Source organism: Salvia miltiorrhiza, chromosome 6 (assembly GCF_028751815.1).
Source record: "Salvia miltiorrhiza cultivar Shanhuang (shh) chromosome 6, IMPLAD_Smil_shh, whole genome shotgun sequence".
Classification (NCBI taxonomy): domain Eukaryota; kingdom Viridiplantae; phylum Streptophyta; class Magnoliopsida; order Lamiales; family Lamiaceae; genus Salvia; species Salvia miltiorrhiza.
Window position 1 is genome coordinate 21835143 of NC_080392.1, and position 144179 is coordinate 21979321.

Below are 144179 nucleotides of genomic sequence, written 5' to 3' on the forward strand. Positions count from 1 at the left end.
CACTGCTGCTGCTGTTCCCGATTTCTCCAGCGGCGGGCTGGCGAGCGAAGTGGAGAAGGCGACCGGCGATGGAGGTGAGGCGGCGTGACTGAGGCCGAGAAGGAGATGGGAGTGAGTGAGCGATGGAGGAGGCGGCGCAGGAGTGAGAAGCTGAAGAGAGGGGAGAGAGATGACTTAGAAATTAGGTTTTCAAAGTTATTCTATATTTTTTTATTATTTTTAATTTTTAATATATCTAATATTATTAATAAAATAAATATAAAAAATAAATAATATATTTTAAATTAAATCGGATCCACGGGTCGGATCTGGGTCGGATTCGGATCTCAAATGTCAAGATCCAGATCCGGATCCATTTTTGAAAATGAGATCCAGATCCGGATCCAGATTCGCAGATCCAAACAATTGAGATCCAGATCCGTAAAATCGGATCTGGATCCACGGATCTGGACCGGGTCCAGGATCCACTGCCATCCCTAATCCTAGGAACTTTTAGGAGTTACATGTTAGAAGTGTGATTCAGGGATGGTAACCTTGTATGTAATCAACGGTTTGTATGCCACGGGAGTGGGTATGAACTAGCTTAGATTGCCTTAGGAATCATCTGATTAATTGAATTGAACATGTTAGTTAGGTAAATCTGAACTGGCCAGATTTGAAAACCCTACTCTGAAGAATGCCAGCGCTGCACTTCTACTCTGACTCTGCCGTAAAGAGTCAGAGCTGAAATTCTATTCTAAAATGCCAGCGATGACATATCCTACTCTGCCAAACACCGCAAACCCCACTTTTCGCCGCCTCTCACAGAGCTCATGCTTTTTAATGCCGATATTCAGGGATGTTTTCTAACTCCTTTTATTTTGTGCCCTGAGGACATGGCATGCTTTAAGTGTGGGGGGTGTCTTGTTTTGCTTATGCTTTCAATTGGGCGATTGATCTTTTTATGCTTAGCTTGCTCTTTGATACTTGCTAATTTTTATGAATTTGTGGAAGAGAAGATGGTTTTCGATGTGAATTTCGGGTTTGTAAATGAATGGTGGTTATTCTTATTTTACTTTTGATATATGTTTCTTGTTTGTGCAAAGAATTATGAGTTTTGTTGCAACACGACTGTAAGTAAGTAAAACGTGATTTGTCCGGTAGATGCTAGAAGGAGTGTTGTCATTGTGATTGCCTATGATCGTATCCTTATCTGTGAAAAATGCTGGACGAATTGCCAACTCTGAAACATCTGGCCAGCTCTGAAACGTGACAGCTCTGAGTCTCTGCTCCTCTAGTCTAACTATGAGCATGGGAAACCACGTGAAAAGACTTTGGATTACATCCAAATGGTTTTTATTTCATGAATTATGGCTCAACTGTCGAAAACTTAAGCACACAAAGTGTGAAAAATTGGAGATATTGATAATAAAGGCGATCACATTAGGGAATTCACTTCTAGCGGAGAATTGGGTCTGATCGAATTACTTGCATTATCGTTTTGTTGCTTCATAAACTTTAAATTATTTGTATGATCGAGAGATGTGTGCTGATTGGAAAATTTGAATTGACTTTGTTGAATGTTTGGATGGAAATAAACATCGTTGAAACTAATCTCTTCCTAGGATTCATACTGATTTTGCTTGAGAACAAGTGAAAGGCTAAGTGTGGGGGGGGGTGTGTGTTGATTTATGCTTAATTATTCGTATTTTGGGGGTTTGCATGTGCTTGTTTTAAGTTAAATATTCTGAAAATTGGTGCATTTATGGTTTGTTTTATGCTTTGCAGGAGATTTAGGTTTTATAGATGGAAGGGTGTAATTTTGGAGATTTTGGGTTAGAATGGTGTTTTTAGGCGTACTCTGATGTTCAGAGCTGAAAAGCCCGCGCCAGAGTAGAAAAGCCCGCGCGCAGAGCAGAGCAGAGCGCAAATGCCAGAGCAGAGCTGACTTGCGCGCCAGAGTAAACTTGACAGAGTCAACTTATTTTGCCAGAGTCAACATATTCAAAGCTTGCTTTCAGCTCTGCAATCCTCGCCAGATCTGAACTTTCCAGAGCTGACTTTTAGCTCTGTCATACCCTTTACAGAGCCGAATTTCCAGAGTTCGCTTATGTTGCCAGAGCTACGATTTCTCGCCAGAGCCAAGATAACTTGCAGAGCACGATACAGCTGGACTTACCTTTGGATGCACGATTCTATAAATAGGGTCTTGATATTCATTGTAAAATCATCCCTTTGCCCTAATCTTTAGTTTTCGCAAGGCAACCAAGACTTAGGCGTTTTTCAAGCTTTCTTAGTTTCTTCAAGTTTTCGAGTTATTAGTTCTAGTTTACTTTCAAGTTAGTTTATTTTAGTTTATGTTTCGAAGGTGTAATCAAGTGACAGATTTCATCCTCGTGACATTTACGGTATTTCGTATTTAATTCAATATCTTTTGTTTAATTATGTTTATGCTTTGCCTTTACGTTTATGCTTTAATTTCAATTATGCGATTTAAATTATGCACTTTAGTTTCATGCCTAGTTTAGAAGCTTTAATTTTCAAGTCTTTAATTTCTTACGTTAGCTTTACTTTAAGTTGTTTAATTCTTGCCTAGGGTTTTCATAGTTTCTTGCCTAGATTAAGTTTAAGTTTAATTTACAAGTTTAAATTTACTTTTCACGTTGAGTTTCATTTACAAGTTTTAGTTTTTAAATCCAACCTTTACTGCTTTCTTTCGATATAATTAAAAGCCTTTTAAGATCTTTCTTGAGAGACGACTTGGGTTAGCTTACACGTTACAATAGATCTCGTCCTATTGCGAGTCAATCTAGTGTAGTGTTTAGGTTGAGTCATTTAGCAGTACTCTTTATGTTGGGAACTTAATGGAATATCCTAATCCTTGTTTCGATGATACTAAAATCCACAGGTTTCATTTGTAATAGACTAGAACTGGTCGAACTCAAGTGTTAGAGTTCTTTTTCTAGTTTATTTGTTGTTCTGAAGAATGAAGACTGAAGAACGAAGGACTGAGGACTGAAGTTGCCGACTGAAGTATCAGTCGAAGAATCAGTCTTGAACTGATTACTTAATGCGAGCCACGTGGAATTAGCGGACTAATACTAAAGTCAAGTATCAGTTAAACATTCTTCCTCGGACTGAAGTTCCAACGTTCAAAGGAAGCCAGATACTCCAGACGTACAGCCGCATTAAATGCAAAGATCTCAGGATCATCCTTTCTATGCAGAGGTCATTCCTATTTGGTGACTACTTTATCAGAGACGTCGCATCTCCTGCTCTTCAACATAGCCGTTCTCACCAAACAAGGAACCTCGAAGATTGAAGCCTCAGCCCAAGTTCAAATTACTCTCTAACGGAAGAAATCTTGAAGACCTTCTCCGCCAACGGATCTATTCAAGACTTCTCCTATAAGTAGCGCTCGAGGATCACTTCAATCTTCACCGATACAACAACATAAGCTGAAGCTCTGGCAAAATTACGTCTCAGCCAAAGCTCAAATTCCCCAAAGCTTGAATCGAAGAAGAGAATCCCAAAGCCAAAAATCAGTCACTGCTGATTACATAAATTCTCTTTGACCTTAGGCAAACCTTGATTATCCAAAGCCTATGTCAAACTAACTCCAAAGAACTTGTTCTTTGAAGTTCAGTTGGCAATATTTCAAACCTCCCTTCAACCGATAGAATCGAGTGTTTGAGTTGCAAAGGAGTTCATGATGGTACTCTGACTCTGTGAGATCCTAGTGCCAGTTCGTGCTAGGAGTGAGAAATCCAACAAGGTGTGTTGGTACTGAAGATTGGATCTTCAGTTGTTTCGATTGTGTGCACCCGCAAGCACACAGTTCGGTTTGTTGTGCACCCGTAAGCACAAGCATCAGTTTGCAGTGCACCCGCAAGCACTTGCAGAGTGAAGTTGTTGGTCTGATCAACCGACCGTGGTTGTAGGAAGTAGTTTCCGAACCACGTAAAAATCTATGTGTTATTTACAGCGTTCAATATTTAAATTGTTACTTGTGCTCTTCTTTTCATAAACTAAAAACTGATTAATAGCAAAGAAAAACTTAAGACTAAAAACGTGCTCAACCCAAAAGGCTATTGTGAAATAAAAGATTTCCGCTGCGTGTGTTATCAGTCTGACTGATCTATCTTCTGATAGTCAGTAAGATTTATAATATCGCTGTTTATCAAACTCGATTGAAGCCTTACGTGCATCAGTTAAGTTCTTGTGACTTAACTGATAACTCCTTACTGAAGAGTCTTACAGTATCAGTCGTCAACCCTGTTTTGGTCAAATCTCTTTTCAATTAACAGGTGTCTGAGTTTGTGTTTAAAGTTTCGCTTTGATCTCTATATTGAGATCTTGATTCTTCAAAAAATAGCCTATAGGTGTATTCCCCCCCATACACCTATTTGAGACCCTCCGGACCTAACAATTGGTATCAGAGCAGGTTGTTCGCAAGAACAATTCTGTTTTGATTAAGTTCTAACCGAACTAGATCCTTCTGAGGGTTATTTTCGCTGATCAAATTCTTCTCAAGATTCTTCTTGTGATTGCATGTCCTGTGTTCCTTTCTTGCCCCCTGTGTGTTTTCTTTTCTTTTTATCATGAACAGGATCAAGAAAGACTCCTCCAGCGACTATATCTAAACTTACTTTCGAGGAGTCAACGAACTTGAGATTGGGACATTGGACTCTGACCTCAACGATAGATTCATCTTTCCAGAAGAAAACCAGAGTCCGACCCACTCACAGTCAGAAGGAACTTGCAGATATGATCAAGTTCGACAAGAGTATCAAGACCTAAGAATGAGATTTGAAAATCTTCTTAGGGAGCACAGACAAATCATCTGAGAAATTCTCTATGTTCAAGATGCTCGAAGGATAGTCATGCGCCATGTCTCAGATGAAGACGAAGCTAATAGAAGAAATGTTCAAGAGCGCAGACTGATCAACAGACTGAAACTTCTTCAGTCTCATGATAACACTCATGTTTCCATTGTTTTTAGTGTTCATATGATGTCAATTTTATAGGGAATTGAGTGTTGGATGATTGTTTTGTGCTTAATTTGCTTTATCTTGTGAAACATGATTCTTACTCGAACTTTGAAGGAAATTGCAAGTTTATTGAGTTCGAATTTGGAAAATTTGTCAGAAACCGAAGTTGTAGATCGTCTCGATACGAGTTCGTGAGTGCAAACGGATCATAAATTGGAGTTCGGACAAGAAAGATATGGCCGAAACAAGAAAGTCGCGCGCAGTAGTGAATAGTGCCCGACGGGAATTTTCGGGATTTTGCGGGATTTTCGGATTTTTTCAGTATTTTCGAGTTCTTTTTATCTCATGTGCCTATATATAGGTCCTTTTCTTGACCTAATAGACACATCTTTTTACATCTCTTTACCTCTTTTCTCCATTTTTTCAATTTTAGACTTAGAATTTTATTGCTTCCATACATTAGCTTTATTTTTCCTGCAAGATTTCAGCTGTCATTCAACATTCATTCCGGGTTTTATATAATTCAATTTTTATTATTGTTTTCTTCTTTATTATGCTTTTATTTTATTTTGCTATGTCTGGCTAGTTTTCTTTTCTGATTCTAGGGTTTGTAAATAGTTAATTTGATTTATGTGATTTATTTGTTAATACCTTTGTGCCTTCCAGTTTATGATTCATAATTCGTGGTGCTTGTTTTCTTGTGAATTATCTGATCAATAATTTGCATGTGTAGCTATTCGGTTTGAGACCTAGCGGAAATAATTGTTTAGCGGATTCAGGAATATATGATATAATCTTAACCTTGAGACCTAGCGGAGATAGGTGGATTATAGGGAGCTATTCTTAGGAGCTATTGTGAGTTAGTTGATTTTCTTGAGACCTAGTGGAGATAAATAATTTACTAATATACGATCGTTGCTGCTCTAGCGAGAGTGATTGATTAATTAAGTGATCTCTCATCATAACTGGATTAAACTGGTACATAGGATTAATAGATTTATTGCGTAGATTTAGTTAATGAATTTACTACCCTAGGATCAGTTGTCTTTAATATTTGATTCTTCTACGTGCTTTTATTTATTGCTATTTGCGTTTTAGTTTAAGTCAATCAATCTTTACTTTCGTTTGCCTGTCTACTGTTATAGTCTATTTAGGAGATAGCTAGAGTGATTTCGGTTGTGTCAGTCCTTGTGAATACGATACTCGATTGCTGTTTATACTACGATTACACCGTGTTAGTTGCGGTATTTTTATTGCTAATGAGATAGTGATCAACTTTTTGGCGCCGTTGCCGGGGACTGATTTGAAGTTTCTTTAATATTTCGATAGGACTTAGTAGTACTTCAAGCTTTTACTGTTTATTATTATTATTATTATTATTATTATTATTATTATTATTATTATTATTATTATTATTATTATTATTATTATTATTATTATTATTATTTTTAATTCTCGTTTTTTTTTCTGGCACTGCATACGATGGCTACTGATGAACAAATTTGTGCCCAACAGGAGCAGCTGCAACAGGTGTTGGACGCTCAAGCTGCTAAAGAAGCTCAGAATCAGCCTCCGATTGCAGAGATGTTCGTTCCTCAGTATGAGTATCAGGAACCTCCCCGTATTAATGCCAATAATTTTGAGCTGAAGCCTGGTTTGATCACGATGGTCCAGCAGAACCAGTATGGAGGACACGCTATAGAGGATCCTAATGCGCATCTGGCGCAATTTCTGGAGCTTTGCAGCACTGTAAAGATTAATGGAGTATCTGATGATATTATCCGTCTTCATCTTTTCCCTTTCTTAGTGCGGGATAAAGCGAAGTCGTGGTATTATACATTGAATGTGAGTGCAACTACTACGTGGGAAGATGTAGCTCAAGCTTTCCTACGCAAGTTCCATCCTCCTGGCCTGACCCTGAAATTAAAGATGGACATTGTGCAGTTCCAGCAGTTTGAGGGAGAAAATCTGGCAAATACATGGGAGAGGTATCAAGAGAAGTTGAGAAAGTGTCCGAGCCACGGATTTGATGAAGGCACGCTCATTATCATGTTCTACAATGCTTGTGGAGAGCGTACAAGAATGCATTTGGACACAGCTGCAGGAGGTTCTTTGCTTCAGAAAGGCAGTTCCGAGGCGTCGAGCATCATTGAGAGTATGGCTGCTACGAGTTTTCAATGGCCATCAGAGAGAGTACAATTGAAAAAGGTTGCAGCTGCTTCCAGTTCTGATCCTATGGCAGCGATGGTTACACAGCAGGCAGCGATTGCTACGCAGCTGGCAAAGCTGACTACTAAGATCAGTGAGTTGAATGTTAGACATCCTAAGCAAGCTGTGAAAGACCCATCAGGCTTGGAAAACGTCAATTATATCAATGACAGAAATTATGGGAATTTTCAGCAAGGACAGCCAGGAGTATATAGCAGAGGTCAGCAGTATCAGTCGGGTCAGCAGCAGTTCCAGCCAAGAGGACGCCCACATCCGAATCTTTCTTATGGCAACCCTAACAATGCTGTGCAACCTCCACCATAATTTTCTGTTTCTAGTGGGGGAGTAATCAATGAGCCAAAGAAAGATTCGATGGAGGACATGATGAAGCAGATGCTCATGAAGATGACTGGGATGGAGACAAATGTGGGAAATAAGATATCTATCATGGAAATTAATTTCTCAGCACTTTCCAAGCAAGTGCAGATGTTGGAGACTCAAGTTGGTCAGATGGCCAACCAAGCAGCTGCGCAGCACAAGCCGGGCCAATTCCCAAGCAACACTACTGTCAATCCTAGGGGCCAATGCAAGGATATTTTCAATGGCACTCTGTCTCCAAAAGAGATGAGGATGAGCAAGGAGAACGAACAACCAAGTGAGGAACCATACAAGGCTCTTGTTCCACTTAGGGAATACATCCCAAAGGTTCCATTCCCCCGTAGGCTGATAAAGAGGGAGGTGCTTGAAGAGCAATGTGCTGTGAAGCCGAGCAAAAAGGTGAATGCCAAGAAAATCAAGCTGGAGGTCCCCCATTGCAAGAATAAGAAAAAAATTGCCAATCCCGAGGAGAGAAAGCGTAGACGTATAGTGGATGAGCTAGAGAGACTACTCGAAGAATCGGACCGACGTGCACAGCCTCAAATTCTCTCACAATTGCAGGATCCCAAGGATAAAGAAGAAAGGCGATTGTTCACACCAAGAAGATGGGGGATGAGGATAAGAAAATCTCGCAGGCGAAAGCTGTGTGCACTGAGCTGCCAATGAAGCTACTTTCGAAGAAGAAAGATCCGGGTAGCTTCACCATTGAGTGTGAGATTGGAGGAGAGCTCTTTCCCGAGGCTCTTTGTGATTTAGGGGCTAGTGTCAATGTGATGCCCATCTCTATTTTCAAGCGGTTGGGAATTGGAGATCTCAAGCCGACCTCGATGGAGATTCAGATGGCGGACCGATCAAGAGTGAAGCCAAGAGGAAAGCTTGATGACATCTTTGTGAAGGTTGACAAGCTCGTCTTCCCTACTGATTTCTAGGTCCTCGATATTCCTGAAGATGCAAATCCGCTGTTGATTCTTGGTCGATCATTCTTAGCTACGGGGCGAGCTATGATAGATGTGCCGAATGGAAGCGTTATCTTTCATGCAGCTGATGCGCATGAGTCCTCTGTCTCTGTTCGTGTTAGGCGGTCTGTCACGCCCGCTGCGTTTGATGTTCATTGAGACCATGAGGTATCGTCGAGCTCTAGACGTTAAATTAAGCACTTGTTGGGAGGTAACCCAACTATTTTTCTTTGTTTTATTTTTCGTTCTTTTAGTTTCATTTTGTTTCTTTGTTTTGTTTGGGATTTTTAGTGCAGTGTTGAGCTTGGAAGATGCGGGAACTCGCGCCTTGTTCATACCATCACAACCGTGGAGCATTTTTTTTTTCTGTGAGTAGTGACACACATATCATCATCCCTCCAAACTTATTTTCGAACTTATGTTCTGTAATAAGTTTGGGGGAGGGGATGAGAGTATATATGTGTATCATTTTATCTTTTTGTTGGCTTTATTGTTTTATCTTGCTTGGTTGGTGATGTGTGTTGTTTGTTTTTGAGTTGATTATTGCTCCATTAGATTTCTGGTGAGATGCCAATGATGATTTCTGTGGAAAAAAAAATAGAATTTATTTGATTTTCTTTGATGATTTAAGCATAATTGGAACTAATTTGCATAATTCTAGAGTAATTTTGACCTTGACTTTTAGACGTTGAATAAACCTGTGAGGATTTGAGCCATAACTGTTTATCATACACAGTTTATTCTTTGTTGTGAGTTTTGTCATGCATGTGGTGATCTTCTACAACTTGGCATGGTTTCTGTGTCGAGGTTGCTGTTGTGCCCAAGATTATGAGATGATTTTAGGCCATCATTTGTTAGCCACAATTTTTACCAAACACTGTCCTTAACGAAAAATTATCCTTTGTTATCTATTTTGAGCCTGTTTAGTTTTTATTCTTTAGCCGGATGATAGGAGGTGATGAAGTATATGGGGATCTTTGTGTGGTGAATATTCATAGTGGGTTGTGAAAAAGAAGGGATGATTTTGTGTTACTTTTTACTCTTATAAGCTCTAGAAAAGTTGTGGAAAGAAAAGAAAAAAAAAAAGTTGTTCAAGAAAAGAAAAAAAAAGAAAAGAAAAAGAAAGAGAAAAAAGTGTGAAGTCGAGTGTGTTGGAAATAAATGGAGAGCATAAAAGAGTGTTTAGTTTTGCTTTGTGATGACTAAATCCCTTAAATTGTGCTGTTTATGGTGATATAGTTGGGTGGAAGATAGAATTTATTCCATACTTGATTTGTGAAGTTATAAGGTTGGTGTTCTTAATTATTTTGAGTCACTTAGCCTATATTTCCCTACCTTAACCAATGTCCCTACATTATAACCCAAAGAAAAAGACCTTTTTGATCTTAGTCTTGGCACACTTTTAGCGATGGAGATTGTAGACGATTGGCAAGCCTATGGTAAGAGATCTGCATTGCATTGAATTCGATGAGAGCATACACGTCCTATATATTCCATCAAATTGAGAGTTGAGTGATACACATACCTTGTGAGATTCAATTGTTTGGAATGTCAAGGTTGATTTAGCTATAGGTTGTGTTTATTGGTGAATTTTGTGCTTGATTATTGAAGATTTGAGAATTCCATTATCCTTTATTTTTCGGAGGCATCGATGAGCTAGAGTTCTTATCCATTCGTATTATTGATTGTGTTCTTCTCATTATTCGAGGACGAACAATGGCTTAAGTTTGGGGGAGTTGATAACACTCATGTTTGCATATTTTTAGTGTTCATATGATGTCAATTTTATAGGGAATTGAGTGTTGGATGATTGTTTTGTGCTTAATTTGTTTTATCTTGTGAAACATGATTCTTACTCGAACTTTGAAGGAAATTGCACGTTTATTGAGTTTGAATTTGGAAAATTTGTCTGAAATATAAGTTGTAGATCGTTTCGATACGAATTTGTGAGCACAAACGGATCATAAATCGAAGTTCGGACGAGAAAGATATGGTCGAAACAAAAACGTCGCGCGCAGTAGTGAATAGTGCCCAACGGGAATTTCCGAATTTTCGGGATTTTGCGGGATTTTCGAATTTTTTCAGTATTTTCGAGTTCTACACTGTATTATCTCCTGTGCCTATATATAGGTCCTTTTCTTGACCTAATAGACACATCTTTTTACATCTCTTTACCTCTTTTCTCCATTTTTTCAATTTTAGACTTAGAATTTTATTGCTTCCACACATTAGCTTTATTTTTCCTGCAAGATTTCAGCTGTCATTCAACATTCATTCTGGGTTTTATATAATTCAGTTTTTATTATTGTTTTCTTTTTTATTATGCTTTTATTTTATTTTGCTATGTCTGGCTAGTTTTCTTTTCTGATTCTAGGGTTTGTAAATAGTTAATTATATTTATGTGATTTATTTGTTAATACCTTTGTGCCTTCCAGTTTATGATTCATAATTCCTGGTGCTTGTTTTCTTGTGAATTATCTGATCAATAATTTGCATGTGTAGCTATTCGGTTTGAGACCTAGCGGAGATAACTGTTTAGCGGATTTAGGAATGTATGATATAATCTTAACCTTGAGACCTAGCGGAGATAGGTGGATTATAGGGAGCTATTCTTAGGAGCTATTGTGAGTTAGTAGATTTTCTTGAGACCTAGTGGAGATAGATAATTTACTAATCTACGATCGTTGCTGCTCTAGCGAGAGTGATTGATTAATTAAGTGATCTCTCATTATAACTGGATTAAACTGGTACATAGGATTAATAGATTTATTGCGTAGATTTAGTTAATGAATTTACTACCCTATGATCAGTTGTCTTTAATATTAGATTCTTCTACGTGCTTTTATTTATTGCTATTTGCGTTTTAGTTTAAGTCAATCAATCTTTACTTTCGTTTGCCTATCTAGAGTGATTTCGGTTGTGTCAGTCCCTGTGGATACGATACTCGATTGCTGTTTATACTACGATTACACCGTGTTAGTTGCGGTATTTTTATTGCTAATGAAATAGTGATCATCTCAGAAACAAGAACTTCTGCCACGTCTTGAAGAAACAGAAAAGAACTTCAAAAGGACGTCAGAAATATTTGAAGAAGTGATTCATGAAGCAACACTTCAGACCAGATGAAAGATGAAACAAGAGAAGAAGGTGCAGTAACAGTCAACGCCGAAGTGGCCAAAGAAGAATCAGTCATCTATTAAAGGGGAACTTTCACTGATCTCAACGTCTAAATTCAATACTGGTTGACATGTAAGTTTCTCTCAATAACCTCATAAGCTTTAAGGACTATCGTCTTTTACTTTTCTCCACTAAAAACTGTTACAAGGCTAATTTGTCATAATCAATATCTTTTCCTTTTTCTCAATAACTCTTTGAATTTTTGTCTAAATTTTGTTGTCATACGTTCACACGATCCCGCCCTTTTTTACAAACAAGCGGACTGATCCACGTGTCACGTCTCTATTTGCACAGATTTCAAAAGTTCATTGAAACCGCCTTGTGCACGATCTTCAACATTCTCTTTAAAATCGTTTCATCTTCTTCAAAAGATTTACTCAATCTCTGAGAATCCATTCGCCTCAAAACTAACAACTGTCATCTTCTCTCATAACTCACCGTGAAATCCACAGTTTATTCTCTGTGAGAAAATTTCAAAATCTTTGCAGAATCCTCCCTTTCAAAATCCTTCTAATGGCAAAATCTTCGAAATCCACCTCTCAACAAGTTGTGTGTTACAAACCCTTCATCACAACTGAGGCTCTTCAGAAACTCTCTGAATACCACAAGATCAATGAGATCTTAAGTCGTCATGGATGGACAAAATTTCTTCACAGTTCACCAGAATTCCTTCTCGGTGAACAGACCATCAGAATGTTCTATGACACTATTCAATTTGACAAGTCAACCAGAGAATGCACAGCAACCATCGACATCTACACCAATGAAGATTTCACAGAGTCGACGAAATTTACTGTCAACATCTCTCAAGCAGTGAGAGAACTGTTCAACCTTCCAGTTGAAGGACCTGCACCGATCTTTTCAGACGAAGAAGCTGCCAACCTCATGAGAGACGCCCTGAAGGATGATGCCTCCTCCATCATGGACATTAAGGAAGTCTTGAGCATGTCAAGACTGCAGCCCCATCTTGTACCCATTGCCAAAATGATCAAGAAATGTTGGTTTAGCATCCTTGGATCACTGGGTCATCTGTCAAGACCACACAAATTGGTATTGATTGCACTACTTCAAGAAGGCCCATTTAACTGGGAAAGGGCATATCTTCAAATTCTTGTTGAAGAAAAGAAGGAGACTCATTCCTCCCGACATCTACGTCAAGGAACTAGAGTATCATCATTGATCCTTCATAACACGAAAGGAATTCTATATTTCTGGAAAAACTCCACCAAAGTGTCTTCAGCAATCCTTCTCTTTGAAGGGCAAAAGAGCTCAACCAAAGGGTTTTCCAGCTTGCCTAGTGAAACCCCTGGTTCTACAACAGAGGTTCACTACAAAACTCGAGGTTCAGTCAAAAGGAACCTTGGCAGCTCTCCGACTCCAGTCAAGATCTCTCTTAACTCTCCTCAACGACCTTTTGAAGATGGTTCTGAAGAAGATGCACAAAGGACTCCAGAGGAAGCGCTAAATCCGGACACCGAAACCTCTCATCAACAACCGCCATCCGCTACTGATCCTTCACAATGCCAAGAAGAACGACAGTCGAAGAAGTCACAAGCAGCTGACAAAGAGGGAGATCCCACAGAAGAGCTCCATTCTCCTCTCAAAGGATTCTTCCACTTCTGGCTTGACAGCTTCAACAAGAAGGTCAAGTTTACAGAACCTGCTGATCTCAATGCTGCATCCTCATCTTCAGTGACTCCGCTCGCTCTTCTCAAGAACTATCTGTCACTTCTGGCTCAACACTGTGTCACTACCACTTTTCCCTTAATCATGGCAATCGAGCATGCTGAAGAGTTTCAAGACATTGTCAGCTACTTCGTCTTTATCTTCATCAAGACAATGCCCAGATCCCAATTTCAGGGAATTGACGAAGTTCTCACAAATGCTGAAATGGAAGCTCTAGAGAGCAGTGTCTTTGAAAAATTCAAAGTCACAAATCTCTGGGATGCGATCCATGACTAGGCTCCCAGTTTCAGACAGTATCTAGTCTCCAAGGGTCTTCTCAAGGAAGATCACAACGATGATGATGGAACTCATCCGAAGTATCCAAGTCATCAAACATTTCCTTCCAATACAGGGAATGAAGACTCAGCTGATGAAGTTCCCAAGTCAGCAAGACCTCTCACTGATGAAGAAATTCAAATGCTGGATGAGAGGCTGATCATTCAAGAAGATGAGACATATGATCTCAAGGTTAAACTTGCCCTCCTCGAATCTACTGTCATGAATCTTCAACGGCAATTGGGAACTCAAACCAAAATCAGCGTCGTGTCTGAATCTCACGACAACAAGAAGCAAGAAGAACACAAGAAGGGAAAAGGGAAGAAAGCTGAAGAGTCAACTAAAAGTCCACAAGAGAAACCAAGCAAGAAGCTTCGCATCAACTGAGGACAAAGGAAGGTCAAGAATGTCAATTGCCTTTAAAATTCATACTTGTCAATGGCATTCTAGAACTGTTTTGTCATCTTCCTTTTGTTCAGTCTTACTTTGCTATTCTTAACTGTTGATGTATTAAAACTGCTTTTTCCTTGCTTACGCTTGTTTCTCTTCTTTCCAATCACATCTGTCAATCTTTATGATAATAACTAGCTATCAAACTTAGGGGGAACGCTGTTCAGTTCAAAACAGTTATTGATATCCTTCCTGACTGATTGTTGGGAACTTGACTGAAATAGCATTATCTTTAACTGATGAGAGAATAAGATAACTTATGCTTTATTCTTGACTGGTGACCATTTTTTTTATAAAAGAGATTAATTCAAAATATCTTATTTGAACTTATCTTCTCTGATCATTGCATGATTTGCTCGCCACCTATTTTCATAAGTAAGAGATTGCGTCAAATATTCCTCATCATTTTGAATATCTTATTTTAAGGTATTTCACTGACGGGCATTTATTATGGACTTCAAAAATCATTAAATACGATTTGACGCGCGGATGTCAAATCGCCGATGTCTTTTCAATTGCCCTAAGCAATAGTTCATCTTCCACGATCACACTTCGTCACCACGTCTCACATCTGCACTCTGTCTCCACTACTCACGTCTCTCACTCATCCCTCATCATCACATTCTCACTTTCCCTCTCGCATTACTACTAACCATCTTCCACAGCCATCAACTGTGAGAATTCTCCCTGGTTCAAAACTCTCTCTCTGCAGATTAACAAAAATGACCAAATTCGACGGAAAGAAGTCTGGTGCCAGGAAAATCGACTGCCTCACTAAAGGAGTCAGATACGACCAGTCGGTGGATTCTCCATCTCTTCAGAAGAAACCAGAGCACCCAAAAGTAGAAGAAATTCTGACTCAACATTAGTGGAAGACCTTCGTGACCAAGGAAGCTGATTATCTTCTCACCGATGCTGTTAAAGAATTTTATCAGAATCTGCGGTTCAACGAATTCTGATGAACTCCTCTCCGAAATCACTGTGTTCACAACCCCAGATTTCTCAGACAAGCAAGAAGAAACACTCAATGCTACGGACATTGTCAGAAATCTGTTCAATTTTCCGAACAGTGGTTCTTCACTCTCATCTATTTCAGATGACGAAGCAAATGCCACCCTCAAAACAACAATGAAGAATCCAGACGAGTCGACTGAAGGGACTCTTGTTCTATCTTTTCTCAAGCCTGAATACACTCTATTAGGCAAAATCATTCAAAAGTGCTGGATAGGCACGATGGGAACGCCGGACAAGGCCTCTCAGCCCGAGAAGAACATTTTGGCCGCTCTCCTGAAGAAAGGACCCTTCAACTGGGAGGAGGCGTATCTCAAGCTCCTCTTCAGCGAGCGTCAGGACTCCAAGATGGTAAATTTGCTCCGACAGGGAAATAGGGTTTCCCAAATTATCATTCAAGGGACGAAGTCTCTCCCTATTGTTTATTGGCTGGAGATGCTGCCATTTACGGACAGCTACCGACTTCTCAAAATTGCAAAAGGTGGATCCAAGCCCTCCCCAAAAGTGAAGGTACTCGTTCCCTCCTCCACTGAGTCAACTGAATCAGAACTCCCTGAACCCTCCACCTCTGAGAATCTCATTCCCTCTACCACCAACATACCTCGTCGTCCTCGCTCCTCTCTTCCGAAAACAACATCCAAACATGTCCCCAAACCAAAGCAGCCTAAGACTGTCTCAAGAACTCCCATCTCTCCCAAATCCAAAGGCAAAGCTGTACTGCAGACTCCTTCTGAACCAACTCCCACTAGTTTATCAGCGAAAATCCAAGCAGTAACAGCAATGCAGTCTAAAGCCCGACAAGATGTAACAAATCACTTACTGCATCTTCTTGGTGATTTTGATACATCTCTAGAAGTCTACCAGAATCTCCATTGACTTCTCACCTACACCTTCCTGAAAACGGCTCCCTGCCCTCAGGTCAATGATCTTCAAAACCTTGAAACTGAAGATTCATTTGAATTCAAAGAAGCATCTCTGATCAGCCTCTTCCAAATCACCAAAGTCTGGGAGGTAATCTATGGCTTTGACAAGTTTGCCATGGATTATCTTGAATCCCTTGGCTACTCCAGACATACACTGACTCTCAACCGGGATAATGGCACCTCCACATCGAAAATCATTAAAGAAATTCCAACTCCTGATTTTGTAGCTGCATTGCTTCTTCCATCGCCTCCTCATCAGGATCCAGAACCTGAAGTCACTCTCCGAGAAGCACCTGCATCTGAGAATGCTCCTCAAGCTGACTCTGCAGCTGATTTCACCTCTCCAGATCTGCTGATGACTGACCCAATCAGTCAGTTGTTGATAGAAACTTCAACTGATATGTCGTCCTTCTTTAAGGATATTCAGCCTAGTAACTTTGACAAGGTTGAACCTCCGAACTCCCCGCCTGCAGCCAAGATAAAATCAGTTGACAACGCTGATCCCTCATCTCCGGAAGGACGAGTTGAGGATATCACAAAAACTCCTCTACCTTCATCACCGCCCATCTTCACAACAGCTGAGCCTACTCCAATCGAGGGTCACAACATCAGCAAAGGGCGAATGTTTGCTCCCTCCTCCCCCACTGAAGAAGAAGTTCTCCCTTCTGCTCCAACCACAGCCAATGTTACTTCAGCCACTGATGCTGCTTCAACCTCTCAAGGTCCAGCACAGGCACCCCCTGCTCCTCCTGTGCAACCAAAGGAAATCATCAAAATCTCTCGCTAACCCGGTGTCATTCGATATGACTCAGATGTTGACACTGATGGATTCCTCACTGAGTGGAAAAGGAGAGAACCCATCAGAACTCAGTTCAAAATTCCTGAAGGAACTGAAAATCCGATTGATGCTCTGTTGGATGTTATCTCCGATCAACAATTCACAATCGAGACACTCAAGATTGAAAGGGAACGTCAGGACATATACGGCGCCAAGTTCCTGAAATATCTCATGTCTGTTGATGCACAGGCCCAAGACGACATGATCGATCATGATATTCGCATCACCGTTCTCCGAAGAAGAATTCTAAAAGCAGAAATTGATCATCTCAATCTCAAGAAAGATCCGGTTTCAGTTCAAGAAGATTTTACTAAAGTTCAGACGGAACTCGGCGAGCTTCATCAATACGTCTTGGAAGCAGAAATAAAATCCAACCAACAACTTCTTGATATTCAAAATCAACTTGGAAACTTGCGCATCGAGTTCATGAAAGACTTCATGACTACTACAGATGCTCAACTGATGATCGCGTAAGAACTCCGACCAGTCCTTGTTTGCCTGGCAAAAGTTGAAAGTGAGTTGAACTCTGTTCGAGAGTCTTCAAACTCATCGCTCATTCAATCGATGCTTCGCGACATCAAGGATCTTCAAAGGACAGTCAGCTCTCTCCCTGGAGATGATGCCCAAAAGGGGAAAGAGTATTTGGAACCTTCCTTACCCAAAGATCTGGCACAGGGCTTTGCCAGAGCTCAAGCCATCTTCTCTGGTGCTACCAACACCACTGCGCAAGCTCCTTCTGTCTCAAGAGATTTCAGCAGAAACAGAACAAGAGAAGAAAGCTCATCCTCAAGAAACCCAGAGCCGAAGGCCAAGAAAGTTCTCTCCATGGGCGAAGATACTTCACAACCTTTCCCACAGAGGCTTCGAGAACAACAAAGAATATTGCAATATATCAGCAAATGCCTCTTGGTATCCTATTTGAATAGGTGTAAACGACAAGATCGATGTATACCGACTGATATGAATGAATGGTGGGAAAAGCTGAAAGAATGCTACACCAAATGAGTTGCTTTCGCCAATCTCGACAGAAGCAGAGATTTCCAAAATAAAGCTTGGAAATACTTTCTTGTAAACTGGCCTGAAAGAGCAATGGTTTTGAGAATGCAGCCTGCTCAGAAAGATGTTGGGATTCCGACTTCAAATTCTCTGAAGAAGACGATATGTCCTCCGAGAACCAGAAACAGAGTTAACAGAGATTCTATCAGGAGAGAAGTCGAAAGCATCTGCAACATTTGGAAGGTGCCCACTAATGTCAGTTCAGTAGATTATGACAATATCAAGAACGCAGTCTTCAGATTGTATGGTCAGAAACCTTAGTTTTCTGTTTGAATTTCTAAGAAGTCTCTTTACATGTTCTGTAATTCAAACTGATATCTTATCAGTTATTTTATATTAATGAAAATAACTTCTTTCGATCTCAACCTGAAGACAATGACTCTTTGTCCAGGCTCTGATTAATATTTTTCTGTCTTCTCCTCGTTCTGTTTTTGAACTGTTGTGTTCTTTCTCTAAGTACAAGTTGTAGGTTCTATTGTTAAGGGGGAATAGTATTCACCCTATTTTAGAACTTGTGTGATTTTGGCATCATCAAAAAGGGAGAAATTGTTGGGAACTTAATGGAATATCCTAATCCTTGTTTCGATGATACCAAAATCTATAGGTTTAATTTGTAATAGACTAGAACTGCTCGAACTCAAGTGTTAGAGTTCTGTTTCTAGTTTAGTTGCTGTTCTGAAGAATGAAGACTGAATAACGAAGGACTGAGACTGAAGACTGAAGTTGCCGACTAAAGTATCAGTCGAAGAATCAGTCTTGAACTGATTACTTAATGCGAGCCACGTGGAATTAGCGGATTGATACTAAAGTCAAGTATCAGTTAAACATTCTTCCTCGGACTGAAGTTCCAACGTTCAAAGGAAGCAACATACTCCAGAAGTACAGCCACATTAAATGCAGAGATCTCAGGATCGTCATTTCTATGCAGAGGTCATTCCTATTTGGTGACTACTTTATCAGAGACGTCGCATCTCCTGCTCTTCAACATAGCCGTTCTTACCAAACAAGGAACCTCGAAGATTGAAGCCTCAGCCCAAGTTCAAATTACTCTCTAACAGAAGAAATCTTGAAGACCTTCTCCGCCAATGGATCTATTCAAGACTTCTCCTATAAGTAGCGCTCGAGGATCACTTCAATCTTTACCGATTCAACAACATAAGCTGAAGCTCTGCCAAAATTACGTCTCAGCCAAAGCTCAAATTCCGCAAAGCTTGAATCGAAGAAGAGAATTCCAAAGTCAAAAATCAGTCACTGCTGATTACATAAATTCTCTTAGACCTTAGGCAAACCTTGATTATCTAAAGCCTAGGTCAAACTAACTCCAAAGAACTTGTTCTTTGAAGTTCAGTTGGCAATATTTCAAACCTCCCTTCGACCGATAGAATCGAGTGTTTGAGTTGCAAAGGAGTTCAGGAATGTACTCTGACTCCGTGAGATCCTAGTGCCAGTTCGTGCTAGGAGTGAGAAATCCAACAAGGTGTGTTGGTACTGAAGATTGGATCTTCAGTTGTTTCGGTTGTGTGCACCCGCAAGCACACAGTTCGGTTTGATGTGCACCCGTAAGCACAAACATCGATTTGCAGTGCACCCGTAAGCACTTACAGAGTGAAGTTGTTGGTCTGATCAACTGACCGTGGATGTAGGAAGTGTTTTCCGAACCACGTAAAAATCTCTGTGTTATTTACAGCGTTCAGTATTTAAATTGTTACTTGTGCTCTTCTTTTCATAAACTGAAAATTGATTAATAGCAAAGAGAAACTTAAGACTAACAATGTGCTCAACCCAAAAGGCTATTGCGAAACAAAAGATTTTCGCTGTGTGTGTTATCAGTCTGACTGATCTATCTTCTGATAGTCAGTAAGATTTATAACATCTCTGTTTATCAAACTCGACTGAAGCCTTACGTGCGTCAGTTAAGTTCTTGTGACTTAAATGATAACTCCTTACTGAAGAGTCTTTCAGTATCATTCGTCAACCCTGTTTTGGTCAAATCTTTTTTCAATTAACAGGTGTTTGAGTTTGTGTTTAAAGTTTTGCTTTGATCTCTATATTGAGATCTTGATAATTCAAAAAATAGCCTATAGGTGTATTCCCTCCCCACATACACCTATTCGAGACCCTCCGGACCTAACACTTTAAAATGTCCTAATGATTCACAAAAACTTCTATACGATATATAGGCGTGTGGGCCACTTTACAAATAACATTTATGTTATCATCAGGTACACAAACAAGAACTTTTACAACCCAAAGATCAAACAAAACACTAAAATTTGAACTAAGAAAAATAACAAAATTAGAGATAACAAGAAGAAAGCAAATTAAATTACAGAGAAACAAAAAACAAACTGATGCAGAGTCGAGATGGAACTCTTTCTGCAAGAAGAATATTGCCCCGGTAGTGCTTTCGGTATAGGCGATTCTTCCCTAAAAGTAAAATGGCATCACCTCAACGGAAATAGCACCACAAGTCCGGCAAACTAAACAAGGATCGAAACTGAGCTAGCTTTTCAAATATACCGCGTTCATTTGCTCGAGACGTAGATTAACATCTAATAATTATTTCAATTGAATAATAAATATTTAATTAAAGGGTTAATTGTCCATTAAATATTGAACTTTCACCCAATTCTGATTTTGCATACAAACTTTAAACTGTGGCGTGATAATTACTAAACTTTTGATTTTATTTGATTTTGCTACTAATCTAAATTTCGGCCAAATTTCGTCTAAATTTCGTGCCAATATTCGACTAATTTGATTTTATATGTTATTTGCAATAAAATATTTAAAGAAAGAAAATGAGTTGAACTTCTTGCCACACAAGAATAAATACGACACGTCAAATATTGGCACGGAATTTGGACGAAATTGGACCGAAATTTAGATTAATAGCAAAATCAAATAAAACCAAAAGTTTAGTGATTATCACGACACAGTTTAAAGTTTGTATGCAGAACAAGAATTTGATGAAAGTTCAGTATTTTATGGGTAATTAACCCTTAATTAAATAATTAATTTCAGATATGGTTCAAAACCATATTTCCAACCGTTTATAATAATACTTTTCATAAAATAATACAAAATACTTTGTAGCTCAATAAAAATATAAGGCAGTACTACTCTATGGGATTATTAGAAATTCACAAAATTAATATTTTTGGCCTAAACTAAATAAATTTTTTCTTAAGAGAAAATAAGATTTTAATACTTTTATTTATAAATGAGACTTTTGCTATTAAATGCAAATCAGACTTTTTATAAAATCAATGGTAGTAAGATTTTTCATAAAAATAATTTTTTTTCTAATCTTAAGTATGATTTTTTATACATAAATAAGACTTTTGATGAATTAAATTTATGTTTTTAATATATTTGAGCTGAACTGATCCTTCCTCACCGGCCCACCACAAAGTTGCCGCCTACTGCATGTAAGTCCGCCTCCTAATGATTTTGGCTTAAAAGCCTAATATATCCTAAATTAACACTATTTTTTTCAAGGGTTAATGCCGTGAAAAACCATGAACTTTGGTGCGATTTCCAAACTTTCCATGAACTATTTTTTTATCAAATTTTCCATGAACTTAAACACTCGAACAACTTTTTCATGATTTTCAAAAATCCCCAAATTGAATGCTGACATGACATTTTTAAGTGACCTGAAAAGTGACATGGCGTCACCGGCGGTGAATCAAAACGACGTTGTTTAGTTAGGAGTAAAACGATGTCGTTTTTGAATCCAAACCCCTCTCTCTCTCTCTCAGATTTTCAATTTAATAATAAAATATTGACTTTGACCAATTAATACACAACTAGTCGTTAGCGCTCCATGTAATTTACGAAACATGTTTTTATATTTTTATATTTATATAAAATTGATACTAACTTAATTATTATATTTAAAAATAAAAGACAAAAAAATAAGTTTAATTGAATATATTTTAGTTGAATATTGAATATATATATATATATATATAGATATCAGAATTCACAATAATAAAAATTAATATTATAAAAAAATATTGAAAATTAGTTTTATTCAAAAAAAGATAGAGAAGAGAGATTTTGTTTAAATTTTAATTTTTGATAAATATAACTTTTAAATTTTAAATCAAATATTTATATAAAATATATCAAATTAAAACTTCTATCATGATCTTTAATTTGATATGCATATTAAATATTTTATAATTAGTTGAATTTGAAAATTTTAGAAAGGAAAAAAAAAGATAAGAAAAAGGAAATAAAAAGAAAAAATATAGTTTACAAAATAAACCTTCAATTTTATTATAACTACAAAATTGTCATTCAATTTTGAAATCAATTTAAAATTAATTTCAGATTGAAATCTTGACTTTTTAATATAGTCTAGATTTATAAAAAAAATTATGCACTTTTTTTGGTACCCTGAAATCTTAATAGGATTGTCGAAAATGTGATATAGATTGATAAGGATTAAGGAGTACATGTATAGAAATAAACTAGAGTTAATATATAAAAGTGTCCACTTTCATATTGTAAAATTAAAATTCAGACTATAAAATAAAAATATTAAAAATTGGCCATTTTTTAAGAAAAAGTATAAAATTACCCATAATATTAAAATATAAAAATTTAGTCACTCATCCCACAGCAAAAAAAAAAAAAAAAAATTGCCCCGTACCCTGCCCACCCTCCGACTCCAATTCCCCCCCCCCTCCCCAACTACCCACGCCAAAGCCATATTTTTTACTGCTCCCCCGACAATTCACCCCCCAAAAAAATTACTCTCGCCCCCAAGTCAAAAATTTTTTTAGCTTCTCCACCAAGTAGATCTATAAATTCATAATTTAATGTCGGTTAAGTATCAAATAAGCCCTTAACGTGGAAACCCTTATTACATTGCCGACCCTATGGCAGAGGGGGTATCAAATAAACCCCTATCGTAATTAATTTTGAACAAATACACCCTTAGACCTAACGTCCACTTAACAGTCGTTTACTTATTATTATTTTTTTATTTTTCTTTTTTTGGTGGTCCCACTTGTAACTACCCGAAATCCCCTTTTTTATTTGGGGAATATGCTTGAGTTCGAAAAACCCTAGCCAGCGATGATTTGTTGCAAATTCCCGATCATCTTTCGGGTTTTTCTGAAATTAGAATAGGGTTTCTTCGTGTTGTTGGACTTCGTTTTTACCCATGAGTTTCAATTCCGTCTTCGGTGGTTATGGATCGAGCACATCGCGCGGTGGACGTCAGTTTCAAGACAATCAAAATCTCAGGCTTTGTACGTGCGAAATTGGAGGTAGAAGGTTGAGGGATATGATAATGACATCGTGGACTGACGAAAATCCCAGTAGGAGGTTTTGTGGATGTCGAAATTGGAAGGTATGTTTGTGATTTTGCACTAGTTTGTATTTTTTGAACTTTCTTGCTTTAAATGTCTGCAATTTCGTGTTTTAGTTTTCGATAAAAAGCCTGCTATTTCTACTTCTTTAACGAATATCTGTTCTTTTGTTGAGATTTATGACCATGTGGAAGAAGTGGAAATTTTCAGCGTTGGCAATCTTTTGCCAGCTCTGCCCAGAATGCCAGCTCTGCCCAGCATTCCAGCTCTGATCATTATGCCAGCTATGACGATTCTACCAGCTCTGACCAGTCCGCCAGCTTTGACGATGGACGCCAGAGCGAAAAATCTTTTACCAGCTCTGAACGGTCCGCCAGCTCTGACCATGCAGCCAGCGCTGGCGAGAACCTGCCAGAATTTTGCTGAGGAGAAACTAAAGAGCACCTGCCCGAAAGAGGACGCAGCCAATAAGAAAGAATTCTTGGGCGTGCTGCTATGCAATGATTGTGTCGTGCAAGGGTTGCAGTGTGTTCTGCCCTTGGAAAGGAAGAAAAAGGGGAGCTTGCGTTTTGGCTCTCGAAAAACCGTGGTCATGAAGTCTTATGATGCGATGAGCATCGTATGTGTTGGATTTGTATACTGAAAGCAAGAACGTTTTATGCTTGTATACAATGATTCCTGTTTTCACTATTTAATCTCCTATCTGATTGGGTTCATGATTGCATATGTATGTTCTTTACCTCTATATAAGTAGATTATATGGTGTGTTGTAGATCACAGAAGACCATATAATTGGATTAACCTTAAGAGATATAATATGATCACAACCGAAATAACTCTAGGACAAGTTATTGGTTTAGGTTGCGGTATAGATAGAAGTAGTTTGTCTTGACTACTTATCTATACTGGTACGTAATACGTATTGATAGGACCACAGTGAGATATATTCTTCTATCTGACCTAAGTGAAGAATTAGAGATCTCGGTGACTTATAAGATCTTAATACTAATAAGATGTCAGATATATATGTTGATTTGTCTATCACTTTGACTTACTATGAGCGAGAGTTATATAGTAACTTGAGTACTCTGTATCTTGGGTGATAGCAGTTAATATATGATATCTGATTATCTGTATTGGTACTCGTATCCGTATAGGATAATGACATCCCCTTAAGGAGCTCAATAATGTTTATTGCACTAAACCCTGCAGGTTGATTAAGTTCAGGTGCGATAATAAGGTTTGAGTGGTACTGCTTAAGGATTACGAAGAGATTAATTAATTTAGGCTGTCAGAGCTCTAATTAATTGATGGATGTCGGATATTTTAAATACGAGGATTTAATAAGTCTAAATACAAGCCCCGACTCATCACCGGTAATAAAGGGGTAAGTCAATATTGGTTCTCTAGTGGAATGAACTAATATTTATAAATTAATTATGGTCTGGGCTGACCATAGATAAATTAATTTATTTGAGGCCCATCTTTATTCCTTGTATTTGGTCCCTGGACTGGCCCAAAGTCTCCTAGCCCAGAAATAAGCAGAGGACGCCCCACACACCCTAATCTGCGCCCCACACGTATTTAATTTATTTAAATACAGCTGTCAGCTCTCAGGAAATACACACTGATAATTAATTAGGGTTTGAGAACTGAGGGAGGCGCAGGTAACGTGGGATACTCTCTGGCTTGGGTTTTCTCACAGTTCGTTGTCCATCCAACGGTGAGACTAGAGCGGGATACAGTCCAGAAGATCAGAACTGGAGTTGTTCGATACAATCATCAATCACCTGTGCATCCGATTCACAAGTAAGTAAATCCTAACACCTGTGTGCAGCTGTTAAATTTATAGGAGCGTGTTAGGATTAATCGTTGTATGATGAATTAATAATAATCTAAGAAACGATCATCGGGCAAGTGGAACGTTAATTCAATTTAATATTCCTTCAGTATGCTCATTAGGAAGACCCGCAGCTGCAATCAAAGACGAGGTGTGCTCACAGGGATTAAGGCAGCTGAAGCTTCAATGTGACTTCGGTTAAGGGATCCTCTAAGTCGGGCTGGCGACTTTAACACTAGCGTTTTGTGGGAGGCAACCCACAGTTGGTTGTTGTTTTTGTTTTGTTTTTTTTCTTTGTTTTTTGTTTCTGTTCCTTGTTTTTGGTTGCTTGTTCGGTTACTTTGATTCTGAGTGTTTATGTTTGTTTCCAGCGCTGCAATTCTACTCTGACTTTGCTGCCAGCGCTGAAAAATGCCAGAGCTGCAGAGTCCAGATCCAGACCTGAAATTCCAGACCTAAAATTCTACTTTGAAAAGGACCAGAGCTGACATTTCTACTCTGCCGGATGCCGCAAACCCGACATTTCGCCGCCCTCACAGTGCCTCTGTTTCGCATTGCAAATAATCAGGGACGTCTTCTAACTCTTTTTATTTTGTGCCCTGAGGACATGGCTTTCTTTAAGTGTGGGGGGTGTCTTGTTTTGATAGCATGCTTTCGATTGGACGATTGGTCCCTTTATTCTTAGCTTCCGCTTGGATACTTGCTCATTTTTATGAATTTGTGGAAGAGAAGATGTTTTTGATGTGATTTTCGGGTTAGTGATTGAATGATGGTTATTCTTGTTTTGCTTTTGATATATGTTTCTTATTTGTGCAAAGAATTATGAGTTTTGTTGCAACACAGTTGTAAGTAAGTAAAATGTGATTTGTCCGGTAGATGCTAGAGGGAGTGTTGTCATTGTGATTGCCTACGATCGTATTCGTATCTGTGAAATGTTTAAAATGTTGGACAAGTTGACAGCTCTAAAAATGACAGCTCTGGGTCTCTGCTCCTCTAGTTTAACTATGAGCATGGGAAACCACGTAAAAAGACTTTGGATCACATCCAAATGGTTTTATTTCATGAATTATGGATCAACTGTCGAAATCTAAGTGATTAAACACACAAAGTGTGAATAAGGAAAAGTTGTGAAATGGAGATATTGATTATAAAAGAGATCACATTAGGGAATTCACTTCTAGCGGAGAATTGGGTCTGATCGAATTACTTGCATTACTGTTTTATTGCTTCGTAAACTCTAAGTTACTTGCATGATCGAGAGATATGTGTTGATTGAAAAATTTTGAATTGACTTTGTTGAATGTTTGGATGGAAATAAGCATTGTGGAACGCTCTCTTCCTAGGATTCATACTGATTTTGCTTGAGGACAAGCAAAAGGCTGAGTGTGAGGGGGGGGTTGATTAAGGCCTAATTGTTCTAAATTTGGGGGTTTGCATGTGCTTATTTTGAGCTTAAATATCCTGAAAATTGGTGCATTTATGGTGTTGTTTGATGCTTTTCAGGAGATTCAGATTTTATAGATGGAAGAGTGTATGTTGGAGATTTTTGGGTCAGATTTACTTTAGTTTTGTTTCGACGATTGTAATTGAGTGACAACAATTTCATCTTTGCAACATTTACGGTATTTCGTATTTATTTCAATCTCTTTTGTATGCTTTGCTTTCATGTTTATGCTTTGATTTCAATTATGCAATTTCAATTCTGCACTTTAGTTTCATGCCTAGTAGATTAGAAGCTTTAATTTACAAGTCTTTAAATTCTTAAGTTGCTTTTACTTTAATCGTTTAATTCTTGTCTAGGTTTAATAGTTTGTTTATGCCTTCGTTCTTTCATGCCTAGTTAATTACAAGTTTAAATTCACGTTAAAGTTTACTTTACATGTTTTTAAACCAACCTTTACCGCTTTCTTGTGACATAATTAAAAGCCCTTAAAGATCTTCCTTGAGAGATGACACTGGGTCAACTTACCATCGCTAAGATGTCCTTGTTCTATTGCAAGTCAATCTAGAGGTGTTTCTAGTTGAGTCAAGCATATCTGCGCAGAATGTCCAACGCAGAAGGAGCCGAAGTTCAGAAAAGGTTCCCTTCCAAAACCTGATCGAAGGAGATTCCGGTCTGATGAACACGAGGAGCATAAAAATCCACGTGGACGAGCACTTCGGACACAAAAAAAGTAAGAGGCCCGATCAAGAAAAAAGAGTCATGTGACTCAGAAACAAGAGGACCACCCACTAAAAGAAAAATGACAAAAGTGGGTGGATGCAGACGAGTTACCCATAAGTAGACAAAAAGGGGTAATGCACAGGATATCCACTCACCAAAAGATAGAAGACAAAGTAGGGTGGAAAAGCAGTCGGCCCCTTCCGCAGCATTATTAGCTGGATAATGGAGTAAGGGACCACGGATACATGTGAAGCCACAGCTGGTGTTGGCAATTATTGCCGACAAAAGAAGGTGGCAGTCGCCATCCAACTTAGCTGGCCATAAAGAAAGGAATCCAAGGCCAACTACCAAGCAATTATAGAGGGTACCAGACCTTTATATAAACCAAGCTCTGGAGAGGAAGAAAGGCATCCGAAGTTTCACCTTCACACAACACACTCTCTCTCTAGAATTTATCTTTGTAATTTTAATTTTCTAATTTCAAAGTTTTCAGTTCTAGTTTTTGTTTCTTTTATTTTATGTATATTAATATTAGCTACTAATGAGTAGCTAAACAAGTTTGTCTCATCCCTTAGGGAGATATTATGGAATAAATTAAATATTTTGTAATTCCTCTTTAAATGCATTGTTTTGCTCAACTTTCCGGTTTTGTAAATATATATATATTCATTTTCCAACAAAATATTATACGTCGGAACTTAGTGAAGGAGGAAGGTTGCAACCATCCCTTGAGAGCGCGTGGTTGGACGGAGCCTGGGGGGCAGACGGTCCGTAAAAAGCAACAAATACTGACTCCTGAAGAAGACCATTCGACTAAAGGTATAATGTTGGTTTATGATAATTTCGAATTGTTACGGAAGCATGTTGGGCATTAAATATTGATTTATTTATTGATTTATAATTATAAGAAAACTTTTAAGGGTATTTTTGATTGAAGAATTTCATGTTGGGGTCCTTTTCCAAATTATTTAAAGATTGAAAGGAGGTGGGGTTTTTTGTTTAATTTTGTGCAAATTTGGATAAGTCACAAAAGTTTGGTATGGGAAAATTGAACAATATTGAAAGGTTATGATAAATCTTGGATAATCCAAAGGTCATGGGAAAATTGAATTTTGGCTAAAGGTGGTGATATTACATGCGATTATCCCATTCTAATACTCCCTCATTCCTTAAAAAAAATTATATTAAAATATAATACGAATTTTAACAAAAGTAAGGATAAATTTGGTCAAAAATCATAATAAATTTTAATATTTTGATTTTTTTCTAGAGTCTTTTGTTCTTGTTTCATAATACATAATAAATCATTTTTTTGGAATTTCCTATAGTTGAACAGCCACAGAGCTTAACAGCAAGAGCTGAACGAACCAGAGCTGAACAGCCAGAGTTGACCACACCCGAGCTGACAGAATCAGAGCTGAACAGACATAGCTGATTGAACCAGACCAGAGCTGAACAGCCACAGAGCTTAACAGCAAGAGCTGACCCAGCCAGAGCTAAACAGCCAAGCTGACAGAATCAAAGCTGAACAAACAGAGTTGACCGAACCAGAGCTTAACAGCCACAGAGCTTAACAGCAAGAGTTGACCGAGCCATAGCTGAACAGCCAGAGTTTACCACACCAGAGCTGAACGAATGTTTCCAGATCAGAATCAGTCACCTAGATCTGACAATAGCCATAGATGCCAGAGCAGACCCTTTATCTTCTTTTGGTTTTTGTTGGTTTTAGCCGGGATTGTTTGGGGACGATGGTGAGGCCGGAGTTCCGGAAACTTTCTCTTCCGCTATTTCCTTCCTTTCTTCTTCGTCGTGTAGAAGAGTACTCTTTTTTCCTTTTTACGGTTTTTCCTTTGGGTTTTTCGTAAGAATGTTTTAATGAGGCTCGACCCTTAGTCTGCTTTTTTGCGCTTTCAAGGGTTGCTTTTTGGCACTTTTTTATCTTTTTAATTATTATATAAAAACGCTATTTAAAAAAACTTAAACCTATACTATTATACTTTGTTTTGTTTTGTGTAAATTTTTCATTTTTTTTTGTTACAAATCTTGCATAGTTTATTCAAATGCAACAATTATTTCGTACAAAGTTCGTTATATTATTAGAAAGAAAATGTATGAGCTTATACCATATTTGATCAACTGTGAAAAACTACTTTTTTGATATCATTATCATCAATGCGAAAGCTGTTAATAAGATACAATTTCCCCTAAAAATCTTGGCTTCAATAACACCACGCTTCTCGACGATTTCGGTATTTATTTTATTTACATTTATTTACTTGCTTTTACTTTAATTATGCTTTGCTTTAAATTATGCAATTTCGTTTCTGCCTAGTAAGATTAGAAGCTTTTAATTAAAGTTATTTAAATTCAAGTCGCCTAGTTAATTCATTTACTTTATGCTTTAAATCATGCCTAGGTTTAATAGTTTAATTCTGCTTAAGTATTTATGCTTTGTTCTTTTATGCCTAGTTAATCATTCTTTTCGCCTAGTTAATTTAAGTTTAATTTACAAGCATTAGTTAATAATTCTTTTCTGCCTAGTTAATTACAAGTTTAATTTCACGTTAAGTTTACTTTACAAATATTAGTTTAATAATCCAAGTTTACCGCTTTCTTGTGACATAATAAAAAGGCCTTAAAGATCTTCCTTGAGAGACGACATTCGGTCAATTTACCATTGCTAGAGTGTCCTTGTCCTATTGCAAGTCAATCTAGAGGTGTTTTAGGTTGAGTCAAATTTTGGCGTCGTTGCCGGGGAAGGTTTTAGGCTTTTTAGTTGTGTCACTTTTCTTTCCGTTTTTACTTTCTTTATTTTTATTTCCTTTTTCTTGTTTTTGTTACTTTTTCTCCCTCCGGTGCGTTTAATCCGTGTGTTAAGTGTTGTGTATGCAGGGACGCCATAGTTTGAAAAGAAAACTAACGTCTCCTCTGGATAACACTCGCACGCGTGATAGAGCAGACGGTTCTGAGTTTGACTCTGAAGTAAGGGAGCGTGACAGAGCAGACGTTCTCTACTCTGACTCTGAAGGAAAGGTGCGCGACAGAGCAGACGAGTTGTACTCTGGTTCTGGCTCTAGTGCTAACTCTGACTCTGACTCTGACCGTCCAGAGCAGACTTTAAATCAGGAAGAAGAAGAGATGACGCAGAATATTCCACAATACATGGGAGACTTCACCAGGCCCGTCATAGGGGACACTAACACCTTGTCTATTGTGCTCCCTACCGCCGTCAAAAACTACAACTTAAAGCCAAATGATTCAAATTTGCTACCTCTTTTCCACGGGATGCCGAACGAGGATGTCTTGTAGTTCATTCGCGATTTTTGCACTCAAGTGCAAACCATCCCACTGCTGAATCTCACGGAGGACCAATTAAAGCTCAAGTGCTTCCCTTATGCACTTAAGGATAGGACCAGGACGTGGATGCTATCTCTGCCGCCCAATTCCATCACCACTTGGGGAGAAGCTTGTGAGAAGTTCATGCTAAAGTACTATCTGAATCACAAGACACAAGAGATCAGAGCTCAAAAAATGGAATTCACCCGAGGAACGGACGAGCCTTTTCGTGAGGCTTGGGAGAGATTCCAAGAACTCCTCCGCCAGTGCCCACAACATCAACTTTCCAATGTGATGTTGATGCAATTTTTCTACGACGGGCTAGTGCAAACTACCCAATTCATGGTGGACAGCACTGCAGGAGGGAACATAGCTAGGAAGGCTACAGACGAGCTAAAGGAAATATTCAAAACTCTAGCTGAAAGCTCCCAGCAGAAATTAGTCCGTGGCAAGAAGGTTGAGGCCAGCGCTGTATCACAGACTGGCGAGCTACAGAAACAGTTGGCTACGCTGATGCGCGAAGTACAGCAGCTCAAGATGAGCAATATGGAAGCTGAACCTGTCCCTACGCATAGCATAGATTATAATCAAGGCCAGCAGAACTACAATAATGGATGGAGAGGTCAGCAGCCTATGCACCGAGGTACCAGCAGCAAGGGAATTTTCAGCCTGCTCAACAATTTCATAATGCTCCACAGTACCAAAAGCAACACTCGGGACCTTCTTTAGAGGAGACGTTGCAATCGTTTGTGGAGATGAGCAAGCAAGCTATGGAGGCTCAGAGTGCTACCATTAAGCGTCTTGAGACTACGGTGGGGCAACTACCGGGAACTCTGAACCAGCTCCAGCAGCAGCAGCAACAGCCCGGGAAAACAAATCAGGCTCTGGCCATTACTGCTTTTCCAGAGTAGACAACGTCGCCAGCGCTGTGAAGGATGCCAGAGCAGACTATGGCACCAGAGCTGAGAAGAGCGCCAGCGCTGTCAAGGGTGCCAAAGCAGACTAGGGCGCCAGAGTTTAGAAGAGCGCCAGCGCTGTCAAGGATGCCACAGCAGACTAGAGCACCAGAGCAGAGTAGGGCGCCAGAGCTGAGAAGGGCGCCAGAGCTGAAACTTCACAAGTCCATTACGCCATATCGACCACCGAAAGCTGTCCAACGTCCCAGCTCGCCTCTGCCACCCGCGATTGTTAATCCAACCCAATCACTACCGAAGTAAGGAGATCCAGGCAGCTTTACTTTTGGTATCGGTTTGGGTAGAGTTGGAGAGGTCTCTGGTATGCTAGAATTGGGTGCGGCAATCAACTTGATGCCATTTGATATTTTTCAGAAGTTGGGCAGGAAGGATGATGAGCTCAAATGCATTGATATGAGACTCCAACTAGTTGACGGTGCTATAACCAGCCTACGTGGACTCTTGGAAGATGTGGAAGTAATGGTAAGATGAATCAAGGTACGGGCAGATTTTGTGGTGCTCGATGCAGGGAAAGGCATTAGAGGAGAGAACGGCCATCTTGTTCTGCTTGGCCAACCTTTTATGGCTACTACCCAGATTCGCATTGATGTGGGATCTGGAACTTTGAGTATGGCCGGGTCAGGTAGATCGGTAACATTCTCTATTTTTAATAAGAAGCCTGCTATTTATACTTCTTTATTGCATGACTGTTCTTACGTAGAGATAGTTAACCTTGTGGAAGAGAAACGTATTGTGCAGGAATCTCGTGATAATCTGCAGGGGGTTGATAATTTTATGCAGGAAGAAGTGGAAATATTCAGCGCTGAAATTCACTTGCCAGCTCTTACTAGACCGCCAGAGCTAACCAGTCCACCAGCTTTGACAATCCCGCCAGCTCTGTCTATCCCGATAGCTCTGTCAATCCCGACAGCTCTGACCAGTTCGCCAGTTCTGGAGAGCACTTGCCCGGAAGATAAACTTCCATATGAGGATGAAATAGTGCAGGAGTTTCTTGATAACCTGCTAGATGAGGAGGCCATTGAAGATGAATTTTTGCATAAGCTGCCACTCGAAGTTAATGCACTGCAAGAATTACCGACTCATTTGAAAGAGGACGTAGCCATTAAGGAAGAAGTTCTGGACGTGCTGCAATGCAATGATGGTGTCGTGCAAGGATTGCAAGGTGTGCTGCTCCTAGAGAAGAAGAATGAGGAAAATTTGCGATCTAGCTCCTGGTTCGAGAGAGTGATGAATATGATGAGCGCTGCTTGCTCATTAAGAGGACCCGCAGAAGAAATAGAGAATGATGAGTTTTCACAAGGATTAATTCAGCTAACGCTTCATAGTGATTTTGGTTAATGGTGTCTCTAAGTCGGCTGGCGAATTTAAAACTAGCGCTGCATGGGAGGCAACCCATGTTATTTTTCTTTGTTTGCTTTTTGTTTCTTTTTGTTGTTTCTTTGCTTTCTTTTCTGTTTCTTGTTTTGATGCATTTGGTCTGGTTTAATCTTTTTGGAGTGATCTTGTTTGTGTTAGGCAGAAGAGCCCTTTTCCAGCGCTGAACTTACACTCTGGCGCTGAATTTCCACTCTGAAATGCCAGCGCTGAAGAGAGCCACCAGCTCAGACACTTCTGCCAGCTCTGACGCTGCCGCCAGCGCTGACATTTCCACTCTTCCACAAACCCTACTTTTCGCCGCCTCTCACAGTGCTTCTGCTTTTCAGTGCCGATATTCAGGGACGTTCTTCTATCTCTACTTATTTTTTTGCCCTGAGGACATGGCCTTCGTTAAGTGTGGGGGGTGACTTATTTTGATGTTTATGCTTTCGATTGGGCGATTGGTCTCTCTATTCTTAGCTTGCTCTTGGATACTTGCGATTTTGTTTATGAATTTGTGGAAGAAAAGATGGTTTTTGATGTGATTTTTGGATTTGTGGTTGTTTGGTGGTTATTCTTGTTTTTTTCTTGATATGTGTTTCTTGTTTGTGCAAAGAATTATGAGTTTTGTTGCAACACGGTTGTAAGTAAGTAAAACGTGATTTGTCTGGTAGATGCTAGAAGGAGTGTTGTCATTATGATTGCCTACGATCGTATCCTTATCTGTGAAATGTTTAAAATACTGTACGAATTGCCAGCTCTGAAAACGACAGCTCTGAGTCTCTGCTCCTCTAGTTAACTATGAGCATGGGAAACCACGTGAAAAGACTTTGGATTACATCCAAATGGTTTTATTTTATGATTTGTGGCTCAATTGTCGAAATTTAAGTGATTAAGCATACAAAGTGTAAAAAAAATGGAGAAATTGATTTTAAAGGCGATCACATTAGGGAATTCACTTCTACCGGAGAATTGGGTCTGATCGAATTACTTGCATTACTGTTTTGTTGCTTCGTAAACTTTAAGTTACTTGCATGATCGAGAGATGTGTGTTGATTGAAAATTTTTGAATTGACTAGTTGAATGTTTGGATGGAAATAAGCATCATTGAAACGTTCTCTTCCTAGGATTCATACTGATTTTGCTTGAGGACAAGCAAAAGGCTAAGTGTGGAGGGGGGGTTGATTTATGTTTAATTGTTCATATTTTGGGGGTTTGATTGTGCCATATTTGAGTTAAATATCTTGGAAATTGGTGCGGTTATGGGTTTGTTTTATGCTTTGCAGGAGATTTTGATTTTATAGATGGAAGAGTGTTATGTTGGAGATTTTGGGTCAGAATTGTGTATTTAGGTGCAAACTGGTGTCCAGACCTAAAAGTCTGCGCCAGAGCAGAGCTGCGCAGATAGGTCTGCATCAGAGTAGAGCTGACCATCTCCAGAGCTGAACTTCACTATCAAAGCTGAATTCTCCAGAGCAGAACAAGCCGATCAGAGCAGAGCTAGAACTCGACAGAGCTGAAGCTCAGTCACCAGAGTCAACACAATTCCAGAGCTACCAACATTGTTCTAGAGCTGACTTCCAGCTCTGACTAACTTTCCAGAGCCGCCTACTTCTCCAGAACTGCCGTTACTTGCAGAGCACGCTGCCAGCTGGACTTTCCTTTGATTTCACGATGCTTATCTTTAAAAGTCCAGTTTTCCAAGGCCTTTTTGATGGTAATTAGGGTTGAAAGGAAGTCTATAAAAGGGGCTTGAATGTGAATCAAGAAATACATCTTCTGCCTCCGGCACTTAGTTAATCTTTAGCCTTCGATCAAGAATAGCTTGACCTTAGGTAATCAAAACATTCTTAGTTTAATTCTCATTTTAGATAGTTCTTTAATTTCGAGTTTTAGTTAGTTCTTAGTTAGCATTTAATTCAGCTTTAGTTAGTTCTTCGTTCGAGTTGTAATCAAGTGACAGATTTGCTTCTCGACGATTTCGGTATTTATTTTATTTACGTTTATTTACTTGCTTTTACTTTAATTATGCTTTGCTTTAAATTATGCAATTTCGTTTCTGTCTAGTTAGATTATAAGCTTTTAATTAAAGTTATTTAAATTCAACTCGCCTAGTTAATTTCTTTACTATATGCTTTTAATCATGCCTAGGTTTAATAGTTTAATTCTGCTTAAGTATTTATGCTTTGTTCTTTTATGCCTAGTTAATAATTCTTTTCGTCTAGTTAATTTAAGTTTAAGCTTTTAGTTAAGTTTAATTTACAAGCTGTTGGGAACCTTGAGGAATATCCTAACCCTTGTTTTGATGATACCAAAATTCATAGGACTTAAATGTAATAGACTAGAATCGTTTTGAACTCAAGTGTTAGAGTTCGGTTCTAGTTTAGCTTGCGGTGTCGAAGACTGAAGACTGAAGACTGAAGAACAAAGACTGAAGACTAAAGACTGCAGATACCAACTAAAGTATCAGTTGAAGACTGATTATTTAATGCGCGCAATGGACTGATACTAAAGTCAAGTATCAGTTGAACATTCCTCCTATGACTGATCTTCCAACGTTCAGAGGAAGCCACGTACGCACAAGTACAGCCGCATTAAATGCAGAGATCTCAGAATATCTTATCTCTGCAGAGGTCATTCCTATCTGGTGGTAACTTTTCAGAGACGTCACATCTCCTGTCCATCAAAGAGAGCCGTTTCCACACAGACAACGAACCTCGAAGATTGAAGCCTCAAGCCCAAATTCGAATTGCTCTCCAACGGAAGAAATCTTGAGGACGATTTACGCCAACGGATCTATTCAAGAGTTCTCCTACAAATAGCGCTCGAGGATCACTTCAACCTTCACCGATTCAACGACATAAGCTGAAGCTCTGCCAAAATTACTACTCAGCCTAAAGCTTAACCTCCCCAAAGCTTGAATCGAAGAAGAGAATTCCAAAGCCAAAATTAGTCACTGCTGATTACATACATTCTCTTAGACCCTAGGCACATATCTGTTTACCCAGAAGCCAAAGGTCAAACTTGCTTCAAAGAACTTGTTCTTTGTAAGTATAGTTGGCACTCGTTCAAACCTCCCCCCCATAAGAGTGTTTGAAGTGGTTCGGAGTTCAGGAAGGTACTCTGAACTCTGAGTGAAAAGTCTGAGCATGAGGTGTGCTTAGCAGGGAAATCCTACGCGAGGTTGTGTGGGTGCTGAAGAAGGGTTTTCTTCAGTTCACGGTTGTGTGCACCAGGCAAGCACACGGGTACGGTTTGCAGTGCACCAGTGAAGCACTTGCGGAGTGGATTGTTGGTCTGATCAACCAACCGTGGATGTAGGAAAGGGTTTTTCTGAACCACGTAAAAGTCTCTGTGTTATTTACAGCTTTCAGTTTTACATTCTTACTTGTTCTTTTTCAATTGATAAAACTGAACACTGACTAACAGCAAAGAGAAACCTTAATCCAACAACCTGCTCCACCGAGGCTATTACGAAACTAAGTTTAATTTTCGCTGCGTATGATATCGATCTGACTGAACTATCCTCTGATAGTCAGGAAGAGTGATATCATCTCTATTTTAGCAAACACGACTGAAGCTCTTACTTGCATCAGTTAAGTTCCAGCAACTTAACTGATAACTCATTACTGAAGAGCTTTCAGTATCAGTCGTCAACCCTGTTGGTCAAAACTGATTTCAGTAAAATGGGAGTCCTTGTTTGCATGCAAAGTTTCGTTTTGATCTCTGACTGAGATCCCTCTGATTGAGGTCAGTAGATTAAGTTAAAAATAGCCTATAGGTGTATCCCCCCCCATACACCTATTCGAGACCCTCAGGACCTAACAATTGGTATCAGAGCAGGTTGTTCGCAAGAACTATCTGCATCTGACTAGGTTCTATTTGAACTAGATCCTTTTTCTTAAAGGTCTCGAAAAAGTTTTACTCTTTCTTTTTGTGCTTGCTATTTGCTCTTTCTGCTGTTATCTGTTCTCTCTTTTTTGATGGAGACTAACCACAGCAGATTATCTTCTCTACCTATGTTTAGTATTGAAAAATACGACATAAGGAAGTTTCGGCTTGAAAGCTTCCTCACCGTCCAACATTGCCGAATGTGGGAAGTCATCACCAGCGGACCTATAACCATCACCGAAGTTATCAAAAGGGTTCCTGCTGATCTCCATCAGGATCCTTACGATGAGGTCCAACCCAAGTCAAAGGCAGACTTCACCACAGAAGAAAGGAAGCAAGATGAGTTAGACAACCTCGCCAAAAACATCATCTCCGGCACCGTTCCCGACAAACATGTCATGAAGATCATCAAGTGCGGAACTGCAAAGGAGATGTGGGACATTCTGGAAAGAATGTGCGTAGGTTCCGAGAAAATCAAGGAGAATAAGCTATCAATAGCTTGCCAGAAGTTCGACTCCTTCCTCATGCTCAAGAATGAATCTGTCGAGGAAATGGAACAAAGATTCAATCTTATCTTGAATGAAGTTCAATCCATTTCCTAAGACAAATACACTCAACGAGAAATCAACCTGAAGATTCTTCGAGCACTGCCACGTGGAGAATGGCAGATCTACTCAGTCGCTCATCAGCATAAGCCAGGATTCAGTCAGCTCCCGACAAACAAGCTTTTCTCCGATCTCATGGCAAATGAGTTCGACCTTCTGAGAAATCTTGGTAACAAGAAGGCTGGAGGATCTGACGAAGATGGTCCATCAACCTCAAGAGGAGTTGCACTGAAGGCCTCAACTAGAGAAGGCAAGAAGCAGATCAAGGAGCCAACGAAACTCAACCCAGAGGACTTCTTCAGTCAATATGCTTTGTTGACTGAAAGATTCAACAAGATGGAGTCCAAGTTCCGGAAGTACAGAAGGTTCCACAAGCAGCACTACAAAGGAAAAGAAAGATAAGGCAACTCCAGACATTCCACAGATCGAAGCGGAGAAAGGAAATCAGCCTCTTACGACATCAAAGATATGGAATGCTTTGGATGTAGAAAGAAAGGGCACTTTCGACATGAATGCCCTGATCTGACTCCAGCTGAGCGCAGAGAACTGAGAGCTAAGAAAGATCGTAGCTTTTCGAAGAAGAAAGCGATGGTTGTTGACGATGCTGACTCTTCCAAAGACACATCAGAATCATCCGACTTCGACAGTTCCAGCTCAGATGATGAGAGCCGAGCCCTGATGGCCAATGAATCAGAAAGCGTGGCTGACAACAGCTACGACAATGGAATGAATGGCTCAGAGGTAAACTCTCACTCAAAAACTCCTTATACTGATAACTTCCTGATGCTTTCAGGAGACCACTCAGAATCTGGAGGTAGCTCATCCGATAAAACTGACGAGTTTGATCAGCTCATGACTGATCACTGTCAGCTGAGGAAAATGTTCGAAGATCTCCTCAAGCAGAATCAGAAAATGGACAAGGAGATCAATGATGAACGAGCAAAGAATCAGACAATCATCTACTTTCCGGATGAAACTTGTCTTGATCAGCTAATCATGGAGAACGGCCGACTGGAAGAAGAGCTCAAAATCTCCAACTCAGAATGAGCATCTCATGAAATCAAGAGGCTCAATCACAAGCTGGAAGACACAGTCAAGAACTGCAGATGCAGTCTCCCATGATGAGCAACTTTCCATCGAAAGGTCTGGTCAACAGCATCGGAGGAAAGGTTGCAGCTGACAAAGGAAATGATATCATGATCATCTCAAAGGACGATCCTTCTGAAATCACAACCTCAGAAGAATCAAGAGATCATGATATGGATGAAGTTCGCAAGCGCAGACTGATGGCTAGATCAAATGTTCCACCTCCACGAAGATACAGACGAGCTAAGGAGGCCCCCAACCAGATCATTCTATTGAGAAGGCTGGAAAGCAGATTTCAGTCAAAGATCAGGGAAGGAACATCAGAAGTCAAGAAGAATCTTCCTCATCAATCCAGGGGGAAGAAAGGCCACATCAGTCAGAAACTGACATCTTCAGTTCAGTTTCAGAAGGAACACATCCATGGAGACCAAGCAATGCTGAGTCCAGACGTACCAAGAGCCATCCACGACAACAAGCTACTGGACATCAGCCAAGTCTCCAAAAGTCTGCAAAGACTCGAGTATCTCAGGGAAGATACTTCGCCGAGCAAAGAAGATCTCAACCACTCATCAGACAGAACTGCTACAAGAGTGAGGCCTTCAAAAGGATTTCTCAACAGAAGAATGCTCATGTGCCACCGGAAGCGCCAACGACGTCAATCAAACATTCAACAAAGCGCAAGAGATCAGCCAGACCAATTCTGAAGCAGATATGGGTTCCAAAGAGAACTCAAGCTAACATTGAAGGACCCAAAGCTTGATTGGGTGCCTGAAGCAACTCTTTCTTGCAGGTCAATGTCAGGAAACTCAAAAAGAAGGAAGAGGCCAAAGCTTCAATCAGAACGTGGTATCTGGACAGTGGCTGTTCGAAGCACATGACGGGCTACAAGGAATATCTATCTCAGTATGTTGAGAAAGCTGGATCCAAAGTTGCATTCGGAGACAACTCAATCGGAGAAACAAAAGGCTACGGTGTGCTCAACATGGGTAACTGATCACTATTTTTATAACAACAAAAACTGCAACTAAATAGTGTAATTGTAGCACAGAAATAGCAAGCAGAGTATCGTATCCACAGAGACTATTATGATGAAATCACTATATCTATTTCCTAAACAGACTCTCACAGTATGCAGGTAAACGAAAGTTGAGATTGATTGACTTAAACTAAAACGCAAATAACAATAATTAAAAACACGTAGGAAAATTCAAATATTAAAAGACAACTGATCCTAGGGTAGTAAATTCATTAACTAAATCCACATAATAAATCTATTAATCCTATGTACCAGTTTAATCCAGTTATGATGAGAGATCACTTAATTAATAAATCACTCTCGCTAGAGCAGCAACGATCGTAGATTAGTAAATTATCTATCTCCGTTAGGTCTCAAGAAAATCTACTAACTCCCAATAGCTCCTAAGAATAGCTCCCTATGATCCACCTATCTCCGCTAGGTCTCAAGGTTAAAATCATGTCATACATTCCTGAATCCGCTAAACAGTTATCTCCGCTAGGTCTCAAACCGAATAGCTAAACATGCAAACTATGGATCAGATAATTCACAAGAAATTAAGCACCAGGAATTATGAATCATAAACTGGAAGGCACAAAGGTATTAACAAATAAATCACATAAATTCAATCAACTATTTACAAACCCTAGAATCAGCTAAAGGAAACTAGCCAGACATAATAAAATAAAATATAAACATAATTAAAAGAATGCAATTATAAAAACTAAATTGTATAAAAACTGATTAAGAACGATTGTAGCAGCTTGAATCTTCAATCTTGTAGAAATCCAATCCAAGCAGTAAAAACTGGAAAGCAATAAATTCTAAAGCTATGAAATTGAAAAATAAAAGTTTGGAACTGAAAAAGGAACCCTGAATAGGTCAAAAGAGGACCTATATATAGGCACAGGGGATATATACAGTATAGAGCTCGAAAATACTGATAAAATCCGAAAATTCCGCAAAATCCCGAAAATTCGGAAATTCCCGTCGGGTACTATTCACTGCTGCGCGCGACTTTCTTGTTTCGGCCATATCTTTCTCGTCCGAACTCGGATTTGCAAACCGTTTGCGCCTACGAACTCGTATCGAGACGAACTACAACTTTAATTAAGATCAATAGTCCAAATTCGAACTCCATATTTCTGTAAAATTCATCAAAGTACGAGCAAGTAACATATTTCACAATATAAAGCAATTTAAGCACAAAACAATCATCAAACACTCAATTTCCTATAAAATTGACATCATATGAACACTAAAAACAATGGAAACATGAGTGTTATCAACTCTCCCAAACTTAAGCCATTGTTCGTCCTCGAATAATGAGGAGAACATAATCAATAACACGAATGGGTAAGAAATCTAGTTCATTGATGCCTCAGAATAATAAAGAATAATATAATTCTCAAATCCTCAATAAATAAGCACAAAATTCACCAATAAACACAACTTATAGCAAAATCAACCTTGACATTCCAAACAATTGAATCTCACTAGGTATGTGTATCACTCAACTCTCAATTTGATGGAATAGGACGTGTATACTCTCATCAAAATTCAATACAATGCAGATCTCTTACCATAGGCTTGCCAATCGTCTACAATCTCCATCGCTAATAGTGTGCCAGGACTAAGATCAAAAAGGTCTTTTTATTCGGGTTATAATGTAGGGACATTGGTTAAGGTAGGAAAATATAGGCTAAGTGACTCAAAATAATTAAGAACACCAACCTTATAACTTCACTAATCAAGCATGGAATAAATTTCATCTTCCACCCAACTATGTCACCATAAACAACACAACTCAAGGGATTTAATCATCACAAAACAGAACTAAACACTCTTTTATGCTCTCCATTTATTTCCAACACATAAAGTCGATTTTCTAAACAAATTTCTCAATAAACACTCGGCTTCACACTTTTTTTCTTCTTCTCTTTTTTTCCTTTTTTTTCATTTCACAACTTTTTTATAGTATAGTGGTGAGTATTCCCGCCTGTCGAGGTAGCCGATCACTTGTCTCGTTTGGAGAAGTGATAACACTCATGTTTCCATGGTTTTAGTGTTCATATGATGTCAATTTTATAGGAAACTGAGTGTTGGATGATTGTTTTATGCTTAATTTGCTTTATTTTTTGAAACATGATTCTTACTCGAACTTTGAAGAAAATTTCAGATTTATTGAGTTCGAATTTGGAAAACCTATCTGAAATAGAAGTTGTAGATCGTCTTGATACGAGTTCGCGAGCGCAAACGGATCATAAATCGGAGTTCAGACGAGAACGTTATGACGAAAACAAGAAAGTCGCGCGCAGCAGCGAAACAGCGGCGACCCCGCGGCGACCGAGCGGCGACCGCCGCCTGAAGAAGGAATTTTGTGAAGGAGCCGGCGACCGCCGGGCAGCCCGCTGAGTTTTCGGCGCCAGCGGCGCCCACGCGGTGAGCGCCGTCCGATCGCCGCCAGACCGCCGCACCTCCGTATTTTTGCGTTTTTTAGGCGTTTTTCAAGTCCTTTTCGAGCTCAAACTCTGTATTTTACCCTGGTACTATAAATAGGTCTTCTTTTGACCTATTTTGGGTTCCTTTTTCAGTCCCCAACTTTAGTTTTTGAATTTCATAGCTTTAGATTTTTATTGCTTTCCAGTTTTTATTGCTTGGATTGGATTTCCACAAGATTGAAGATTCAAGCTGCTACAATCGTTCTACTTTCGGTTTTATATAATTTAGTTTTTATAATTGCATTCTTCTTAATTATGTTTATGCTTTCTTTTGCTATGTCTGGCTAGTTTCCTTTAGTTGATTCTAGGGTTTGTAAATAGTTGATTGAATTTATGTGATTTATTTGTTAATACCTTTGTGCCTTCCAGTTTATGATTCATAATTCCTGGTGCTTAATTTCTTGTGAATTATCTGATCAATAGTTTGCATGTTTAGCTATTCGGTTTGAGACCTAGCGGAGATAACTGTTTAGCGGATTCAGGAATGTATGATATGATTTTAACCTTGAGACCTAGCGGAGATAGGTGGATCATAGAGAGCTATTCTTAGGAGCTATTGGGAGTTAATAGATTTTCTTGAGACCTAGCGGAGATAGAGAATTTACTAATCTACGATCGTTGCTGCTCTAGCGAGAGTGATTGATTAATTAAGTGATCTCTCATCATAACTGGATTAAACTAGTACATAGGATTAATAGATTTATTGCATAGATTTAGTTAATGAATTTACTACCCTAGGATCAATTGTCTTTTAATATTTGCTTTTTCTACGTGCTTTGATTTATTGCTATTTGCGTTTTAGTTTAAGTTAATCAAACCTTCCTACTTTCGTTTACCTGCATACTGTCAGAGTCTGTTTAGGAAATAGATATAGTGATTTCGTCATAATAGTCTCTGTGGATACGATACTATGCTTGCTATTTCTGTGCTATAATTACACTGTTTAGTTGCAGTTTTTGTTGCTATAAAAATAGTGATCAACTTTTTGGCGTCGTTGCCGGGGATCGAACCCGGGTCACCCGCGTGACAGGCGGGAATACTCACCACTATCCACTTTGAGCCTATTTAGCTTTTTTATTCTTTTATGCTCTCCATTTATTTCCAACACATAAAGTCAATTTTCTAAACAAATTTCTCAATAAACACTCGGCTTCACACTTTTTTTCTTCTTCTCTTTTTTTCCTTTTTTTTTTCATTTCACAACTTTTTTTTCCTTCTCACAACTTTTCTAGAGCTTATAAGAGTAAATAGTAACACAAAATCATCCCTTCTTCTTCACAACCCACTATGAATATTCACCACATAAAGATTCCCATATACTTCATCACCCCCTGTCATCCAGCTAAAGAATAAAAAAGCTAAATAGGCTCAAAGTGGATAACAAAGGATAATTTTTTCAAGGACAGTGTTTGGGATAATAATGTGGCTAGCAAAAGATGGCCTAAAATCATCTCCTAATCCTGGGCACAACAGCAACCTCGACACAGAAACCATGGCAAGTTCTAGAAGATCACCACATGCATGACAAAACTCACAACAAAGAATAAATTGTGCATGATAAACAGTTATGGCTCAAATCCTCACAGGTTTATTCAACGTCTAAAATTCAAGGTCAAAATCACTCTAGAATTATGAAAATTAGTTCCAATTATGCTTAAATCATCAAAGAAAATCAAATTCAATTTTTTTTCACAGAAATCATCATTGGCATCTCACCAGAAATCTAATGGAGCAATAATTATCTCAAAAACAATCACACACCACCAACCAAGCAGGATAAAACAAGAAAGCTAACAAAAAGATAAAAGTGATACACATATCTACTCTCACCCCCCTCCCCCAAACTTATTACAGAACATAAGTTCGAAAATAAGTTTGGAGGGATGATGATATGTGTGTCACTACTCACAGAAACACATGCTCCACGGTGGTGATATGAACAGGGCGCGAGTTCCCGCATCTTCCAAGCTCAACACTGCACTAAAAGCCCAAACAAAACAAAGAAACAAAAAGAAACTAAACGAAAGGAAAACAAAACAAAGAAAATGGCTGGGTTACCTCCCAACAAGTGCTTAATTTAACGTCTAGAGCTCGACGATACCTCAAAAACTCATGGAGGTCGGAAACAGCACTCTAACCATTGGAAAGCTTTTCTACTCTTTGGTGCCCTCTCCACAAAAACACTTCTCTTGGTTCGGACATCCTCCACAAGCATTGCCCCCTTCTCATTCTTGTTCCGAAAAATCCGGAATTTCACTTTCTTCTTCTTGGGGGTATGGGTTTTCAAAGACCCCCCATCATGCTCCAAAAACAAACACATCTCAAAAGTCAGAACTGCTTTTGGTTTTGGAGTTTTTTTCTTGGCTTCATACTTGGGCAGCTCATTCTTCTCAACCTCTTCATCCTCCGAATTTGCTAGAAAACTGTCAGCCGAATTTATCACTTCATTCTGGGGAACTTCCTTTGGTGGAGGTTTCTTGAAAATCACAGTTTCCCCATAGGCTCCCAATGTCATCGTCCCCCTTTGCATATCTAGCTTTGCTCCACATGTGGCAAGGAAAGGTCTTCCTAACAGCAAAGGCATCTTTGGATCCTCCGGAATATCCAACACTACAAAGTCGACTGGGAAGAAAAAATCACTCACTTTCACAAGCACATCTTCCGCTACTCCTAGAGGTTTAGAGCAAGACTTATCAATAAGCTGAATTGTCTTGTTAGTTGGCTTCAAATCCCCCAGTTGCAACTTCCTATACACTTTGAGAGGCATGACATTTATGCTTGCTCCGGTGTCACACATCACTTTCTCAAACAATGACTTTCCAATCTTCACAGGAATATTGAAGCTGCCCGGATCTTCTCTCTTTGGAGCCAACTGATACTCCTTCACTGCGAGCACCTCCTCAAATTCATTGAATGCTCTCTTCTTTTCCATCACAGCCTTCACAATTTGCACCTCATTTGGCTTGTTTCTCAAGATCTCCACGGAAGGAATATTCACAGCCAACTTCTTAAATGTCTCCAAAAACTTCTCATCCATCTTCGGCTTTGCCAGGCTATTCGGGAAGGGTGCTACAGGCTTGTACTCTGGCTTGGGAAACGTAGGAGTAGGAATAGGCCCTTTAACAGCAGAAGAGCTCGAATCCTTCTTAGGGGGAGGCGTCTGTTTCGCTGCAAGCTCCTCCAAATCATCATCGTCTTCCTCCACTACTTTGCCTTTTCCCTTGTTATTCTGCAGCTCTGGATGATCCCGCTGCTTTGGATGATTCCGCTGCTCTTCATCCTCAACTGAATTATCAACCACCCGGATGGAATGACATTGCTGATTTTGCTGAGGTTGTTGATATTGGCTCTTCGGATTGAACTGAGTGTTGCTAGGAAATTGGCCTGGCTTGTTCTGCGCAGCTGCTTGGTTGGCCATCTGACCGACTTAAGTCTCCAACATCTGCACTTTCTTGGAGAGTGCTGAAAAATTATTTCCAATATGACCCACTTGAGACTCCAAATTGGTCATCCTTGAACTAACAGTTGTCTCCATCCCAGTCATCTTCATTAACATCTGCTGCATCATATCCTCCATTGATACCTTCTTCGGCTCATTTATAACTCCTCCGCTAGACACAGAAAATCCAGGTGGAGGCTGCAAAGTATTGTTTGGATTACCGTAAGAAAGGTTAGGATGTGGTCGTGCTCCTGGCTGAAACTGCTGCTGACCCTGCTGAAATTGTTGACCTTTACCATACATTCCTGGCTGTCCTCGCTGGAAATTCCCATAATTTCTGCCATTCACATAATTGACATCTTCCATGCTTGACGGGTCTATCACAGCTTTCTCATGACGTCCAACATTCAACTCACCAATTTTTGTAGTCAGCTCTGCCAGCTGTGTAGCCATCGCTGCCTGTTGAGTAACCATTGCTGCCATAGGATCAGAACTTGACGCAGCTACAACCTTCTTCAATTGTACTCGCTCAGATGGCCATTGGTAGCTTGTAGAAGCCATGCTATCAATAATGCTCCATGCTTCAGAACTGCTTTTCTGCAATAGAGAGCCACCTGCAGCTGTATCCATGTGCATCCTTGTACGCTCCCCGCAGGCATTGTAGAACATGATCACGAGCGTGCCTTCATCAAATCCATGGCTTGGGCACTTTCTGAGCTTCTCCTGATACCGCTCCCAAGTCTCCGCTAGCTTTTCTCCATCGTACTGTTGAAACTGCACGATGTCCATCTTCAACTTCAACGTAAGGCCAGGCGGATGAAACTTGCGTAGGAATGCATGAGCCAAATCCTCCCACATGATATTCTCTCCCAGCTGCAGCGTATGATACCACGACTTCGCCTTATCCCGCAGTGAGAAGGGAAAAAGACGAAGACGGATAATGTCATCAGGGACACCATTTATCTTCACCGTGCTACACAGCTCCAGGAAATGCGCTAGGTGCGCATTAGGGTCTTCAATCGCTTGTCCACCATATTGGCTCTGTTGGACCATCGTGATCAAACCCGTTTTCAGCTCAAAGTTGTTAACGTTCACTCGTGGGGGCTCCTGGTACACATACTGTGGTATGAACGCTTCATTGATGGCTGGTTGTTTCTAAGCCTCTCTTGTCTCATGTGCATCAAGCAGCTTCTTCAACTGCTCTTGCAAAGCTCGAATTTGGATTTGCTCTGGAGTAGCCATCGTTTCTGTCTCAACTTGATCGTTCTGCTTCTTTAGGTTGCGCAAGGTCTTATTGATTTCAGGTTCAAACTCAAAGAGAGGATTTCTGTGAGATCGTGTGTTCATATGCAACCTACAGAAACACAACTTTTAAAAGTTAGAAAAGAAAAAAAAAACAAAAAAAAAGACCTACAGTACTATAAAGTCCTATCGAAAATATTAAAGCGAATTCTTAACAGTCCCCGGCAACGGCGCCAAAAAGTTGATCACTATTTTTATAACAACAAAAACTGCAACTAAACAGTGTAATTGTAGCACAGAAATAGCAAGCAGAGTATCGTATCCACAGAGACTATTATGACGAAATCACTATATCTATTTCCTAAACAGACTCTCACAGTATGCAGGTAAACGAAAGTTGAGATTGATTGACTTAAACTAAAACGCAAATAACAATAATTAAAAACACGTAGGAAAATTCAAATATTAAAAGACAACTGATCCTAGGGTAGTAAATTCATTAACTAAATCCACATAATAAATCTATTAATCCTATGTACCAGTTTAATCCAGTTAAGATGAGAGATCACTTAATTAATCAATCACTCTCGCTAGAGCAGCAACGATCGTAGATTAGTAAATTATCTATCTCCGTTAGGTCTCAAGAAAATCTACTAACTCCCAATAGCTCCTAAGAATAGCTCCCTATGATCCACCTATCTCCGCTAGGTCTCAAGGTTAAAATCATATCATACATTCCTGAATCCGCTAAACAGTTATCTCCGCTAGGTCTCAAACCGAATAGCTAAACATGCAAACTATTGATCAGATAATTCACAAGAAATTAAGCACCAGGAATTATGAATCATAAACTGGAAGGCACAAAGGTATTAACAAATAAATCACATAAATTCAATCAACTATTTACAAACCCTAGAATCAGCTAAAGGAAACTAGCCAGACATAATAAAATAAAACATAAACATAATTAAAAGAATGCAATTATAAAAACTAAATTGTATAAAAACTGATTAAGAACGATTGTAGCAGCTTGAATCTTCAATCTTGTAGAAATCCAATCCAAGCAGTAAAAACTGGAAAGCAATAAATTCTAAAGCTATGAAATTGAAAAATAAAAGTTTGGAACTGAAAAAGGAACCCTGAATAGGTCAAAAGAGGACCTATATATAGGCACAGGGGATATATACAGTATAGAGCTCGAAAATACTGATAAAATCCGAAAATCCCGCAAAATCCCGAAAATTCAGAAATTCCCGTCGGGTACTATTCACTGCTGCGCGCGACTTTCTTGTTTCGGCCATATCTTTCTCGTCCGAACTCGGATTTGCAAACCGTTTGCGCCTACGAACTCGTATCGAGACGAAATACAACTTTCATTAAGATCAACAGTCCAAATTCGAACTCCATATTTCTGTAAAATTCATCAAAGTACGAGCAAGTAACATATTTCACAATATAAAGCAATTTAAGCACAAAACAATCATCAAACACTCAATTTCCTATAAAATTGACATCATATGAACACTAAAAACAATGGAAACATGAGTGTTATCAGTAACGTCAGTATCAGTAATGTTAGCTTTGTTTCCGGTCTTAAACATAATCTGTTGTCTGTGAGTCAATTTTGTGACAGTGGTTTCACAGTGAAGATCAAGAAGGATGAATTCACTGTTAGAAATAATCAAAAGAAGGTGGTTCTGAAATGATTCAGACAAGGGAGTCTCTACGTCGTTTCTTGGGAAGACAGCCCACCAGAAACGTGCCTCATCAGCAAGAGCAGCTCGGAGCTCAATTGGCTATGGCACAAGAGACCCAACCATCGCTACTTCAAGACGATCAACAAACTTGCTAAACATCAACTGGTAGAAGGCCTTCCTTCTATTGTATTCCAGAAGAAGCAAGAATGTGAAGCATGCCTCAGAGGAAAGCTGCCGCGGATGTCATTCAAGTCAAAGTCAGGACACTCCTCTGAAAGGATTCTGCATCTACTTCACATGGATCTGTTTGGCCCGATCACTCCAAGAAGCTACAACGGTAGGAAGTACACCTTAGTAGTTGTGGATGATTATTCACGATATACTTGGGTTATCTTTCTCTTCAAGAAGAAAGAAACACTGGAGGAACTACCAAAGCTGCTGAGAAGACTGAGCGTTGAAAAGGAAGTCAACATCATCAGCATCAGATCAGATCGTGGGACTGAGTTCCTCAATACTGTCATTCGTAAGTATTGTGATGAACAAGGAATCAGTCATCAAACTTCTGCAGCAAGAATTCCTCAGCAGAACGGAGTTGCAGAAAGAAGAAACCGGTCTCTAAAGGAAGCAGCAAGGACGATGCTAGCCGAGTCAAAACTCCCCTTGAAGTTTTGGGCCGAAGCAGTCAACAACGCATGCTACACGCAGAATCGCTCCTTCCTCACTCAGAGACATGGAAGAACTCCATACGAGTTATGGAAGAACAGAAAGCCATCGATTGCCTACTTTCATGCTTTCGGTTCTAAGTGTTTCATACACAACAATGATAAGAAGAGGTTGAACACTTTCGATAGCAAGGCTGATCCAGGAGTTTTCCTTGGATACTCTGGAACAGATCGTTCAAGCAAAGCCTATCGAGTGTTTAATACTCAAACTCTTTGTGTTGAAGAAACACCTCATGTGATCTTTGATGAGTCTACAGATGGTTTCAGGGAACATGAAGCTGAAAAGTGTGTTCAGAACACTGAAGGTTCCAAAGCTGAAATTCACAACACTGAGCCCTCTACTGTCTTGGTGTGGGGACCTGGCAAAGATGAAGATGCTGAGATGCTTCAGTATCAGAAGATCAATCAAAGGTCTGAAGTTCAGACTGGAGCCAATGCAGATGGCATCAGTCAAGGGGGAACTCCAGTTGCTGAAGTTCGAGTTGAACGCGCAGAAGCCGCTCCAGCTCAACACTCCCCTGCTCCAGAAGGTGCTCAACACCTCAGAACCATTCTGACCGAAGAAGCCCCACTATCTCCAGAAGAGATCAAGAAGTATCGAAGATGGTTTGAACTCCACTCAAAGGATAACATCATTGGAGAACCATCAGATGGCGTCAAGACTCGGAGATCTATGTGCAACCTCGTCTTCGACATCAATCAGAACTGCATCAACGAAGATAAGAATTTCAGCTGTTTCTTATCATCTACAGAGCCCAAGGATATTGAAGAAGCTCTGAAGTCTACTCAGTGGGTCATCGCAATGCTAGAGGAACTCAATGAATTCAACCGGAATTTAGTTTGGGAGCTTGTGGATCGACCAGACGATGCAAAGGTGATTGGCTTGAAATGGATTTTCAAGAACAAGGAAGACGAAGAAGGAAACGTTGTGAGAAATAAAGCAAGACTAGTGGCTAAAGGATACAGTCAAGAAGAAGGAATCGATTTATTAAATTTTTAGTATGTTTTTGTATGAATATTATATTATTATTATTATTATTATTATTATTATTATTATTATTATTATCTAGAGTAGATTGATAAAAAAAATAGAAAGAAAAATTTATTTTTAAAAATAGTAAGGTGATTTTTGGTAGGAAAACTAACTTACTATTTTTGAAAGTGATTGAGCTTTTATATATGTATATAGATATTGTCAAATCATTCAATCTCTCTAGGGACATTGACGATCTCAAATACGTTTTCAACAATTTTAAATTTAAGAAGCTCATTTTAGAACAGTAAGTCAATAAATGCCATTGTCAACATAATTTTATATTTCGATTTGAACTTTGAAGTTTTAATATAATATAAATTTGACAATAAGTTATATTGCCTAATATTTTTTTAGTATATATAAAGTCTATTATTAATGAGATATATTTAAAATTTTGGGCCCTCAAAATTATGTTACAAAATTATCATCAAATTAATTTGAAATTGATTTTAAATTGAACTTTGAATTTTTGACAATAAATTATTTTATCTAATATTTTTTTAGTATACATAAAGCCTATAATTAATGAGATATATTAAAAAATTGGGCCCTCAATTTTTTGGGGCCCTGGGCCGTCGCCCATGCCCGCCCGCCCTCAGGGTCGGCCCTGTTGGTGTATAGTATAATTGAGCTTCATACTCTCGCTTGGGTTGCTTTTTGGGTAGTGTTTACATTTTCCCTTGCACTCATAGTGTGGGAGAAGTGAGCTCTAGATGTACTACTGATTGAATTTGTTCGGGTGTTTGACACTGTTGTTTGTTGCAAATTCGAAGTGGAGGCATGTTTGATTAGATGGCACCATTTGTTTTTCATAAAAACTTCAATTGGATATTGGGATAGAAGTTGAGGTCTAGTTGTGATTGCACTTTTGTAGCTATTGAAGGATGGATTATTCTGGTTACTGGAGTTCATGAAGAGGCTCAAGAGGACGATCTGCAAAACGCATTTGGTGATTTTGGAGAGATAAAGAATTTACACTTGAATCTCGATCGTCGTACTATACGGGTTTTGTCAAGGTATATAAATCTTGCGTTCTTTTACGATTCGTTATGAAAGTTACCTGCTACTCCCTCCGTCCACGAAAGAACTTCCTATTTTTCTATTTCGGGACGTCCACGAAAGAACTTCCTACTTTTTCCTATTTTGGGACAATACCCCACCACTTAAAAAATACTCCCCTTTTAAGACAATTCCCACCACTCAAATAACATTAATTAAAACAACACAATAAATTATTAATATTTTTTCACAATTCCCAATACACTTTACAACTTTTTCTCCACTCTCAATACACTATACAACATTTTATTAAAACCCGTGCCACTCCCTCCTATGAAGTTCTTTCATGGACGGAGGGAGTATATACTAATTATGTAACATGTTAAAGAGAAATCTAATGACATTCTATATGATGTTTATCAGGATTAACTTTAAATGTTATGTAAATCTTCTTCTTCTTCTTCCACATTTTTACATTTTACACTTTGTTGAATTTGAAGGCATACCATCCCTTTCTGCAACCGCTTTAGATGATATTATAACATAGATTCTCTGTATCAGCAATTGAGGATCCTGTAAAATAGTTTAATGTTATAGCCCGGATGAACATTTTGAGTCTTACAAACTACCCTTGTGTGTAGATGGGCTCCAAGAAAAGATTATTATTTACTCTGAGTTGCCTAAGCAGCATATTTGCATCTCTGAAGCAGTCTTTACTCACAAAGGGATTAGTCAGCATGTTTCTTTTTCTGCTCGACACCCTCATGTTTTTCTCGATAATAATCTATTTATCTTTCCCTTGACTATGTCGCTTGTATATCCATTGTCCACTAAATGTGTTATGGTATTTTCTAGGGCTATGCTCTAATTGAATTTGAGAAGTTTGAGGAGGCACAGAGAGCCATAAATGAGATGAATGGAACTGAACTCCTAACCCAGACCATGAATGTTGACTGGGCGTTCAGCAAAGGTCCATTCAAAAGAAGGAACATTAGGAGGAGGTATGTGATCTCAAATTCTCTGCAACAACCATATAAGTCCCTCTGTTCTTTCTAAATGTCTAACTCAAATTATGGGTTCTTATTACTGTTGCTCATAGTATAGGACTAGGAAATAGCTGTACCAAACATGATAGTGCTCCCCATGTACTTTTGGAGCCAGAGGTAATGTGCAGAGCTTGGGAAATACTGATACTGGAAATGTGCGTGTGTCACTTATTACCTTAACAGACAAATACATCATTTGGAATGTTGTTGAGGGGGCATGTTAAATATTTTAATTATCAGTTAGGGTTTGTAATAATTCAGACATGGTGAATCAATGTTAGGATACGTAACCTTGAAAAATCTCTCCACTTTGAATATGTTAGATGACACTCTTCAAATCTAGTTTTGAGTGACCCATATTAGGTTGGTAATAATTTTGAATTGTCTTGTAGTGGGAGTTGGAACAACCACATTATAAAAAGGGCATGTAATTGGGGATTAAAAAGTTTACAAACCCTCTTTTCATGTCTGGATCCTATCCGACTGTTACTGTTTTGTGATTCATCATTTTTATTGAAATCTTCTACAGATCACCTCGGGGTCATCATTCCAGGAGTCCAAGGAGGAGATTCTGATCATGGTGGCATGTGAGAGTTTTTGGCACTTTGATTTAGAGTGAAGATACAAATGTGAATCTTTGTTAACTTTTAACAATGTGTACGATTGTTGTTTCTGTTGTCAGTTTTCGTTCATTGACTTCATTTCAGCTGTATTAACGTATTTATGAGGCTTCTTTGGATTGCTTTCCCTGGCTTGCTATTTATATAGGTTGGTACTTTAGTTGAAGGATGTTCCAATGTTGTGTTCTTATTGATTCCGATCAGTGTATTCATTGCCTTTTTGATTGGTATTTGTGCTTGTCTTGTTGTAAGATCATCATTTTGTTTTCGGATAATCATAATTTGTCATTAAGTTTTATGTTTTTTTTTTAAATCTATATATATATAAAAGCTCATCCAACTTCACAATTTTTTTCCCGTCCAAAACTAGAGTGTAATTTCTATACCAATCACTATTTAGTCCTATCTTAAATTTGGTAATTAACAATTAATTAAAGCATTAAATATGATAATTAGTTGATATTATAAATATTGTTATAAACTAGAGAGAATAGAGAAGAGAATATGTATTAAGCGTATTCAATATGAGGGCCAAAGGCCTCTATTTATACAAGTAGGAAGCTAGGGTTTTAGGGAGATTTCTTGGTCAACACACATAAGATATATCTAGAAGATATATTTCCAACACTTCCCCTTGATTGACCAATCCTTAAAACAAAAATGTTGCCTCATTAAAACCTTGCTAGGAAAACCCAATGGGACAAAACCTAGTCGAAGGAAAAAGAGTACAACTGCTTCCCCTGAACTTGAGATCATTGAATATCTTTGAGTCGACGTATGCCGATCTCGTATACCAACTTTCTGAATGTCGATGTTGGTAATGCCTTGGTGAATAAGTCCGCCAGATTATCACTTGAGCAAATTTGTTGAACGTTGATATCGCCATCCTTTTGAAGGTCGTGTGTGTAGAAGAGCTTGGGAGAAATATGCTTTGTTCTATCGCCTTTGATGTATCCTTCCTTGAGTTGCGCGATGCAAGCAACATTGTCTTCATATAAAATTGTTGGTTTGGCCTTTGATGAAGCTAACTCGCACGACTCTTGGATATGACTCTTCACATTTCTCAACCATGCACATTCTCGACTTATTTTGTGGATTGCAATGATTTCAGAATGATTTGAGGACGTTACAGTCAAGGTTCACTTCACATACTTCCATGATATAGCAGTTCCACCACATGTGAAAACATATCCAGTTTGTGATTTAGCTTCATGCATGTGGATCGGATAAAAATCCTGCATCTGAATACCCCACCAGAGTATTATCAGAATTTTCTTGATAATATAATCCAAGTTCAGTGGTACCCTTTAGATAACGTAGAATGTGTTTAACACTATTCCAATGTCTCAAAGTGGGTGCATCGCTAAATCTTGCTATAAGATTGACAGAAAAAGTTATATCTGGTCTAATATTATTAGCTAGACAAGTCAACGCTCCAATTGCACTTAGATATGGTACTTCTGGACCAAGTATTGTTTCACCCTCTTCAATTGGTCGAAATGGATATTCTTAGTATCAATAGATCTAACGACCACTGGTGATGCTAATGAATGTGCATTATCCATGTAAAAGCGTTTTAACACTTTTTCTGTATATGTAGATTGATGGATAAACGTTCCTCCACGGATACGTTCCATTTGCAAACCAAGACAAAACTTTGTCTTTCTCAAATCTTTCATCTCAATTATTTCTTCAAATATTCAGCAGTTTTATTGAGCTCTTCAGGAGTCCCAATTAAATTTAAATCATCAACATAAACTGCTATGATTGCAAATCCACTTTCGGTTTTCTTAATGAAAACACAATGGCAGATATCTTTATTCTTGTATCCTTTTTTTTCAAAAGATACTTGCTCAGTCTATTGTACCACATACGACTGGACTGTTTCAACCCATACAACGATTTTTGCAGCTTTATTGAATATATATTTTTGGGTTTTGACTGCAATTCTTCAGGCATTTTAAATCCTTCGGGAATTTTCATATATATGCCATTATCTAATGACCCATATAGATAAGCAGTTACTACATCCATAAGGCGCATATCAAGCCTTTGTGACACATCCAGACTAATCAAAAATCTGAAAGTAATAGCGTCCATTACTGGAGAGAGAGTATGTTTTCTCATAATCAATTCCTGGTTTTTGTGAGAAACCTTGTGCTACGAGTTTTTGCTCTATATCTCGTAACTTCATTTTTCTCGGTTCTCTTTCTAACAAAGATCCACCTGTATTCAACATGGATTTTAGATTGCGTAGTTAGGGCTATATATCCAAATACTTTCCGGTTATCACATGAATTTAATTCCCTTTCTATAGCTTTTTTCCACTTTGGCCAATCAAGTCTCTGTTTGCATTGTGCAACAGATTTATGTTCAGGATCCTGATATTTAAGAGTTGAAGAGCTATATGAAAGGCAAATATATCATCAACGATGATATTTTCTCTCTCTAGTATCTGATTTGAATGTAAATAATTTATTGAGATCTCATGAATTTCAGATACTTGTAATTCTTCAGGAATTAAATCGCTTTTATTTGGTTGATTAGTCATTTTCGTCATTGTTTGGTTTCCATCTTGCCCCTTTCTTTTTCTAGGCATAGAATCGTTGGAACCAACTGGTCGACCATGTTTTTGACGAATTTTAGACTCATTTGCTGCCAAAGTTATTTGTCCTTCAAGGACATCAATTTTAGCTGGAGTATTTGCAGCATGTATGTGAGATTGTGTCATTTTTCTTGTATCTACAAAAGCATCAGGGATTTGATTTGCAATCTTTTGCAAATGAATAATATTTTCAATTTCTTGTTCACATTCATTTGTTCTAGAATCAAAATGTGATAAGTTTTTCTCATTCCAAGAGAGTTCCTTGTGCTTTTCTGGATGTAGATTTGTTCATCCTAATGTTGGAAATGTCATTTTGTCAAAATGACAATATGCAAAACGTGCAGTAAACAAATCACCTGTTAAAGGTTCTATATACCTTATAACCGAGGGTGAATCAAATCCAACATATATCCCAAGTCTTTGTTGGGGACCCATTTTTATTCGTTGTGAGGGGTGCAATTGGGACTTAAACCGCGCAACCAAAAGTTCGTAAGTGAGAAACATCAGGTTCTCGGCCAAAGATAATTTCCATTTTGAAGCATGTAAAATAACGATTAGGGCATGTTTGTTTGTCAGGAAAGTAATCTGAATTGGGATTGTTATTCCCAGGAAAATGATTCCATGGAAAATGAATCCTAATAGATTCATTATCCAGTGTTTGGAAATATCAAAATTAATTATTAGGATTCTGGATTGTATCATTAAATAAATATATTTAATTAATATATGTAAGAATTAAAGTGATATTTACCCTTAATTTTCAATAATTCAGAATATAATTTTTGAGGTTTAAAAAATTATTTTCAATAATTCAGAATATAATTGATAGTGTGAAAATAGTTCGGGGTTTAAAGTGATATTTACCCTTAATTTTATAGTAACATCAAAGTACATTATTAAGATTAACTAAATGATTTATAATTCTAAAATTAAATTCATTTTTTTCTTAGATAATAATAATAATAATAATAATAATAATAATAATAATAATAATAATAATAATAATAATAATAATAATAATAATAATAATAATAATAATAATAATAATAATAATAATAATAATAATAATAATAATAATAATAATAATAATAATAATAACAACAACAACAATAAGTATGATTCATAATTCTAAGAATTAAATTATGATTTCTTAAAATAATTCATGAATTAATTAATTAATTAATTATTAATAATAATAATAAGTATGATTCATAATTATAAAAATTAAATTATGATTTTCTTAAAATAATAATAATAATAATAATAATATTAATATTAATATTAATATTAATATTAACAATAAGTATGATTAATCATAATTCTAAGAATTAAATTATGATTTCTTAAAATAATTCATGAATTAATTAATTAATAATAATAATAAGTATGATTCATAATTATAAAAATTAAATTATGATTTTCTTAAAATAATAATAATAATAATAATAATAATAATAATAATAATAATAATAATAATAATAATTTTCATTTTATAAAAAAATAATATTGGATATATATGTAAGTAAGAATCCTGAGAATGAGGAAAAAGAATACCTAAGAAAAGCTAGGAATAAGAATCCTGGAAAGTTGTACTACTTTCCTTGTTTTCAGGATTCTGATTACTTTCTCTATCTAACAAAAATTTAACCAAACACAGGAATTTAATATTTTGGAATCAAATTACTTTCCCAGGACAGAATCCGTGCCAAACAAACATGCCCTTAAAGTAATCTGAATTTTAACTTAATCTAATACAAAGAGGTACGATAATCTGAATAGCAAATATTAACAGCAAATTAAAGTGATCCAACAGTTGAATCCAAAAGTTGAACTATCAAAATATTCATTTGAATATTGTACCAATCAAATCCAAAATCTCTAACAATATCAAAAATTTACGAGCATAAATTTATCAGAATAATATAGAATAGTACCTAGAAATAGTCGAACTCAATTATGAAAACTAGTACTCCTATCATATTATGAATTACGCAATTTCTAAAAATTAATCATTATTCAACCAAGATATCATCAAACGTATTTTGAATTATCCATTATTTAGAGGCATAAAAAAAACAAAAGCACCTAAAACTATAAAAATTAGAAAAACCATAAACCTTGACATTTTAGTAGTGCACAGAACCCATCGGTATCATATTATCAAATGTCCATAATCATGTGCCATTGAGGTATAAGAGTCTTTGATTCGAGATCCCTTCGATCAAAATTTCTAGATGCCTTATGTCAATTATTTTCTGCTATTTGCAACTGTAATTATATACTTCTATTAATACAAGAATATTACCTTGATGGAAAGATACGATTCTTTCCTAGGGCATACCTCCAATTTTTTTTTTTTACGATCAAAGAGAGATGATGAGAAAATTAGAACTATCGTGTTGATAACGTGTTATAAACTAGAGAGAATAGAGAAGAGAATATGTATTAAGCGTATTCAATATGAGGGCCAAAGGCCTCTATTTATACAAGTAGGAAGCTAGGGTTTTAGGGAGATTTCTTGGTCAACACACATAAGATATATCTAGAAGATATATTTACAACAAATATGTCAATATTGACTAATTCATTCACATATTAATAGTCGGTTATATGTATACACATGTATATAATCTAATACAGTATATAACATATGTATGTACATATCAATGTACTTATTTTTTGTGATTTATTTCATATAATATAGATAGTTTATAATTAGTGCATAACATATGTATATTTATGATGATTTATATATATATTTTGTTTATGGTAATTAGTTCACACCTACAAATATTATAGTATAGTAATTAATGATTCCTTCAAATATATTCATTGTCCATTATATATAATGTAAGAATAATGAATTACATTATAACATGAAATATGATAATTTCTCACATAATTTCAAATTTTCAATTATTCCATTAAAATTCTAATTTTTTTTTTTTTGAAATATTTATACCAATTATATTTGATCTATAGATTCTAAAAGAATAGCTTTCTTTCTCAAGTAATAAATAACTTTTCTACTAATCTCTTTATCTTTATGTCAACGCTAATCTTCTCATTTTATTCGTTAATTTTTCTACTAATATTCTTATTGTATGTAAAAGAAACTATTCTCATAAATAATAAGTTAAATTTTTTCTACTAAAATTAACTTACTAATTTTAGATTTTTTTTTAGTTTGTCTTTATTTCGTCTACTCCAAATCATATTGGTATTTTTTGTTATAAATTTTCTATTATTTTAATTAAAATATAGTTAATTTTGTATCTCTAAAATATATTAGTTATATAGATATAAACTATGAACCAAAGATTGGCCAAAATAAATTAAAAGTCACTTTAAGATATAAACTATGAACCATTTTTTGCATTTAGATCATAAAGATCTACAGTGAATTCATCATTTTATTGGATGGTCCTGGGTTCCAATCCCCTATGAGCCCCCCCTCTCCCCCCCAAAATCATCACTTTTACTGCAAATGAACTATCATTGCACCCCGTGCAATACACATGAAATATTTTCGTATTTTCATATATATAAGCACAACCATTTTCAAAAATAGTAAATTATTTTTTCCTGCCAAAAATCACTTTACTATTTTTAGAAATAATTATATTTTTTAAATTTTAAATGGCATGTCATATTTATGTATTGATGATTTTGGATCAACAATTAATAATTAATGTTACAATGACATAACTCATGACAACACATTAATTTTAATATTTTAACTGAATGTTATTTCTATAGTGACATGTAATAAACTTAAGAAGATTTACTTATATACAATTAATAATATATTATGTTATATAAATGGTATATTCCATACAATATGTGTGTGTGTGTATATATATATATATATATTTATCGACTTTAATTTATAATAGATAAGATATTATAGTATATGAATGTTCATTAATTTAATCTAATATATATCTGGTGAAACGAGAAATAATACGGTAAATAAAAGCAGTAAACGACACCGGATTTACGTGGTTCGGTCGAGAAGACCTACGTCCACGGGGTTTTTGGGGGGTTTTCCACTATAATCGAGAGAGTGTTTTACATTTTACAAGTTGTTGGCTAAGAAAGAATGATTGGATTGAGAGCACGAGAGCCAAGAGTAAATTGCAGTGTTCAAGGTAAAAGATAACGTGTCTCTCCAAAGTGTGCATGTACGCGTATTTATAGACGAATACAAGCTAAGGGTAGAAAAGTAATTTCGCCTACCGAACACGCTCTTCGCGTGGTCAAGGGCAAAATAGTAAATTCGACTTTAGGCGGGAGCTTTCCCCGCCCTTTTGGTGATTTCTCTGGCGGAGTTCGCTTCTCTGACAAGAGCCGCACCTCTGGCGAAGGTGACCCCTCAGGCTAAGGTGATCCCTCTGGCGAAGATGACCCCTCTGGCGAAGGTGACCCCTCTGGCGAATATGATCCCTCTGGCGAGTATGATCCCTCTGGCGGGCATGATCCCTCTGGCGGGTATGATCCCTCTGGCGGGCATGATCCTTCTGGCGAGTGTGATCCCTCTGGCGGGCATGATCCCTCTGGCGAGTGTGATCCCTCTGGCGGGCATGATCCCTCTGGCGGGTATGATCCCTCTGGCGGGTACGATCCCTCTGGCGGGCACGATCCCTCTGGCGGTCGTGATCCCTCTGGCGAGTATGATCCCTCTGGCGGGCGTGATCCCTCTGGCGAAGATGACCCCTCTGGCTAAGGCGACTTCTCTGACGATAATGACTTCTCTGGGGAGAGTGATTTCTCTGGCGAGAGTGATTTCTCTGGCGAGAGTGACTTCTCTGACGATAATGACTTCTCTGGCGAGAGTGATTTCTCGGGCGAGAGTGATTTCTCTTGCGAGAGTGACTTCTCTGACGATAATGACTTCTCTGGCGAGAGTGATTTCTCTAGCGAGGAACGACTTCTCTGAAAAGGTGGTCCCTCTGGCACAATCCACTTCTCTAATAAAGCCCGCTCCTCTGATTTATATTATTTCTCTGCTCTGCATATACTACTCCTCATCAGCTACTCCCCCTGGTCTGGTTGAACCGGGTATTCTTCGTGTTCAACCAGCGAAGTGTTGTTAAAAGTTAGCCTTGTGTTGTTTTCCTTAATCCCTGCAAATCATGAAGACATAAGAGTTTTAATACTTGTAAGAAAGCAAAGATAAACATTTTCCCTTTGACTTCGGAATTGTAATTCCAAGTTAGATTTCCTTCTTGTTTGTTGAAGGTTGATAAAGATATATGTACGTCTTTCGATCTGATTTTGTGTTTGCTTGTCCCTGATGCCCTCCTGTTGCTTTATTATTGGCGTGAACTTTTATTCCAAAGACTTTAAGATACGACGATTGTTCCCTTTTTGTAGAGTTGAGTGTTTATCTTTTTGATCGAAGTGTTGGTGATCCCTCTGCCTTTGCTAGGACTGGTAGCTTTATTGAAACCTTCCTTTGGAATTTTGCTAACTCCTCTCTTGATGATTTCGCTGACTCCTTTGGCGGGGACTTTGCTGATTCCTCCGGCGAGGATTTCGCTGACTATTCTGGCGAGGATTTCGCTGATTCCTCTGGCGAGGATTCCGCTGACTCCTCTGGCGAGAATTTTGCTGACTCCTCTGGCGAGGATTTCGCTAACTCCTCTGGCGAGGACTTCGCTGACTCCTCTGCTGCTGCTATCTCCAAGCCTTTTGATGTTGCTCCTCTGCCCTGACTGATATGAACCTCGCCGGTAACCCCTTGAACTTCACCGGAATGAACAAATAAAGATGCGCGGAAGACTTGAGATGACAAATAATATAAAGATAAAGGTGGAAGTTTGTCCCAAAACCCCTGAATCTATTCTACGTCGTTTCTAGAGAGCGGATCCCTAACCCCAACGTATGAATGATGCAGCAACTCGGAGACGCTGAATGACACACGGCGAGGGATGATGAACTCGTCGATTCGTCGATATGTTGAATTCTTGTTTGGATAATCAAGAAGAATTCGAAACTTGAGAGAGAATAAACTCACAATATTATTATCAAAATTCGTCCCCCTTCGTCCAACACATAGCAACCCTATTTATAGGGAACAGGAAACCCTAACGTAAATAAGGAAACAAACGTAACCTAAGAAAACAAAGAAACTTGTTCAGTAAGTCAAAAAAACCCTAGCGAGAAAAAAAAAACCATCTGCTCTGGAAAAGTGCAGAGGAATCAAGTCTGCTCTGGCGGAACGATTCCTCTGCTCTGGCAAAGCTTCTCTGCTCTGGAGCGACTTCGCTGCTCTGGAGCGACTTCAAATTTATCTTAAAAGAAATCATAAATCCACACGACAAAAGAGTATAAATTTTAGTGTGCTCAAAACAATCATTAAACTTCTTCTCATCTTTATTTTCCTTATACGCGTTAGTTTAATTCTTTAATTCACTCTAGCATTAATGTATTGTCAAATAATAAATATGGACATGCTATGAATATACTTGTATAATTTTCTTTTACAATGATTTTCTTAATCATTTTGCAGAATTCAATCAGCCCATATAACTGGGACGAATGAAGTATTTTGAAAAAAATCAAAGTTGTATATTATACATCAAATAATAAAAATTCTAGAAAATCTTTTTTACTACTATGCATAAATAAAGTTTTAGAAAAATTTTATTTCTTAATAGAAACCTAAAATAAAAACAGATGAATATTTTGATGGACATTTTAACTAGCTAATAATGATAGTTGATAAAAATATGTTGTTAATTGATATTGGTCATTGATTTAACTTACATACAACTATAAAAAGTCACATTTATTTAAACAATTATAGTATTAGTGAGATCTCTCTTATATAAGTTTAAAAAATTATCAATATTATCTTTTAAGTTATAAAAATATTAATATAATATAAAAAGACATTCAACATTAAAAAGTATAGATTACTTATACTTTTAAATAATTTAGTTAAATAACTATTACCGTGCATCGCACGGGAGCAAAACTAGTAAGACTTAAATAGCACAGCCAAAAAGCACATAATAACCCTCGTTTTTCTACTTATTTGTCTACTCATTACTCATTAGCACAACCCTCGTTTTTCTTCAAAATCCCTTTAGCCCTTCCCCTCCTATCCCCAAATCTAAACCTAGCTAAATATCTGCTTCAACTAGTGTTATACCCGTGCTTCGCACGGTATGAATATTCATACATATTTGTCATGTATAGTAGAATTACTATATAATTGTAAAAATATATTTAATTGATACAAAACATAATACATGGAATTTAAACAAAATTGAAAATTTACATTATATAATATAAAAAATAGGAATTAAAAAAACAAAAAGAGTTTCATATCATACAGTTTATATTATAAGACGGTACAACATAAATATAATGATATACATAGAATATTAAATTAGTGATTGTGAAAATTTATACATTGCTATTGAAATATAATTTATCATGTAAACATACCCTGAAGATAACAAATTCTTTTTGATATAAGCATGCCCTGAAGATAACAAATTCTTTTTTTAAAATTTTGAAAGAATCCAATAGTTTATGCCAAACGCATTAATGCATTTGTTTTATCATTTTGCAAGTAAACTTATACGGAACGGAAAAAGTGAGATAGAGCACGCCACTTTTGGCGTTTTGTGAGAGAGAGCACGCCTGTCCGAACCACGCCGTGGCTCTACCCGTCATCGGCCACCTCCACCTCCTGAAACAGCCACTCCACCGCAACATCCACCGCCTCTCCCAGCGGGCCGGCCCCATCTTCTCCCTCAAGCTCGGCGTCCGCCGCGCCGTGAGCAGCCCTCGCCGATCCAGCAGCAGTCGTCCAGCAGCGGTGCTCCCGCCTAATCGCCGGGCAGCAGCGAGTTCGCCGCGCCACCAGCCCGGCGTTGCTCGCTGCACACCGGCCGTCTCAGTTCGCTGCTGCTGTGCCCGTCAGCCCGGCGCTCGGAGCAACCTCACCGCAGCTTGAGAGAAGCGACGCCATCGACGTCGCGCGGCCTCGACGTTCGCGGCTCAAAGCTGCGTCGAAGGAAAGCGGCGACGTCGTCACAGATTGCCTCCGTTTGTGAGAAATGGCATCGCTCCAGCCTCCCCTCCAAAATTACCCGATTGTGTCTAATAACTTTGCTCCTGTCAGTCGATCATCATCGCCACTCCACAGTTCTACTAGGGATTTCACCACTACTGATCAGACGACAATGAACTCTACGACAGTAATGACGGCGCTTCTCTTCCCCGAGTCTGGGATCACGATGCCTCCGAGCATCACTGTCACAGATAGTTCGGCGGAGAATGCTAGAGCTACTGATGATGTTTCGTTCCCGGAAATCGCTGCGGTGATGACTACCCATACTGTCGGTGTCTCTACTCAGGCCGATGGTCCTAAGGGCCTGATCCCACCTCGCTCGATCGGGACTGCCCATCCGAATGTGCTCAGTCCACCGTCTGCTTCGAAGGTGTCGCCGGTCTCTTTTGCAGATAAACTGAAAGCTAGGGATGGCAGTCCGACAGAGCAAGTTTCCAAGCCTAGGGACGTCCCCGCTCATGACTTTACAATCCTCCGGCCAGAGTTGGTGGACCTCAAACGTTGCCTTGTTTTAGAGCCTTCTTTCCACCAACGACAAGTCCGGCGTTTCGCCCATGCGGTTCACGGCCGGCTGATCCTCCGCAAAGGTGAGTCACCTCGGTTTGCAGCGGATCTTTGGCAGGAACTTCAGCAGCTTTGGAAACCGTCTGTTGGTTGATCGATTCATCCTCTCGGAAAAGGTTACTTCACTTTTAATTTCGCCACCGACGAGGATAGGGCAGCGGCCTTCGCTAAAATGACTTGGCGTCTACGCTCAGGTATACTCCATCTCCAGGCTTGGGTGCCGAATTTTGATCCCTACAAAGCGAATTCAACCCTTGTTCACGTATGGATTAGAATCTTTAACTTGCCACATGAATATTGGCACCCAGAGGTTCTTTCCGGGATCGCACGAGAAGTGGGTACGCCTATCTTGATTGATGGTCAGTCTGCACAGGCTCATGTGGGTCACTTTGCTAGAATTCTTGTTGAGTTAGATGTTTCGGCTGATATTCCTGAGGCTTTAGATATTAAGTGTGGCGACATTGATTTTACTGTCAAGTTTGTATATGAGAATTTGCCTTATTACTGCTCGGTTTGCAAGGTTGTGGGACATATTTCTAACGAATGCAGAAGGAGGAAAACAAACACGACCGAGGAGGGCTTTACGGAACATCAGGGCCGGGAACGTGGTCAGTCCAAGGTAGATGACCACAGGGTTCATCCTCGTCCCTACACCGGAAATCAGGAATCTCCAGCAAGGGCTGGAAAGGCTTTTGCTGAGGTTGGACAGAAACTGAACTCTTCTTCGGACTCTCCTACCTCATCCAATCCCTTTGCTGTGTTGGTTTCTCTAGAGTTGCAAGATGAACATAGACTTGTTTGTGATGATAACATGGAAAAGCCGCCATCTGATGGAGGCCGAGCTTCAGATGCTTGCATCTATCAGGACAATCAGGATAGAAAGGATTTGGAACAGCTTGAGTCAGATGACGAAAAGAACCAAATTGAGGTAGTGGACCAGGAACACGAGAGGACTTCTGCACCTTTGGTTGTTCAGCCGCTTGCTGTGATGACTGACAACAACGATTTGCTCACTTTGACTGGGACGACAGGACCCATTTCTCGTAGACGAGGGCGTCCGAAAGGGGCTATCAACAAGAAGGGGAGAGTTTCTGATTCTTCTATCAAGCACAGGCTCCGTCGTATCATAATGAATGGCATGTCCTCGGATTTCCAAAACTCAGCACGCCGTGATGATATGCAGGGCCCAGGTCTTGACACTTCTTCACCTGTGGAGTTCCTGAATAAAGTGAAGTATGCTCAGTCTAGAGGACAGATTCTGCAAAACTTTGTGATCAACTCCGATAACTCTTCCGATGCAGCCCATGCTATGTCGATTGTGGCCTCTAAAAAATGGGGCGATATGTTGGACGATGAAGATGACGAGGACGACCATCTTAAAATGTTCTCTTAGTCTTGGTTTCTTTTTTTGGTTACCCGGGGTTTCTTGCGGGTGCTTTTGCTTGTTTCCTTTGTCTCTGGTCTCTCTTTTTTCTTTTCTTTTTAATAAAATTTCTATTTCAGCAAGTAAACTTATACTATTTTCTATGATTTCTTATTTTTTTTTTACAAAAGGTAGTGTTTGTAAAAAAAATAAAATAAGAGATAATATCTTTCTCTATCTTTTTTATATCTTTCTTCCGTAATGTTAACTAAACATTCGATACCACAATCTTCTTAAATTTTTTTAAAATTATATTTACTTGTTTACATAAATATGCGGCACAGAAAAGGATATGTCGTATACAGAAAGGGATATACTAATTTGATGTACTAACAATTAATAAAAATTAATGAAATATTGGTAAATTTAATGATGTAAGTAAAAATGGTCCATAGTACTTAAGATAATGAAGATAATAAATATACTAATTTGACAACTACATAAGGAGATGCAGATTAATCTAACATATACATAAGTTGGAGTAAAAAATATATAAAAAATTATACTACCATTTAACTTTTGTATTTAAGTGCATAATTATGAAAAAAAAATCATCTTAAATACTACAACAAACATAATAATAATATAGTGGTCGTGTCTTCTATTAAACAGAGAAGTAAAATATAAATTACAAATTTCGAAAAAATTCTTTATAAACCACATTATCAGTACTATTACATTCTTCATCACCATCACCACATACCAAGATTTTTAAACCTTGCCGACTGATGACCCTTGAGATAGCAATATAAAGTTGATCATGACTGAACACAAGTTTCTTCAAATACAAGCTTACATGTGCCAATGATTGTCCTTGACTTTTATTAATGGTCATTGCATATGAAACAACCAATGAAAACTGTCGTCTTTGGAATTTGAAAGGCAATCTTATATCAGAAGGTATCATATTGAGCATATGGATCAAAACTAATTGACCAACATTGTGACCACTTAGTAATTTTTCCTCCAACACATGAGAACCCAACTTTTGTAATCACAAGTCGAATGTCATTACACAGTTCATTATGATGATCAATATTTCTCAAAAGCATTATCGGAGTCCCAACTTTCAAGAACAATTCATGATTTGGCAAACCAAAACACTTCAAACTATTCAAAAACTCAGGAGTGTGAATATCGTTGATCTATATCATCTACTTGAATCATATCTGCAAGAACTATTTGAACTAAAGTACAGTTTACCATCTCCAACCCCCAAATTAGTCATGTATTCATTAATGGAATGAACTGCATCTAAAGTAGGAGCAAGTATTTCCCTATTATCCAAGTAAGACAAATCAAAGTTATCACTATGAAACAATGGATATGTGCTAGATACGATAGTTCTTAACGGATCACCACCGCTCTTAAGCACAATATCATCAGGTAATCTAACCACAGGAACACCATCACTATAACTCCCAACTAATCCATCTCTAACATCAGCAATCCAACTGGAAAATTCTTCCAATTCAGTGGTCATTATTCCCATACATTTGTTTTAGACGCATATTCTTTGTCAACCTCAACACTTTGCAACGGCTCCAAATGTATGACGAATTTATCGTTGCATTAACTATATCATATGTCTATTACCTTCAGGGATAACGGGTAATATTTGCCGAAAATCACCACCAAATACAACAGTTTTACCATCAAACGACACATCTAATCTTTGATTCATCACGCACTCACATTATACCATGAATACTTCTATCTAAAGCTTCAAAACAATACTTGTGCACCATAGGAGCTTCGTCCCATATAATAAGCTTTGTCCTCAAAATTAACTCTGCCAATGGACTTCCTTATTTTATAATACACATAGAATCCTCATTGATACTAGTGGGAATCTTGAAACGTGAATGCGTTGTTCTTCCACCAGGAAATAACAATGAAGCAATTCCACTTGATGCAACATTCAAAATAATTTCCCCATTTGAACGAATAGCAGCAGACAATTACTTCCATATGAAAGTTTTTCCTGTTCCTCAATATGAAAGTTATTCCAGTCCCCACTTGATGAATATTTCTTAACACTAATATTAATATCTATTCAATTATAAAAAATGAATTTATACCTCTAAAGTTATATATTATACTCCATCCGTCCCATTAAAAGTGGCATGTATTTCATTTTGGGTTGTCCCACTGTAAGTGGCATATTTCCACAAATGGCAAAGTTTAACCCTTTTAAATGTGGACCCCATCACTTTTAACACATTTACACATTCTCCTTAATTCTAGTGCCGAAAAGTTTTGAGCAACTTATAGTGGACGGAGGAAGTAATTAAATTATAATGTACGTTTGGACAAACTAAAATATAACAGCAATTGATTAACAATTATAAAAATTAAGATAAATTGATTATAAAAATAATTCCTACATTTATATAAGAGCATTTCCAATGTAAAGTTGCAAATGAGATGCATCCTCATAAAAATTCATTGGGTGTTGTATGTTGAGTAGGTATGATTAGGAGAGAGGGGATGCAATATTGCATCCCCTATAATTGGCATAATGTGGGGCCATTCGATATTTTTTACTTTAATTTATTTTCTATTTTTTGTTTTACACAAAATCTTGCGTACACCCAGGTGTACCGTACAATTGGGTTGATCCGTACTCAAAATAGTGTTAATTACTCCCTCTGTCCCATTAGTAGTGTTCCACTTTCTTTTTGGGCTATCCCATTAGTAGTGTCTCATTCTCTTTATTCTTTCTATTAATTTATCATATTAATGTCTTCTCCTTTTTTTTTCTCTCTCTCTCTATGAACTACTATAGTTTATCTCTATTTAATTTATAATAATTATTTTTAATTATTAATCTCGACAATTGTGCAGTAGTTCTTTTGATTTACAATTTTGTTATTATTTCGAAAGGTGCTTATATATTGCCAAATAGTAGCACTTTTTTCTTAAATTTACCTTTTTTGTGAGTTCCTATTTTTTTTATTTAGTATGCATTCCTATTTTACTTTTTTCATGTTATACGGTTTCCATTAAATAAAAATCTTTATTCTTTCTAATATTTATAAAATAATTAATTTAATATTAAATTAATTTAAGTGGGTTGAAAATAGGTCCACAATGATGTCAGCAAAAAATTGAATTTTAAAAAGGTATTATTGGAAGTGAAATAAGAACGGGGAATATGATGATGTGTATATGATGATGCTACTAAAAACCTTAAAATTAGGATGTAGTGTTGGAGATGGTCTAAATGAATAAGTTGTTTAGCTCATTGAGATATCTCATAATACAATCCATGCAATAAGTAGTGTTTTTGCCTATAATTTTTAAAAGTGAGCAACATGAATTACTATAGTTATACAAATAAATTTACAATCAAAATAACAAAAGTTCGTCAATATGAAATTCATATACAAATTTAATTTATAAAATAGAATCGTGTTCTGTGTCAAGAATAAATAAAATAAAAATAAAAACATTCACACTCCTCATCATTTTTAAAAACACGCCCACCCATATTACATAATAGTAATTGGGGGTTATTATTTTGTAAATAATATATTATATTAATAGATATTTTGCTACATTATCCATATTTTTTGTAAAAAATATTCACTTTTTCATTTTTATGTAGAGTAAACCCAATCAAAGATGTTATCCAAATTCAAGTATTTAATAATCAATTATTTACATAAGAGTACTGAAAAGATACGTGTGCACAAATTTTTGTAAATAATTTTAAGAAAGATTTATAATCAATTAATTGGATAAGAGATTGAGAAAATATAAATAAAAAAACATAAAAATATATATATTATTTTTAATTTTAAGCATATTTTATAATTCTAAATACAATGTTACTAAACTAACCTTACCTTTCAATATAATTTATAATTCTAAATCCTAACGCACACAAAAGTCAACACGACAACAACGCACACAACTTTCAACACTCCAACTCCGGTCGCCACCACAGCCGCACCGTTCGCTGCTCTCCAAATGTGTGCCGTCCGTCACCGCCGCACAGCAAGAGGCAACAACTCTTCAAGGTACAAACCGTCTCTGCCCATGCGCACTGCACGCCGCTCTTCAGTCATCGCATCGGAGCCGCGCCGTACCACCGCCTCCAATTGTGGCTGCTCTGCTGGCAGCCTCGCGCCATTGCCGCCGCACCAAGGTAGCTCCTCAAGCCATCATCGCCGCACCGCAACAACTCCTCAAGACATCGTTGTTCTCATAAGCTAACGGCAAGCTTTTTGTTCCTCCTTTTGTTCTAAGGAGTTATGATTCTTAATTTGGTGAGGTTTTTTAATTTGCAAGATTTGTTTGTAAGATATAAACCATTTATTTGGTTAGATTTTCAATTTCTGAAATTGGATTGCTGAATTTGAATGCTCAATTGTGGTTGAGCTTTGAATTGAAAAACATGCAGATTTTTTTTTTCTTTTTTCTTTCGAATGTTCAATTTCTTTCTGATTTTGATTGTTTGATTTATTATTATTATTATTATTATTATTATGAATGTTCAAAATTTCTTTGAATGCAGATTTTGGAATGTTCAATTTCTTTCATTTTGATGCAGATTTTGAATGTTCAATTTCTTTCGATTTTTCAATGTACAATTTTGGTTGAAACCTTTTGCTATTAATTTGTCAAATTAGAACTATGTTCTTATATGCTTTAATTTTGCCTCTGAGATTTTTTTATTAGTTATCGATTTTGAGCTTATTTGCGGTTTGAATTAAAAAAAAAAAACTTTGCTATTTAATTGCCGAAACCTTTGAGCCTGAAACCTTTGGGCCTGAAAAGATCAAGCCCATGGACTCTTAAACATAGGAAAATTCATATTCATACTATTATAAAAGCCCAACTATAATAACAATACAATAAATAGTCATCTATCATTTGATTTTAGGGTTTAGAATAGGGGTGAGCAAAATACCCGAAATCCGAATATCCGATCCGATCCAATCCGAAATTTAAACTTTGGTTCGGATTAATCGGATCTTTGGATCGGATCGGATTGAATTTTAAGAAAATTTCGGATATTCGGATCGGATCGGATCAGTACTTTTCAAATCCGAACTAATCCGAAATCCGAATTGTATTTAATATATATATATATATATATATATATATATTGAATATGTTAATTTATATATATATAAATTTTGAATTATTGAATATGTTAAAAAGTAAAACCTAAACCCTAATTTCCTAACTAAATCAGCGCCGCACACACAGCCACAACTCCACTCCACCACCGCGTCTGACTCCCATCGCTCTCCAGTCTCCACCACCGGGCGTTCCGCGCCGACGCCGTCCCACCCCGCCGGCCACCACCCCACCTACTCTTCGCCTGCAATCCCCCACCACGCCACCTCCGCGCTTGCAATCCCCCAGAGCAGCTCGAAGCTCGAGCGCAGAGCGCCGCAGATCTGCGCCTCTCTTCCCGACGGCCGACGCCCTCCACCTCTGACCTCAGAGTTTCAGACGCCCTCCCCAGAGCACCTCATCGGCGCGTCATTCCTTCAGGCTGCAGGTAGGTTCGATTTTAGTTTTTAGTGAACCTCAAGAATGTTGAAAATTGATGCTTAATTATGACTTATGACTTATGAGTTATGATTGTGTTCGAATTTTGTTGATGTGTTCGAATTTTTCAGCCTTATGAATTGGTGCAGTTGTTTCTATTTTGTTCGAATGAATTGGTGCAGCCTTATGAATTGTGTTCGAATTTTTCAGCCTTATGAATTGGTGCAGTTGTTTCAATTTTGTTAGAATGAATTGGTGTAGCCTTATGAATTGTGTTCGAATTTTTCAGCATAGATTCTTCAGTTGGATTTTCGGATTGTTAGGCGTATGTATTTCGGATTTCTTGTCATTTTGGATTTTCGGATTTTCGGATTTTGCTTATATTTCGGATTTTTTCGGTTTGGATCGGATTTTATCCGAAAACTTCGGATTTTCGGATTCGGATCAACGGATTATATGGTTCGGATTGGATTTTATTTTCTTCAAACTTCGGATTTTCGGATCGGATCGGATCAGGCAAAAATCCGATCCGTAATCCGAATGCTCACCCAACTTTAGAAGCAAACACATAGGCGCCGCTAGACGCCTTAGAATCTTCTCAAGTCACCTAATTCCCCTGCCTCCCTTGGTTCCCCTTCTCCCTCGTCTCATCTTCAATTCCAGGCGCCTGGAGATACAACAACAGATTGAAGAAAAATTATCTTCTCATCGTCTACATCTTCCCCCTTCTCCTTAAATCTGTAGATCTTCTCAAATCACACTTAATTCCCTTGCTCCCTTCTGCATCTTCCCCTTCTCCCTCGTCTGTTCTGCATCTTCGCCTTCTCCCTTGTCTGCATCTTCAATTCCAACGCTACCCTTTTCCCTCATCTGCATCTTCCCTTTCTCTCTCGTCTGCATCCGTCGCTTTTGTTATTGCAGGCTGAAGAAGCAAGGTAAGCTACGGCAATATACAAAAATCACTTGGGGATTTGAACGCTAAGTTGCTCCAATGTGAACTGCTTGCTTTCCCTTTTTTTTAAAAATCTCATTTGCAATCCTAGTTCACAGTTACATTAAATTTATCTTGTTTTCTCATATGTTTCTGTTTTCTTCATATTTCTTTAGAAAAAAATTATTTTTGTGCTAGGTAGATTATATTAATGTCTTTTGATAAATTTAAATAAATATGACTTTTATGAATTTCTTTAATTTTTTTTAAATAAAAAATAGTATAATTTTCAGTTGTCATGATTTACTTTGTTCTATATAGTTGAATTTTTTTTTTTACTTTGAGAGGCTATAATTTTGTGGCAAAGCTCATCTATTGTTTTTTGTTTTAATTGTGTAGATTTGCGAGGAACACCCTTGTGAGAAACTTCACAACAACACATGTAAGTTTTTTATGATTTTTTTAATAAATAAAGATGATTTTGATGTTTTTAGGGAGTTTTTTTAAATAAATAAAATACGATTATTTCATTTTGATTTTAGTGCAGATTTTGATATGTATAGATTAGTATTATCAAAGCTTTGAAAACCTTACAGCTAAGTATTTTCATATGTGCGTCAATTTAAGTATTTTCATATGTGCGTCAATCTTTGAAAAGCTTTGGGTTTCTGATTGGTGTAGTTTGTTTTCTTGAAAATGATTTCTTTTATTTAGGATGCTGATGGGTATTGTTTCTTGAGGTTTCATGTTAAGCTATATACATGGATTTGAATTATTATTGAATTTACTAAGGTTATTTGCAAGTCAAACATCTCGATTGAGCTTAAATATTTCTGTGATTTGAAGCTCATTTTGTTGTTTTTTGGATTGTGTGCTAAGTAAATAAATTTGATGTATTCTAAATCTGAATACAGATTTAGTTGGTCTGGTTTGTTGAAATTTTCAGTGGATGATATAGATAAGATTTAGATATGAATTTGAAGTAAAATCTGAAAATTTTCCCGCTAACAGCAGCTAGTATGCTCAGGTTTTGTTAAAAAACCACTGTTTTGGCAGCTAGTGTACTTAGATTGAATGTCTTTTGATAAGAAAAATAAATACAGAAAAAAAAAAATTCATTTCTTTTTTCATCTCGTTTCAATCGAAAATATTCAATATCAATACTCCTTGCATCATATAGAAGAATCATTAGGAGCCATTATATATTATATTTACATTCATTTGTAGCAAAAAAAAGGTAACAGAAATGGTAGATAACATGATAGTATTAAATTTCTCTTATGAAAATAACATATGATTTTTTTTTCTCCTTGATGATAATATATATAAATCATGAATATATACTAAAACCATTTTTCTTGTGGGTGTTGCAATAGGAGAGGTTCCATTTTCATGCTCCAGATTAAATTTCTCTTATGAAAATAACATTATATGATTTTTTTTTCTCCTTGATGATAATAATCATGAATATATACTAAAACCATTTTTCTTTTCGGTGTAGCAGATTGTAGAGGTTCCATTTTCATGCTCCAGATCTTCACCTGCATACAAAATTAAAAAATTACTATCAATTGCAAATATCATTGTTTTAGAATTTATTGTAATAATTGGGTTGTAAATTTTCCAAAAAAAAAAAAATATAAATAGAAGGACCACATAAAAATTATAAAACACAAAATGACAAAAAATAATTAGAGCAACCAAGAATAGAGAGAGAAAGTTACCTTAGTGAAATATGGTCTGAAATGATTTGGTATTTATAGGCTGAGTATTCATCAATTTGGCTCCAATGTTGGTTATTTATGAATTTCAAATGTGTATCTGGGCGCCAGTTTTTGGAGCTAAATTCTAAAGAACCAGCTGTATAAAGCAAAAGTAAATATTAAAATATTAAATTTTTACAGTTTTGATGCAGTTTGTACACGCAATGACAGATTATATATCTGCGCAGCCTCTGCTTTCCACATGCACAAACAGAAGCAACATATATGCAATAAGAAATATAAAATTTTGGAATTTTTAATGCAGTCACAAACTTGAGCCCGAAGTCACAAATTTTACCCAGCGGATAGAAAAGCTCGATATTTACTGGATAAAAGGCAGCTACTTTTGGCGAGAAACACGTTCCCCAAAAATCTATACTTTAATATTAGTATAGATGGCGAATGCGGAGGCGGAGGCCGTCGATTTCGAGCCTGAGGAGGACGATCTTATGGACGAGGATGTCGGCGATGGCTCCCCCAACCGAGCTACCGTTCCTCGCCTGAAGTCCGCCATCACCGGCGGCGGCTCCTCCACCGCTCCAAAGAAGACCAAGGGCCGCGGGTTTCGCGACGAGGCCGCTGCTGAAGCGGACCGAAATGCTCGCATGTCCGCCCCCTTCGATTCGCTCGATTCAGAAGGCGGTCCTGGCCCCGAACGATGTCAGTATCCAAAACCCTAATTATTTTTGAATTATTCCGTTTTTTATTTTTCCATTTAGGTTATTTGTGTGAATTCACCTTGCTTCTAACCGTTCTGTTGATATCTTTGTTCGGACATAGTTGCTGTATTAGAAATTTGAAAACATGTTATATTTTAGATCAGTTTCAGTAGAACCATTTTGGTGTATATTATAATCGAGCTTGATACTCTCGCTTGGGTTGCTTTTTGGGTAGTGTTTACATTTTCCCTTGCACTCATAGTGTGGGAGAAGTGAGCTCTAGATGTACTACTGATTGAATTTGTTCGGGTGTTTGACACTGTTGTTTGTTGCAAATTCGAAGTGGAGGCATGTTTGATTAGATGACACCATTTGTTTTTCATAAAAACTTCAATTGGATATTGGGATAGAAGTTGAGGTCTAGTTGTGATTGCACTTTTGTAGCTATTGAAGGATGGATTATTCTGGTTACTGGAGTTCATGAAGAGGCTCAAGAGGACGATCTGCAAAACGCATTTGGTGATTTTGGAGAGATAAAGAATTTACACTTGAATCTCGATCGTCGTACGGGTTTTGTCAAGGTATATAAATCTTGCGTTCTTTTACGATTCGTTATGAAAGTTACCTGCTATATACTAATTATGTAACATGTTAAAGAGAAATCTAATGACATTCTATATGATGTTTATCAGGATTAACTTTAAATGTTATGTAAATCTTCTTCTTCTTCTTCCACATTTTTACATTTTACACTTTGTTGAATTTGAAGGCATACCATCCCTTTCTGCAACCGCTTTAGATGATATTATAACATAGATTCTCTGTATCAGCAATTGAGGATCCTGTAAAATAGTTTAATGTTATAGCCCGGATGAACATTTTGAGTCTTACAAACTACCCTTGTGTGTAGATGGGCTCCAAGAAAAGATTATTATTTACTCTGAGTTGCCTAAGCAGCATATTTGCATCTCTGAAGCAGTCTTTACTCACAAAGGGATTAGTCAGCATGTTTCTTTTTCTGCTCGACACCCTCATGTTTTTCTCGATAATAATCTATTTATCTTTCCCTTGACTATGTCGCTTGTATATCCATTGTCCACTAAATGTGTTATGGTATTTTCTAGGGCTATGCTCTAATTGAATTTGAGAAGTTTGAGGAGGCACAGAGAGCCATAAATGAGATGAATGGAACTGAACTCCTAACCCAGACCATGAATGTTGACTGGGCGTTCAGCAAAGGTCCATTCAGAAGAAGGAACATTAGGAGGAGGTATGTGATCTCAAATTCTCTGCAACAACAATATAAGTCCCTCTGTTCTTTCTAAATGTCTAACTCAAATTATGGGTTCTTATTACTGTTGCTCATAGTATAGGACTAGGAAATAGCTGTACCAAACATGATAGTGCTCCCCATGTACTTTTGGAGCCAGAGGTAATGTGCAGAGCTTGGGAAATACTGATACTGGAAATGTGCATGTGTCACTTATTACCTTAACAGACAAATACATCATTTGGAATGTTGTTGAGGGGGCATGTTAAATATTTTAATTATCAGTTAGGGTTTGTAATAATTCAGACATGGTGAATCAATGTTAGGATACGTAACCTTGAAAAATCTCTCCACTTTGAATATGTTAGATGACACTCTTCAAATCTAGTTTTGAGTGACCCATATTAGGTTGGTAATAATTTTGAATTGTCTTGTAGTGGGAGTTGGAACAACCACATTATAAAAAGGGCATGTAATTGGGGATTAAAAAGTTTACAAACCCTCTTTTCATGTCTGGATCCTATCCGACTGTTACTGTTTTGTGATTCATCATTTTTATTGAAATCTTCTACAGATCACCTCGGGGTCATCATTCCAGGAGTCCAAGGAGGAGATTCTGATCATGGTGGCATGTGAGAGTTTTTGGCACTTTGATTTAGAGTGAAGATACAAATGTGAATCTTTGTTAACTTTTAACAATGTGTACGATTGTTGTTTCTGTTGTCAGTTTTCGTTCATTGACTTCATTTCAGCTGTATTAACGTATTTATGAGGCTTCTTTGGATTGCTCTTCCTGGCTTGCTATTTATATAGGTTGGTACTTTAGTTGAAGGATGTTCCAATGTTGTGTTCTTATTGATTCCGATCAGTGTATTCATTGCCTTTTTGATTGGTATTTGTGCTTGTCTTGTTGTAAGATCATCATTTTGTTTTGGGATAATCATAATTTGTCATTAACTTTTACGTTTTTTTTTTAAATCTATATCTATATATATAAAAGCTCATCCAACTTCACAATTTTTTTCCCGCCCAAAACTAGAGTGTAATTTCTATACCAATCACTATTTAGTCCTATCTTAAATTTGGTAATTAACAATTAATTAAAGCATTAAATATGATAATTAGTTGATATTATAAATATTGTTATAATATAAAAAGACATTCAACATTAAAAAGTATAGATTACTTATACTTTTAAATAATTTAGTTAAATAACTACTACCGTGCATCGCACGGGAGCAAAACTAGTAAGACTTAAATAGCACAGCCAAAAAGCACATAATAACCCCTCGTTTTTCTACTTATTTGTCTACTCATTAGCACAACCCTCGTTTTTCTTCAAAATCCCTTTAGCCCTTCCCCTCCTATCCCCAAATCTAAACCTAGCTAAATATATGCTTCAATGGCGAATGCGGAGGCGGAGGCCGTCGATTTCGAGCCTGAGGAGGACGATCTTATGGACGAGGATGTCGGCGATGGCTCCCCCAACCGAGCCACCGTTCCTCGCCTGAAGTCCGCCATCACCGGCGGCGGCTCCTCCACCGCTCCAAAGAAGACCAAGGGCCGCGGGTTTCGCGACGAGGCCGCTGCTGAAGCGGACCGAAATGCTCGCATGTCCGCCCCCTTCGATTCGCTCGATTCAGAAGGCGGTCCTGGCCCCGAACGATGTCAGTATCCAAAGCCCTAATTATTTTTGAATTATTCCGTTTTTTATTTTTCCATTTAGGTTATTTGTGTGAATTCACCTTGCTTCTAACCGTTCTGTTGATATCTTTGTTCGGACATAGTTGCTGTATTAGAAATTTGAAAACATCTTATATTTTAGATCAGTTTCAGTAGAACCATTTTGGTGTATAGTATAATTGAGCTTGATACTCTCGCTTGGGTTGCTTTTTGGGTAGTGTTTACATTTTCCCTTGCACTCATAGTGTGGGAGAAGTGAGCTCTAGATGTACTACTGATTGAATTTGTTCGGGTGTTTGACACTGTTGTTTGTTGCAAATTCGAAGTGGAGGCATGTTTGATTAGATGGCACCATTTGTTTTTCATAAAAACTTCAATTGGATATTGGGATAGAAGTTGAGGTCTAGTTGTGATTGCACTTTTGTAGCTATTGAAGGATGGATTATTCTGGTTACTGGAGTTCATGAAGAGGCTCAAGAGGACGATCTGCAAAACGCATTTGGTGATTTTGGAGAGATAAAGAATTTACACTTGAATCTCGATCGTCGTACGGGTTTTGTCAAGGTATATAAATCTTGCGTTCTTTTACGATTCGTTATGAAAGTTACCTGCTATATACTAATTATGTAACATGTTAAAGAGAAATCTAATGACATTCTATATGATGTTTATCAGGATTAACTTTAAATGTTATGTAAATCTTCTTCTTCTTCTTCCACATTTTTACATTTTACACTTTGTTGAATTTGAAGGCATACCATCCCTTTCTGCAACCGCTTTAGATGATATTATAACATAGATTCTCTGTATAAGCAATTGAGGATCCTGTAAAATAGTTTAATGTTATAGCCCGGATGAACATTTTGAGTCTTACAAACTACCCTTGTGTGTAGATGGGCTCCAAGAAAAGATTATTATTTACTCTGAGTTGCCTAAGCAGCATATTTGCATCTCTGAAGCAGTCTTTACTCACAAAGGGATTAGTCAGCATGTTTCTTTTTCTGCTCGACACCCTCATGTTTTTCTCGATAATAATCTATTTATCTTTCCCTTGACTATGTCGCTTGTATATCCATTGTCCACTAAATGTGTTATGGTATTTTCTAGGGCTATGCTCTAATTGAATTTGAGAAGTTTGAGGAGGCACAGAGAGCCATAAATGAGATGAATGGAACTGAACTCCTAACCCAGACCATGAATGTTGACTGGGCGTTCAGCAAAGGTCCATTCAGAAGAAGGAACATTAGGAGGAGGTATGTGATCTCAAATTCTCTGCAACAACAATATAAGTCCCTCTGTTCTTTCTAAATGTCTAACTCAAATTATGGGTTCTTATTACTGTTGCTCATAGTATAGGACTAGGAAATAGTTGTACCAAACATGATAGTGCTCCCCATGTACTTTTGGAGCCAGAGGTAATGTGCAGAGCTTGGGAAATACTGATACTGGAAATGTGCATGTGTCACTTATTACCTTAACAGACAAATACATCATTTGGAATGTTGTTGAGGGGGCATGTTAAATATTTTAATTATCAGTTAGGGTTTTCAATAATTCAGACATGGTGAATCAATGTTAGGATACGTAACCTTGAAAAATCTCTCCACTTTGAATATGTTAGATGACACTCTTCAAATCTAGTTTTGAGTGACCCATATTAGGTTGGTAATAATTTTGAATTGTCTTGTAGTGGGAGTTGGAACAACCACATTATAAAAAGGGCATGTAATTGGGGATTAAAAAGTTTACAAACCCTCTTTTCATGTCTGGATCCTATCCGACTGTTACTGTTTTGTGATTCATCATTTTTATTGAAATCTTCTACAGATCACCTCGGGGTCATCATTCCAGGAGTCCAAGGAGGAGATTCTGATCATGGTGGCATGTGAGAGTTTTTGGCACTTTGATTTAGAGTGAAGATACAAATGTGAATCTTTGTTAACTTTTAACAATGTGTACGATTGTTGTTTCTGTTGTCAGTTTTCGTTCATTGACTTCATTTCAGCTGTATTAACGTATTTATGAGGCTTCTTTGGATTGCTCTTCCTGGCTTGCTATTTATATAGGTTGGTACTTTAGTTGAAGGATGTTCCAATGTTGTGTTCTTATTGATTCCGATCAGTGTATTCATTGCCTTTTTGATTGGTATTTGTGCTTGTCTTGTTGTAAGATCATCATTTTGTTTTGGGATAATCATAATTTGTCATTAACTTTTACGTTTTTTTTTTTAAATCTATATCTATATATATATAAAAGCTCATCCAACTTCACAATTTTTTTCCCGCCCAAAACTAGAGTGTAATTTCTATACCAATCACTATTTAGTCCTATCTTAAATTTGGTAATTAACAATTAATTAAAGCATTAAATATGATAATTAGTTGATATTATAAATATTGTTATAATATAAAAAGACATTCAACATTAAAAAGTATAGATTACTTATACTTTTAAATAATTTAGTTAAATAACTATTACCGTGCATCGCACGGGAGCAAAACTAGTAAGACTTAAATAGCACAGCCAAAAAGCACATAATAACCCCTCGTTTTTCTACTTATTTGTCTACTCATTAGCACAACCCTCGTTTTTCTTCAAAATCCCTTTAGCCCTTCCCCTCCTATCCCCAAATCTAAACCTAGCTAAATATCTGCTTCAATGGCGAATGCGGAGGCGGAGGCCGTCGATTTCGAGCCTGAGGAGGACGATCTTATGGACGAGGATGTCGGCGATGGCTCCCCCAACCGAGCCACCGTTCCTCGCCTGAAGTCCGCCATCACCGGCGGCGGCTCCTCCACCGCTCCAAAGAAGACCAAGGGCCGCGGGTTTCGCGACGAGGCCGCTGCTGAAGCGGACCGAAATGCTCGCATGTCCGCCCCCTTCGATTCGCTCGATTCAGAAGGCGGTCCTGGCCCCGAACGATGTCAGTATCCAAAACCCAAATTATTTTTGAATTATTCCATTTTTTATTTTTCCATTTAGGTTATTTGTGTGAATTCACCTTGCTTCTAACTGTTCTGTTGATATCTTTGTTCAGACATAGTTGCTGTATTAGAAATTTGAAAACATGTTATATTTTAGATCAGTTTCAGTAGAACCATTTTGGTGTATATTATAATCGAGCTTGATACTCTCGCTTGGGTTGCTTTTTGGGTAGTGTTTACATTTTCCCTTGCACTCATAGTGTGGGAGAAGTGAGCGCTAGATGTACTACTGATTGAATTTGTTCGGGTGTTTGACACTGTTGTTTGTTGCAAATTCGAAGTGGAGGCATGTTTGATTAGATGACACCATTTGTTTTTCATAAAAACTTCAATTGGATATTGGGATAGAAGTTGAGGTCTAGTTGTGATTGCACTTTTGTAGCTATTGAAGGATGGATTATTCTGGTTACTGGAGTTCATGAAGAGGCTCAAGAGGACGATCTGCAAAACGCATTTGGTGATTTTGGAGAGATAAAGAATTTACACTTGAATCTCGATCGTCGTACGAGTTTTGTCAAGGTATACAAATCTTGCGTTCTTTTACGATTCGTTATGAAAGTTACCTGCTATATACTAATTATGTAACATGTTAAAGAGAAATCTAATGACATTCTATATGATGTTTATCAGGATTAACTTTAAATGTTATGTAAATCTTCTTCTTCTTCTTCCACATTTTTACATTTTACACTTTGTTGAATTTGAAGGCATACCATCCCTTTCTGCAACCGCTTTAGATGATATTATAACATAGATTCTCTGTATCAGCAATTGAGGATCCTGTAAAATAGTTTAATGTTATAGCCCGGATGAACATTTTGAGTCTTACAAACTACCCTTGTGTGTAGATGGGCTCCAAGAAAAGATTATTATTTACTCTGAGTTGCCTAAGCAGCATATTTGCATCTCTGAAGCAGTCTTTACTCACAAAGGGATTAGTCAGCATGTTTCTTTTTCTGCTCGACACCCTCATGTTTTTCTCGATAATAATCTATTTATCTTTCCCTTGACTATGTCGCTTGTATATCCATTGTCCACTAAATGTGTTATGGTATTTTCTAGGGCTATGCTCTAATTGAATTTGAGAAGTTTGAGGAGGCACAGAGAGCCATAAATGAGATGAATGGAACTGAACTCCTAACCCAGACCATGAATGTTGACTGGGCGTTCAGCAAAGGTCCATTCAGAAGAAGGAACATTAGGAGGAGGTATGTGATCTCAAATTCTCTGCAACAACAATATAAGTCCCTCTGTTCTTTCTAAATGTCTAACTCAAATTATGGGTTCTTATTACTGTTGCTCATAGTATAGGACTAGGAAATAGCTGTACCAAACATGATAGTGCTCCCCATGTACTTTTGGAGCCAGAGGTAATGTGCAGAGCTTGGGAAATACTGATACTGGAAATGTGCATGTGTCACTTATTACCTTAACAGACAAATACATCATTTGGAATGTTGTTGAGGGGGCATGTTAAATATTTTAATTATCAGTTAGGGTTTGTAATAATTCAGACATGGTGAATCAATGTTAGGATACGTAACCTTGAAAAATCTCTCCACTTTGAATATGTTAGATGACACTCTTCAAATCTAGTTTTGAGTGACCCATATTAGGTTGGTAATAATTTTGAATTGTCTTGTAGTGGGAGTTGGAACAACCACATTATAAAAAGGGCATGTAATTGGGGATTAAAAAGTTTACAAACCCTCTTTTCATGTCTGGATCCTATCCGACTGTTACTGTTTTGTGATTCATCATTTTTATTGAAATCTTCTACAGATCACCTCGGGGGTCATCATTCCAGGAGTCCAAGGAGGAGATTCTGATCATGGTGGCATGTGAGAGTTTTTGGCACTTTGATTTAGAGTGAAGATACAAATGTGAATCTTTGTTAACTTTTAACAATGTGTACGATTGTTGTTTCTGTTGTCAGTTTTCGTTCATTGACTTCATTTCAGCTGTATTAACGTATTTATGAGGCTTCTTTGGATTGCTCTTCCTGGCTTGCTATTTATATAGGTTGGTACTTTAGTTGAAGGATGTTCCAATGTTGTGTTCTTATTGATTCCGATCAGTGTATTCATTGCCTTTTTGATTGGTATTTGTGCTTGTCTTGTTGTAAGATCATCATTTTGTTTTGGGATAATCATAATTTGTCATTAACTTTTACGTTTTTTTTTTAAATCTATATATATATATAAAAGCTCATCCAACTTCACAATTTTTTTCCCGCCCAAAACTAGAGTGTAATTTCTATACCAATCACTATTTAGTCCTATCTTAAATTTGGTAATTGACAATTAATTAAAGCATTAAATATGATAATTAGTTGATATTATAAATATTGTTATAATATAAAAAGACATTCAACATTAAAAAGTATAGATTACTTATACTTTTAAATAATTTAGTTAAATAACTATTACCGTGCATCGCACGGGAGCAAAACTAGTAAGACTTAAATAGCACAGCCAAAAAGCACATAATAACCCCTCGTTTTTCTACTTATTTGTCTACTCATTAGCACAACCCTCGTTTTTCTTCAAAATCCCTTTAGCCCTTCCCCTCCTATCCCCAAATCTAAACCTAGCTAAATATCTGCTTCAATGGCGAATGCGGAGGCGGAGGCCGTCGATTTCGAGCCTGAGGAGGACGATCTTATGGACGAGGATGTCGGCGATGGCTCCCCCAACCGAGCCACCGTTCCTCGCCTGAAGTCCGCCATCACCGGCGGCGGCTCCTCCACCGCTCCAAAGAAGACCAAGGGCCGCGGGTTTCGCGACGAGGCCGCTGCTGAAGCGGACCGAAATGCTCGCATGTCCGCCCCCTTCGATTCGCTCGATTCAGAAGGCGGTCCTGGCCCCGAACGATGTCAGTATCCAAAACCCTAATTATTTTTGAATTATTCCAGTTTTTTATTTTTCCATTTAGGTTATTTGTGTGAATTCACCTTGCTTCTAACCGTTCTGTTGATATCTTTGTTCGGACATAGTTGCTGTATTAGAAATTTGAAAACATGTTATATTTTAGATCAGTTTCAGTAGAACCATTTTGGTGTATATTATAATCGAGCTTGATACTCTCGCTTGGGTTGCTTTTTGGGTAGTGTTTACATTTTCCCTTGCACTCATAGTGTGGGAGAAGTGAGCTCTAGATGTACTACTGATTGAATTTGTTCGGGTGTTTGACACTGTTGTTTGTTGCAAATTCGAAGTGGAGGCATGTTTGATTAGATGACACCATTTGTTTTTCATAAAAACTTCAATTGGATATTGGGATAGAAGTTGAGGTCTAGTTGTGATTGCACTTTTGTAGCTATTGAAGGATGGATTATTCTGGTTACTGGAGTTCATGAAGAGGCTCAAGAGGACGATCTGCAAAACGCATTTGGTGATTTTGGAGAGATAAAGAATTTACACTTGAATCTCGATCGTCGTACGAGTTTTGTCAAGGTATACAAATCTTGCGTTCTTTTACGATTCGTTATGAAAGTTACCTGCTATATACTAATTATGTAACATGTTAAAGAGAAATCTAATGACATTCTATATGATGTTTATCAGGATTAACTTTAAATGTTATGTAAATCTTCTTCTTCTTCTTCCACATTTTTACATTTTACACTTTGTTGAATTTGAAGGCATACCATCCCTTTCTGCAACCGCTTTAGATGATATTATAACATAGATTCTCTGTATCAGCAATTGAGGATCCTGTAAAATAGTTTAATGTTATAGCCCGGATGAACATTTTGAGTCTTACAAACTACCCTTGTGTGTAGATGGGCTCCAAGAAAAGATTATTATTTACTCTGAGTTGCCTAAGCAGCATATTTGCATCTCTGAAGCAGTCTTTACTCACAAAGGGATTAGTCAGCATGTTTCTTTTTCTGCTCGACACCCTCATGTTTTTCTCGATAATAATCTATTTATCTTTCCCTTGACTATGTCGCTTGTATATCCATTGTCCACTAAATGTGTTATGGTATTTTCTAGGGCTATGCTCTAATTGAATTTGAGAAGTTTGAGGAGGCACAGAGAGCCATAAATGAGATGAATGGAACTGAACTCCTAACCCAGACCATGAATGTTGACTGGGCGTTCAGCAAAGGTCCATTCAGAAGAAGGAACATTAGGAGGAGGTATGTGATCTCAAATTCTCTGCAACAACAATATAAGTCCCTCTGTTCTTTCTAAATGTCTAACTCAAATTATGGGTTCTTATTACTGTTGCTCATAGTATAGGACTAGGAAATAGCTGTACCAAACATGATAGTGCTCCCCATGTACTTTTGGAGCCAGAGGTAATGTGCAGAGCTTGGGAAATACTGATACTGGAAATGTGCATGTGTCACTTATTACCTTAACAGACAAATACATCATTTGGAATGTTGTTGAGGGGGCATGTTAAATATTTTAATTATCAGTTAGGGTTTGTAATAATTCAGACATGGTGAATCAATGTTAGGATACGTAACCTTGAAAAATCTCTCCACTTTGAATATGTTAGATGACACTCTTCAAATCTAGTTTTGAGTGACCCATATTAGGTTGGTAATAATTTTGAATTGTCTTGTAGTGGGAGTTGGAACAACCACATTATAAAAAGGGCATGTAATTGGGGATTAAAAAGTTTACAAACCCTCTTTTCATGTCTGGATCCTATCCGACTGTTACTGTTTTGTGATTCATCATTTTTATTGAAATCTTCTACAGATCACCTCGGGGGTCATCATTCCAGGAGTCCAAGGAGGAGATTCTGATCATGGTGGCATGTGAGAGTTTTTGGCACTTTGATTTAGAGTGAAGATACAAATGTGAATCTTTGTTAACTTTTAACAATGTGTACGATTGTTGTTTCTGTTGTCAGTTTTCGTTCATTGACTTCATTTCAGCTGTATTAACGTATTTATGAGGCTTCTTTGGATTGCTCTTCCTGGCTTGCTATTTATATAGGTTGGTACTTTAGTTGAAGGATGTTCCAATGTTGTGTTCTTATTGATTCCGATCAGTGTATTCATTGCCTTTTTGATTGGTATTTGTGCTTGTCTTGTTGTAAGATCATCATTTTGTTTTGGGATAATCATAATTTGTCATTAACTTTTACGTTTTTTTAAATCTATATATATATATAAAAGCTCATCCAACTTCACAATTTTTTTCCCGCCCAAAACTAGAGTGTAATTTCTATACCAATCACTATTTAGTCCTATCTTAAATTTGGTAATTGACAATTAATTAATGCATTAAATATGATAATTAGTTGATATTATAAATATTGTTATAATATAAAAAGACATTCAACATTAAAAAGTATAGATTACTTATACTTTTAAATAATTTAGTTAAATAACTATTACCGTGCATCGCACGGGAGCAAAACTAGTAAGACTTAAATAGCACAGCCAAAAAGCACATAATAACCCCTCGTTTTTCTACTTATTTGTCTACTCATTAGCACAACCCTCGTTTTTCTTCAAAATCCCTTTAGCCCTTCCCCTCCTATCCCCAAATCTAAACCTAGCTAAATATCTGCTTCAATGGCGAATGCGGAGGCGGAGGCCGTCGATTTCGAGCCTGAGGAGGACGATCTTATGGACGAGGATGTCGGCGATGGCTCCCCCAACCGAGCCACCGTTCCTCGCCTGAAGTCCGCCATCACCTGGCGGCGGCTCCTCCACCGCTCCAAAGAAGACCAAGGGCCGCGGGTTTCGCGACGAGGCCGCTGCTGAAGCGGACCGAAATGCTCGCATGTCCGCCCCCTTCGATTCGCTCGATTCAGAAGGCGGTCCTGGCCCCGAACGATGTCAGTATCCAAAACCCTAATTATTTTTGAATTATTCCGTTTTTTATTTTTCCATTTAGGTTATTTGTGTGAATTCACCTTGCTTCTAACCGTTCTGTTGATATCTTTGTTCGGACATAGTTGCTGTATTAGAAATTTGAAAACATGTTATATTTTAGATCAGTTTCAGTAGAACCATTTTGGTGTATATTATAATCGAGCTTGATACTCTCGCTTGGGTTGCTTTTTGGGTAGTGTTTACATTTTCCCTTGCACTCATAGTGTGGGAGAAGTGAGCTCTAGATGTACTACTGATTGAATTTGTTCGGGTGTTTGACACTGTTGTTTGTTGCAAATTCGAAGTGGAGGCATGTTTGATTAGATGACACCATTTGTTTTTCATAAAAACTTCAATTGGATATTGGGATAGAAGTTGAGGTCTAGTTGTGATTGCACTTTTGTAGCTATTGAAGGATGGATTATTCTGGTTACTGGAGTTCATGAAGAGGCTCAAGAGGACGATCTGCAAAACGCATTTGGTGATTTTGGAGAGATAAAGAATTTACACTTGAATCTCGATCGTCGTACGAGTTTTGTCAAGGTATACAAATCTTGCGTTCTTTTACGATTCGTTATGAAAGTTACCTGCTATATACTAATTATGTAACATGTTAAAGAGAAATCTAATGACATTCTATATGATGTTTATCAGGATTAACTTTAAATGTTATGTAAATCTTCTTCTTCTTCTTCCACATTTTTACATTTTACACTTTGTTGAATTTGAAGGCATACCATCCCTTTCTGCAACCGCTTTAGATGATATTATAACATAGATTCTCTGTATCAGCAATTGAGGATCCTGTAAAATAGTTTAATGTTATAGCCCGGATGAACATTTTGAGTCTTACAAACTACCCTTGTGTGTAGATGGGCTCCAAGAAAAGATTATTATTTACTCTGAGTTGCCTAAGCAGCATATTTGCATCTCTGAAGCAGTCTTTACTCACAAAGGGATTAGTCAGCATGTTTCTTTTTCTGCTCGACACCCTCATGTTTTTCTCGATAATAATCTATTTATCTTTCCCTTGACTATGTCGCTTGTATATCCATTGTCCACTAAATGTGTTATGGTATTTTCTAGGGCTATGCTCTAATTGAATTTGAGAAGTTTGAGGAGGCACAGAGAGCCATAAATGAGATGAATGGAACTGAACTCCTAACCCAGACCATGAATGTTGACTGGGCGTTCAGCAAAGGTCCATTCAGAAGAAGGAACATTAGGAGGAGGTATGTGATCTCAAATTCTCTGCAACAACAATATAAGTCCCTCTGTTCTTTCTAAATGTCTAATCTCAAATTATGGGTTCTTATTACTGTTGCTCATAGTATAGGACTAGGAAATAGCTGTACCAAACATGATAGTGCTCCCCATGTACTTTTGGAGCCAGAGGTAATGTGCAGAGCTTGGGAAATACTGATACTGGAAATGTGCATGTGTCACTTATTACCTTAACAGACAAATACATCATTTGGAATGTTGTTGAGGGGGCATGTTAAATATTTTAATTATCAGTTAGGGTTTGTAATAATTCAGACATGGTGAATCAATGTTAGGATACGTAACCTTGAAAAATCTCTCCACTTTGAATATGTTAGATGACACTCTTCAAATCTAGTTTTGAGTGACCCATATTAGGTTGGTAATAATTTTGAATTGTCTTGTAGTGGGAGTTGGAACAACCACATTATAAAAAGGGCATGTAATTGGGGATTAAAAAGTTTACAAACCCTCTTTTCATGTCTGGATCCTATCCGACTGTTACTGTTTTGTGATTCATCATTTTTATTGAAATCTTCTACAGATCACCTCGGGGTCATCATTCCAGGAGTCCAAGGAGGAGATTCTGATCATGGTGGCATGTGAGAGTTTTTGGCACTTTGATTTAGAGTGAAGATACAAATGTGAATCTTTGTTAACTTTTAACAATGTGTACGATTGTTGTTTCTGTTGTCAGTTTTCGTTCATTGACTTCATTTCAGCTGTATTAACGTATTTATGAGGCTTCTTTGGATTGCTCTTCCTGGCTTGCTATTTATATAGGTTGGTACTTTAGTTGAAGGATGTTCCAATGTTGTGTTCTTATTGATTCTGATCAGTGTATTCATTGCCTTTTTGATTGGTATTTGTGCTTGTCTTGTTGTAAGATCATCATTTTGTTTTGGGATAATCATAATTTGTCATTAACTTTTACGTTTTTTTTTAAATCTATATATATATAAAAGCTCATCCAACTTCACAATTTTTTTCCCGCCCAAAACTAGAGTGTAATTTCTATACCAATCACTATTTAGTCCTATCTTAAATTTGGTAATTAACAATTAATTAAAGCATTAAATATGATAATTAGTTGATATTATAAATATTGTTATAATATAAAAAGACATTCAACATTAAAAAGTATAGATTACTTATACTTTTAAATAATTTAGTTAAATAACTATTACCGTGCATCGCACGGGAGCAAAACTAGTAAGACTTAAATAGCACAGCCAAAAAGCACATAATAACCCCTCGTTTTTCTACTTATTTGTCTACTCATTAGCACAACCCTCGTTTTTCTTCAAAATCCCTTTAGCCCTTCCCCTCCTATCCCCAAATCTAAACCTAGCTAAATATCTGCTTCAATGGCGAATGCGGAGGCGGAGGCCGTCGATTTCGAGCCTGAGGAGGACGATCTTATGGACGAGGATGTCGGCGATGGCTCCCCCAACCGAGCCACCGTTCCTCGCCTGAAGTCCGCCATCACTGGCGGCGGCTCCTCCACCGCTCCAAAGAAGACCAAGGGCCGCGGGTTTCGCGACGAGGCCGCTTCTGAAGCGGACCGAAATGCTCGCATGTCCGCCCCCTTCGATTCGCTCGATTCAGAAGGCGGTCCTGGCCCCGAACGATGTCAGTATCCAAAACCCTAATTATTTTTGAATTATTCCGTTTTTTATTTTTCCATTTAGGTTATTTGTGTGAATTCACCTTGCTTCTAACCGTTCTGTTGATATCTTTGTTCGGACATAGTTGCTGTATTAGAAATTTGAAAACATGTTATATTTTAGATCAGTTTCAGTAGAACCATTTTGGTGTATATTATAATCGAGCTTGATACTCTCGCTTGGGTTGCTTTTTGGGTAGTGTTTACATTTTCCCTTGCACTCATAGTGTGGGAGAAGTGAGCTCTAGATGTACTACTGATTGAATTTGTTCGGGTGTTTGACACTGTTGTTTGTTGCAAATTCGAAGTGGAGGCATGTTTGATTAGATGACACCATTTGTTTTTCATAAAAACTTCAATTGGATATTGGGATAGAAGTTGAGGTCTAGTTGTGATTGCACTTTTGTAGCTATTGAAGGATGGATTATTCTGGTTACTGGAGTTCATGAAGAGGCTCAAGAGGACGATCTGCGAAACGCATTTGGTGATTTTGGAGAGATAATGTCACAGCCCGCAACCCTTAATGACAATTTAGCCGGGGTTATGACTTGGGGTGAACAATAAGAAATGGAAATGGACAATTACTTAACATTAAGGTATATGAGAATGTCACTCATAGATAAGATGCTAGGATCATATATGATCATTTGGATACTTATAAAACATACACATGAAGGAGAACTGATTAAGGTGGGTTATCCAATAACACGTGTCACAACTTCATAACATAGAGTTATTCTAATCAAAGTGTTTTGCAGCGGAAAAACGTGTGAGATATACATATGAAGATGTATACTCAAGGTTACATTTCTTGAAATGTCAAAAGAACACCCGCTCAACATCATTCCATTCCATCAGCTGCTCAACCTGCACATTTAGAAATACATGCAGGGCTGAGTATAAAAATACTCAGTGGGCACATATGCCTACTATGAAATATAACATGCTTCGTAAAGATTTAAATTGTCATGCCATCATAAGCAGTACAGCAAGGGGTTTTTCGCTAAAAAGGCCCAAGCTTACTAAATTCAATTGTGATTCTTAAAGTTCGACTGCAGTCTAAGTTCTCTTGTAATCTATCATATCTGGAACTGTGTGCCGGAGAGGTGGCCACCTCTCACGGTCACTTGACCGGCCAACCCGCTAGATGACTCACGGTCACTGGTGTACACTAGCCCTGGCAGGATAGCTATCAACTACTCAGGACCCGAATTCGATTGCATAATAACTGGCAAAGCCACATCAGATAGATATCATACCAAACATTGAAACATTTATGGCAAGACAATAGTTGAAATAATTTTCAGTTCAATGATTTTGCAATGAAATAACTGTTCAAACATAACATTAAACTCATTTGATATATATATGAAACTGAAATTAACAGTTAGATCATCTCATGCATTCATTCGTATAAGAGGCCTACGACACGCAGGGGATCTCTATATACGTATAGTAAAAGTAATGCCCACCTGATTAGGCAATGCCTGTCGTTTATTCTTAACTCTGAATTGGTATAGCAGTGCTAGTCCTCACGATCCACAAAGCCTACAAGAAATCTATAATCTTAATAGGTCTCCCGAATCTAATCTTAAGTCATAGTGAAGTGCTTATCATCCTATGATTCACTTAGCCGGGTTTTCATATTTTAATAAATAAATAATTGAAAAAATAAATTCTTGAGTCAAGGACACCAACAATATCCTTATTCGATTTTTAATAATAAAACCTATTTAATCATAAATGATTCTATGTAAAATGTTTGATGCAAAATTAATTCATGCTTTAACTCACATAATTAAATAAATATATTATTGAAAACATTTCTCTTGAGTTAAGAACACCAACAATATTCTTACTCGACTTTCTTTAATAATTGAAATTATAATTAAAACCAATTAAATCATAAATACTTTTATTTGCAAAAATGCATATGCAAATGCATGTCATGCTTAGCATATAATAAATAATCACTTAAAATATGCACATAATAATAATATGATATTATTATCAACACTAGTCTTTGAAAATAATTAATTAAACTAATTAATAGTTCAATTAATTAAAATAGGACAGCCCAATTAATTTAATTAATTAAGGCAGCCCAAAGTTTAAAATAATAACTGAACCAAAGGGGTTTTAAATAAGGCCCAGCTGAATAAATAAAAGAAATTGGCCCACTGAAAAAATTAAACATAAATCGGCCCACCACTCAAAGCCCAACCGAAATAAAAATAAGGCCCAACACATTTAAAAAATAACAGCCCAACTCCTTAATAGTCCGACTTCTAATGATTCAGCCCAAACTTTAGCCCAAACCTATTCTAACACAAAACCCTTCCCCACTTCTCCTTCACAGAATCACAGCTGCGCCTCTTCATTCTCCAATCTCTCTCGGCTCTCTTCCCAGAAATCCCGCCGCCGCGGAAGCTTCGCCGGAGGAGCAGCAGCGATAAGCCGCCACCACCAGCTCCTTCTGACCTCCGTTCTCCCTTCTCTCTCCGACAGCGACGGTGACCGCTGCCACCAGTCAACCATCTTGCCCCGCCTCTTTCTCAAAAAATCCAGCGAAACCATCGCCGTCTCCTTTCCCATCTCCCTCGATCTACCTCTCTCTCCACCTCCGGCACCAACAACGACTCCTCGCCGCCGCTGTGCCTGGACTCCCTCATCTCTCACCGCCTCTGTCTCCCTCTCGGATTCAGGCTCGCCGAGCCCTTGCTCAACTCACCGCCTTCACTCTCCGGCAACCGCAGCGGTGCCACGGCCGCCGCCCTCTTCCCCTGCCTAATTCAGCCACCACCGCCCTCTCTACCACTTCTCACCAAACTCGACACTTACAGCAGCACAACCCACAAAACATAGCTCAAGATTCAAGTTCAATACATGCTTATTTTATATATCATTGCTTGAATTCTCAATGTAAAATCAGTTCATACAATTCATGCTCAATGTATAAATAAGGTAAAGTTCATATCTTTAAGTCTTTTTTTTTTCTTTTCTCTGAAAATGCATATCTACATGTGGACACGTTTATGAATGAGTGAGTCGTCTATTGCTTTTGAAATCAAAGTGAGAAAATTAGATAAGAAAATTTGAGGTGGAACCTTGAGTTTGAATATATGGCTGACAGTTGGGGTTTGATTTTCTGCTGTGTTGCTGAATCTCAGTGGATTGAGAGCTCTTGTATTTTGAGTTGCTTGCTAGCTATAGTTATTAGTGTGTGATGGAAGGAGGACTTTGGCTGATGAGATAAAGAGTGAACCTTCTACTTCTTGCGAGAATGGGGTGAGTGAAATTGTGGGAGAGGTGGTGAATAATGCAATGTTGCTGCAAGCTCAATTTATAGGCAAACTTAGCTGTAATAGTTGAAGACAATGGCAGTAATAGTTGAAAACAATGCATCAACTTTTGACAATGAGATTATTTGCCGTAAATGCATGGAAATTGGCAAGAGCTGTGAATATTAGCCTATGTGCTAGCCCATTTGACCAACAACAAGAATAGATTTGCTGTCATTTTGTAGTTCAGTTTGGAGGGGAGTTGGTGGCTGCCAATTGCCAGTGTGGCTAAAAGTTGAAAAAAACTAAATGTAGGAGCATGGCTCTTGATGGGAGTCTAAGTGAGGTGAGTGATGATTTGACAATTAAAACTGTCTCATAAAAGAATTGTATCTGTAAAAATCTTTCAGGATAAAATTGTCGAAACTGTAATAATTCTTCAGGATTTGCTAATTAAAAGCTCGTGAAAATACTTGAATGTTAAATTAAATAAATATGAAATGCTTATAAATTTAATAACTAAATTTACCAAAGCTTTTGTAAATTATTTTTGTTGGAATTAAAATAAATTCTTTTTCTCAATCCGGCGTGAATCTTCTTAAATCTAAGTTCAAAAAAAAATACTCTAAATATAGCTACGAGGAAACGGGGTGTTACATTCCTCCCTCCTTATAAAAATTCCGTCCTCGGAATTGCATATTTGGTATTCTAGTTTGGGATACTAGACTTTCATTATCAGTGCGGCTACATAGCTTGATGCTTATCACATTTTCTAATCGTGAAAATGCTACGTCTCATGTCTCGAGAACTGTTGACAAACGAACTAATTCTAATCATACTATGCTTATCGTAATCAAAGAAGATCTTATTGGGACAACTATATAGTACGAGTTTATACATTGGGATGACTAAATTGACAATCACCGAGATCATAGTCATGTGGGCTGGCCAGACCCAGCACGGCGAGTCACTCAGTCAAATGGGAGCTTCGCCCCCAATCATGTCAACATCTTATCTCTTATAAGGCTCTAATTGAACTTCTAACTTAAGCACTTACTTCTAAGTACTTCAATCATAAATAATTGGTACCATATAAATCCATTCTATGCCGTTCTAGCGGTGCTATCACGACTAACATTCTTAAGACATTCTTGGGTGGTTCTCAAACGGTTTGTAAAAGAACTTATCATTCTAATCATATAGGCAGTGAACCTAAAATGATAACATAAAGCTTTCTCATCATTCATTCATACATACATACATACATATATTTGCTTTCTTTGAAATTTTTAGTCATATGGACATTAAATGTCCCTTTCATGAAAAACTTTGCTTATGCCGGAAAGATTCAAGGAATCTAACTCGACCATACATACATACATACATACATTGATTCGTTAAGGGCTCGGGTTGTCCCAAACACGAAATACATTCATTGAGTCGTTATGGGTTCGGGTAGTCCCAAACACGACAAAAAGCATTCACATAGCATCGTAAACATAAGGCGCACATTTTCTTGAAAACTTTCATAACATCTGTAATACATATATGTATATTTTTGAAACTATTATCGTACCTTTGTTGCGGCAGTGTGACGGCGAGCTGAGGGCTACTGACATTCTTAGAAGTCTAGAGATACTATTCTAGACTCTACATCAAAAAGCTTATGGTTATCAGAAACATGAAAGAAAACTCATGCTCTATCTCATATTCTATCTCTTTACTCAACTCTATATAAACTCTCCACTCATCTCAAATCCTTAAGTTCAAGGATAGGTTTCAAGAAAATCATGGTACTAAGTCTCGATTTATCTCTCATACAAGGCTCGTCTAATCTCATTCAACACATAGACAACACAATCACATAAGGCACATAAGAAAACATAATCAAACATTATCAAAACATGCTCTGTTTTTACACTGACTCAACTTCAAAATCTAACCTGTTCTTACTCCGACACCTCCTGGACTCGAGACTCATACCAAAAGAAAGGTCTTTGAGTCTATTTTCATATAAAAAAAAGTAGAGTAAAAAAATCCAAGTATTGTAGGAGACATGACTGTTTTACTACAGTCTACTATATTCGGCAGTTTTGAGCAATCGAAAACTTGGATTTTTGAAAAATAGTAAATGTTGTCAAACTGGGCTCAAATTTTGTGGATATTTAGCTAACACAATAAAGTTAATACCATAAAATTTTGGAAAGCTATATCACACAGGAAGCTACTGAAATGAAGGACTCTTTCCTCTGTTCTCTGAAACTCTCGGTAGTAATGTGCAGTTTCGGTTTTGTATTTTTTTAAAAATAGTAAACGAAGTCCAAATGACTTGAAATTTTTCCGATGTTCTCAAGACTTATGTAGAGACTTGGTATAAAATTTTTAAAGCTATTAGACATCTAAAAACTGTCGATCACAGTAGGTCAGTAGGCCTACGAAATTCACCAAAATCTCATCTCAAACTCTTAAATGCTCAACTCAACATCCCTTCAAAGAAAACCAATCAAAGCTCATTTTAAACACATATAGCACTTGAAAACATTCAAGCACATTATAATACTCATCATACTCAATCTTGACTCTCTTCTTACATCATAACCTCAAATCTCAAGTAAAACATTTCAACGAACGCATCATTAAAATTCTCTTCTCATTTTCGTGCTCAAAATTACTCAAATACTCAAACATGATCTCATTCATCATATAAATCATTATACACATATAGATTCCCTTTTATCATGTAAACTAAACTCTAATGAAACTTCATGTATCATCATAAAACTCTTAATAAAACATGACAAACTTTCACATAATGGTCATAAAGCAATTAGACCTCATTTTATCAATCATCGACTTCTCAAAATATGAAAACTCAAAAACTCATACAAACTAAACTAAGTCAAAATTTTATTTAGCCAACAAAAGACCTAGTCAAACATAATTAGACACTAATATTATGCTCAATTACATATATCCTAAACCAAAATCACTTAAATAACACATAGGCAAAAAGTCCTAATTTTTATTAAACTAAACTCTTTGAAATTTTATAACACACATGAATCTTTAATCTAATCATAGATCCATCAATTTTAACTATTTAAACTCACATATAATCCATCAATTACAATTTAGGGCATAGATACACATATCCCTAATTTTATTAAACTAACTCACCTCAAATTCATCAATTGACATCAAATAATCAATTTACTCCATCAATCATCATCATAGACATCACATAGACTCATTCTCGTAATCAATTCATCATTTAACACATCAACTCACAAATTCCAAATTTTTGGGTAAACTAAACTCAATCGACTTTCACATCTCAAAGCATATACTTTCACAACACACATCAATCATCAACAAACACCACATAGACCTCATTTTTCACCCCAAATCAAGGAAAAATTTTTTTTTGAAGGGTAAAGACCCATTTTTTTTTTTTTTTTTTTTTTTTGAAAATTTTAAGAACAAGGGAGGGGTGATTTTCTTTCTTCAATCTTTCGAGAATACTCACATACAATATCATTCAAGCAAGATTTATGGAATACATGATCACTTACCCAAATTTCTCACCAAAACTCACACTTTCTCACTCTAGCTTGGAAACCTTTCTTCAATGATCCTCTTGAATTCAAGTAGCTAGGATGTTTTTATGTAAGATTTAAGAGTGAATTGAGGTGTTTGGTATAATTTTTTTGAAACTCCGAAGGTCTCTACCATGGATGAAAATGGAGGAAAGTGAGAGAAAGAGGGAGAGAGGTGTTGGTCGAAAATGATGAGTGAGTAGTGAGAGAGGATTTTGCAAGATTGTAAATGATCTTGTGATCTTTAAAGAGGATTTTGTAATCTTAAGGAAATATTGGCAATTAATGCCTTGATCTCTCTCTCTCTAATCTCTACACTCTCTCTAATCTCTACACTCTCTCAATAATCTCTACACTTGGCAAATTGTGGTATTTAGTCACATGGTAGGGAAATTAAAGTAATAGTGTGAGAAGGGTGATAAAAAAAATAAGTCACAATAACTATGGAAATGTTACTCATTAATAAAATACCATAATATAATTATTCATGTGACCACATAAAATAACTATAGCACTAATATTAGTGCACTCACTCAATTATAATATTCCTCTCATAGGAAAAATAATTTTAAAACAAAATATATGCTTGGAAATATTTTCATTAACCGGCATTCTTTGATTTCTCGGTAAAAATAAACTGCACTTGCTTTAGAAACTTAATTTAAAATTTCAAGTGCTAATATCCTCAAATAAAAATCATACTAACTTGGTCATAATGACACACGTAACGAAAATCACATATATAACGATTAAATCACTTCGGATAAATCAAACCAGTTTTTATTATTAATGGATGTCGAACCCTAATTATTAATAATTAAGCCCTTAATCAGGGATTAAAAGTCGGGGTATGACATACTATCCTCCTTAAAAGAAATTTCATTCCGAAATTTGTACAACACGAAATAATTCTGGGTACTTTTCCTTCATGCTAGACCCGAGTTCCCATGTCGCCTCCTCTTGATCATGATGCTTCCAAAGTACCTTTATTAAGGGTATCGACTTATTTCTTAGTACTTTATCTTTTCGATCTAGAATAGATTCGGGTCTCTCCTCATATCAATTGGATTCCCAATTCCAATTTATATACACGAGATTTACTTGAGAATAAGTTCCCTCGTTCTTTTGCGGCGGTTCATTACTCCTACCTCATTCCTAGGGCTCATCTACGGGGTATCCTATTTTCCAAAGACCAAAATGGTCATCTGTCACGACCGGTCCTAATTAAGGATAATTAAGCCGGGGAAACCGTGACTAATGGAGGGAGATTAGAAACGGGGTAGAAAGGGGATAATTAAACAAAGAAGAATCACATTTCATAATTTAACAAAAGGAATATTTATAATATAACAGAAGTTTAGTCGTATAGACTCAAATAACTAGTAAGTTCAGATCTCTCTGACTTAGCCAAATAAACATAAAACTTCTGAGTACGCAGCGGAATAAGGTTCTGATTACATGTATGATGACATGTAACCCTAGAGTTCATTACTACATAATAAGACAAAAGAATCCCGCTCGTCACTTCATCACCATCGGCAGCTGCTCAACCTGCACATTTAGAAATATATGCAGGGCTTGAGTACAAAAGTACTCAGTGGGCACGTATGCCTAAGTATAAAATACATGCTTCAAAACTGTAAATTGTCATGCCATAATAAACAGTACAGCAAGGGAGTTTTTCGCTAAAAGGCCCAAGCTTACTAAATTCATTTGTGATTCTTAAAGTTCGACTGCAGTCTAAGTTCTCTTGTAATCTATCATATCTGGAACTTTGTGCCGGAGAGGTGGCCACCTCTCACGGTCACTTGACCGGCCAACCCGCTAGATGACTCACGGTCACTGGTGTACACTAGTCCTGGCAGGATAGCTATCAACTGCTCAGGACCCGAATTCGATTGCATAATAAAAGTCACATCAGATAGATATCATACTGAAATTTAAATATTTTATGGCAAGACAATATTTGAAATAACTTCAATTAATTTAATCATGAGATAACTTGCTTGAACGTAACATTTAAACTCATTTGATATATATGAAAGTAATGCCCACCTGATAGAAACTTTCTGTGACACAGTAGCTCCTTAACTGATTATTAATCTCGTGCTTGACCTTTATTACGAGAATATAAATAAGATACTGCTCGAGTAAAATCCTCAAATAATGAGAATACAGAATTAATGATGCATGATCCTTATGCATGAATTATTATTCTGAAATAATAATCAGGGAATTTCTATTGTTAATCCAAGCTATCGGATTTAAATAAAAGCTAAGTTTCGTCTCATGAAACCGGATAATTAACTAAAATTAATCTATTCTCTTCAGGATGTTATAATCCACTGATTAAATAAATCCATCTTTATTGGTCGTTACTAAGAAATAACTAATTCGGCTTATTCGCTGAATAACCTCATAAATTAATCGGGCTTAATAAATAGGAATAAATAATGTTATAAGATTAAATAATTAAAAGGCTTAACATAAGGCAGTCTAATAATCAATTAAATAGAAGTGGGCTTGAATAATTAACATGAGAGGCCTAATTGAAATAACTTATCGGCTCAATTATTTAAATAAATCTTGGCCTAATAAATAAATAATTTGATTAGCTGGGCTTAATTAAATAAATCAAACGAGGCCCAACGAAGATAATATAACAGCCCAATAAAATAGATGGGCTTCAATTTAAATAAATTCGGCCCAATGAAATAATTTAATAAAGGCCCATCTAAGTAAAATAAATAAGGCCCAAAAATAATTTAGCCCAAATCAATTAAAATCAGCCCATATAAATAAAATCAGAGGCCCAATTACAATAATTAAAATCGGCCCATTTAAATAAAATCAGAGGCCCAATTACAATAATTAAAATCGGCCCATATAAATAAATCAGAGGCCCAATTACAATAATTAAAATCGGCCCATTTAAATAAAATCAGAGGCCCAATTACAATAATTAAAATCGGCCCATATAAATAAATCAGAGGCCCAATTACAATAATTAAAATCGGCCCATTTAAATAAAATCAGAGGCCCAAATACAATAATTAAAATCGGCCCATATAAATAAATCAAGGCCCAATTTATAATTAACATCAGCTCATTTATTAAAATAAATAGAGCCCAAACATTTGGCCCAATTCAATTAAAATAGAAGCCCAAATTAAGATAAGAGCCCATCTCACACACACTCTCGGTTCTCTATTTTTCCTAACAGATCACGCACACACACAAAAGAACGCACACCTCTCTCTCTCACCCAAAACAGTCAAGCTCTCTCTCTCTATTTCTCCCTCTCGCTCCAGCCGAGGCGCCGACCGCTGCTGCTCCGAAATCCGGCGAGTGGCTGGCGACCGTCTTCGTCAACTACACCGCTGTCTCTGCAAATCCGGCGGCACCCGCTGTTACCTCCGATCTATTTTCCCCTCTTCGTCTGGAGTTCGTTCAAGGCGGGGAGAGCGAGCCCTAATTCACAAATTGAAGGTCGCCGTCGTCGCTGCAACCGGTGTCCGGCGAACGACCATCGTCTCCGAGCGGCGTTGTCCAAGTCGCTGCTGATATCTCTCAAAATCAGGGAAGTGATTTGAGCCCTAATTTCTGCCAGAGAAAAGAATACCGCCTCCGCTGCAACTGGAAGGCCGGCTTCGCCGCGCCGCTGCACTCGCGGCGGCGGCCGCTGGTCGTCAGGCCGCCAGCTGCTTCCCCCCTCACCTCATTTCCTTTCTTTCAAGGTCGAGGGAAAAGAAAAGTGAAGAAACCCAAGTTCCTCAGTCAGAAATCGTCTCCGCCGCCCCTGAAATCTCCGGCGACATTGTCACCTCAAGCCGGCGTCGCTCCGCCTGAAACTCCACTGCCGCGGCGCACCGAGCCGCTGCTGCTATTTTCTCCGGGGTCGAAGGTTTGAGCCACGCCACGCTGCTGCTGGATTCGGGCGAAGGATACTCCGCCGCTGCTGCAATCCAGAATCGGCGAGGGCCATCGTCGAGGTCGGGAGTCGTCTGCCTTTCACCGCTCGACGCCGACGATGCTGCTGTCCTTGGAACCGCCACTGCTGCGCACGAGTCCGACGTGCCTCTGCACATCGCCGTGAATCGCGGTTGGCGCTTGGATCCCCATGAGCCGTCGCCTGATCATCGCTTCTTGGCTCGATCGAACAGGCTGCGTCCTTGTTCCCTAAAGCTAAGTCCTACTTCCTTATATCCTAGTTTCTAGTTGTTAAGGCAGAATAATCATGGTTTGTTGTTCTAGAGCGTAAAGTAACAATGAGTAAATCATAACATAGTTGAAATGCCATAGCTTGAACATGTTGACATGAATGCTTGATTGGATTGAAATAACTGAGGTCGCATAAATACCTTGAGTATCTAGCTTGTTGGTTGGCTGTTGTGGTATTGATGATTGAGATGGGGAATAACTGAAATACATGAAGGTGTTATTGCTTTAAAATGCAGGTGAATAATGAAGGAAGGTGGATGAATGAAAGCCAAATCTCACCTTGGAGTTTCTGGCAGCAGCTTAGACTATTTACTTCCCTTGGTTTGCTGGTGATTAAGGGAGTGTTTTGGCTGAACTTGTAGGCTAGGAAGGCAAAGGGGCGATGGAGTGCACTTGAGTGATGAGTGGTGGTGTTGTATGAATGGGGAGAAAAGCATGGTGGAGCGAAAAAAGAAAGTTTGTGTAATGATACTGATGACTTTGTATGTTATTATGAGTTGTGGACATCAATGTATCAATGTGATTGGAATATTGTATATTGTTACTGGTAGTTGTAAAAATATGTTGTGTGCGTGTAATACTGTTTTATCGAAGTAGATTGTAGTATTTTATATATATATATATATATATATTGTAATAAACAAATCTCTGTGATTCAGTAACTGTAATAAAATACTGGCTTCGATTCTGCTTGATACTGTATATTTACATAAATCTCGATTTCGACATGTGATAACTCGCTAAAATCGATAAGTTATAAAATGAATCTAAATTAAATCCGTAGATTTAATTTGTTCGTTGTCTTGATATTTAAATTAAATCCGCAGATTTAATTAACTCACGAGTCGGAAATAATCCACGACTTGAGTAAAAATAAATTCTAATTCCATCTCGCTTAAATAAATAACGTGACTTTGCTAAGTCAGTTATAACTCTGAATTAATATCATTGACTGCTTTAACAATATAAATTCAGGATCATAAGCTGAATTCATATCAGAATAATATCCGTTTTCATTCACTGATGAACAAAAATACACACTCATTACTGGATTTAAAATATATAAAAGAGCGGGTCACTACATACTACCCCTCTTAACAAAAATTTCGTCCCGAAATTTGCATATTTCTTCTAAAACAGTTCGGGGTATTTATCCTTCATTTTGTCTTCAAGCTCCCACGTGGCTTCCTCTTGTCCGTGGTGTCTCCATAAGACTTTCACTGATGTGATTGCCTTATTCCTGAGTTGTTGTACTTTTCGATCTAGAATGGCCTCTGGTCTCTCTTCATAACTCAAGTCTGGGCAAAGGATCATCTCTTCTTGGTGGATTATGTGCTTTGGATCGAAAACGTATTTTCTGAGTTGTGATACGTGGAAAACATTGTGAACGTTCCCAAAACTTGGCGGTAATGCCAACCTATAGGCTACTGGGCCTATTCTTTCCAAAATCTCATAAGGTCCTACGAATCGGGGCCTAAGTTTTCCCTTGACACCAAACCTAGTTATCCCCTTGGTAGGAGATACCTTTAGGAAGACCTTGTCTCCTATTTCAAACTGTAATTCGGTTCGGCGTGCATCAGCGTAAGATTTCTGTCTATCTTGCGCCTCCTTTATTCGCCCTCTGATTTGGCGGACTATCTCAACCATCTCATTGACCAAGTCTGGTCCTAAAACTTTTCTCTCACCCACTTCATCCCAATAAAGCGGTGATCTACATTTTCTTCCATATAATGCCTCATATGGTGCCATATCGATAGTTGCCTGGTAACTGTTATTATAGGCAAATTCAATCAACGGCAGCACTACTTCCCAACTTCCACCTCTATCTAACACCACTGTTCTCAACATATCTTCGAGGGTCTGAATTGTCCTTTCAGACTGCCCATCTGTCTGCGGGTGGAAGGCGGTGCTGAAATTTAACCTCGTGCCTAACTCCTTTTGTAAGCTCATCCAAAATCTAGAAGTAAATTTTGAGTCTCGGTCTGAAGTGATCGACACTGGTACACCGTGTAAGCGTACAATCTCTCGAACATACAACTGAGCTAGCTTGTCTGATCCATGTGTGATCGGTATTGGTATAAAATGAGCACATTTTGTGAGTCGATCCACTATTACCCAAATGGCAGTGTTTCCTTTCTTTGTTTTGGGCAAACTGGTCACAAAATCCATTGCTATGTGCTCCCACTTCCATTCTGGAATTTCCAACGGTTGTAATTTTCCATATGGCCTTTGATGTAAGGCCTTCACCTGTTGGCATGCTAGGCATTTTTCCACAAATGACGCTATGTCTCTTTTCATTCCTTCCCACCAAAAGTGTTTCTTTAGGTCCTGATACATCTTAGTACTGCCTGGGTGGGCAGTATAAGGGGTATCGTGAGCCTCACTCATGATTTTATCCTTAAGCTCATCATCGTGGGGGATGCATATTCTTCCTTCAAAGAGGATAACATTATCTGATGCTTCTTGATAATTCTTGACGTCTCCTTTTCTTACTGCTTCCCGTAGTTTTTCCATCTTCCCGTCTTTTCTTTGTGCTTCTACGATCATCTTCCTCAAGTTAGGTACTGTTGCCACAACGCTTGCTATCGTCCCTGGTGGTTTAACCACTTCTATGCTCATTTTGCTAAATTCCCTTATGAGCACCGTCTCTCGAGTGATGAGAGCTCCCAATTTAGATTGGGTCTTACGACTCAATGCATCAGCCACTACGTTGGCCTTGCCTGGGTGGTAGTTAATACCGCAGTCATAGTCTTTCACTAGTTCGAGCCATCTCCTCTGTCTCATGTTGAGGTCCTTTTGCTCGAAAAAGTATTTCAGGCTTTTATGATCTGTGAATATTTCACACCTAACTCCATATAGGTGGTGCCTCCAAATTTTCAGCGCATGCACCACTGCAGCTAACTCCAGATCATGAGTCGGGTAATTCAGTTCATGTGGCCTAAGCTGTCGTGACGCATATGCTATCACTCTTCCTTCTTGCATCAGCACGCAACCAAGTCCATTTTTGGACGCGTCTGTGTAGATCATGTATTCCTTATCAGCTGTTGGGACGGCTAACACTGGTGCCGTAGTTAACTTCTCCTTAAGTTCTTGGAAGCTCTTCTCGCACTCCTCTGTCCAAGAAAATTTTATTCCCTTCCTGAGTAGTTGCGTCATTGGCCTTGCAATTTTGGAAAATCCTTCCATAAACCTCCGATAGTAACCTGCCAATCCTAAGAAACTTCTTATCTCATTAGGGTTAGTAGGCGATTTCCATTCGCGCACTGCTTGCACTTTTTCAGGGTCCACTTTAATCCCTTCTGATGACACAATATGTCCTAAAAATGTGACTTCGCTGAGCCAAAACTCGCACTTGCTGAATTTGGCGTAAAGGCGCTCCGTCCTCAACGTTTCTAGGACCATTCTCAGATGTTCCTCATGGTCTTTCTCGTTCTTCGAGTAGATCAGGATGTCATCTATGAATACCAAGACAAATTTGTCTAAATACGGATGGAATACTCGATTCATGAGGTCCATGAACACGGCTGGCGCATTAGTTAGCCCGAATGGTACAACTACAAATTCGTAGTGGCCATACCTAGTTCGAAATGCCGTCTTAGGTACGTCTTCTGGTCGAATCTTCAGCTGGTGATAACCAGACCGCAAATCAATCTTCGAGAACACGCTTGCTCCCTTGAGCTGGTCGAAGAGGTCATCTATCCTTGGTAAAGGATATTTGTTCTTCAGTGTCACTTTGTTCAGTTCCCTATAGTCTATGCACATTCTCAATGTGCCATCCTTTTTCTTCACAAAAAGTACAGGTGCACCCCAAGGTGATACACTTGGCCTAATGAATCCAAGTTCCAAAAGTTCTTGCAGTTGTATTTTGAGTTCTTCCAACTCTTTAGGAGCCATCCGGTATGGTGCCTTCGAAATGGGAGCTGCCCCGGGCTCCAAATCAATGGTAAACTCAATTGGTCTGTCCGGTGGTGGCCCTGGCAGAATCTCTGGAAATACATCTGAAAAGTCCCGTACAATTGCTACATCTTCTATACTCTTTTCAGTACCCAGTTCTCCGTGCAAGTATACGAGGTAAGCTGGGTATCCCTTCTTCATCATTTTCGTTGCTTGTAGGGCGGAGATGATCATCTTTCTTCTTCCCATACTAATTCCGTGGAAATGTGACGGCTCCCTTCCTGGGGGTCGAAACGATATCCGTCTTTCGTTACAAAGGATGGTGGCATAGTTCTCGGCTAGCCAGTCCATTCCTAGGATTATGTCCACATCTCCCATCGGTATAACATAGGAGTTGTTCACTACAATCTTGTGTGACCCTATGTTCAGTTCTAAGTTCAAGCATACATGATCTACTGTCGTCATTCCTCCTATAGGTGATGATATACTCAACTCCTGGTCAGCTCTTTCCATTTTAAGTTTTAATGTATCAACACATGTACTTGATATGAAAGTATGCGATGCGCCCGTATCAAATAGAAGTACAACAGGAGTATTGAGTAGCATGCCCATACCTGCCAGGTTTCCCTGGTTGTTCTCGGGCTGCTTCTGCCTCATAGCATAGGCTCTAGCATGACGAGGTTTTTCATGTTGTTTCTGTTGTCGCTGCTGTTGTTGGCGGGCCTGTTGCTGATACTGTTGTTGAGGTTGTGGTTGGTACTGTAGCTGTTGGTGCTGCTGTGGCTGCTGATACTGTGGTTGCTGCCTTGGGTATGGTTGCGGCAAAGCTTGAATTGCTCGAATATGCGGAGCCTGGATAGGTGGGTTTGGCCTTGAACTCGTTCCATGTTGCTTATTCGGGCACCGGTTTGCATAGTGCCCCTTCTGGTTACAGATATAGCAACTATCACTGCCGGCCTTACAGATTCCCACATGATTTTTGTTACATTTGGGGCAATGTGGGGCCCTCTGTTGGTTATTTTCCATCTGTTTCGGTGCACTCTGACCTCCATAGCCCTGTGACTGGAAGACCCGTCCCTGCCATGGCCTCTTCTCGCTTTGGTTCGGGTTACTGTTGTCCCATCTCCTCTTTCCTCTAAAATTTTGATTATGATTCTGATCATGTGAAGGTGTTGGCGTAGGTACAGTTGCAGGTCTTTCTCCTGGCATGGCTGCTTCAATGTCTAATGCTCGGCTGAGCGACTCAGTGTAAGACAATCCTCCGTGGCTTGCCAAAGCCATCCTAATTTCGTGCCTCAGACCGGCACAAAACTTTTCAGCCATCTTCTCATCTGTGTCAACTTGTTCCGGTGCATATCTAGACATATCGCAGAACATCCTGTCGTATTGAGTTACCGACATCTTCCCTTGTTTCAGATTGTAAAATTCAGCTTCCTTTTTCTTGCGGTAGCTCTTGGGTATATACTTGTCATATATACCAGCTTTGAATTGTTCCCAGGTCAGATTTTCTAACTGCTCTGCTGTCATCGTTTTCATTCGTGCTTCCCACCAGAAATCAGCTGACCCAGTCAACTGAAAGGACATACAAGTCAGACGTTCTTGGTCGGTGCAACGCAGGAAGTTGAAAATGCGTTCAATAGCGCGAACCCAAGTTTCAGCTTCTGCCGGGTCTCCTGTCCCGTTGAAGGTAGGTGGGTTCTGTCGCAAGAATAATTCTTCAATCCGTCGTTCTGGCTGAACAGGTGGTTGAACTATTTCGGGTTCTGGTTCTGGCACTGTTTCTGGGTCTCTTCTTTCATTTCGGGGAATCCTGCCCCCTCCTCTTGGTCGTCCTCGTTTTGGCGGCATTCTATTGGGTTAAACACAAGTTGTCAGCGCAAAAAAAAAAAAAAAAAAAACAATAAGGCCATACTATCATTTCTATAGTTACTCTTTAACTCATCGAGTTCTGCTCTTGCTAAAACTTAAGCGAATATATAAATAAAACATAGCGGAACGACTTGCTGCGAAAAACCAATAAGATCACCATATATAACATAGGGAAAATTGCCTCAATGAGGACTTTACATCATCATAAAAATCTAGGTTCAAAGATCTATGTAAGTACCACACATGATGAACTGGCTATTCAGCGAAGCCATTACAAAAAGTACTCAATCACAGAACGCCCCAAGGTTTCGCGTATCCGTACTAATACTAGTCAAAAGACTATGCCGGCATATGGCATACAAAAAGCATTAAAATTATCTATGTTTCTGGAATATTTAAATAACATCATACTAGACATATATATAAACCGGTCTAAGAAGATCGGGTACAAGATCCCTGGGTCGGGGCATGGCTGTCTTCCTCTGGATCCTCTTCCGGATCTTCCTCTGGATCCTCATCTGTTTCTCCGCCAGATGGGTGCGACTCACCCCCTCCTTCACCTGCTGCCTGGCCAATGATGGCTGAGCGAATCATCTTCAAGGTGACTCGAAGAGTTGGGCGGTCGTCCATGGCCGGGGCTTTTCCCTTATTGAGGAAATCAATGGTAGCGGCTAAGACTCTGTCAACGTCGGCCATAGCGGCTGCTATCTCTGCCTTGCTCAACTGCCTCGATGACAATGATGGCTCCCAGACTAATGGCACTGAACCCGTGCCAGGTGGAAAATCTCTGTAGGCTTGAGGCCTAGAGGGGCCTGCCTCAGCGTCGTGCCTCCTAGGTTGCCTTAAGATAGGGGCTGCTGGTGGAGTCGGCTCCGGAAGTGGGTCCAGTAGTTCGTCGGGCGAAGGTACTCCGACTCGAGCAAGGTCTCCCGGACGTATATACGGCCCTCGAGGAGCATTTCCCCAACGAGTGAATTGTGCCTGGATCTCAGCAGTAAATCCAGAGAAGTCATAATGCAAGTCATAGGACCTGCCAGAACGAGTGATGTAGTGAGCGGAAATCATCCTCGCCCATCCCTGCCATTCTGATGGCAGCAAATCTATTAGCCGCTCCATTCCGTCATAGTCCGATATCCCATGGTCTCTTGCAGCGACCCAGTGTCGATGGAAGCCGGCCAAGAATTGGCCTAAGTCATCACCGTGGCATCGGCGATAAGTAAAATATGAGTTCCTGATAATATCCGGACTAGCATCTCGACGCAACGGCCGTCGTCTGGTAAAGCGCATCCTTGCCATCTATACATGAAGGTCGCATAATCAAACTCACGAATATCAAAATAGGTGGCAAAAACAGTAGGGTTCAAACATATCTACAACAGTAAGGTAATAATTCTACTTGAGGTCTCGAAATTCAAACCACGGTATTATAATCATAATAGCCTAACACTAGACTCGAATATAATTCGTGAAGTCTTAAATATGCTGCAACTAGTACTAACTAGGTTTTTGAAAAGAGATAACTCCGCTATGTTGCAGTTTCCAAACTATGTAGGGTATTCTTATTACTATGAAAAGTGTTCCCACTATACTCTGATTAAGGCAATAGTTGATTCGGTATCCGCCTCGCGTGAATAATCCGAACGAAGATCTATGCCCGTGTCACTATCTCGTGTGTGACACTTTTCTTTACTCCCCATTGTATTTTGTTTGTTGATTTCTCGTCTGGTTCACTAACTTTGTAACTTACTCATCGCCTCAATTTACAGAGAAAAGCAAAAATGTTCTTGCTAAATTCCTTCTATTGTTGTGTTCATAACAGTGATCATGCATCCTTAGCGCATCTAAGTTCATTGAGTAACATCTCCATAAAAAGGCATAAGTAAAATCAACATTTGCATCAAGGCGAAATATAACTTCAACATTCAAAACTTTTTGTTACATTCCTTTCTGTTGAGCATAGCGATGTGATGAAGTGCTGAGCTTTTGCCGACTGACTCTTTCATACTAGTGATCATACTAGAAAAATTTATTAACTCTAGGGTTCAGAGCAAATGAACTGCTCTGATACCACTCTGTCACGACCGGTCCTAATTAAGGATAATTAAGCCGGGGAAACCGTGACTAATGGAGGGAGATTAGAAACGGGGTAGAAAGGGGATAATTAAACAAAGAAGAATCACATTTCATAATTTAACAAAAGGAATATTTATAATATAACAGAAGTTTAGTCGTATAGACTCAAATAACTAGTAAGTTCAGATCTCTCTGACTTAGCCAAATAAACATAAAACTTCTGAGTACGCAGCGGAATAAGGTTCTGATTACATGTATGATGACATGTAACCCTAGAGTTCATTACTACATAATAAGACAAAAGAATCCCGCTCGTCACTTCATCACCATCGGCAGCTGCTCAACCTGCACATTTAGAAATATATGCAGGGCTTGAGTACAAAAGTACTCAGTGGGCACGTATGCCTAAGTATAAAATACATGCTTCAAAACTGTAAATTGTCATGCCATAATAAACAGTACAGCAAGGGAGTTTTTCGCTAAAAGGCCCAAGCTTACTAAATTCATTTGTGATTCTTAAAGTTCGACTGCAGTCTAAGTTCTCTTGTAATCTATCATATCTGGAACTTTGTGCCGGAGAGGTGGCCACCTCTCACGGTCACTTGACCGGCCAACCCGCTAGATGACTCACGGTCACTGGTGTACACTAGTCCTGGCAGGATAGCTATCAACTGCTCAGGACCCGAATTCGATTGCATAATAAAAGTCACATCAGATAGATATCATACTGAAATTTAAATATTTTATGGCAAGACAATATTTGAAATAACTTCAATTAATTTAATCATGAGATAACTTGCTTGAACGTAACATTTAAACTCATTTGATATATATGAAAGTAATGCCCACCTGATAGAAACTTTCTGTGACACAGTAGCTCCTTAACTGATTATTAATCTCGTGCTTGACCTTTATTACGAGAATATAAATAAGATACTGCTCGAGTAAAATCCTCAAATAATGAGAATACAGAATTAATGATGCATGATCCTTATGCATGAATTATTATTCTGAAATAATAATCAGGGAATTTCTATTGTTAATCCAAGCTATCGGATTTAAATAAAAGCTAAGTTTCGTCTCATGAAACCGGATAATTAACTAAAATTAATCTATTCTCTTCAGGATGTTATAATCCACTGATTAAATAAATCCATCTTTATTGGTCGTTACTAAGAAATAACTAATTCGGCTTATTCGCTGAATAACCTCATAAATTAATCGGGCTTAATAAATAGGAATAAATAATGTTATAAGATTAAATAATTAAAAGGCTTAACATAAGGCAGTCTAATAATCAATTAAATAGAAGTGGGCTTGAATAATTAACATGAGAGGCCTAATTGAAATAACTTATCGGCTCAATTATTTAAATAAATCTTGGCCTAATAAATAAATAATTTGATTAGCTGGGCTTAATTAAATAAATCAAACGAGGCCCAACGAAGATAATATAACAGCCCAATAAAATAGATGGGCTTCAATTTAAATAAATTCGGCCCAATGAAATAATTTAATAAAGGCCCATCTAAGTAAAATAAATAAGGCCCAAAAATAATTTAGCCCAAATCAATTAAAATCAGCCCATATAAATAAAATCAGAGGCCCAATTACAATAATTAAAATCGGCCCATTTAAATAAAATCAGAGGCCCAATTACAATAATTAAAATCGGCCCATATAAATAAATCAGAGGCCCAATTACAATAATTAAAATCGGCCCATTTAAATAAAATCAGAGGCCCAATTACAATAATTAAAATCGGCCCATATAAATAAATCAGAGGCCCAATTACAATAATTAAAATCGGCCCATTTAAATAAAATCAGAGGCCCAAATACAATAATTAAAATCGGCCCATATAAATAAATCAAGGCCCAATTTATAATTAACATCAGCTCATTTATTAAAATAAATAGAGCCCAAACATTTGGCCCAATTCAATTAAAATAGAAGCCCAAATTAAGATAAGAGCCCATCTCACACACACTCTCGGTTCTCTATTTTTCCTAACAGATCACGCACACACACAAAAGAACGCACACCTCTCTCTCTCACCCAAAACAGTCAAGCTCTCTCTCTCTATTTCTCCCTCTCGCTCCAGCCGAGGCGCCGACCGCTGCTGCTCCGAAATCCGGCGAGTGGCTGGCGACCGTCTTCGTCAACTACACCGCTGTCTCTGCAAATCCGGCGGCACCCGCTGTTACCTCCGATCTATTTTCCCCTCTTCGTCTGGAGTTCGTTCAAGGCGGGGAGAGCGAGCCCTAATTCACAAATTGAAGGTCGCCGTCGTCGCTGCAACCGGTGTCCGGCGAACGACCATCGTCTCCGAGCGGCGTTGTCCAAGTCGCTGCTGATATCTCTCAAAATCAGGGAAGTGATTTGAGCCCTAATTTCTGCCAGAGAAAAGAATACCGCCTCCGCTGCAACTGGAAGGCCGGCTTCGCCGCGCCGCTGCACTCGCGGCGGCGGCCGCTGGTCGTCAGGCCGCCAGCTGCTTCCCCCCTCACCTCATTTCCTTTCTTTCAAGGTCGAGGGAAAAGAAAAGTGAAGAAACCCAAGTTCCTCAGTCAGAAATCGTCTCCGCCGCCCCTGAAATCTCCGGCGACATTGTCACCTCAAGCCGGCGTCGCTCCGCCTGAAACTCCACTGCCGCGGCGCACCGAGCCGCTGCTGCTATTTTCTCCGGGGTCGAAGGTTTGAGCCACGCCACGCTGCTGCTGGATTCGGGCGAAGGATACTCCGCCGCTGCTGCAATCCAGAATCGGCGAGGGCCATCGTCGAGGTCGGGAGTCGTCTGCCTTTCACCGCTCGACGCCGACGATGCTGCTGTCCTTGGAACCGCCACTGCTGCGCACGAGTCCGACGTGCCTCTGCACATCGCCGTGAATCGCGGTTGGCGCTTGGATCCCCATGAGCCGTCGCCTGATCATCGCTTCTTGGCTCGATCGAACAGGCTGCGTCCTTGTTCCCTAAAGCTAAGTCCTACTTCCTTATATCCTAGTTTCTAGTTGTTAAGGCAGAATAATCATGGTTTGTTGTTCTAGAGCGTAAAGTAACAATGAGTAAATCATAACATAGTTGAAATGCCATAGCTTGAACATGTTGACATGAATGCTTGATTGGATTGAAATAACTGAGGTCGCATAAATACCTTGAGTATCTAGCTTGTTGGTTGGCTGTTGTGGTATTGATGATTGAGATGGGGAATAACTGAAATACATGAAGGTGTTATTGCTTTAAAATGCAGGTGAATAATGAAGGAAGGTGGATGAATGAAAGCCAAATCTCACCTTGGAGTTTCTGGCAGCAGCTTAGACTATTTACTTCCCTTGGTTTGCTGGTGATTAAGGGAGTGTTTTGGCTGAACTTGTAGGCTAGGAAGGCAAAGGGGCGATGGAGTGCACTTGAGTGATGAGTGGTGGTGTTGTATGAATGGGGAGAAAAGCATGGTGGAGCGAAAAAAGAAAGTTTGTGTAATGATACTGATGACTTTGTATGTTATTATGAGTTGTGGACATCAATGTATCAATGTGATTGGAATATTGTATATTGTTACTGGTAGTTGTAAAAATATGTTGTGTGCGTGTAATACTGTTTTATCGAAGTAGATTGTAGTATTTTATATATATATATATATATATATTGTAATAAACAAATCTCTGTGATTCAGTAACTGTAATAAAATACTGGCTTCGATTCTGCTTGATACTGTATATTTACATAAATCTCGATTTCGACATGTGATAACTCGCTAAAATCGATAAGTTATAAAATGAATCTAAATTAAATCCGTAGATTTAATTTGTTCGTTGTCTTGATATTTAAATTAAATCCGCAGATTTAATTAACTCACGAGTCGGAAATAATCCACGACTTGAGTAAAAATAAATTCTAATTCCATCTCGCTTAAATAAATAACGTGACTTTGCTAAGTCAGTTATAACTCTGAATTAATATCATTGACTGCTTTAACAATATAAATTCAGGATCATAAGCTGAATTCATATCAGAATAATATCCGTTTTCATTCACTGATGAACAAAAATACACACTCATTACTGGATTTAAAATATATAAAAGAGCGGGTCACTACATCATCAACCCATTTCTTGTTACCTATCACATGCATAACAATTCCCTATGAATCTATCTTAAAACTATCATAGACCAATTAACTTAAGTCCTCGTACTCGAACATTATATTACGGTCTTAGCTTGAACTCTGAATTTCTATCATGATGAGTGGTCGATATCATTTATAGGACAAAGACTAATCTCAACTAATTACAATGAGATACAATTATACGAAGCCCTAATTTGGGTAGTCTACTACGTCAGTAGACTAACACTTCTTATGTCACGACCGGACTTAACTAAGGATAGGTAAGCCGGGAAACCGTGACTAGGGAAGGGAAATTAGGAGAGGGGACAGAAAAGGGGTGATAAATAATAAAGGAATTGAACTAAGATTGAGACATCATATGAAAAAAAAACACACATAAATAGATAAGAGCGAGTAATCGGTCAAGAGTATCCGATTTAAGTGTTTATACAATAACTTGATTTGACAATCCAACATAATAGGATAATATGCATCATAACTGAGTGTTCGCAGCGGAAATAGAACGTGATACATGTATGAAGACATGTATCGCCAAGAGTTTATTTAGTAAATATGACAAAGCTCCGCACGACACCCCATCATCACTCATCACTGCTCAACCTGCACATTTAGAAATACATGCAGGGCTGAGTACAAAGTACTCAGTAGACATATGCCGAAAATCATATACATACATAATAAATGTAAATTGTCATGCCATTTCAATAGTATAACCAAGGGTTTTTTACTTAAAAAGGCCCTAAGCATACTAAATTCATTTGTGATTCTAAAGTTCGTCTGATCAGACTAAGTTCTTTTGTAATCTATCATATCTGAATCTGTGTGCCGGAGAGGTGGCCACCTCTCACGGTCACTTGACCGGCCAACCCGCTAGATGACTCACGGTCACTGGTGTACACTAGCCAAGGCAGGATAGCTATCAACTGCTCAAGACCCGAATTCGATTACATGATAACTGGCAAAGCCATATCAGATAGATATCATACTGAAATTAAAACATTTTATGGCAAGACAATACTTGAAATAACTTCAACTCAAAGATTTTGTCATGAAATAACTTGCTTGAACGTAACAGTTAAACTCATTTGATATATATGAAAGTAATGCCTACCTGATTGCAGTGTTTTGCTACTTAAGACAATGATTCTCTTTCTTTAGCGCGATAGGTTACTCAGGCGCTTTTGTTTATTTGAACCTTTGATAACACGAAACATGTGTTCGAGTGAATAATAGGAAAGATAACAACAAATGCAGTGAATCACTATTCACTCATTTCTCTAACTACCCATATTTCCTTAAACGACTGTATCTAACTCATATACAATCGTTCTTCTTTTATCGAAATACTTCATGTACCTTTGAGGATGTAGGAAAGCCCATTTTATATTATTCCTTTATTTATCCATTATAAATAAAGAATAATTTATAAAATATTTTCCTTTTCCCCATTTAATAATGCCAAACAATATATATATATTGCTACTATTAAAAGAACTAATAAGTCATTAATAAATTCTAAATATTAATTCCTGATGAAAATTTCATTGTGAGATTTTAGGAACATTTGTAAAAATATTTTAAAATAATAATAGGAGTTAACTATAAAAGAAATTTTCGAGAAGATCTAATAATTTTAATATTTTAACCATTTAATTAATAAATCTTTAATATTTCATTTATCAACTATTCCATCTAATATAATTTTACCAACAAGTTCTCATGAAATCTTTCTCAAAATATTTATATATCTCAATAGCTCATTTATAAACTAAAAGTGATATTTTATCAACAATAAAACTTTAAAATCCTTAATAGGAATTATTTTGAATCATTTCCATCTCAACAAAACTGTATATATTCAATTTCAACTAATAAACTGCTTTTACTCCGAACTCGTATGGAGTCCAATTTTATATCAATAGAAACCTCTTTGAGTCTAGTTTAATTTAAAAAAAAGTATGTTGAAAAACTCCAAGTAGTTTAAGAGATATAGCGATTTTCCCATCGCCTACCAGATTCGGCAGTTTCTGCCAACTGAAAGTCCAGATTTTTGAAAAATAGCAAACGTTACCTGAATGAGCTCAAATTTTATACATAGATAGCTAACACATATATCTTCATAGAATAAAAATTTGAGAGCTAAATATCAACATATGGTTACTGAAATAATTAACCTAATCATCTGCCTCACAACAGTTTTAGCAGATACGGGCAGTAGACTTCTCGAATTTTAAAAGGGTAGTAAACGAAGTTCAAATGATATGAAACTTTGTACGAATATTTATCACACTCCCATCTATACCCCAGAAATTTCTCATAATATAATAGAAACGGGAATGCATCGAAATAAGGGCGTCAACTTACCCTTGTCCAAGTGAGCACTAATGGAAGTTGTTTGCCGGGGTTTTTTTTCTGGTCGTCGTTCCGCGATGGGGTTTAGCCGCGAAGGTCTACGACTTAGTTTTCCTCGTGCGAGATAGATCAGGCTACACAACGGTGGTTTCTCGATCCTTTTTCGTCGTAAGGATAGTGAGAAACGAAGGCCGTAAGTTGGCCGGTGGCTAAGTCGGGAATTCGACGTTGGCCTCCGAAGGATATTGTGGCCTTTGGTCGGGAAAATATAGAGAAGGTTTCGGCCTTTCGATTGTTGGGTTTGGTAGCCTAAAGATGGAGGAACGAGTACACGTTCTCGGTTCAGAGCCTAGTGGCCGGTCGACGAAGAAATGGTCCGGCGAAGGGAGCTCACTTGAGCTCTTGCAAGTAAAAAAAAAACAAATCTCCTAAACTCTCTCTTGCCTCACACCTCTCGCTGCATTCTTCCTTCTGCAGAACTCTCCTCAATTTATAGAGGAGTTTCTGCAGACAACAGAATCAAAATGGTGGAAATTTTGGTACCTGGAGTTGCAACTTTTGAAGATTTGATCGTTGAAATTTACATCCTTTGACAATTGTGATCTTACCGTGAAATTTCTTTCTCGGCGTGCTGAAGCTTTTGAAAATTGTGGATATTGGCGTGATTTTCTTCTTCTACAGGAGACTTTGGGGTGTGATGGAGTTCAGATATACTACAGGAAGAAATCTGCAATCTTTACAATCTCCTTCTGCAGTAATGGTGTATTGGAGGGGAAGATGAATAGTATAGGGAATAGTGTAGGGAATAGTGTAGGAAATAGTGTAGGAATTGATGTGTTGGATGAAAAATCGAGACATACGTGTAGTGCCGTGATCTAATTTCTCCTAGTTCCTGTAATAATTCTCCAATTCTCGTTTAATAAATACTCGTCGTATTTATATAAATTAAATCCTCAATCTTGAGATTTAATACGTGAAAGTCGGAATTAATTCGCGACTTAATACCTTAACTCATATAATGCGAAATAATAAAATTATTATGCATATGATCTCAAGTTATAATTCTAGCAATTTGATTTAAATAACACGATTTATAAAATCGGTTATAAATCTAAATTTTCTAATAATATTGATTAAATCAATAAACTGGTAAAACAAAGTCTCAAACGTATAGTTAAACCAATAAATTTAATTATTGGTTTCATTCATGACTGAATATTAAATCGCAGCTCTGTATCTCTTATACAGACTTTTGCTGAAATAATATTATCTGAACAAAATAATCACCATAAATAATTAAAAGAATTTTATAACTAATGCACATATTTAATCTAATATGTATTTAAAAGAGCGGGGCATCACATACTACCCCCCTTAAAATAAATTTCGTCCCGAAATTTGCATACCTTCGTTAAACAACTCTGGATATTTTTCTTTCATCTTGTCTTCGAGCTCCCACGTAGCTTCTTCTTGTCCATGGTGCCTCCAAAGAACTTTCACTGAGGTGATTGATTTATTTCGGAGTTGTTGCACCTTTTTATCTAAAATCGCTTCGGGTCTTTCTTCATAGCTCAGGTCTGGATTAAGGATCATCTCATTTTGGTGTATCATGTGCTTTGGATCGAAAACGTACTTCCTAAGTTGTGATACGTGGAAAACATTATGGACATTTCCTAGGCTTGGCGGTAATGCCAGCCTGTAAGCCACTGGGCCTATTCTTTCTAGGATCTCATAGGGTCCTATAAATCGGGGTCTAAGTTTCCCTTTAACTCCGAACCTAATGATCCCTTTTGATGGAGAAACTTTCAGAAAGACTTTTTCTCCATTCTCAAATTGTAAGTCAGTTCGGCGTTTATCAGCATATGACTTTTGTCTATCCTGGGCCTCCTTAATCCTCTGTCGGATTTGGCGAACGATTTCAATCATTTCACCTATTGTGTCTGGCCCTAGGATTTTTCTCTCGCCCACTTCATCCCAATAAAGTGGCGATCTACACTTTCTCCCATACAGTGCTTCGTAGGGTGCCATAGCGATAGTCGCTTGGTGACTATTATTATATGCAAACTCGATGAGTGGCAAAATGTGCTCCCAGTTTTCACCCTGGTCTAGCACTACTGTCCTCAGCATATCCTCCAATGTTTGAATCGTTCTTTCAGACTGACCATATGTCTGTGGGTGAAAAGCTGTACTAAAATTCAATCTTGTGCCCAGTTCTTTTTGTAAACTGATCCAGAATCTGGATGTGAACTTGGAATCTCTGTCCGATGTAATTGACTTTGGCACTCCGTGCAAACGCACAATTTCTCTAACATAAAGTTGAGCTAACTTGTCGGATCCATGGGTGATTGGGATTGGTATAAAGTGCGCACACTTCGTAAGTCTGTCCACAATGACCCATATAGCCGTGTTACCTCGCTTGGATCTTGGCAATCCTGTGACGAAGTCCATTGCTATATCATCCCATTTCCATTCTGGTATCTCCAAGGGTTGTAGTTCCCCGTAAGGCCTTTGGTGTAAGGCTTTCACTTGCTGGCAAGCAAGACATCGTTCAACAAACGAGGCTACATCTCGTTTCATTCCTTCCCACCAGAAATTCTCTTTTAGATCTTGATACATCTTAGTACTTCCCGGGTGGGCAGTATAAGGGGTATCATGGGCTTCGCTCAAGATTTTATTCTTAAGTTCTTCATCTTGAGGAATGCATATCCTTCCTTCAAAGAGTATGGCATTGTCTGGTGCTTCTTGGAAATCTTTGAGATCTCCTAATCTTATCTTTTCCCGTAATTTTTCCATCTTCTCATCCTTTCTTTGTGCTTCTACCACCATTTTTCTTAAACTAGGTATTGTCTCAACAACGCTTGCTATAGTTCCAGGTGGTTTAATCACTTCTATCTTCATCTTGTCAAATTCTTTTATAAGCTCACCTTCTCTCGTGAGAAGATGTCCTAATTTTGACGTGACTTTTCGGCTTAATGCGTCGGCTACTACATTAGCCTTGCCTGGGTGGTAGTTAATACCACAGTCATAGTCCTTTACTAATTCGAGCCATCTCCTTTGTCTCATGTTTAGATCTTTTTGCTCGAAAAAGTACTTCAGACTTTTGTGATCAGTAAAAATCTCACACCTAACTCCATATAGGTGATGTCTCCAGATTTTTAATGCATGTACTACTGCAGCTAGTTCCAGATCATGAGTCGGATAATTCAACTCATGAGGTCTAAGTTGTCGCGATGCATATGCTATTACCTTGCCATCTTGCATCAACACGCAACCTAGTCCATTTTTGGACGCATCCGTGTAGATTACATATTCTTTGTCTGGTTCGGGGACTGCTAAAACCGGCGCAGTAGTTAGCATCTTCTTGAGTTTTTGGAAACTCTCCTCACACTCGTCCGTCCAAGTATACTTGATCCCCTTCTTGAGCAGTTGCGTCATTGGCCTTGCTATTTTCGAAAATCCTTCAATAAACCTTCGATAATAGCCAGCCAATCCTAAGAAACTCCTGATCTCGTTTGGATTTGTTGGCGACTTCCATTCTTATACTGCTTCCACTTTAGCAGGATCTACCTTGATTCCTTCTGATGATACGATGTGTCCTAGAAATGTGACTTCTCTCAGCCAAAACTCGCATTTGCTGAATTTGGCGTAGAGTCGTTCATTCCTTAGCGTTTGTAGAGTGGTCCTCAAATGCTCTTTATGTTCTTCTTCATTTTTGGAGTAGATGAGGACGTCATCTATGAACACTAAGACGAACTTGTCCAAGTAGGGGTGAAAAACCCTATTCATGAGATCCATGAATACAGCTGGTGCATTTGTTAGCCCGAATGGCATAACTACGAACTCGTAGTGGCCATATCTTGTTCGAAAAGCTGTTTTGGGTATATCTTCTTGTCTGACCTTCAGTTGATGATAGCCAGATCTCAAGTCGATTTTTGAAAATATACTCGCACCCCTAAGTTGGTCAAACAAATCATCTATCCTTGGCAAAGGATATTTGTTCTTGAGTGTTAGCTTGTTCAGCTCTCTATAGTCAATGCACATTCTCAAGGTGCCATCTTTCTTTTTGACAAACAAAACTGGTGCTCCCCATGGGGATACACTAGGTCTGATGAAACCTAGGTCCAGTAGTTCCTGCAATTGAATTTTTAGTTCCTCCAATTCTTTTGGAGCCATCCTATACGGTGCCTTTGATACTGGCGCCGCTCCCGGTTCTAAGTCTATGGTAAATTCCACTTGCCTATTAGGTGGCAATCCTGGCAAGTCTTCTGGAAACACATCACGGAATTCTCGTACGATATCCACATCTTCAATTGCTCTTTTTGTCTCAGCTTTCCCGTTTAGGTACACGAGGAATGCCTGAGAGTCCTTCTTATTCATCATCTTTCTTGCTTGTAGGGTGGATATAATTGGTATTCTCCTACCCATTCTTGTCCCGTGAAATTCCCAAGCATTTTTTTCTGGAAATTTGAAAGAGATCTTCCGCTCCTTGCATAAGATTGTAGCGTAGTTTTCAGCTAGCCAATCCATTCCTAGGATTATATCAACGTCCGACATCGGTATAACATATACGTTGTTTGCTATGACCTCTAGTGATCCTATGTTCAATTCTAAGTTCGAGCAAACATGCGTTACTGTCATTGTTCCTCCTATTGGTGAAGAGATACTCATGTCCTGATTAGATCTTTCTATTTTGAGTCCTAGGGTGTCCACACATGCACTTGCAATGAAAGAATGTGAAGCACCCGTATCAAACAGAAGTACAACAGGTGTGTTGAGTAGCATGCCCATACCTGCCAGGTTTTCCTGGTTTTTCTCGGGCTGGTTCTATTTGATAGCATAGGCTCTTGCGTGATACGGTTGCATCTTTTGTTGCTGCTGACGTGGCTGTGGTTGTGGCAGCTGTGGTTGATGTGATTGTTGAGGCTGCGGCAATTGCAGATGACGTGGCTGGGGTAGCGCTTGGATAGCTCTCAGATGTGGGGCTTGGAATGGTGGGTTTGGCCTTAAGCTCATCCCGTGTTGCTTATTTGGGCAACGATTTGCATAATGCCCCTTCTGGTTACAGATGTAACAACTATCACTGCCAGCCTTGCAGATTCCACCATGGTTTTTGTTGCACTTTGGGCAGGGTGAAGTTTTCTGTTGGTTGTTCCCCGCCTGATTAGGAGCAACTTGCCTTCCAAAGCCCTGTTGCTGGGGTGGTTGTCCCTGCCATGGTTTCTTCTCAGTTTGGCCATTGTAATTGCCTTCCCATTTTCGTTTCCCTTTGTAGTTCTGGGATTGGGCTTGTGGGGGTGGTGGCATAGGTGTTGCCACTGGTCTTTCCCATGGCATTGCTGCCTCAATGTCTAGAGCTCTACTGAGGGATTCAGTATACGACAACCCTCCATGACTAGCCAAAGCCATCCTGATTTCATGCCTTAGACCGGCACAAAATTTTTCAGCCATTTTCTCGTCTGTATCAACTAGTTCTGGGGCATATCTGGACATGTCGCAAAACATCCTATCATACTGTGTAACCGTCATCCTCCCCTGTTTCAGGTTATAGAATTCCATTTCTTTCTTCTTTCGGTAACTTTTGGGTATATATTTATCATATATCCCAATCTTGAACTGCTCCCAGGTGAGGTTTTCTAGTTGATCAGCTGTCATTGTCTTCATTCTGGCTTCCCACCAGAAGTCAGCCGATCCCGTCAGTTGGAAAGATACACAGGTTAAACGTTCCTGGTCGGTGCAGCGCAGAAAGTTGAAGATGCGTTCGATTGCACGCACCCAAGTTTCAGCCTCAGCTGGATCTCCTGTACCGCTGAATACAGGTGGGTTTTGACGTAAAAACAATTCCTCTATTCTACGTTCTGGCCGTATTGGTTGTGGAGCTATTTCTGGTTCTGGCCCTGGTTCTGGACCTCTTTCATCATTTTGAGGGATTCTTCTCCCACCTCTTGGACGTCCTCTCTTTGGTGGCATTCTGATAAGTCAATATAATATGTTTATTAGTACATGGTAGATGTATTCTAACACTCGTTCATTGCTTCTTCAATTCCTTGTACTAGCTATATCGTATGCAAAACTTTTAAATCAACAAAATATAATAAGTACTTAACACACGAATTTACTGAAGGCGTGAATTTATATATAAGTACTTAAAGATTCTGCCTCCTAGAGGCCTCTTCGAATAATATGGAGTTATAGAACGGTCCATAGGTAGTTACCATTCCTGTAGTAACAACTTCCTAGATAGATGAATATTACAACCCACGAGTTCGAGATACATCATACAAGCAAATACAACTGCCCTAGACTATCGATCCATGGGAGCTAGCAGACTTGCCCTTCTCCGGATCCTCTTCTGGGTCTTCCTCCGGATCCTCTTCTGGGTCTTCCTCCGGATCCTCTTCGGAGTCGATATCCAGGTAGTAGTCCTCTGTTTCCTCACCCTCTGCCCCGAGCTGAACACGACCACCGAGAAGTCGGATTTTCACCACATCCTTGCAGGGCGTTCCTACATCGGAGGTCGTAGCACCCTTCTTAAGGGAAAAAGGCTGAGCAGGTAGTGGCTTCCAACTCGCCTTGCCTGGAGTTTTCTTCCTACTTCCCCCAGTGTCATCGTGGGCTGGAGCTTTCCCCTTTTCAGCAGTCTGGAGTGCCTGGCGCAAGATCTCACCTTCATCGTTGTCAGTGCATGCCAGGGCTTTGCCCTTATCAATAAGTTCGCGTGCTTGACGCAAGACTTCTTCTAATTGTTTCATGGCCGCACTGTAAATGGGGTCCTCTTCCCCTGGTGGAGGTGGCTGTATCGGGGGTGTACCGACTGGTGATTGGGGTGGTGGCGTCTCTTTCCTTTGGGTTTTTGGACGTGATGTCCCGGCCTCGAAGTCGTTTCGGCATCGACGACCGAGAACAGACAGTTGTGGGGAAACACTCTGCACTGGGATGGGTGGATCTGCTGTTATAGGAGCCTGAGTAGGCATAAGTGGGGTCCTTTCTTCCGGACGAACTCCAACAGGAGCAAGGTCTCCTGGCCTCATATATGGTCCCCTGAATGCTCTGCCAAAGGCATCATAGGTGTAGTGAATTGCTGCGATGAACCGTGGAAAATCGCCTTCTGGATCAAACGACTCTTCTGCAGTGTGTACGTAGTCACCTGCGAGCTCTGTAGCCCATCCCTGCCAGTCTGGTGGAAGTAATAAGATCAAGCGCATGATCCCGTCATAACCAGTGGCTCCATGGGGATGTGCAGCTTTCCACAGTCGATAATAATGGGCGAGGAACTCTCCTAGGTCATCTCTCCAACAACGTGTGTAGGTTCGGTATTCCCTGAGGATACTTTCAGGACTTGGTCGCCTCGTCATTTGCTTTCTAGCGGTGCGTCGTGTTCTTGCCATCTTTGAAAGAATGACGTTCTATAATTAAACTCATAATAAGTTATTATAGCAGTAGGTTTCTAATTACTCTCATGTATTAACAACACAAGTCGTGATCATATCATAAGTAATATTGGTCTTAATCTCTGACTTATGCATAATTAATAATTCACAAGTCCTAGATCGTGCAGTCATAATCCCAATACTTACATATGTATTGAAATTTTAAGGGTTGAAAGAGATTCAACTCATTGCACAAATAGTAAATCATTCAATGCACTTTTGTCACTACGAGCTATTTAATAAATAAATTTATTGGGTAAGGCAATAGTTGATATGTTTGAACAATTCGAACTATGCCCGTATCATCATGAGTGACACGCTCCGTCATGTCTCTATCTTTATACATCCTCGAGTGACGCCTGATTTTCTTTCTTCTATTGTGTTTTTCATTTCAACTGTAATGAATGATAACTAAACTCATGTATATGTTTTGCTTCTATGTTCTTTGTAAGAGTGATCAAACATTTCTAACGCATCTAAGTTCATCAAGGAATCTACTCAATCATATAGCATGAGATTTAAGCACTTGTACAAACATTTGAAAATACAACTTTCTCAACATTTAATAAATATTTACCTCTGTTTCTCTGTTGAGCAGGATGTTGTGATGAGGTGCTGAGCTTTTGTCAACTGACCTTTCTAACACTAGTATTCAGTAAAGAATAAATTTTGGGATAACTCTTGGGTTCAGAGCAAACGAACTGCTCTGATACCATTCTGTCACGACCGGACTTAACTAAGGATAGGTAAGCCGGGAAACCGTGACTAGGGAAGGGAAATTAGGAGAGGGGACAGAAAAGGGGTGATAAATAATAAAGGAATTGAACTAAGATTGAGACATCATATGAAAAAAAAACACACATAAATAGATAAGAGCGAGTAATCGGTCAAGAGTATCCGATTTAAGTGTTTATACAATAACTTGATTTGACAATCCAACATAATAGGATAATATGCATCATAACTGAGTGTTCGCAGCGGAAATAGAACGTGATACATGTATGAAGACATGTATCGCCAAGAGTTTATTTAGTAAATATGACAAAGCTCCGCACGACACCCCATCATCACTCATCACTGCTCAACCTGCACATTTAGAAATACATGCAGGGCTGAGTACAAAGTACTCAGTAGACATATGCCGAAAATCATATACATACATAATAAATGTAAATTGTCATGCCATTTCAATAGTATAACCAAGGGTTTTTTACTTAAAAAGGCCCTAAGCATACTAAATTCATTTGTGATTCTAAAGTTCGTCTGATCAGACTAAGTTCTTTTGTAATCTATCATATCTGAATCTGTGTGCCGGAGAGGTGGCCACCTCTCACGGTCACTTGACCGGCCAACCCGCTAGATGACTCACGGTCACTGGTGTACACTAGCCAAGGCAGGATAGCTATCAACTGCTCAAGACCCGAATTCGATTACATGATAACTGGCAAAGCCATATCAGATAGATATCATACTGAAATTAAAACATTTTATGGCAAGACAATACTTGAAATAACTTCAACTCAAAGATTTTGTCATGAAATAACTTGCTTGAACGTAACAGTTAAACTCATTTGATATATATGAAAGTAATGCCTACCTGATTGCAGTGTTTTGCTACTTAAGACAATGATTCTCTTTCTTTAGCGCGATAGGTTACTCAGGCGCTTTTGTTTATTTGAACCTTTGATAACACGAAACATGTGTTCGAGTGAATAATAGGAAAGATAACAACAAATGCAGTGAATCACTATTCACTCATTTCTCTAACTACCCATATTTCCTTAAACGACTGTATCTAACTCATATACAATCGTTCTTCTTTTATCGAAATACTTCATGTACCTTTGAGGATGTAGGAAAGCCCATTTTATATTATTCCTTTATTTATCCATTATAAATAAAGAATAATTTATAAAATATTTTCCTTTTCCCCATTTAATAATGCCAAACAATATATATATATTGCTACTATTAAAAGAACTAATAAGTCATTAATAAATTCTAAATATTAATTCCTGATGAAAATTTCATTGTGAGATTTTAGGAACATTTGTAAAAATATTTTAAAATAATAATAGGAGTTAACTATAAAAGAAATTTTCGAGAAGATCTAATAATTTTAATATTTTAACCATTTAATTAATAAATCTTTAATATTTCATTTATCAACTATTCCATCTAATATAATTTTACCAACAAGTTCTCATGAAATCTTTCTCAAAATATTTATATATCTCAATAGCTCATTTATAAACTAAAAGTGATATTTTATCAACAATAAAACTTTAAAATCCTTAATAGGAATTATTTTGAATTATTTCCATCTCAACAAAACTGTATATATTCAATTTCAACTAATAAACTGCTTTTACTCCGAACTCGTATGGAGTCCAATTTTATATCAATAGAAACCTCTTTGAGTCTAGTTTAATTTAAAAAAACGTATGTTGAAAAACTCCAAGTAGTTTAAGAGATATAGCGATTTTCCCATCGCCTACCAGATTCGGCAGTTTCTGCCAACTGAAAGTCCAGATTTTTGAAAAATAGCAAACGTTACCTGAATGAGCTCAAATTTTATACATAGATAGCTAACACATATATCTTCATAGAATAAAAATTTGAGAGCTAAATATCAACATATGGTTACTGAAATAATTAACCTAATCATCTGCCTCACAACAGTTTTAGCAGATACGGGCAGTAGACTTCTCGAATTTTAAAAGGGTAGTAAACGAAGTTCAAATGATATGAAACTTTGTACGAATATTTATCACACTCCCATCTATACCCCAGAAATTTCTCATAATATAATAGAAACGGGAATGCATCGAAATAAGGGCGTCAACTTACCCTTGTCCAAGTGAGCACTAATGGAAGTTGTTTGCCGGGGTTTTTTTTCTGGTCGTCGTTCCGCGATGGGGTTTAGCCGCGAAGGTCTACGACTTAGTTTTCCTCGTGCGAGATAGATCAGGCTACACAACGGTGGTTTCTCGATCCTTTTTCGTCGTAAGGATAGTGAGAAACGAAGGCCGTAAGTTGGCCGGTGGCTAAGTCGGGAATTCGACGTTGGCCTCCGAAGGATATTGTGGCCTTTGGTCGGGAAAATATAGAGAAGGTTTCGGCCTTTCGATTGTTGGGTTTGGTAGCCTAAAGATGGAGGAACGAGTACACGTTCTCGGTTCAGAGCCTAGTGGCCGGTCGACGAAGAAATGGTCCGGCGAAGGGAGCTCACTTGAGCTCTTGCAAGTAAAAAAAAAACAAATCTCCTAAACTCTCTCTTGCCTCACACCTCTCGCTGCATTCTTCCTTCTGCAGAACTCTCCTCAATTTATAGAGGAGTTTCTGCAGACAACAGAATCAAAATGGTGGAAATTTTGGTACCTGGAGTTGCAACTTTTGAAGATTTGATCGTTGAAATTTACATCCTTTGACAATTGTGATCTTACCGTGAAATTTCTTTCTCGGCGTGCTGAAGCTTTTGAAAATTGTGGATATTGGCGTGATTTTCTTCTTCTACAGGAGACTTTGGGGTGTGATGGAGTTCAGATATACTACAGGAAGAAATCTGCAATCTTTACAATCTCCTTCTGCAGTAATGGTGTATTGGAGGGGAAGATGAATAGTATAGGGAATAGTGTAGGGAATAGTGTAGGGAATAGTGTAGGAAATAGTGTAGGAATTGATGTGTTGGATGAAAAATCGAGACATACGTGTAGTGCCGTGATCTAATTTCTCCTAGTTCCTGTAATAATTCTCCAATTCTCGTTTAATAAATACTCGTCGTATTTATATAAATTAAATCCTCAATCTTGAGATTTAATACGTGAAAGTCGGAATTAATTCGCGACTTAATACCTTAACTCATATAATGCGAAATAATAAAATTATTATGCATATGATCTCAAGTTATAATTCTAGCAATTTGATTTAAATAACACGATTTATAAAATCGGTTATAAATCTAAATTTTCTAATAATATTGATTAAATCAATAAACTGGTAAAACAAAGTCTCAAACGTATAGTTAAACCAATAAATTTAATTATTGGTTTCATTCATGACTGAATATTAAATCGCAGCTCTGTATCTCTTATACAGACTTTTGCTGAAATAATATTATCTGAACAAAATAATCACCATAAATAATTAAAAGAATTTTATAACTAATGCACATATTTAATCTAATATGTATTTAAAAGAGCGGGGCATCACATACTACCCCCCTTAAAATAAATTTCGTCCCAAAATTTGCATACCTTCGTTAAACAACTCTGGATATTTTTCTTTCATCTTGTCTTCGAGCTCCCACGTAGCTTCTTCTTGTCCATGGTGCCTCCAAAGAACTTTCACTGAGGTGATTGATTTATTTCGGAGTTGTTGCACCTTTTTATCTAAAATCGCTTCGGGTCTTTCTTCATAGCTCAGGTCTGGATTAAGGATCATCTCATTTTGGTGTATCATGTGCTTTGGATCGAAAACGTACTTCCTAAGTTGTGATACGTGGAAAACATTATGGACATTTCCTAGGCTTGGCGGTAATGCCAGCCTGTAAGCCACTGGGCCTATTCTTTCTAGGATCTCATAGGGTCCTATAAATCGGGGTCTAAGTTTCCCTTTAACTCCGAACCTAATGATCCCTTTTGATGGAGAAACTTTCAGAAAGACTTTTTCTCCATTCTCAAATTGTAAGTCAGTTCGGCGTTTATCAGCATATGACTTTTGTCTATCCTGGGCCTCCTTAATCCTCTGTCGGATTTGGCGAACGATTTCAATCATTTCACCTATTGTGTCTGGCCCTAGGATTTTTCTCTCGCCCACTTCATCCCAATAAAGTGGCGATCTACACTTTCTCCCATACAGTGCTTCGTAGGGTGCCATAGCGATAGTCGTTTGGTGACTATTATTATATGCAAACTCGATGAGTGGCAAAATGTGCTCCCAGTTTTCACCCTGGTCTAGCACTACTGTCCTCAGCATATCCTCCAATGTTTGAATCGTTCTTTCAGACTGACCATATGTCTGTGGGTGAAAAGCTGTACTAAAATTCAATCTTGTGCCCAGTTCTTTTTGTAAACTGATCCAGAATCTGGATGTGAACTTGGAATCTCTGTCCGATGTAATTGACTTTGGCACTCCGTGCAAACGCACAATTTCTCTAACATAAAGTTGAGCTAACTTGTCGGATCCATGGGTGATTGGGATTGGTATAAAGTGCGCACACTTCGTAAGTCTGTCCACAATGACCCATATAGCCGTGTTACCTCGCTTGGATCTTGGCAATCCTGTGACGAAGTCCATTGCTATATCATCCCATTTCCATTCTGGTATCTCCAAGGGTTGTAGTTCCCCGTAAGGCCTTTGGTGTAAGGCTTTCACTTGCTGGCAAGCAAGACATCGTTCAACAAACGAGGCTACATCTCGTTTCATTCCTTCCCACCAGAAATTCTCTTTTAGATCTTGATACATCTTAGTACTTCCCGGGTGGGCAGTATAAGGGGTATCATGGGCTTCGCTCAAGATTTTATTCTTAAGTTCTTCATCTTGAGGAATGCATATCCTTCCTTCAAAGAGTATGGCATTGTCTGGTGCTTCTTGGAAATCTTTGAGATCTCCTAATCTTATCTTTTCCCGTAATTTTTCCATCTTCTCATCCTTTCTTTGTGCTTCTACCACCATTTTTCTTAAACTAGGTATTGTCTCAACAACGCTTGCTATAGTTCCAGGTGGTTTAATCACTTCTATCTTCATCTTGTCAAATTCTTTTATAAGCTCACCTTCTCTCGTGAGAAGATGTCCTAATTTTGACGTGACTTTTCGGCTTAATGCGTCGGCTACTACATTAGCCTTGCCTGGGTGGTAGTTAATACCACAGTCATAGTCCTTTACTAATTCGAGCCATCTCCTTTGTCTCATGTTTAGATCTTTTTGCTCGAAAAAGTACTTCAGACTTTTGTGATCAGTAAAAATCTCACACCTAACTCCATATAGGTGATGTCTCCAGATTTTTAATGCATGTACTACTGCAGCTAGTTCCAGATCATGAGTCGGATAATTCAACTCATGAGGTCTAAGTTGTCGCGATGCATATGCTATTACCTTGCCATCTTGCATCAACACGCAACCTAGTCCATTTTTGGACGCATCCGTGTAGATTACATATTCTTTGTCTGGTTCGGGGACTGCTAAAACCGGCGCAGTAGTTAGCATCTTCTTGAGTTTTTGGAAACTCTCCTCACACTCGTCCGTCCAAGTATACTTGATCCCCTTCTTGAGCAGTTGCGTCATTGGCCTTGCTATTTTCGAAAATCCTTCAATAAACCTTCGATAATAGCCAGCCAATCCTAAGAAACTCCTGATCTCGTTTGGATTTGTTGGCGACTTCCATTCTTATACTGCTTCCACTTTAGCAGGATCTACCTTGATTCCTTCTGATGATACGATGTGTCCTAGAAATGTGACTTCTCTCAGCCAAAACTCGCATTTGCTGAATTTGGCGTAGAGTCGTTCATTCCTTAGCGTTTGTAGAGTGGTCCTCAAATGCTCTTTATGTTCTTCTTCATTTTTGGAGTAGATGAGGACGTCATCTATGAACACTAAGACGAACTTGTCCAAGTAGGGGTGAAAAACCCTATTCATGAGATCCATGAATACAGCTGGTGCATTTGTTAGCCCGAATGGCATAACTACGAACTCGTAGTGGCCATATCTTGTTCGAAAAGCTGTTTTGGGTATATCTTCTTGTCTGACCTTCAGTTGATGATAGCCAGATCTCAAGTCGATTTTTGAAAATATACTCGCACCCCTAAGTTGGTCAAACAAATCATCTATCCTTGGCAAAGGATATTTGTTCTTGAGTGTTAGCTTGTTCAGCTCTCTATAGTCAATGCACATTCTCAAGGTGCCATCTTTCTTTTTGACAAACAAAACTGGTGCTCCCCATGGGGATACACTAGGTCTGATGAAACCTAGGTCCAGTAGTTCCTGCAATTGAATTTTTAGTTCCTCCAATTCTTTTGGAGCCATCCTATACGGTGCCTTTGATACTGGCGCCGCTCCCGGTTCTAAGTCTATGGTAAATTCCACTTGCCTATTAGGTGGCAATCCTGGCAAGTCTTCTGGAAACACATCACGGAATTCTCGTACGATATCCACATCTTCAATTGCTCTTTTTGTCTCAGCTTTCCCGTTTAGGTACACGAGGAATGCCTGAGAGTCCTTCTTATTCATCATCTTTCTTGCTTGTAGGGTGGATATAATTGGTATTCTCCTACCCATTCTTGTCCCGTGAAATTCCCAAGCATTTTTTTCTGGAAATTTGAAAGAGATCTTCCGCTCCTTGCATAAGATTGTAGCGTAGTTTTCAGCTAGCCAATCCATTCCTAGGATTATATCAACGTCCGACATCGGTATAACATATACGTTGTTTGCTATGACCTCTAGTGATCCTATGTTCAATTCTAAGTTCGAGCAAACATGCGTTACTGTCATTGTTCCTCCTATTGGTGAAGAGATACTCATGTCCTGATTAGATCTTTCTATTTTGAGTCCTAGGGTGTCCACACATGCACTTGCAATGAAAGAATGTGAAGCACCCGTATCAAACAGAAGTACAACAGGTGTGTTGAGTAGCATGCCCATACCTGCCAGGTTTTCCTGGTTTTTCTCGGGCTGGTTCTATTTGATAGCATAGGCTCTTGCGTGATACGGTTGCATCTTTTGTTGCTGCTGACGTGGCTGTGGTTGTGGCAGCTGTGGTTGATGTGATTGTTGAGGCTGCGGCAATTGCAGATGATGTGGCTGGGGTAGCGCTTGGATAGCTCTCAGATGTGGGGCTTGGAATGGTGGGTTTGGCCTTAAGCTCATCCCGTGTTGCTTATTTGGGCAACGATTTGCATAATGCCCCTTCTGGTTACAGATGTAACAACTATCACTGCCAGCCTTGCAGATTCCACCATGGTTTTTGTTGCACTTTGGGCAGGGTGAAGTTTTCTGTTGGTTGTTCCCCGCCTGATTAGGAGCAACTTGCCTTCCAAAGCCCTGTTGCTGGGGTGGTTGTCCCTGCCATGGTTTCTTCTCAGTTTGGCCATTGTAATTGCCTTCCCATTTTCGTTTCCCTTTGTAGTTCTGGGATTGGGCTTGTGGGGGTGGTGGCATAGGTGTTGCCACTGGTCTTTCCCATGGCATTGCTGCCTCAATGTCTAGAGCTCTACTGAGGGATTCAGTATACGACAACCCTCCATGACTAGCCAAAGCCATCCTGATTTCATGCCTTAGACCGGCACAAAATTTTTCAGCCATTTTCTCGTCTGTATCAACTAGTTCTGGGGCATATCTGGACATGTCGCAAAACATCCTATCATACTGTGTAACCGTCATCCTCCCCTGTTTCAGGTTATAGAATTCCATTTCTTTCTTCTTTCGGTAACTTTTGGGTATATATTTATCATATATCCCAATCTTGAACTGCTCCCAGGTGAGGTTTTCTAGTTGATCAGCTGTCATTGTCTTCATTCTGGCTTCCCACCAGAAGTCAGCCGATCCCGTCAGTTGGAAAGATACACAGGTTAAACGTTCCTGGTCGGTGCAGCGCAGAAAGTTGAAGATGCGTTCGATTGCACGCACCCAAGTTTCAGCCTCAGCTGGATCTCCTGTACCGCTGAATACAGGTGGGTTTTGACGTAAAAACAATTCCTCTATTCTACGTTCTGGCCGTATTGGTTGTGGAGCTATTTCTGGTTCTGGCCCTGGTTCTGGACCTCTTTCATCATTTTGAGGGATTCTTCTCCCACCTCTTGGACGTCCTCTCTTTGGTGGCATTCTGATAAGTCAATATAATATGTTTATTAGTACATGGTAGATGTATTCTAACACTCGTTCATTGCTTCTTCAATTCCTTGTACTAGCTATATCGTATGCAAAACTTTTAAATCAACAAAATATAATAAGTACTTAACACACGAATTTACTGAAGGCGTGAATTTATATATAAGTACTTAAAGATTCTGCCTCCTAGAGGCCTCTTCGAATAATATGGAGTTATAGAACGGTCCATAGGTAGTTACCATTCCTGTAGTAACAACTTCCTAGATAGATGAATATTACAACCCACGAGTTCGAGATACATCATACAAGCAAATACAACTGCCCTAGACTATCGATCCATGGGAGCTAGCAGACTTGCCCTTCTCCGGATCCTCTTCTGGGTCTTCCTCCGGATCCTCTTCTGGGTCTTCCTCCGGATCCTCTTCGGAGTCGATATCCAGGTAGTAGTCCTCTGTTTCCTCACCCTCTGCCCCGAGCTGAACACGACCACCGAGAAGTCGGATTTTCACCACATCCTTGCAGGGCGTTCCTACATCGGAGGTCGTAGCACCCTTCTTAAGGGAAAAAGGCTGAGCAGGTAGTGGCTTCCAACTCGCCTTGCCTGGAGTTTTCTTCCTACTTCCCCCAGTGTCATCGTGGGCTGGAGCTTTCCCCTTTTCAGCAGTCTGGAGTGCCTGGCGCAAGATCTCACCTTCATCGTTGTCAGTGCATGCCAGGGCTTTGCCCTTATCAATAAGTTCGCGTGCTTGACGCAAGACTTCTTCTAATTGTTTCATGGCCGCACTGTAAATGGGGTCCTCTTCCCCTGGTGGAGGTGGCTGTATCGGGGGTGTACCGACTGGTGATTGGGGTGGTGGCGTCTCTTTCCTTTGGGTTTTTGGACGTGATGTCCCGGCCTCGAAGTCGTTTCGGCATCGACGACCGAGAACAGACAGTTGTGGGGAAACACTCTGCACTGGGATGGGTGGATCTGCTGTTATAGGAGCCTGAGTAGGCATAAGTGGGGTCCTTTCTTCCGGACGAACTCCAACAGGAGCAAGGTCTCCTGGCCTCATATATGGTCCCCTGAATGCTCTGCCAAAGGCATCATAGGTGTAGTGAATTGCTGCGATGAACCGTGGAAAATCGCCTTCTGGATCAAACGACTCTTCTGCAGTGTGTACGTAGTCACCTGCGAGCTCTGTAGCCCATCCCTGCCAGTCTGGTGGAAGTAATAAGATCAAGCGCATGATCCCGTCATAACCAGTGGCTCCATGGGGATGTGCAGCTTTCCACAGTCGATAATAATGGGCGAGGAACTCTCCTAGGTCATCTCTCCAACAACGTGTGTAGGTTCGGTATTCCCTGAGGATACTTTCAGGACTTGGTCGCCTCGTCATTTGCTTTCTAGCGGTGCGTCGTGTTCTTGCCATCTTTGAAAGAATGACGTTCTATAATTAAACTCATAATAAGTTATTATAGCAGTAGGTTTCTAATTACTCTCATGTATTAACAACACAAGTCGTGATCATATCATAAGTAATATTGGTCTTAATCTCTGACTTATGCATAATTAATAATTCACAAGTCCTAGATCGTGCAGTCATAATCCCAATACTTACATATGTATTGAAATTTTAAGGGTTGAAAGAGATTTAACTCATTGCACAAATAGTAAATCATTCAATGCACTTTTGTCACTACGAGCTATTTAATAAATAAATTTATTGGGTAAGGCAATAGTTGATATGTTTGAACAATTCGAACTATGCCCGTATCATCATGAGTGACACGCTCCGTCATGTCTCTATCTTTATACATCCTCGAGTGACGCCTGATTTTCTTTCTTCTATTGTGTTTTTCATTTCAACTGTAATGAATGATAACTAAACTCATGTATATGTTTTGCTTCTATGTTCTTTGTAAGAGTGATCAAACATTTCTAACGCATCTAAGTTCATCAAGGAATCTACTCAATCATATAGCATGAGATTTAAGCACTTGTACAAACATTTGAAAATACAACTTTCTCAACATTTAATAAATATTTACCTCTGTTTCTCTGTTGAGCAGGATGTTGTGATGAGGTGCTGAGCTTTTGTCAACTGACCTTTCTAACACTAGTATTCAGTAAAGAATAAATTTTGGGATAACTCTTGGGTTCAGAGCAAACGAACTGCTCTGATACCATTCTGTCACGACCGGACTTAACTAAGGATAGGTAAGCCGGGAAACCGTGACTAGGGAAGGGAAATTAGGAGAGGGGACAGAAAAGGGGTGATAAATAATAAAGGAATTGAACTAAGATTGAGACATCATATGAAAAAAAAACACACATAAATAGATAAGAGCGAGTAATCGGTCAAGAGTATCCGATTTAAGTGTTTATACAATAACTTGATTTGACAATCCAACATAATAGGATAATATGCATCATAACTGAGTGTTCGCAGCGGAAATAGAACGTGATACATGTATGAAGACATGTATCGCCAAGAGTTTATTTAGTAAATATGACAAAGCTCCGCACGACACCCCATCATCACTCATCACTGCTCAACCTGCACATTTAGAAATACATGCAGGGCTGAGTACAAAGTACTCAGTAGACATATGCCGAAAATCATATACATACATAATAAATGTAAATTGTCATGCCATTTCAATAGTATAACCAAGGGTTTTTTACTTAAAAAGGCCCTAAGCATACTAAATTCATTTGTGATTCTAAAGTTCGTCTGATCAGACTAAGTTCTTTTGTAATCTATCATATCTGAATCTGTGTGCCGGAGAGGTGGCCACCTCTCACGGTCACTTGACCGGCCAACCCGCTAGATGACTCACGGTCACTGGTGTACACTAGCCAAGGCAGGATAGCTATCAACTGCTCAAGACCCGAATTCGATTACATGATAACTGGCAAAGCCATATCAGATAGATATCATACTGAAATTAAAACATTTTATGGCAAGACAATACTTGAAATAACTTCAACTCAAAGATTTTGTCATGAAATAACTTGCTTGAACGTAACAGTTAAACTCATTTGATATATATGAAAGTAATGCCTACCTGATTGCAGTGTTTTGCTACTTAAGACAATGATTCTCTTTCTTTAGCGCGATAGGTTACTCAGGCGCTTTTGTTTATTTGAACCTTTGATAACACGAAACATGTGTTCGAGTGAATAATAGGAAAGATAACAACAAATGCAGTGAATCACTATTCACTCATTTCTCTAACTACCCATATTTCCTTAAACGACTGTATCTAACTCATATACAATCGTTCTTCTTTTATCGAAATACTTCATGTACCTTTGAGGATGTAGGAAAGCCCATTTTATATTATTCCTTTATTTATCCATTATAAATAAAGAATAATTTATAAAATATTTTCCTTTTCCCCATTTAATAATGCCAAACAATATATATATATTGCTACTATTAAAAGAACTAATAAGTCATTAATAAATTCTAAATATTAATTCCTGATGAAAATTTCATTGTGAGATTTTAGGAACATTTGTAAAAATATTTTAAAATAATAATAGGAGTTAACTATAAAAGAAATTTTCGAGAAGATCTAATAATTTTAATATTTTAACCATTTAATTAATAAATCTTTAATATTTCATTTATCAACTATTCCATCTAATATAATTTTACCAACAAGTTCTCATGAAATCTTTCTCAAAATATTTATATATCTCAATAGCTCATTTATAAACTAAAAGTGATATTTTATCAACAATAAAACTTTAAAATCCTTAATAGGAATTATTTTGAATCATTTCCATCTCAACAAAACTGTATATATTCAATTTCAACTAATAAACTGCTTTTACTCCGAACTCGTATGGAGTCCAATTTTATATCAATAGAAACCTCTTTGAGTCTAGTTTAATTTAAAAAAAAGTATGTTGAAAAACTCCAAGTAGTTTAAGAGATATAGCGATTTTCCCATCGCCTACCAGATTCGGCAGTTTCTGCCAACTGAAAGTCCAGATTTTTGAAAAATAGCAAACGTTACCTGAATGAGCTCAAATTTTATACATAGATAGCTAACACATATATCTTCATAGAATAAAAATTTGAGAGCTAAATATCAACATATGGTTACTGAAATAATTAACCTAATCATCTGCCTCACAACAGTTTTAGCAGATACGGGCAGTAGACTTCTCGAATTTTAAAAGGGTAGTAAACGAAGTTCAAATGATATGAAACTTTGTACGAATATTTATCACACTCCCATCTATACCCCAGAAATTTCTCATAATATAATAGAAACGGGAATGCATCGAAATAAGGGCGTCAACTTACCCTTGTCCAAGTGAGCACTAATGGAAGTTGTTTGCCGGGGTTTTTTTTTCTGGTCGTCGTTCCGCGATGGGGTTTAGCCGCGAAGGTCTACGACTTAGTTTTCCTCGTGCGAGATAGATCAGGCTACACAACGGTGGTTTCTCGATCCTTTTTCGTCGTAAGGATAGTGAGAAACGAAGGCCGTAAGTTGGCCGGTGGCTAAGTCGGGAATTCGACGTTGGCCTCCGAAGGATATTGTGGCCTTTGGTCGGGAAAATATAGAGAAGGTTTCGGCCTTTCGATTGTTGGGTTTGGTAGCCTAAAGATGGAGGAACGAGTACACGTTCTCGGTTCAGAGCCTAGTGGCCGGTCGACGAAGAAATGGTCCGGCGAAGGGAGCTCACTTGAGCTCTTGCAAGTAAAAAAAAACAAATCTCCTAAACTCTCTCTTGCCTCACACCTCTCGCTGCATTCTTCCTTCTGCAGAACTCTCCTCAATTTATAGAGGAGTTTCTGCAGACAACAGAATCAAAATGGTGGAAATTTTGGTACCTGGAGTTGCAACTTTTGAAGATTTGATCGTTGAAATTTACATCCTTTGACAATTGTGATCTTACCGTGAAATTTCTTTCTCGGCGTGCTGAAGCTTTTGAAAATTGTGGATATTGGCGTGATTTTCTTCTTCTACAGGAGACTTTGGGGTGTGATGGAGTTCAGATATACTACAGGAAGAAATCTGCAATCTTTACAATCTCCTTCTGCAGTAATGGTGTATTGGAGGGGAAGATGAATAGTATAGGGAATAGTGTAGGGAATAGTGTAGGAAATAGTGTAGGAATTGATGTGTTGGATGAAAAATCGAGACATACGTGTAGTGCCGTGATCTAATTTCTCCTAGTTCCTGTAATAATTCTCCAATTCTCGTTTAATAAATACTCGTCGTATTTATATAAATTAAATCCTCAATCTTGAGATTTAATACGTGAAAGTCGGAATTAATTCGCGACTTAATACCTTAACTCATATAATGCGAAATAATAAAATTATTATGCATATGATCTCAAGTTATAATTCTAGCAATTTGATTTAAATAACACGATTTATAAAATCGGTTATAAATCTAAATTTTCTAATAATATTGATTAAATCAATAAACTGGTAAAACAAAGTCTCAAACGTATAGTTAAACCAATAAATTTAATTATTGGTTTCATTCATGACTGAATATTAAATCGCAGCTCTGTATCTCTTATACAGACTTTTGCTGAAATAATATTATCTGAACAAAATAATCACCATAAATAATTAAAAGAATTTTATAACTAATGCACATATTTAATCTAATATGTATTTAAAAGAGCGGGGCATCACATCTTAGTCTTATCGATCAACGGGATCTATTATGACAACTCACGAGTTGCAAGACTCAAACTCAACACAACATCTAAGTAAGGTGTTGTAGAAATTGTCCAAGAGAATCAAAAGAATGACCAGAGGGTATGAAATGATTAACTACAACGTCGAACAAAATGACCTCGAGTAAGAGCCCATCTGGCTTTTCAGCCGAAAGTTGAAACACATGGGTTTTCAACCCAAAAGACGTCTACTGAGATTTGGATCATGTGGACTGGCCAGGTCCAACATCATCACCTCCCAGTCGCACGGGAAACATCGTCCCGAACTTAGAGAGCCATGAACATACTATACATAGCATAACATAAGCTCATCATGACAACTAAACTTATCTTAAGGTTCCCTATCCTATTGACCCCAAACCTTTCTTAAGACATATACACACAGACATACGTACACAGGCAAAACACACTATTCTTAAAATCTATCGTGTAGCAAAAGTCGATTCGATGTTCCGTCGCATTTGAACATTCGAACATAGAGACTATGGTTCAACCTTTGATGCAACGTTTACCTTGAATTCGTCGCGTATCGTCATTCTGTGCTTTTCCTTTACCTTGTACATATCTTTTCATTCCTCTTTGTAGTTCAAAAGAATCATTGTTTTCTTGAGGGAGCTGAAATGCTCTAAGTTCTCTTTCATTCTTCTACATTATCACCTTAAGAAAATCTAGATTGTAGAGATATCCTACTAACCTAGTAGTCTATGTTCTTTTTTTTTTTTTTGAAATTGTGATCATGCAACTTATAACAATCTATGTTCTCTGGGAAAACATATGTAAATTTTTCTATTATTCGTCTGATCATAACATCATAGATTGCGAAAATATGCCATGAAAGACAAAACATTCAACATTTCATCATAGCATGCTCTTTACATAAACATATTCATAAAACATCTTAGAACAATAACATCTTTAACACGTTGAACTACAGTTACCTTCTTTCCTTGATTGAGCACGATGCAATGGAGTGTTGAGCGGTGCCATATAAACCCATGTAAGTCTAAAGAATCAAACTAGACTCGACTCTTTTAGAATAAGGTTTCTAGGGCCAGAGCGAACGAACCGCTCTGATACCATTCTGTCACAGCCCGCAACCCTTAATGACAATTTAGCCGGGGTTATGACTTGGGGTGAACAATAAGAAATGGAAATGGACAATTACTTAACATTAAGGTATATGAGAATGTCACTCATAGATAAGATGCTAGGATCATATATGATCATTTGGATACTTATAAAACATACACATGAAGGAGAACTGATTAAGGTGGGTTATCCAATAACACGTGTCACAACTTCATAACATAGAGTTATTCTAATCAAAGTGTTTTGCAGCGGAAAAACGTGTGAGATATACATATGAAGATGTATACTCAAGGTTACATTTCTTGAAATGTCAAAAGAACACCCGCTCAACATCATTCCATTCCATCAGCTGCTCAACCTGCACATTTAGAAATACATGCAGGGCTGAGTATAAAAATACTCAGTGGGCACATATGCCTACTATGAAATATAACATGCTTCGTAAAGATTTAAATTGTCATGCCATCATAAGCAGTACAGCAAGGGGTTTTTCGCTAAAAAGGCCCAAGCTTACTAAATTCAATTGTGATTCTTAAAGTTCGACTGCAGTCTAAGTTCTCTTGTAATCTATCATATCTGGAACTGTGTGCCGGAGAGGTGGCCACCTCTCACGGTCACTTGACCGGCCAACCCGCTAGATGACTCACGGTCACTGGTGTACACTAGCCCTGGCAGGATAGCTATCAACTGCTCAGGACCCGAATTCGATTGCATAATAACTGGCAAAGCCACATCAGATAGATATCATACCAAACATTGAAACATTTATGGCAAGACAATAGTTGAAATAATTTTCAGTTCAATGATTTTGCAATGAAATAACTGTTCAAACATAACATTAAACTCATTTGATATATATATGAAACTGAAATTAACAGTTAGATCATCTCATGCATTCATTCGTATAAGAGGCCTACGACACGCAGGGGATCTCTATATACGTATAGTAAAAGTAATGCCCACCTGATTAGGCAATGCCTGTCGTTTATTCTTAACTCTGAATTGGTATAGCAGTGCTAGTCCTCACGATCCACAAAGCCTACAAGAAATCTATAATCTTAATAGGTCTCCCGAATCTAATCTTAAGTCATAGTGAAGTGCTTATCATCCTATGATTCACTTAGCCGGGTTTTCATATTTTAATAAATAAATAATTGAAAAAATAAATTCTTGAGTCAAGGACACCAACAATATCCTTATTCGATTTTTAATAATAAAACCTATTTAATCATAAATGATTCTATGTAAAATGTTTGATGCAAAATTAATTCATGCTTTAACTCACATAATTAAATAAATATATTATTGAAAACATTTCTCTTGAGTTAAGAACACCAACAATATTCTTACTCGACTTTCTTTAATAATTGAAATTATAATTAAAACCAATTAAATCATAAATACTTTTATTTGCAAAAATGCATATGCAAATGCATGTCATGCTTAGCATATAATAAATAATCACTTAAAATATGCACATAATAATAATATGATATTATTATCAACACTAGTCTTTGAAAATAATTAATTAAACTAATTAATAGTTCAATTAATTAAAATAGGACAGCCCAATTAATTTAATTAATTAAGGCAGCCCAAAGTTTAAAATAATAACTGAACCAAAGGGGTTTTAAATAAGGCCCAGCTGAATAAATAAAAGAAATTGGCCCACTGAAAAAATTAAACATAAATCGGCCCACCACTCAAAGCCCAACCGAAATAAAAATAAGGCCCAACACATTTAAAAAATAACAGCCCAACTCCTTAATAGTCCGACTTCTAATGATTCAGCCCAAACTTTAGCCCAAACCTATTCTAACACAAAACCCTTCCCCACTTCTCCTTCACAGAATCACAGCTGCGCCTCTTCATTCTCCAATCTCTCACGGCTCTCTTCCCAGAAATCCCGCCGCCGCGGAAGCTTCGCCGGAGGAGCAGCAGCGATAAGCCGCCACCACCAGCTCCTTCTGACCTCCGTTCTCCCTTCTCTCTCCGACAGCGACGGTGACCGCTGCCACCAGTCAACCATCTTGCCCCGCCTCTTTCTCAAAAAATCCAGCGAAACCATCGCCGTCTCCTTTCCCATCTCCCTCGATCTACCTCTCTCTCCACCTCCGGCACCAACAACGACTCCTCGCCGCCGCTGTGCCTGGACTCCCTCATCTCTCACCGCCTCTGTCTCCCTCTCGGATTCAGGCTCGCCGAGCCCTTGCTCAACTCACCGCCTTCACTCTCCGGCAACCGCAGCGGTGCCACGGCCGCCGCCCTCTTCCCCTGCCTAATTCAGCCACCACCGCCCTCTCTACCACTTCTCACCAAACTCGACACTTACAGCAGCACAACCCACAAAACATAGCTCAAGATTCAAGTTCAATACATGCTTATTTTATATATCATTGCTTGAATTCTCAATGTAAAATCAGTTCATACAATTCATGCTCAATGTATAAATAAGGTAAAGTTCATATCTTTAAGTCTTTTTTTTTCTTTTCTCTGAAAATGCATATCTACATGTGGACACGTTTATGAATGAGTGAGTCGTCTATTGCTTTTGAAATCAAAGTGAGAAAATTAGATAAGAAAATTTGAGGTGGAACCTTGAGTTTGAATATATGGCTGACAGTTGGGGTTTGATTTTCTGCTGTGTTGCTGAATCTCAGTGGATTGAGAGCTCTTGTATTTTGAGTTGCTTGCTAGCTATAGTTATTAGTGTGTGATGGAAGGAGGACTTTGGCTGATGAGATAAAGAGTGAACCTTCTACTTCTTGCGAGAATGGGGTGAGTGAAATTGTGGGAGAGGTGGTGAATAATGCAATGTTGCTGCAAGCTCAATTTATAGGCAAACTTAGCCGTAATAGTTGAAGACAATGGCAGTAATAGTTGAAAACAATGCATCAACTTTTGACAATGAGATTATTTACCGTAAATGCATGGAAATTGGCAAGAGCTGTGAATAGTAGCCTATGTGCTAGCCCATTTGACCAACAACAAGAATAGATTTGCTGTCATTTTGTAGTTCAGTTTGGAGGGGAGTTGGTGGCTGCCAATTGCCAGTGTGGCTAAAAGTTGAAAAAAACTAAATGTAGGAGCATGGCTCTTGATGGGAGTCTAAGTGAGGTGAGTGATGATTTGACAATTAAAACTGTCTCATAAAAGAATTGTATCTGTAAAAATCTTTCAGGATAAAATTGTCGAAACTGTAATAATTCTTCAGGATTTGCTAATTAAAAGCTCGTGAAAATACTTGAATGTTAAATTAAATAAATATGAAATGCTTATAAATTTAATAACTAAATTTACCAAAGCTTTTGTAAATTATTTTTGTTGGAATTAAAATAAATTCTTTTTCTCAATCCGGCGTGAATCTTCTTAAATCTAAGTTCAAAAAAAAAATACTCTAAATATAGCTACGAGGAAACGGGGTGTTACAGATAAAGAATTTACACTTGAATCTCGATCGTCGTACGGGTTTTGTCAAGGTATATAAATCTTGCGTTCTTTTACGATTCGTTATGAAAGTTACCTGCTATATACTAATTATGTAACATGTTAAAGAGAAATCTAATGACATTCTATATGATGTTTATCAGGATTAACTTTAAATGTTATGTAAATCATCTTCTTCTTCTTCCACATTTTTACATTTTACACTTTGTTGAATTTGAAGGCATACCATCCCTTTCTGCAACCGCTTTAGATGATATTATAACATAGATTCTCTGTATCAGCAATTCAGGATCCTGTAAAATAGTTTAATGTTATAGCCCGGATGAACATTTTGAGTCTTACAAACTACCCTTGTGTGTAGATGGGCTCCAAGAAAATATTATTATTTACTCTGAGTTGCCTAAGCAGCATATTTGCATCTCTGAAGCAGTCTTTACTCACAAAGGGATTAGTCAGCATGTTTCTTTTTCTGCTCGACACCCTCATGTTTTTCTCGATAATAATCTATTTATCTTTCCCTTGACTATGTCGCTTGTATATCCATTGTCCACTAAATGTGTTATGGTATTTTCTAGGGCTATGCTCTAATTGAATTTGAGAAGTTTGAGGAGGCACAGAGAGCCATAAATGAGATGAATGGAACTGAACTCCTAACCCAGACCATGAATGTTGACTGGGCGTTCAGCAAAGGTCCATTCAGAAGAAGGAACATTAGGAGGAGGTATGTGATCTCCAATTCTCTGCAACAACAATATAAGTCCCTCTGTTCTTTCTAAATGTCTAACTCAAATTATGGGTTCTTATTACTGTTGCTCATAGTATAGGACTAGGAAATAGCTGTACCAAACATGATAGTGCTCCCCATGTACTTTTGGAGCCAGAGGTAATGTGCAGAGCTTGGGAAATACTGATACTGGAAATGTGCATGTGTCACTTATTACCTTAACAGACAAATACATCATTTGGAATGTTGTTGAGGGGGCATGTTAAATATTTTAATTATCAGTTAGGGTTTGTAATAATTCAGACATGGTGAATCAATGTTAGGATACGTAACCTTGAAAAATCTCTCCACTTTGAATATGTTAGATGACACTCTTCAAATCTAGTTTTGAGTGACCCATATTAGGTTGGTAATAATTTTGAATTGTCTTGTAGTGGGAGTTGGAACAACCACATTATAAAAAGGGCATGTAATTGGGGATTAAAAAGTTTACAAACCCTCTTTTCATGTCTGGATCCTATCCGACTGTTACTGTTTTGTGATTCATCATTTTTATTGAAATCTTCTACAGATCACCTCGGGGTCATCATTCCAGGAGTCCAAGAAGGAGATTCTGATCATGGTGGCATGTGAGAGTTTTTGGCACTTTGATTTAGAGTGAAGATACAAATGTGAATCTTTGTTAACTTTTAACAATGTGTACGATTGTTGTTTCTGTTGTCAGTTTTTGTCACGACCGGACTTAACTAAGGATAGGTAAGCCGGGAAACCGTGACTAGGGAAGGGAAATTAGGAGAGGGGACAGAAAAGGGGTGATAAATAATAAAGGAATTGAACTAAGATTGAGACATCATATGAAAAAAAAACACACATAAATAGATAAGAGCGAGTAATCGGTCAAGAGTATCCGATTTAAGTGTTTATACAATAACTTGATTTGACAATCCAACATAATAGGATAATATGCATCATAACTGAGTGTTCGCAGCGGAAATAGAACGTGATACATGTATGAAGACATGTATCGCCAAGAGTTTATTTAGTAAATATGACAAAGCTCCGCACGACACCCCATCATCACTCATCACTGCTCAACCTGCACATTTAGAAATACATGCAGGGCTGAGTACAAAGTACTCAGTAGACATATGCCGAAAATCATATACATACATAATAAATGTAAATTGTCATGCCATTTCAATAGTATAACCAAGGGTTTTTTACTTAAAAAGGCCCTAAGCATACTAAATTCATTTGTGATTCTAAAGTTCGTCTGATCAGACTAAGTTCTTTTGTAATCTATCATATCTGAATCTGTGTGCCGGAGAGGTGGCCACCTCTCACGGTCACTTGACCGGCCAACCCGCTAGATGACTCACGGTCACTGGTGTACACTAGCCAAGGCAGGATAGCTATCAACTGCTCAAGACCCGAATTCGATTACATGATAACTGGCAAAGCCATATCAGATAGATATCATACTGAAATTAAAACATTTTATGGCAAGACAATACTTGAAATAACTTCAACTCAAAGATTTTGTCATGAAATAACTTGCTTGAACGTAACAGTTAAACTCATTTGATATATATGAAAGTAATGCCTACCTGATTGCAGTGTTTTGCTACTTAAGACAATGATTCTCTTTCTTTAGCGCGATAGGTTACTCAGGCGCTTTTGTTTATTTGAACCTTTGATAACACGAAACATGTGTTCGAGTGAATAATAGGAAAGATAACAACAAATGCAGTGAATCACTATTCACTCATTTCTCTAACTACCCATATTTCCTTAAACGACTGTATCTAACTCATATACAATCGTTCTTCTTTTATCGAAATACTTCATGTACCTTTGAGGATGTAGGAAAGCCCATTTTATATTATTCCTTTATTTATCCATTATAAATAAAGAATAATTTATAAAATATTTTCCTTTTCCCCATTTAATAATGCCAAACAATATATATATATTGCTACTATTAAAAGAACTAATAAGTCATTAATAAATTCTAAATATTAATTCCTGATGAAAATTTCATTGTGAGATTTTAGGAACATTTGTAAAAATATTTTAAAATAATAATAGGAGTTAACTATAAAAGAAATTTTCGAGAAGATCTAATAATTTTAATATTTTAACCATTTAATTAATAAATCTTTAATATTTCATTTATCAACTATTCCATCTAATATAATTTTACCAACAAGTTCTCATGAAATCTTTCTCAAAATATTTATATATCTCAATAGCTCATTTATAAACTAAAAGTGATATTTTATCAACAATAAAACTTTAAAATCCTTAATAGGAATTATTTTGAATCATTTCCATCTCAACAAAACTGTATATATTCAATTTCAACTAATAAACTGCTTTTACTCCGAACTCGTATGGAGTCCAATTTTATATCAATAGAAACCTCTTTGAGTCTAGTTTAA

General features: G+C 38.1%; 5 protein-coding genes, 2 long non-coding RNA genes and 1 pseudogene across 16 annotated transcripts; all 8 read left to right on the plus strand.

Moving 5' to 3' along the window:
* The first annotated feature begins 50842 nt into the window (after nt 1–50842).
* Nucleotides 50843–52988, plus strand: LOC130987490 (uncharacterized). The gene is made up of 3 exons (XR_009089775.1): nt 50843–51215; nt 52054–52199; nt 52774–52988. It is a non-coding gene; the product is annotated as an uncharacterized LOC130987490 (long non-coding RNA).
* A 17684-nt stretch (nt 52989–70672) lies between these two features.
* Nucleotides 70673–76571, plus strand: LOC130987491 (RNA-binding protein Y14A-like). Of its 10 annotated transcripts, none has more exons than XM_057911020.1 (6): nt 70673–71063; nt 72384–72426; nt 74013–74407; nt 74851–74987; nt 75531–75676; nt 76251–76571. In XM_057911020.1, the coding sequence occupies exons 3-6, from the start codon at nt 74143–74145 to the stop codon at nt 76294–76296; spliced, it is 594 nt and encodes a 197-aa protein (XP_057767003.1). In that variant the 5' UTR covers nt 70673–71063; nt 72384–72426; nt 74013–74142; the 3' UTR covers nt 76297–76571. The 10 variants fall into 10 exon arrangements, with proteins under 10 accessions (XP_057767003.1, XP_057767005.1, XP_057767004.1 ...); XM_057911022.1 differs by having other exon boundaries at nt 70684–71063; nt 73489–74407; XM_057911021.1 differs by having other exon boundaries at nt 70689–71063; nt 73900–74407.
* A 442-nt stretch (nt 76572–77013) lies between these two features.
* On the plus strand, nt 77014–79507 carry LOC130987493 (RNA-binding protein Y14A-like). The gene is made up of 4 exons (XM_057911030.1): nt 77014–77343; nt 77787–77923; nt 78467–78612; nt 79187–79507. The coding sequence occupies exons 1-4, from the start codon at nt 77079–77081 to the stop codon at nt 79230–79232; spliced, it is 594 nt and encodes a 197-aa protein (XP_057767013.1). The 5' UTR covers nt 77014–77078; the 3' UTR covers nt 79233–79507.
* Nucleotides 79508–79955: 448 nt separating this feature from the next.
* On the plus strand, nt 79956–82447 carry LOC130987494 (RNA-binding protein Y14A-like). Its single transcript, XM_057911031.1, is given in 5 exon segments — nt 79956–80282; nt 80726–80862; nt 81406–81551; nt 82126–82141; nt 82143–82447. Coding segments are annotated over 5 exon segments (594 nt in total). The 5' UTR covers nt 79956–80017; the 3' UTR covers nt 82173–82447.
* Nucleotides 82448–82891: 444 nt separating this feature from the next.
* On the plus strand, nt 82892–85383 carry LOC130987495 (RNA-binding protein Y14A-like). The gene is given in 5 exon segments (XM_057911032.1): nt 82892–83217; nt 83662–83798; nt 84342–84487; nt 85062–85077; nt 85079–85383. Coding segments are annotated over 5 exon segments (594 nt in total). The 5' UTR covers nt 82892–82952; the 3' UTR covers nt 85109–85383.
* A 447-nt stretch (nt 85384–85830) lies between these two features.
* Nucleotides 85831–88252, plus strand: LOC130987496 (RNA-binding protein Y14A-like; annotated as a pseudogene).
* A 343-nt stretch (nt 88253–88595) lies between these two features.
* Nucleotides 88596–99843, plus strand: LOC130990643 (RNA-binding protein Y14-like). The gene is made up of 3 exons (XM_057914869.1): nt 88596–89083; nt 89527–89670; nt 99605–99843. Exons 1-3 carry the CDS (start codon nt 88819–88821, stop codon nt 99841–99843), a joined length of 648 nt encoding a protein of 215 aa, XP_057770852.1. The 5' UTR covers nt 88596–88818.
* A 41153-nt stretch (nt 99844–140996) lies between these two features.
* On the plus strand, nt 140997–142456 carry LOC130987498 (uncharacterized). The gene is made up of 3 exons (XR_009089776.1): nt 140997–141046; nt 141590–141735; nt 142310–142456. It is a non-coding gene; the product is annotated as an uncharacterized LOC130987498 (long non-coding RNA).
* The last annotated feature ends 1723 nt before the right edge of the window (nt 142457–144179 follow it).

Coding starts and splice junctions, on each gene's coding strand:
- LOC130987491 (XM_057911019.1), top strand. CDS start 74,143: ATGGCGAATGCGGAGGCGGAGGCCGTCGATTTCGAGCCTGAGGAGGAC. Junction 74,408..74,850: donor CGGTCCTGGCCCCGAACGAT/GTCAGTATCCAA, acceptor GCACTTTTGTAG/CTATTGAAGGATGGATTATT. Junction 74,988..75,530: donor GTCGTACGGGTTTTGTCAAG/GTATATAAATCT, acceptor GGTATTTTCTAG/GGCTATGCTCTAATTGAATT.
- LOC130987493 (XM_057911030.1), top strand. CDS start 77,079: ATGGCGAATGCGGAGGCGGAGGCCGTCGATTTCGAGCCTGAGGAGGAC. Junction 77,924..78,466: donor GTCGTACGGGTTTTGTCAAG/GTATATAAATCT, acceptor GGTATTTTCTAG/GGCTATGCTCTAATTGAATT. Junction 78,613..79,186: donor AGAAGGAACATTAGGAGGAG/GTATGTGATCTC, acceptor AATCTTCTACAG/ATCACCTCGGGGTCATCATT.
- LOC130990643 (XM_057914869.1), top strand. CDS start 88,819: ATGGCGAATGCGGAGGCGGAGGCCGTCGATTTCGAGCCTGAGGAGGAC. Junction 89,084..89,526: donor CGGTCCTGGCCCCGAACGAT/GTCAGTATCCAA, acceptor GCACTTTTGTAG/CTATTGAAGGATGGATTATT. Junction 89,671..99,604: donor AGCCGGGGTTATGACTTGGG/GTGAACAATAAG, acceptor AATTTCTGCCAG/AGAAAAGAATACCGCCTCCG.